General features: G+C 42.3%; 4 protein-coding genes across 4 annotated transcripts; 3 read left to right on the top strand and 1 right to left on the bottom strand.

The window, feature by feature from the left end:
- Nucleotides 1-4,290: 4,290 nt before the first annotated feature.
- LOC133367615 (extracellular calcium-sensing receptor-like) lies at nt 4,291-6,038 on the bottom strand. The gene is made up of 2 exons (XM_061591711.1): nt 5,937-6,038; nt 4,291-5,282 (listed from the first exon to the last, which is right to left on the bottom strand). The coding sequence occupies exons 1-2, from the start codon at nt 6,036-6,038 to the stop codon at nt 4,359-4,361; spliced, it is 1,026 nt and encodes a 341-aa protein (XP_061447695.1). The 3' UTR covers nt 4,291-4,358.
- A 30,155-nt stretch (nt 6,039-36,193) lies between these two features.
- On the top strand, nt 36,194-44,944 carry LOC133367614 (vomeronasal type-2 receptor 26-like). Its single transcript, XM_061591710.1, has 5 exons — nt 36,194-36,472; nt 36,618-37,412; nt 38,884-39,111; nt 42,523-42,649; nt 44,043-44,944. Exons 1-5 carry the CDS (start codon nt 36,194-36,196, stop codon nt 44,942-44,944), a joined length of 2,331 nt encoding a protein of 776 aa, XP_061447694.1.
- An 11,258-nt stretch (nt 44,945-56,202) lies between these two features.
- LOC133367613 (vomeronasal type-2 receptor 26-like) lies at nt 56,203-82,316 on the top strand. Its single transcript, XM_061591709.1, has 7 exons — nt 56,203-56,481; nt 56,624-57,418; nt 59,258-59,477; nt 60,589-60,820; nt 61,904-62,093; nt 72,103-72,229; nt 81,415-82,316. The coding sequence occupies exons 1-7, from the start codon at nt 56,203-56,205 to the stop codon at nt 82,314-82,316; spliced, it is 2,745 nt and encodes a 914-aa protein (XP_061447693.1).
- A 15,695-nt stretch (nt 82,317-98,011) lies between these two features.
- On the top strand, nt 98,012-112,373 carry LOC133367612 (vomeronasal type-2 receptor 26-like). The gene is made up of 5 exons (XM_061591708.1): nt 98,012-98,290; nt 98,436-98,657; nt 100,665-100,892; nt 110,486-110,612; nt 111,475-112,373. The coding sequence occupies exons 1-5, from the start codon at nt 98,012-98,014 to the stop codon at nt 112,371-112,373; spliced, it is 1,755 nt and encodes a 584-aa protein (XP_061447692.1).
- The last annotated feature ends 3,527 nt before the right edge of the window (nt 112,374-115,900 follow it).

Here is a 115,900-nt window from a genome sequence, read left to right as displayed (position 1 = left end):
AGGGAAGCCTCCCTCTTTTACATCACCACTCCCTGTGGTCCCAAATCTCCAGTATCCTGCAGTTAAATCCAATAGCCCATAGTAGCAGGCTTTGGGAACCACATATCTGCCTAGGTACCTAAGTGTGTTCACCTTAATGATCTTACCTGTCCAAACCTGCAGCATCTTACTGCCATCAGAGAGGGATAAACCTTTGTTTAGCCCCTCTCCTTCCACTGTCCCCTAGAATTCCCTGCAGAACAGCTGGTATAGCACAGTGGGGAGGAGAGCCTGGCTGGGAGTCGAGTCTGTGAGTTCAAATCCCTGCTCATGTCTCCTGGGTGTAAAGGGCCAGCTAAAGATCACCCCCACAGGGAGTGGCTCAGAGGTTATATGCCCTGCCACCTGTGTAGCCGTGGCAAGCTGCATAGTCCCAAGGAGCCCAGTTGCCACCCAGCTGGCAGTTGCGGACAAGGAAGGGGCTGGCTTGTGCAGCTGTGGCAAGCTGAACAGGCTCTACGTAGCTGGGGAGGATGAGCCTCAGAGGGAGGCAATGGTATACCCCCTCTGAATACCGCTTATCATGAAAACCCTATGCATAGGGTAGCCATAAGTCAGAATCGACTTGAAGGCAGTCCATTTCCATTTCCAATCAAAAGCATATTGTTACCTATATCTGATAAGGCTATGCCTTCACCTTTTTACAGTTCAACCCTGGCATATTTAATGTCTGGATGGCAAACTGCAATCCTACCTCAACCCTATACTGCAAAGCAAGCTCCTGGTTAACTTTCTTGTGGGCTCTGTTGATACTCTTTAGATTCTCATCACAATGCCACACTATTCATGGCAACATGTCAGACTAAATCAATGAAACCACTGGCTGTTGTTTCCTGGATATCACAAGAACTTTACAGGTCTGCAAAATAAGGGACTTACCCTTCAACAAACCAAGGTCATTTCCTCTAAAGTGAATGACCAACATAACCATTGTCCCTCTGCAATGCTAGTGCACTTGGGACCAATGTGTCCTGATATAAAGTACACCTGACTTCCAGGAGGAAAGGGAAAGTCCTGCTTCTAAAGTCTGGTGAAAATTGTTGACTAAGATGAGGCCACCAGCTCACCAATGATGAATGCTCTCCCAAAGGCAGTGGCAGCCATGGCATGAAACAACAGTGACTCAAATGAGTGTAAAAAAGCAACAACTGCTGGCTCTGAACACTAGGTAACACAGAAGGGAATACTGAGTGCTGGCAAGCCAATTGTATATAACTCAGCCTTCTAACATTCTCTTAGTATGGAAATCACCTGTATTGTCCAGTGCTCCCCTTGACTTTGCCAAAAAGGCCAGATCTGACAGCTTACCTCTTAAGAGTCATGATGGACAGACTATATTTCTGTAAAACCACACAACACTCTATCAGTTGCTCCACCAGCCTTGATAATGCCTCCCTCAAAAACAAAAAGTCATCCGGATAAACCACAGTGTGCACCACATCCATCCCCCTCCTGATAGCCCACTCCAGGAACCAACTAAAATGTTTGGTTGCCATATATGATATCAAACACCCCATAGGTAATGTTCAAACAGTATAATAATAATGACAATGAAAGACAAAACCCAGTAAATCCTCCTGATGTACTCTGAGAAGGAAGAAAGCCTGCTTAATGCTACATTTCCCCATCATGGCACCCCTATCACTATGCTATACCATCCAGATGGCACTATTGAAGGAGGTATAATGGACTGTGCATAACTGTTCCAGTATGAAATCATGCCCTGAATCTCCATGCGGGTGAGTAAGATGGTGGATAAGGTGGAATCTGAGGCATTGGGGAAACATGCAGCATTGACATGGGGGGCAATTAAAATGGATGAAGAACTCTGCCCTCTCAAACTTCTTTCGTGATTTTCTCATCACACACCAAATTGTTTTCTATAAAAGCCTGATAGGAACCCTGATATGGGATTCAGAAACCACGAGTGAAACTATCCTGTAAATAAATGGTGTCCTGCATCCAGGGATAATGCTCCAATAGCTGACAAAGATTGGCCAACTTAGTTGGACTGGGCCTCTTTTTCAATATACTGGTTAGGACAACCAGGTTTGCATCTCTCCTGGTTATCGTTAATGACCCTTCTGTATCCTTTAATCCTGTGGCAACCATTGAATGGATGGGAGATGCTACAAATGTAATGCATCCAATCATATGCCTTCTGGGCCCCTGCCCTTCTTAGCAGGTTAAAGCTAGACAAAAGTGGGGTAGATGGAGGTGCCTAGGGTGCTGTGAATGTGTCATTGTATGATGGGAATATGCCAGCTGACCTTGAAGAGGTGGTGGTACAGCTGCTCCTTAAAAAGCCCTTTCTGGATCCAATGGTGTGTAACAACTATTGTGGGCTGAAAGAGGAAAAATCACAGAGGAAAATGAAACAGAAATGAGACACACTCTGATGCTTCTGGTAATCAACTGTTTATTAAGCCCAATGTGTTTTGGAGAAATTTCTCTTAAAGATTTATTGCTGTGCATTTTTATCACAATAAGGAAACATATAACATGCCTGTGACCAGACCTCCATAAGTTGAAACATAAAAAACTTTGAATATGTTAGGTGTGGTTACATTTGTTGTGGGTTTTTTTAGGAATAATGACAATGTTGTCCCATAAGTATTATCAATATTTTAATTGTGTTTTGTTCATAGCTCCTGATGAAGGAGACTTCTCTGAAATGAGAGCTTAATAAACAGTTGATTACCAGAACCACCAGCATGTGTCTCCTTTCTGTTCCATGTAACAACTACCAGCAAGTTGCCAAAACACCTTTTGGGGGAAGGTAATGAAGAGGGTGTTGATGGGGCAACTGCAAGTGTACCTGGGTAACACTGATGATCTAGATCCACTTCAGTTTGGGTTTAGGCCTGGTCTCAAGACTGAATCAGCCTTGATCTCCCTAATGGATGAACTGTATTGGGAGAAGGACAGGGAGAGTGCAACCCTGTTACTCTTCACCTCTCAGTGGCTTTTGACCCCAATGACCATAGTATCCTTCAAGACAGAATGTGTGGCATGGATATGGGAGGCACTGTATACAATGGTTCTGTTCCTACCTATGTGATCAAGTTTTTGGGTAGTGCTCTTTGACCCACGCTGGAACCTGGGCTATATGGTTCCCACTGGTATTTAACATCTAAATGGAGACTTTAGGAGCAGTCATTAGGAGTTTTGGAGCACAGTGCCATCAGTATGCTAGCATAAGCTCTTCTTCTCTGTAACATTTGAATCAGGAGAGGCTGTGGAAACTCTGGACCAATGCCTTAATGTAAAGGTGGACAGGATAAGAGCCAAGAAACTAAGTTTAAATCCTGGGGAGACAACAGTTCCTGTGTCTAGAAGTCAATGCTTTGGTAACCTTGAGGCTGGATTACTGCTGGATGTGTGACTGCCCTTGGGCCTGGTCTGGAAGCTCCAGCTGGTATAGAATCCAGGGACTAGATTTCTGATGGGGGCAGACAACAGACAACAACAATATATGACGCCTCTGCTAAAGCATCTCCACTGGCTGCCCATATGCTATTCAGCCAGGTTCAAGGTTCTAGTGTAGATATAAAAAGCCCTGAACAATTTGGGTTCAAGATACCTTAAAGGCTGCCTGAGCTCTTACATCCCAGACTGATCTGGAGGAGTGCTGTTAGTTGTCCCCTATGTTGTCCCCACTGGCTTCATCCAGACATTGGGCATTTAGTGTCACTAGCCCCACGCTGTGGAACACTCTTCCAGCAGAGATTTGGCAAGCATCCTTGGTTTTCACTTACATGTGTCTCCCTGTGCTCCCAACCCCAAGGCCTTTAAACCCTGTCAAGCTCTGGTATTCCTTCTTTCCGAGTGGCAGATATCAAAGAGGAGGAGGGAAGAATGGTACAGACTTAAAATGTCTTGGCTGCCCAGCTCTCCTACATGCTCGTGCTGCAGATAGCCACATGCCACACAAAAAACATCTCACCTCCTCTCTTCCCCAGCCTCAAACGTGCTTCACCATCCAATATTACTCAGACTGTGGTGGTGAAGCAGTCCTTCTGGGAAAGACAAAAGACATCCGTTCCTATTCCCTTTCCAGCAAAAGAATGCAACTTTACCCCCTGAATAGAGGTGTGGGGCGGGGGCAAAGGCTATTTCAAGGTGAGGGAAAAAACTGAGAAATCATGCTTTTGGTACAGTCCTACCACAACAGTAGAAACTTTGTTTTATTTATTATTTATCCCACTGTTCTTGCCTTCAGGCTTACAATTTATAAAGAGATAGCACAGAAGGAAATGTGATTGGGAGGGAGAAGGAAATAAACAAATTCAGGTTCAAGTTCTTACTTATAACATGTTCTACTCAACAGCTGTGGTGGAAAAGTTGAAAGACTTACTTAAGTGTGTTTCATGGCCTACAATTACCTGCCAGTACTGCACATTACCGAACATCAACATTCTTTCTTCTGCTAATCGGTTATGCTTGGATCTGAATTTACATATGGCATGCAAAGCATGTGCAACAGCATAAACAGCATTGTAGATGTTATAGCTGTGTCCTGTCATGCTCATTTCAAAGACAGGGCTAGGAAGGCTCTCTAATTGCTCTCTGCCAGTGCAGACTTTCTTGCTTTCCACACTCCCATCAGATTTGTCAAATGAACAGCTGAATGCCTGCTCCCAGAAATTCTGAATGAAACCATCTCTTCTTGTCCAGTGAGGCTTTATGCTCTCAACAAGTGCTTGGAATCCAGGTGGCTGCTTTGAATGAACTGTGAAAGATAGGGTACCATGGAAGCTTTCTATATCCCAAAGCCTTTGAACAGAAAATGCACAGAAATCCCATTGGGATGTAACAATCCACACTTTACCCACAGGTGGCAATCCAGACAATCCTGCAAAAAATAACATCGTTCTCATAACTGGCATTGATGGATCTTCTCCATATACAAAACATGTACTGACTTTTCTGTCTTCAATAAGTGAATATTTTTCCAATAGCCTTAGTGTCATGTCTATCAACTCTTCCGTATATGTACGTTTTGCTGTTCTTAGTATGAAGGCATAACAGATGCCATTCTGGACAAGCATTGGCACCGCTGTTCGCAAAAATCTGTCCCCATTGTCATCATTTGCAGCAAAGAGCCCAATCCATGTCCATCTGAAATGATGAAGTAATCTGACAACCCCCATGTATTGATGGACTTCATTTGGGACCATTTGGTATAAAGAAGAAAACATCATTTTGTCCTCCTGCACTGATGAAAATGATCCATAGGTGAGCTAAAAGGGAACAAATAAGAATTCATTAGACAGATTGCAGGAGCGTTATAATATGAGCCATAGTTGTAAAACTGACATACCTCAACGTTTACGTTTTACCTGAGGAATCTTGTACATGGCAGAAATACTGGCCACATTGGCAGAAGTTTCAGAGGCAAGCCCTCCTATGACAGCTATCGGATTGCTCTGGGTGTCACACTTGAAGTTGGGAACAAACCTATGTGGTGTGGAAAGCAGGCTCAGAGTGGCCTTATAGGTCATCCTTGCTACATAGTAGCTGTTGAGGATGTGGAAACCCAAAGAGATGTTTGGTAGGATTTGGGGATTCTCATTGATCTCTTTTACAGCAAACACAAGTGCAAGGATATGCTGGTAGTTCTTTGGCACAGAACTGCAACGAGAGTTACTATTTAATGAAGAAAGCATTTCTCCCTTTCATTGTTGCATATTTGCCTACTTTCATGACTAAAGTGAAACTTAAGATACTACAACAATATGGACAAATATGGAAGAAAGTTATCGCAGCTCCTTTTGGAGAAATAATTAGGAAGACTGATAAAAATATATATTCCCCTGTATGAACAGCCTCTGGTTAAAGAACCAATGCATGCCACATTATGGGGAAGAAACAAATCTTGAGCAAGGTTGGCTAACCTGCATCCAGTTGGTAGAATCTAACCCTGCAAGCCTTGGGCTGTTGCCTGTCAGCCCCCGATATGTATCTTCCAAATATAATCTGCTTTTCACATCAGACATCTATCTGTGTTTTGTGTGAAGAGACATGCACTCAGTCATGGAACATTATGGATGTTAAAACAATAACAATAATCCATGACAACCTAGTACAATATAACAATATGAAGTGAAACTTCAAAACAATGCATATAAGGACAGGCGTGAATGAAATGAAACAAAAGGAGAGAGAGAATAAAATATTGAATAGACAGGAATGGTACATCTATTCTTCTGTAAAAGCTTGTAAATTCTGAGTCTTATGCATCAGAACATCTCAGTGGATTTTATCCAACAGGTAACAACATAAAGAAGACAAAATGATCACCAGCTTCCAGAATATTGCTGTCATGCTGTACTACTGAAAAATTGATCTTGTTACTGATCCACATCCTTCCTCTTAATCTCATTAAAGGTTCTCATTATAATCTGTACAAATTGCTGAAAGGGAAAAAATGGGTTCCTTACGCAGGTTCACCAATCGAAGTCTGTATGGGCTGTTCCATGAAAGAGGGACTGTCCTGAAAGACAAACACCTGAGACACAATCTCTCCAATGACAAAGTCACCTGACTGATAAAAATTGTGTGGTATAGGAAGAGGATCATCGTATATGCTGCAATTGATAGAATTCATCTTGCATACAATATAAGGAAGCATTACAAGCAACAGTGCCATTACTACTATGAGCCTCATGACAAGACATCCCCTCAAGATGAAGATTACCATGTTTCCATCGGACGCATTATGTGGCAGCATCAGTTTTGTTTCAGTCTTTTGTGAATGGGAGATGATTCTTGTGGCAAACAGATTTAAAGCTTAGCCTCTTAGGGTGTCTCTACACCAGCATCCCCTTTAATCAACCTATCCTTCCCCTTTTTAAACCTCTGCCCAAAATGGAAGTGACAGGATAATGGCCAATATGAAAAGCACTACAAAACACTCATCCAAAAGAGCATGGGACATATTAATGTAAGGAGATACCCATGTGCATGTGTTAATTAGCATCTCTTTTTTGGAAATGCAGCTTTTATACTCAGAAACTAGGATGTGGAAGGTTAACAGGTGAAAGAAGAAAGGAGAGGTACAGACTTTCTATGCAATCCTTTTGTTTTCAATCATGGAAGAAGGAAATGGTAAAACACTCTAAAATATTAAGGACTAACAGGAAAAAAATGAATAAAAAATATAAAGAGGAATTGATGGAACAGAGCCCTTCCTTACCCTAGATCTGGTTTTGAACAACATGTCTGGTTTTATAACATCTTTCAGGAGTTGTTATTGTTGATCTTGCTAGTGGACTCTGGAAATCTTGTGGGATTCAGGAAGAAAACCAGCAATTTTGATAGTGATTGCAGAGATTATCATCTCCTCAGTGTACTGTTGGCCTTTGAGGTGTTGCCATAAAATGATGAAACAGCTTGGAACTCTCTCTCTCTCTCTCTCCCTCCATTTGGCGGTGGCGGCGGCAGCGGCGGCAGCGGCGGCAGCGGCAGCAGCAAGAGCAGCAAGAGCAGCAAGAGCAGCAAGAGCAGCAAGAGCAGCAAGAGCAGCAAGAGCAGCAAGAGCAGCAGCAGCCTCTCCTTCCCTTGGGCGATGGTTTCTTCCTCCTGCAGGCACTGGGTCTCCCAGGCCACCTCAGCCAGCCAGCTTTGTATCCCTCCAAAGAGGGACAGGTGGTAAGAATCAGTCCTGGCTGGCTGGGTACCTGGGGCCTGGTCCTGCCAGGCAGAAGTCCCTCTGGGAAGGGTGGTGGAGGTGGTGGTCCCACGGCAGCAGCAGCAGCAGCAGCAGCAGCAGCAGCACAGCAGCAGCCTCTCCTTCCCTTGGGCGATGGTTTCTTCCTCCTGCAGGCACTGGGTCTCGTTTTGGTTCTGGTTCTGGTTTTGACGGTCCTGCCCATTTGGTAGGGGCGGGTTTGCCTACACCCTATTTCTAGGAAGGCTCGGGAAGGTTCCAGAAATTGTGTAAGAGGTCAGGTGGGGTATCTTGACCAATGGGGTAAGGGTTTTGAGCAGCTATATATAGCCTGCTCCACTTTAAGAGCGCGCCTTTTTTGCCTTGCGGCACCCACCCACCCCTCCCTTGTCAGTATGGGCTCAGCTAGTCGCCTGCGGGGGCTGAGTAGGAATTTTTTTTTGGAGATTCTGATTTCAGAATCTCTTTGGTTTTGCCTACTCCATACTGCTTGGGTTTGATTCATTTGGCTTGTTCTGGGTGGGTTGTGGTGATTCCGGTTTGGCTGGCGTTGGATTCAGGCAGGTGAGGTAATTGGGGTTAAAAATGGAGGTGGATGAGGCATTTGGGTAAAGGGCACTCCCTGGTGAAACATCAAGGCGTAATGCCTGGTGTGGATCCGGGGGGTGTCCACGTGGGACCGGCTTGCGCATCATGGTGAACGCCTGTACGGTGGGGCCAGGATGCGGAGGTTGGAACCACAAACCTGACTCCGATTGCAAGGAGGGAGAAGTTTTCCCACATCCTTGTCTGGGGAGTTGCAGTACGATGTGACTGACTTGCCTCCTGGTTTGGAGGGTCTAGACCCTCATAGATAGGTTGAGCCTCACCTGCCCGAAGGATTTGAGACTATTAATTGGAGGATTGGAATTTGATTGATTGTGTGTTATATTTTAATAAATATAACATTTCAACCATACATGTGTCACGAGTCTTCCTTGGTGTGTTGGCAATGACTACATCCTCCCTCTTAATATGACTAATACTCAAGCACTGCATTGCACTTCTTTTACATTTAAAATGTAACTGAAATGAACCTGAGAATAATTGCTTCCATTGGTTCAGCATGCTTACATGCTGTCATACCTGATTCCATGCCGGGAAAAGGAAGGTGTGACCTCCACTCTCCCTTCCGGCCTCCTGAATTCTGTAGTTAGGTCCCTCATTCAGTGATGAGTAATGGCAGGCTTATAGACAGAGACACTACAGAGCATAAGGCTTCTACATACAACTGAGCACTCTGTTTGGGAGGGTGCCTGAGAGAGGCAGTTGAAGTAAACTGACAATTGCTGTGACCTGAGAGGTGTTTTGTGGGCTGTGTTATTTGGTTGGAAAATTCAGCTATCCACTGTCATAAAGCAACCAGTAGGGCTGCAGTAGTGGTCACAATGTAACTTAAATTGCAGCATTTTAAAGCATGGTTTCACAACCCAGTGATTCTAACTGTGCAAGGTCATTACAGGTATGCTGCTGTTGTATTAGTTGGTTTAAGGAAATGCAGGGAGGGACTGCAAAGATTGCACTTGCATCAGTGGTAGAGTGTTTAACAGTTTCCCTTTGAGTTGTTTTGCAATAAAAATCCATGCACCTATCTCTTATTTCCCTCACTGTTTTTCTCCTTTCCTTTTTATTATCATTTTAATTAATTTATTATTTGATTTATATCCCATCCTTCCTCCCAGCAGGAGCCCAGGGTGGCAAACAAAAGCACTAAAAACACTTTAAAACATCATAAAAACAGACTTTAAAATATAATAAAACAAAACATCTTTAAAAACATTTAAAAAGATCATTCCCAGAAGATGATTCAAGTTGGTGTCAGTCTATCATTGTAATATGGCTGATGTCATAAAATCAATGGCATATATTCTTCAACCAGGGTGATTCACCAATGCTGGATTCATCCCTCCAGTATGGTGAACCCAGAATTAAAAAACCAGAATCTAATTGTTTCATACTGCTCAACTTTGGGAGGTATGATCACAGTAGAATTTCAATTCTCCAGTAATAAAAGATCTCCAAGTGGCCTTTCCTATGATTCTCAAATGTGTTACAGTGCACCCACAGGTGTGTACAGGCCAACTGCTCAAGAGACATACAGTTTGTCCAATAACAGATTATAGACGCCACACATTATTCAACGCTTCTGGGTCCTCATGTGGGGTTTGCCCGAACCATGTTGCCAGAACCCAGCATAGGAACATAAGAATATAAGAAGAGCCTGCTGGATCAAGCCAGTGGCCCATCTAGTCCAGCATCCTGTTCTCACAGTGGCCAACCAGGTGTCTGGGGGAAGCCCGCAAGCAGGACCTGAGTACAAGAACACTCTCCCCTCCTGAGGCTTCCGGCAACTGGTTTTCAGAAGCATGCTGCCTCTGACTAGGGTGGCAGAGCACAGCCATCACTGCTAGTAGCCATTGATAGCCCTGTCCTCCATGAATTTGTCTAATCTTCTTTTAAAGCCATCCAAGCTGGTGGCCATTACTGAGTCTTGAGGGAGCAAATTCCGTAATTTAACTATGCTCTGAGTAAAGAAGTACTTCCTTTTGTCTGTCCTGAATCTTCCAACATTCAGCTTCTGGTTGCCAGTTGTGTACCGGGCCCAATTCAAGGTGTTGGTACTAACCTTTAAAACCCTATACTGTTTCGGCACAGTTTATCTGAAGGAACGCCTCCAGTATCACCAAATATGCCGCCAAACAAGATCAGCCTCACAAGACCTTCTCTCGGTCCCACCGATGAAAACAGCTAGGCTGGTGTGGACCAGAGAAAGGGCTTTTTCGATCGTGGCCCCTACCCTCTGGAACTTGCTTCCATTTGACCTCCGACATGCCTCCTCCCTGATGGTTTTTCACCGACCCTTAAAGACCTGGCTATTCAGGCAGGCCTATGGGATTTCTGGGGTGGGTTAGGTTTTTATATTGTATTATTGAAGGGATGGTCTTAGATAAATTGATGTTAATATTGTGACTGTTGATTGTATGTGTTTTTATTGTATTTTATATTGTTGTACGTCGCCCAGAGTGTCCGTTAATTCGGACAGATGGGCGACTAACAAATAAAATTTATTATTATTATTATATTCTTTGAACGTCCAAGAGTTCTAGTATTATGAGAGAGGGAGAAAAACTTTTCTCTATCCACTTTCTCAATGCCATGCATAATTTTATACACTTCTATCATGTCTCCTCTGACCCGCCTTTTCTCTAAACTAAAAAGCCCCAAATGCTGCAACCTTTCCTCATAAGGGAGTAGCTCCATCCCCTTGATCATTCTGGTTGCCCTCTTCTGAACCTTTTCCAACTCTATAATATCATTTTTTAGATGAGGTGACCAGAACCGTACACAATATTCCAAATGCGGCCGCACCACAGATTTATACAACGGCATTATGATATCGGCTGTTTTATTTTCAATACCTTTCCTAATTATCCCTAGCATGGAATTTGCCTTTTTCACAGCTGCCGCACACTGGGTCGACATTTTCATCGTGCTGTCCACTACAACCGTGAGGTCTCTTTCCTGGTTGGTCACCGCCAGTTCAGACCCCATGAGCGTATATGTGAAATTAAGATTTTTTGCTCCAATATGCACAATTTTACACTTGTTTATATTGAATAGCATTTGCCATTTTTCTGCCCATTCACTCAGTTTGGAGAGGTCTTTTTGGAGCTCTTCGCACTCTCTTTTTGTTTTAGCAACCCTGAACAATTTAGTATCATCAGCAAACTTGGCCACTTCACTGCTCACTCCTAATTCTAGGTCATTAATGAACAAGTTGAAAAGTACAGGTCCCAATACCGATCCTTGAAGGACTCCACTTTCTACAGCCCTCCATTGGGAGAACTGTCCATTTATTCCTACTCTCTGCTTTCTGCTTCCTAACCAATTCCTTATCCACAAGAGGACCTCTCCTCTTATTCCATGACTGCTAAACTTCCTCAGAAGTCTTTGGTGAGGTACCTTGTCAAAAGCTTTTTGAAAGTCTAAGTACACTATGTCCACTGGATCACCTCTATCTATATGCTTGTTAACACTCTCAAAGAATTCTAATAGGTTACTGAGACAGGACATTCCCTTGCAGAAGCCATGCTGGCTCTGCTTCAGCAAGGCTTGTTCTTCTATGTGCTTAGTTAATCTAGCTTTAATAATACTTTCTACCAGTTTTCCAGGGACAGAACTTAAGCTAACTGGCCTGTAATTTCCGGGATCCCCTCTGGATCCCTTTTTGAAGGTTGGTGTTATATTTGCCACTTTCCAGTCCTCATGCACGGAGGAGGACCCGAGGGACAAGTTACATATTTTAGTTAGCAGATCAGCAATTTCACATTGGAGTTCTTTGAGAACTCTCGGGTGGATGCCATCCAGGCCCGGTGATTTGTCAGTTTTTATATTGTCCATTAAGCCTAGAACTTCCTCTCTCATTACCACTATGTGTCTCAGTTCCTCAGAATCCCTTCCTGGAAATGTTAGTTCAGGTTCAGGGATCTGCCCTATATCTTCCACTGTGAAGACAGATGCAAAAAATTCATTTAGCTTCTCTGCAATCTCCTTATCGTTCTTTAGTACACCTTTGACTCCCTTATCATCCAAGGGTCCAGTCGCCTCCCTAGATGGTCTCTTGCTTTGAATGTATTTATAGAATTTTTTGTTGTTGGTCTTTATGTTCTTAGAAACCTAGGAAGTGTTTGCAAATTCTCTACCTTCAGCTCCTTGACATCCCGAGGATTCAAAATAAATGGGACTCATTACTACTTGAGGCAGTAGTTAGTGTTAAAAGCTAAGGGGAGCTCAACTGAGCGTGTTCCTAATCTAAACAAATACAGTAGATTCTTATCACTCCCATTCATAGTTTTAGGGTTTTATCCATGTATTATCGGATTGAAACTTAATGTTTTTATACATGTTTTATAAATATATTCCTTTGTATGTTTCTCCATATTGTAATGGCCATTGGCTAAAAACAATAATAAAACAAAAACAATACTTGAGGCAGTGAAGCCTCGACCTAAGACTGAATTATCACAATCTCCTCTAGTGCCAGAGCTATGGCAGGAGATCAGTCTTCCACTGTTTTATCTGAGAGTGGAGAAAGTACTTTCATCATGGGTGACCCTTTTTGTCTTCAGAGATATGAATTTCATACACAGAGTGACTTAATTTTAAAAATGTCCTGGACCTCCTCACCAGTATGCTAATACAGCGGTCTCAATGATACACAATTAGACTAATGCCCCACTCATACGGCGCTTGTTCTGCTTTTTACGGCGGTTTTTGGGCATTGCACACCATTCTACTCAATGGGTTCCGCTTTATAGCCGTTTTTGCTTTACAGCAGGGGTCCGGAACGTAACCCGTCATATGAGTGGGGCCCTACTGTAGTTGTTATGTCACCGTTTCTTATAAACTACTGACTGATCCACTTCCCAGACCATAGGATTCCTGACCCATCCCATTTTTTTGTGGACATCACAGAGATCTTTGCAAAGGCAGGCTGCCATCTGACTACACTGGCAAGCAACTTCCTCCACTATAATTGAGACCAATTCCTCCTTAATTACCTTGTTCTCCAATGAGACAGGGACCACAGTCCTCAGCCACCAAGACTCACATTTTCAGGTGTCTTCCTGTCATAACCTCAAATGTGGTACAAAATTACCAGGATAGTTTCATCTGATATATTTCCTGCATCTTCAAGCTGGGTCTGACAGAATAGCTTTCTCAATAAACTTGTCTCCGGCTGATCATTTTTCTCTTAGCATCCTTGGAAAAAAAATCTGTGCTTGAATGCTTAGATGCAGCTGCTGTGCTTAATAGTGTAATGTGACCTCCATACCATATGGTGGCTGTATCTCAGGCATGAGCCCTGGTAATGCCACTGATTTGGAACAGACTGGTGGAGATCAAATCAGATTGGCTTAGGGAGCTGAACAACAAGGAACATTTAAAGAGAGAAAAGTAAAGAACATGAATTCATCTCTGTATCATTAGAGAACAATTTCTAAAGCTTGTACTTTGAATAATTTATGATTAAATTAATTGAGAAATTGTTCATATTTGTTGTGTTTCCTTTCCTGTTACCCTTTTTTATTAATTCTTCCTGACAGGGATATACATCCAGATCAAAAGATGAATCCAGCCCATGCAATGTCACTTGAATGAACATCAACATGTTAGACATGCCGGACCCCTTGCTGGATTGTCACCTTGTAGTGGTGAGTGGGCTTGTGTGTTCCAATGAACCCTATGAGTGATGCTGTTGGGAGTCAGTCATGTGCTCCCAGCAGGGTCACCCATGGCAGTAAGGTCAAGGGAGAGGAACCAGACAAAGAACAATCGAAGAATGTCCTCAATGGCAGAACAGGTGGAGGATAACAATGTGTATGTTACAACGGCTATGATGGCAGATGAAGGCTGCAGCAGATATAAGTCTTCCATTTGTTGTGGTATCCATGCCATTGGATCAAAGCCTTTTTCTGTCAAGATTGTGTGTTGATCGTTGTGCACCGATCTCCCCACATAAAACAAATTCATGCACAGGTGTCTTCCAACCAAACCAAACCAAAAATCCCATGGTGATTTGTGAATGGGGACAGGGGCAGGACTGTGAAATCCGGAAGCTCCTAGTCATGGTCTGGCACATGGGTGGTGGATACAGACTCAGCCATCCTGGCTCAAGGACTGAGGCATTTGAGTAGTTCGGCAGCTATATCTATGACTGAGCTCCACTCTGCTCACTCCGTATGGGGAGGGGGCTAGAAAAGGTGCCCTAAACATAGTCTACCTCATCTCTCTCCCTGACTGGATTACCGCTCCTAGTGGGGTCACCACTTAGCAGTTGCAAAAGACAATTGAACTTTGGAACATGGAATATACGGACATTGCTGGACAATACAGATAGTGAACATCCTCAACGCAGGACTGCCATCATCACGAGGGAGTTGAGACATTTTAATATTGACATAGCAGCACTCCAAGAAACTCAAAAAGCAGGAGAAGGACAACTGAAGGAAGAAAAAGGAGGTTATAACTTCTTCTTGACAGACCTGCCTGAACAAGAATGATGAAAACCCAGAGTAGGCTTTTCTATTAAAAATAATCTTGTGAAGCTCTTGTCAGAAGTTCCTATTGGCATTAATGATTGACTCTCAACTCTCCAGTTAAAACTTGCCAAAAACCAGCAGGCAACCATTCTAAGTGCTTATGCACCAACATTAGATGCTGATGAAGACATCAAGGAAATTTTTTATAACCAGCTGGACACCATCTTATCAGATACCGAAGGAGGATAAAATTATCCTCCTTGGCGATTTCAATGCACGAGTTGGGCGTGATTTCGATTTGCCACCACACCAAGGAAGACTCGTGATGCAAGAGTGGAATAATATTATATTTATTAAATATAACATACTAAATCAAATGCAATTCAGCCAATTATTCAAATCTAACTTGCTTTGGGCAGGTGAGGCCAAACCTAACTGAGAGGGAATACTCCCTCAACTTATAAAGGCCAGGAATTCTCATCAGACTATAACTCCAGAGTCAAGGGCGTGGGTGAAATCCTCCCTCCTTGCTACTGGAGTCAGTTGTGTGGTTCCAACCTCCACACCATGGCCCCGCCGTATAGGCGTTCACCATGATGCGCAAGCCGGTCCCATGAGAACACTCCCCAGATCCCCACCAGACATGAAGCCCTGATGGTTCTCTAGGGAGTGCCCTTTTCCAGAATGCCTTAACCGCCTCGGTTTAACCCCAATATACCTCACCTGCCCGAATCCCATGCCACAAGAGGGGATCAGCTGAAGCTTGGTCCCCTCAACCCACCAAAGAAAACAAACCCCCAAGGCCCCTCCTAAGGATCAGGGTAAGAATGAACGAGCCACGTGAGATTGCAAGTGACCTTGAGCAGCAAATCCATACTGGGACACTGCACTAAGTCATTCTCACCTAAATGAATCAGCAAGACATGAGGCCGACCAGCTGAAGACATAAGTCGGCACACCATTGGCAGTAGCGCATCCCACAACATGCCCCGCCGAGCCTCCCAACTAACTGTGGCACAGGCGGACAGCTGCATCTGTGTCCCAGGAACAGTCGAAGAAACCCTTTGGTGAGCCCAAAACAAAATAGAATGGCCACACAAGGCGATCCTCGCAGTGACGGGAAGGCTCCGTACTCCTAAAGGAAACAAAATAAGAGTAGTTAAAGTTAATACCTGACATAAGACTTGAAAGCAGAAGAATGCCACCTGCCAATCGCCTGGATATCGCTAATGTTCATCCCCGCAAGGGCTGCGGCCGTGGCCGCTCCAATCCGAAAAGAATGTAGCCCATAGACTCCAGCATCGCAACCACTGGCCAACGAGGCCCACCGAACAACGGCCCAAAATTGAAATTGAGTCAGGGCAGAACCATCCGCATGTATGAAAAGATAACGCTGGCCTACTGGCCGGATAGACAGAAATTGCCGCATGGCATACACAGGGCATAATTCGGGTACCTGGCAACTGCGTAAAGACACAATAGTGCCGCAGCCCCTCTGATCAGTCTTAGAGACTCACAGAGAAAACCTAACCATATCAGCACCTAACGTGCAATCGCCAGAGCATAAGGCCCGATAGGACACATCACGCTTAAAGGGGACTAACACTTCACTAGGGCGAAAAGCACCATAGAACATCGTCAGAGTTACTGCGGCGAACAGGTGCAACTCATACTGAGATAAGCACAAAGAAGGAAATAATGCCAGGATCTGGAGGAGAACATCAGGCGTGATTGGCCTCCTCCGGTCAGCGGGCCTGGGAGCGGAACGTGACCAACCCTCAAGGACCTTTCTGACCCTAAAATCTACAGAATGATTCGGCAGTCCCCGTGCCTTGGAAATAAAGGCCAGTGCCGAGAGGTATCCGGCGATAGTGGAAACGGAATTATCCAGCCCTTTTAAATATAACATAAACTGCAGCAAATGAGATGCCGGAATCGGCCATGCCGGAGGCAGCGCATTACAGGATCGAAAAGCTTCAAACTTTGCAAAAGAACGCTGATACGCCCTTTGAGTACTGGGAGCAAGGGCAGAAGCAATAGCCGCCCTGACTTCTAATTGCCAAGGCTCCACAGGAAGGATTGGACCGGGACCGGATCCACAGAAGCTCCAGGTGCATGCTCCCGAAAGCGCACCATCTGTAAGCGGGAAAGAGCATCAGCAGCACAGTTCTGTAAACCTGGAACATGCCTAGCAATGAAAAGGATATTAAAACGCAAACATTGCAAAATGAAGGCACACACCAGGCGCATTACGCGAGGGGATTTGGAAGTCTGAGCATTGACAACACACACTGTGGAGAAATTGTCACACCAAAAACGAACAGTGCGATTCCGGAATGCCAATGGCCAGATATAAACTGCTACCACAATTGGAAAAAATTCTAAAAATGTAAGATCAGAAGTAATCCCAGAGGCCTGCCACTGGGAAGGCCATCTCTCAGCGCACCATTGCAATCTGAAAATAACACCAAAGCTGAAGCCCCCAGCCGCATCAGAATGTACCTGCAATTCAGCTTCTAAAAATAATTCTGCCCACCAAAAGGAGATGCCGTTAAAACCCTCCAAAAATTCAAGCCACATATACAATCTGCTCTCATTCCAGCAGTGACCCTAATTAAATGGAAACACGAGCAAACCCCCTTCATGGCATCGCAGAGACGCCTAAGAAAGGCGCGACCAGGGGAAATGACTTTAGAGGCAAAAACAAGGTGGCCCACAAGTTCCTGCAACTGTGCCAAAGTGACCATCTTCATTACAATCACTGCGCGGAGATGTTGCCTGAGGGCAAACAACTTACCTTGGGGCAAGCTAGAAGACTAAGCCATATTATCTAATTGAATCCCCAGAAAAGTAAGGGAAGTAGAGGGACCCTCAGACTTCTCTGGAGCTAAAGGGACACCCAATTCAATAGTTAAAGCAGCAAAAGACTGCATCAAATGGAGGCAATGAGAAGACCATGCTGGTCCTACAAAGAAAAAATCATCAAGATGATGAGCTGAGAAGGAGGAAGAGGCCCTCCTTCACAAAGCCCACTCAAGAAAAGTACTGAAAGCCTCAAAGGCAGCACAAGACACAGAGCAGCCCATCGGCATAGCCCGGTCTACATAAAACTGGCCTTGAAATTTGAAGCCTAGCAATTTTACATCGGTAGGGTGAACTGGTAAGAGACGAAAAGCGGATTTGATATCACACTTCGCCATTAAAGCACCCCTACCAGCCCTACGAATTACTCTCACTGCCTCATCAAAAGACGTATATGGGACCGATGCATGCATTGGTGAAATGCCATTGTTAACAGAAGCACCTTTAGGGAAGGACAGATTATGGATAAGGCGATATTCCCTAGGCTGCTTCTTAGGGACAATGCCTAAAGGAGAAATTCTCAGATTCTACAACGGAGGAAAAGGGAATGGGCCTGAAATGCGGTCAGCAAGTATATCCTTGCTAAGTTTAGCCAACACCACCGGGACCATATTACTAAGGGAGGGCTGGTTGGCAGAGGATGTAGCAACCCTGGGACCTACAAAAGGAACGCGGAAACCTTCCATAAAACCATGAAGCAGGAAACTAGTGGCTTGCCTATTGGGGTAACTCTCCAAGCACTCAATCAGAGGAATCAACTTAATACGGCTACTGGCCTTGCGATGTACCTCCGCTGTTGCCAGACCCGCGTTTGGGATGTTGGTACTCCCCTGAACCCTGGCGAGCCTGCCGTGTACACTGGCAGGAGGAACTGGGGTGGGTTCCACCGCACAGTCCACAGGCGTGTCGAAACCGACAGGGCCGCCCAAGGCATCGGCCGGAGCTATTAAATGTCCAGCAGACTTGCTGGGATTGAACCCATTGCCCGCCTTGGCCGAAGCCAGAGGCGGAAGCCTGCACACAAGCTAACAGATGCCTGCTATCAGCCCTATCACCTAGAGTGGGCCTAGCAGGAGTCATGGAGCGCAACCACAAACCCGCATGCTCCATGTCCCAACGAAGGGTAGGATCCAACGCCGCCCTTTGCCTGAAATTCTAATCATACCGCAATCAAACGGTACCAGAGAATTCCCGAAAAGCACGATGAATAATGTCCTGATCCTTTATCATGGACATAGCCCTAGAAGGATAAGCCTGAATCATGACACCCATATAAATTGTATAGGCGTTTAACCAATTAGGCCATACACGATCAACCTTCCTTTTTGTAGCTGCCTCACGCTCCTTTAAATCGTGACCCTCCTTAGTTTTTGTTTCATTCTCACGGAAAAGGAGAGTAAACAAATCAATGTACTCCCCACGCCAAATTTTTTTCCTCGTTGATGCCAGTAAATGGTCACCCAACGGAAGGGAGGCATCGCCATGTGGATAAATACCTTGAGGAAGAGGCAAAAAAGCAGAGGATGAGCCAGAGGAAGCCACAGAGGGCTGCCAAGGAGTAACAGCCACAGCAGGCCATGGAAACTGAGGTTGCTGAGGAACTAAAACTCCCCCCATGAACACAAAACGTTGGGTCGTACCTCCCTGCAGCTGAGAACCTGCCACGGCAGGGTCTTGTGATAGTACACCATGAGCCTGTATATGTGTATCATGTCCATGCGATGTAATATGCTCACCTGCATAAGCAGCGGGGGAGGCAACCACTGGCGGTGCCACGAACCCAGCAGTATCAGCAGGTAGAGGCTGGATTCCAAGAAGAGAAAAAGGAAGCTGAGCCTGGGGTGGCACAGTAACAGCGGGGACTGGAAGTGAAGAGGAAGAGATGGAGGCAGGAACTTCAGTTGATGCAGCTGGAGGCATCAGAACAATTGGCTCCCCAATGGGCGCTGCAGCTTCAAGCACACCAATCCTAGAAACTAAATCAGCAAGAATACTCGACTTAGAACCCTTGGCAGCTAAGTGGGCAGATTTCTTACCTGAAGGAGTGGAACTCCGCCCTGCCTCCACATCCAAAGGCTGCCTGCGTTCCCTTTCCGAAGCATCCACATGAGCCACTAAAGCTCAAATGGTTCCCATATCTTCTTCTTCATCAGATGACTGGCGCTACTGAGGTGGAGGGCGCTTAGGAGCCCGCTTCACTACATGAACCCCTTTCTTCTGTTGAACCTTTCTGGGCGGCACTATAACACTTTACTGGACCAAAGTAGAGCAAAACAAAACAGCAATGTCAATGATTAACAATAAATATACGAAAAAGCAGCAACAGGAATTTAAATATATTTATATAATTTTATTTTATTTTATTTTATTTTATTTTATTTTATTTATTTTATTTTATTTTATTTTATTTTATTTTGAGGGGGGGCGATTAAGGAAGGAAGAAAAGGAGAAGAAGGGGTGAGGGAGTGGGGATAAATTAGGGAGGAATAAATAAATTAAATTGCCAACCTTTATATTCTAATTATTAAAATCAACTGCCACACAGATCAATTCATATAAAATTGTATAAGCATTCAAATTAAATTTATATATAAAATAAACCTAAGAATTAATTTAAAACAGAACTAGATAAAATGCAAACAAGGAGCAACCTCAACAATATTAAACCACTAATAAACACGTGGGGGGGTATTATGCTTTGTGGGACGAACAGGAGCGAATTACAATTCCCAACGGAAGGCAACGTGCAGGAACATCGCCAACAAGGCTCCCCTTAATAACCGCAGGGGCAGATAAAGCAAACAACACTTAAACAAAGGCAACCTTAATAGCAAATTAAACAGCCGGCAAGCCGGCAGGAAGCCGCCAGGTGCGAGGGCGGACGCCCGCAGCACAGCTGATCATCGGGAGGTTAAACAAAGAGAAAAGAATAGGAATAATCAAACCAGACGGGGAGCAGCAAATAACCAACGGAAACGGCGTGGAAAAGCAGGGGAAACAAGCACAAGCGAACGCTGAAAGATCCCCAGCACGCGAGGACCAACTGTAGGAGCCGCAAGGCAAAAAAGGCAAACGCTGTGGGGAAGGAGCAGCCTTATATCTGCTTCTCAAATCCCTGCCTGATTGGTCTAAAAATCCCACGTGGCTCAACCACAGAACTTCGAGAAATGTTCCCGAGCCTTCCTATAATTAGGGTGATGGCAAATCCGCCCCTTAAAAGGAATGCCATTATGACCAGAAACTATTGGAAAAGGAGTTGGCAATAGCAATCTGAATAGAATTCTACTTCTGACTAAATGTGCAGAGCATAATCTTGTTATTACAAACACACTCTTTCATCAGAAAAATAAATTTAAAACATCATGGAAGCACCCTCAGTCAAAACACTGGCATCTCCTGGATTACGTAATTGTCCGTGCCAGAGATCGTCATGATGTACTCCTCACTAGGGCCATGATGAGTGCTGATGACTGCTGGGCAGATCACCGATTAATTCAATCCACTAGGGCCATTAGTATTGTTCCTCAACTTACGCTCCAAGGAAGAAAACCAAGGCATAAAATCAACATCCATGCCCTTCAAGATCCTATTAAGCAAGCCTGCTTTCAAACAACTCTCAAGAAACATCTACGGACGGAACTCTCTGAAAATGTTGAGGAACACTGGATTAAACTGAAGACATCCATTATTGCAGCATGTGAATAAACTATTGGATACCAAACAAAGAAACATCAAAAATGGTTTGATGAGATTGATAGTGAAATTGAACATATCATTGACAAGAAGAGGAAAGCCTTCCAGATATTGCAGAAAGACATTAACGGTGCAGCTAAGAAAAAAATCTATGCCAGTACAAAGGCTGAGGTCCAAAGAAGAACTAGAGAACTTAAGAATGCCTGGTGGATAAAGAAAGCTCAAGAAATTCAGCACCTTGCAGATGCTCACAATGTACAGGGCTGTTTTAATGCCACAAAGGCCATCTATCGACCAACAAATTATGGTACAAATCCCTTATATTCAATGGATGGTACCAAACTTCTTAAGGATAAAGAGTCTATTGCACTGCGCTGGAAAGCATTACCACAACCTCCTTAATTGTAACTCTATTGTGGCTGATGGGGTCTTCTCACAAATTCCACAACAACAAACTAGACGAGCTTGCAGGATCCCCTAATTTGGATGAAGTCAGTAAAGCCATCAATCAAATGAAAAACAACAAAGCTAGTGGACCTGATGGAATTCCTGCTGAAGTCTTTAAAGAAGGTGGGCCTGAATTTACACAACAACTTCATAAGCTCATCGAAAAAATCTGGATGAGGGAGGAGATCCCGGAAGACTTTAGATATGCCATAATTATCACCCATTTTAAGAAGGGTGATAGAACAGATTGTGGGAACTATCGAGGTATCTCTCTTCTTGCTACCGCAGGTAAAATCCTTGCAAGGATCCTCGCAAATCGCCTCCTGCCAATCTCAGAGGATGTCCTCCCCAAATCTCAAAATGGTTTCAGCCCTTCCAAGGGGACAGTGGACATGATCTTCACCGTACAACAGTGTAAAAATAATGTTGGGAGCAGAATCGACCTTTATATATGGCATTTATTGATCTGACTAAGGCCTTTGATCCTCTGAATCGAACCGTTCTCTAGACCATCCTTCTGAAAAATGGATTCCCTGTGAAATTTGTGAACATTTTGCGACTCTTCCATGACAACATGATAGTGACAATTTTGGATAACAATGGCTTTCAGAGCGATCCATTCAGATTTGGATCAGGCATAAAACAGGGATGTGTCATTGCTCCTACCTTATTTGCTATCTTCATTTCTATGATTCTATACCTTACTGAGGGGAAACTTCCTACTGGTGTGGAAATCATATATCGAACAGATGGAAAACTTTTTCATCTCAGTAGGCTGAAAGCAAAAAATAACGTAATGTCAACCTCTGTTGTAGAACTTCAATATGCAGATGACAATGTAGTCTGTCACATTCAGAGAAAGATCTTCAAACGATCCTAAATGTTTTTGCAGAAGCATATGAAAAGCTTGGCCTCTCACTTAATAATAAAAAAAACAAAGTGCTTCATCAACAGGTGTGAACTAGTCCCTTTGTAGCACCATCAATCCAGTTTAATGGGTTAACATCATCTGAGCTCTGTGAGTGCCGTATTCTCCTGAATGAGGTGTAGAGTATTTGAGGATCGGGATATTCACAGGGAGACCAAAATGCTTATTTACAAAGCCATTGTACTACCGACCTTACTGTATGCCTGTGAAACACGAACCATTTATAAATGCCACTCCCAACTTCTTGAAAGATTCCATCAACGCTGCCTCCGGAAAATTCTGCAAATTACTTGGGAAGACAGACAGACTAATGTTAGCATTTTGGAAGAAGCAAAGACTACCAGTGTTGAATCAATGATCCTTCAACATCAACTTTGCTGGACTGGCCATGTTGTTCGAATGCCTGATCACCGTCTTCCAAAGCAGCTACTTTACTCCCAACTTAAGGATGGAAAATGGAATATCGGTGGACAGCAAAAGGGGTTTAAATATGTTCTTAAAGTGAATCTTACAAATGTAACATGAGCATGGAGAACTGGGAAGTCTTTGTCTATGAACTTCCCAAATGGAGGTAGGCTATTATCAAAGGGGCTATGGAGTTCGAAGAAGCACAAATACAGGGTGAATGGGACAAAAGAGCTAAACGGAAGGCATGTCAAACAAATCCTCATCAAAACCTATGTCCTCACTGTGGGAGGCTGTGTGGATCCAGAATTAGCCTCCACAGTCACTTACAGACCCACTGTTAAAGACCTTATCTTGGAAGACAATCTTACTCAGCCACGAGTGATCGCCAATGAAAAAAAGAGAGACATGCTAGAAAAGAATATGAATCTACACCAAATAAGAATCAGACACACACATGCACGTGCACATACACACACCACATACTCACTTCGGACTAAAGAATAACAGTCTACAAAACTTTTGATAGCGGATATTCATCAAAATATTGGGTTGAACCATCTATGCCTGTTAATATTACTGAACACTTCTCTGAATTTAGTGATGCCCTTGTCCAACCAATGTGTACAGTTTGGCCCAGAGGCCAGTGGCGCAGGATGTTTTGCATACAAGATCCCAACCCTGCAGGGCTTCCAAAAAGATAATTATGTTACATCATCTTCCCAAACAGCCCTGCCAGGATGGGATGTGAGCTGAATCATATACACAAGCCCTGGTAACACTCCTCTTCTCCAATAGGATAGTGGGAAAATGAATCATTAGATTGGCTCCCAGAAAAAAAAATATTATGGAAATAAGCAATTATGTTCATTTTCTTTAAAAAAGGTTTTAAAACAAAATGACAAAAATGCAAGGGTAAGGAACATTTTTCAGCCCAAAGACTACATTTTATTATGAGCAACCTTCCATTGGAAGGCAAGTCAAAAGCAAAAGCGAGTGTAGCAACTTTATCTTTGCACGGTAGGATAGTTTCTACACAAATTCACAAAACCCTTTCTATTGAGACATTCTCAGAGTTCAAGTAAACATTCTATCCAAGCAGAAACACTCAGGGTTGTAACCAGTGTCAGCCCTACTAAGAGTAGACCCATTGAATTAATGTGACTAACTTAGTTATGTTTGTTAATTTCAATCGATATGCTCTGAGTAGGACTAACATGAAATACAGCCCTAAATGAGGACCACTGAGGGGCATTGCCTGAGAATAATTCCAAGGGCCAGACAGAGAGTACTAGAGGGCCACTTTCAATCCCAGGGCTTGAGGCTTCCCACTCTTGGCCTAATGTCTTCAAAACGCAGAATTCAACATTTCATTACACAGGATTTGGATCTTTGGAGAAAAATAAACACTTTGATTATTGTAGGAGTGCCTTAGCAGGATAAGGAGTGACTATGAACTAGAAAGGAATTCCTTCATTAAACTTCTGATCTACATGAAATCAACAATCTACCATTCTTGTCTCCCTCAGTGAGTACATTAGTGTCAACCTGTGCACTTGAATGATGTTCTTGCTACTTTGAGCTAACTCTCAAACGAGCATCTCCCCAAAGCAAAAGCTGAGTCAAGACCCTTCAGTTAGGTATAATTGATGGTGAAACCTCTCATAGCCATCAAACATATCATATAAAGTGCTGATAAGATGCAATTGTCATGAGATCGAGCAAACACAATTATAATTGGTATTCAATATTCTAACTTTAAAATAACTTTTGCTATGCAAATTCTTGTCTTACATTGTCAACATTCCAGAAGCTCTGGTTTGACTTTCAAGTGGCACTAATTGTAACCTATATTTACCTGGACACTGTTCTTTCCACCTTATGCCAAATCCTAAAGAGGCAACTCCCTAAGGCACAGGCCAAGCCAAGACCCTGTAGTTAGGCATATTTGTCACAGATCCAACTGAAGGCATAATTAAGTATGAAATGAATTTTGCCAACTATGCAAAAAAAACAAAAGCTTCTCCCTTACGCATGAAAACTTTTCATGTGAGTCCCATCACATCAGAATGTTTATCCTTTGATCACTATGCTTGAAGTGGTCCATTTATGCAGGGCTGCCTCTGAAAAGTACTTGAAAACTTGAACACTAGTCCAGAACAGTGTGGCCATGCTCTTGCCCAGGAACAATTATCCAAAGAAAGTGAGTATTTAATTCCCCCAAACAACTTCACTGGCTGCCAATACATGTCAAGGCACAATTCAAAATGCTCATTATCACCCTACATGAACCTAACAGAGTTTTGAGATAATAAAATAATTGTGAGGATGCAAGATACGGCCTTCTTTGTAGCTGTGCCTGGACTAGGCCTATCTAGCTCCACTCTGTTAGCCATTCATTTGCCAGCTTGTTTCTTATCTATAGTTTTTGTTATGAGGGCATCTATAATCTGGGGGCTTTTCATTCGTTGATTCATCTCAGTGAACCAAAGTTTGAGATTCTAAGTTGCAATGAACTCTGGGATAATTGCCCCTTTCTGTTAACTCTTGAGCTGTTCATAAATTTCCGGCTATGCTTAGCTTGCAGGAGTCAAAAACAGACATCCTGAGTCTCATAAACCAAAAAGCTCTGAGTTTCAATATCATCAGAGGAAAGACACTTCTAACAAACAATGGGACCATCTGGCTGAGGGCTATGAAATCCTTTGACCTCAAAGGGATAAGGGAATGATCACCCCCAAACAGGTATTTGCAGTACTATTTCTCAGAAGACAAGCATCATACAAGTAAACTCATCTGGTAGAGCCAGACTCTCCTCCACAACTCTAAAATCTTATGTTATTCTTCACATGTCACATCAGCACTTCGCCCCTATTTACATTTTCCTCAACATAATTCAGAAATACATACAAGATCGTGGTTCCATGGGTTCGAGGCAGCATCTCCTTGGGGCTTCCACAATCCTGATAACTTACTTTGCTCTCTAGGAACATGACATTGCTACCTGGGGCAAGCAGACCAAGGAAAGGGTGAGAAACTCTTGCTGTCTAGCTACAGGTTACACTAAGGGCAGAGTATGGCTTCCATGCTAGATGCAGAGTTCTCACTCCTGACATTGAGGTCTGATATTCTTTAGGAAATGTCACATCCTTTTTTCTCTCTCTCTCTTGAATGTGTATTTATGCCTGAAATGTGCACCAGGCACTTGTTTCTAAATCTTTCTCAGCTCTAGGAACACTAGGTAAAATGCTGCTTGTAATCTCAGTTGCAGATTCTATATACGATTTTCCTGTTTCCTCTTCTAACAAACCAAACTTTATATTGCTTTTGTGTGCTTTATTGACTGTTTTGAGGGCAGATGAAAACACAAAGAGCAATACGTGGCTTTAACTCCTGCAAATGCCATTCCCGCCAAGGCAGGGGCGTGTTTGCTGCCACCCCACCTTGCTAGAAGGCTCGGGAACATTCCTGAAGGGTTCAAAATTGTGCCACATGGGCCCCTTGGGCCAATCAGAGTAAGGAAGGAGCAGGGCATATAAGCCAGCTCCTCCCTTGAATCTTGCCTCTTTTGCCTTGCGGCACCCACCCACCCCTCCCTAGTCAGTATGGGCTTTGCTAGTCACCAGTTGGGGCTGAGTAGGAATTTTTTGGGGGGGGATGCTGATTTCAGCATCCCTTTGGTTTTGCCTACTCCATACTGCTGGGATTTGATTCAATTGGCCATAATGGGTGGATTTGGGTTGTTTCGCTTCGGCTGGCATGGAATTCGGGCAGGTGAGGAAGGTGGGGTACAAAATAGGTGACTGAGGCATTGTATTAAAGGGCACTCACTAGGGAACCACCAGTCAAGCGTGGCTGGTGGGGATCTTGGGGGTGTCCTTGTGCAACCAACTTGCGCATCAGGGTGAACGCCTGTACGGTGGGGCCGGGATGCGGAGGTTGGAAACACGTGATTGACTCCACTGGCAAGGAGGGATAAGTTTACCCACATACTTTGCTAGGGAGTCACGGTCTGAAGAGACTGACATGCACAGTAAACAGGAGGGATAAATCCCTCTCAGATAGGTATCCTCACCTGCCCGAAGTTGCTTTAATTTGGTAATTGGCAGCAATTGGATTTAATATAATTGTTATATTTTAAATACATATAACATTATCCCATAACTATGTCATGAGTCTTCTTTGGTGTGGTGGCAAAGGTTCCATTGTGCTCTTGGGTTGTGTCTGGGTTTCTTGATGGGTGTACATGCGTTTGGGGATTCTCATGTACATGGGGTTGTTTGTCTTCCAGGTATGTTTGTGTTTTAGCAGTGATTGCGATTTATTATGTTAGTTATTTTAGGTTATATTGATGTTTAAGATTTTTTTAAAAAATGTGCATCCCGGAAGGAGTGCTGGCTGGTGATTGTCTCTGAGTGAGCTCTATCTCAGAGGAAGCTTATTTCAGTTAAAAGCCAGTCAAGAGGAATTTTTGACTGGCATAAATGTTCTCCAAGATAAAAGGGGAACCGAAGAGATTTTCCACGGAACTCCATCGAGCTGTAGATTGCTAGATTTGATCAGGAATCCCCCTGAGATAAGAAGGCTTTTCTAGCAGCGGAAGACTGAGTCTGGATTTCCAACAGGCTGTGCTGAAAGTAAGCGAGATGTTTTTTTCTTTCTCTTTTAAAAATGTTTTTAACGAGCTAGCCTCCTTCTGTCTAAGTCTTATCAACTAACTTAAATTACTATCATAAAAGAGACTTGTTTACGAATCGGCAACTCAGAAACTTGGGTGAGTCACACTTTTTTCGTATTATACAAAGCTAAGAAAGAAGGGAGCAATTCAAAGGACCTGCTTTATTTTTTATGACAAAAAGCTGGCTTAAAGCTGGAATTACAAAGATTAAACGGATAAGACGCAACTTATTAGATAAGATGATTTGATTATTTAAAGGAAATATATCTGAGAATATTTTTTTTTATTTTGGATTAAATTTTTTTTTTGAACGAATCTGCTGTTCGTGTATCTTACTAACTGCTGGATGCTGAGAACTGGATTTGTTTTACATTCCTGAATGTGCTAGAGATAAGAACTGTGTTCGTTAAACAGGCCTGGAATATTAACTTTTTTGTTGCTGGGAGAAAAGAAACTGTTTGCCTCTACATTGGCTAATAATAGAAAAGGTTTTTTTTTTTCAAGAATGACAACTAGGAAAACAGCCAAAGTTTTGGAGCGAAGAGTTTCAATTGATACACAGGAAGGGATGGACATGTTCCAGAAAATTATGGAGGGATTTAGTGATTTTAAACAAGAGTTGAAACAAGAGATGAAACAGGACAGACAACAACTTAAAGATGAATTTTGCAATATGAAAAAGGATTTTAAAGATTTACAAGATCATATTAAAACAGAAGTGGGTGAGATTAAAAATAACATTGGGCAATTAACACAGGATGTAAAAAAATGTTAAAGATAAGGTGCAAACCTTAGAGAATAGAATAGATATTACAAATATGCAATTGGAAAAAAATTTGGACTATATTGCTATTATGGAACTTAGAGATAAAGAACATTGCTTGAGATTCCGTGCAATTCCTGAGGAAACAGGTGAAGATATCAGAGAGAAAATTGTTAATGTTTTGGCAAAATCCTTCGACAGGAACGAAGATCGGATGGAATTTGAAATAGACAAAGTTTATAGAATTAATTCCAGATATGCAACAATAAAAAAAATCCCAAGAGATGTGCTTGTTTATTTTTTAAAAAAGAGGACCAGAGATATGGTTTTGCAACATCATTTTAACAATGTCTTCAAAATTGACGGTAAAGAAATACAGGTGATGAAGGAAATTCCTGTTAGGCTTCTACGTAAGAGAAAAGATTACGCTTTCTTCACAGAAAAACTTAAACAATGTAAAATTCAATTTAGATGGGATGTTCCAGAGAGAGTGATTTTTACATTTAGACAACAGAAGTATCGATTAAATACTGTTCAAAAAGCAAGGGATTTCTTGAGAAAAGCTTCAAAAGACATGGAAGAAGATAAACTCAAAGATATGGATATAATTCCTGGGAAACAAAGTCAACAGAAACAGGTAGAGGAAGAAAAGGATGATGATGGATCAAAGGGAGCAACAGGCACAGACTTTTCTAAAATACATGCTTAAAAATGGATTACAAATATCTAACTTGGAATATAAATGGAGCTAATTCGTCGCAGAAGAGAAAGAAAGTATTTCATTATTTGAAAAAATTAAAATTGGATATAATTTGTTTACAAGGAACTCATATTAAGAAGAAAGATTCTAAATATTTAATTTGTAAAAATTTGGGTGAAGAATTTATTTTGGCAGGATTCAAAAAAAATGGTGTGGTTCTTTATATTAATTCACAATTGTCTCCTAAATTGATATTATTGGATGATAGTGGCAGATTTGTGGGAGTTGAAATCACCATTCAGGGTATAAAAATTTTGATAGTGGGCATTTATGCTCCTAATGAAGATAAAACAAGGTTTTATACTGGACTTATGGAAAAACTATCAGAGTTTGCATATGGTCATTGGTGTGTCATGGGTGATTGGAATGGGGTAATTTCACCAAAAATGGATAGACTTTCTGAGAAAAATATTAAAGAGACACAGGGCAAATTGCCGAAGATCTGTTTCGAATTGATGGAAAATTTAGAATTGGTGGATGCTTGGAGATATATAAATGACAATGCAAAGGAATTTACTTACTTTTCAGAAAGACATAAAACATTTTCGAGGATTGATATGATTTGGATGTCTAAAAATTTAGTGAAAGATATTTCCAAGATGGATGTGTTACCAAAAACCTTTTCGGATCATAATCCAGTGATATTGACTTTAAAAAAAAAATCTTGGATTTAGATGGAGACTAAATGAATCTTTATTACAGAATGATAAAATAGTGCAGGAATGTAAGAAGAAATTAAAAGAGTTTTTTGAACACAATTTACATAAAGGAACAGATGAAAATATTGTTTGGGATACAAGTAAAGCATTTATGAGGGGATATTTTATTAAATGTAATTCTGAATTAAAAAAGAAGAAACAACAGAAAATGCAATTGATCTTGGAAGAAATAAAACAAAAAGAGGAAGAATTGAAAAAGAATCCAACTAAAGCTTCTACTGTAAATCAAATTAAAATGTTACAGAAACAAGTGTCAATGTTGACAGTTAGAGAAATTGAAAGGAAATTAAATTTTGCTAAACAAAGGACTTTTGAATTTGCAAATAAACCGGAGAAATTGCTAGCATATAAATTAAGAAAAGAACGACAAAAAAATCTTATTTTAAAGATACAAGAAGGAGATGAGATGTTGACAGACAATTTAAAAATCCAAAGGGTTTTCCATCAATATTATTTAACTTTGTACAAGTGTCAGGAAATTCCCTCAGAAAAAATAGAAGAGTATATATCCAAACAGAATTTGCCCAAAATTACAGATCTTCAGAGACAAGCTATTAATGGTCCTACTACGTCAAGAGAAATATCTGAGGCTATAAGTAAAATTAAATTAGGAAAGGCGCCAGGACCGGATGGACTATCAGCAATGTATTACAAATGCTTGGAGGAGGAACTTTTACTACCTTTACAGTATACAATGAATTCTATTTTACAAGAGGGGAAGATACCGGATAGTTGGAAAAATGCCAATATAACATTAATACCTAAAGAGGAGCAGGATTTAACTAAAACAAAAAAATATCGGCCAATATCTTTACTGAATAATGACTATAAAAAATTTACAATGATTTTGGCTGAAAGAATGAAAATAATATTGCAACAATTTATTCAGGAAGATCAAGCGGGGTTTTTACCTAAAAGACAATTACGTGATAACGTCAGGAATGTTTTGAATGTGTTGGAATATCTAGAACAACGAAATGACATACAAGCTGCTTTGATTTTCTTGGATGCTGAGAAAGCATTTGATAATTTGAATTGGAAATTTATGTTTAAGGTTCTAGAGCAAATGGACTTTGGAGATAATTTTATAAAATGGATCAGATCGATTTATACATCACAGAAGGCACAGATAATTGTCAATGGGGATTTAACGGACTCATGTGAAATACAAAAGGGTACAAGACAGGGATGTCCATTGTCCCCCCTTCTATTTATTCTGGTTTTAGAAGTGCTGCTTAGAGATATAAGGCAAGACAAAAGGATTTCGGGAATAAAGATAAAAAAAGAGGAATATAAATTGAGAGCATTTGCTGATGACTTGATAATTGTATTAGAAAATCCCTTGGAAGGAATCAAAATATTGATGGATAAATTAGAAGAATTTGGACCATTAGCAGGATTTAAGATCAATAATCAAAAAACGAAGATGCTGGTGAAAAATTTATCTTTAAGAGATCAAAAAGAATTAATGGAGAAGATAGATTTTAAAATAGAAGAAAAGGTGAAATATTCAGGTATCATTATGACAAATAAAAATTCAAAGTTGTTTCATAATAATTATGAAAAACTATGGACAGAGATTAAGAAAGATTTGTTAAAATGGGATAAATTACAGTTGTCATTAATGGGTAGAATATCTGTAATAAAAATGAATGTATTGCCGAGAATGATGTTTCTCTTTCAAACAATACCTGTCATATCCTCTGATCTACCTTTCAAACAATGGCAAAAAGATATTTCTAAATTTGTTTGGCAGGGGAAAAAACCAAGAGTTAAATTTAAATTATTACAAGACGCCAAAGAAAGAGGAGGGCTGGGATTACCAAATTTGAGACTTTATTTTGCTGCTTGTTGCTTAGTCTGGATAAAGGAATGGATTTTATTGAGGAATAAAAGATTATTGGATTTGGAGGGTCACAACCTGAAGTGGGGATGGCATGGATATCTATGGTATGATAAAGTAAAAGTTAATGTGGATTTTAATAATCATTTTATAAGACGTCCTTTGTTGAATATATGGAATAAATACAAAACAAGGTTTTTTTCAAAAATACCACTATGTGTTTCAAGTCAAGAAGCATTTTATAGAAGAGAAATGGCTGGAAAAGAGAAATGGTTAACTTACCAAGAACTATTAGAAAATGTGCATGGTGAATATATAATGAAAGAGAGAGAAAAACTAATAAAGGAAGGATATAGTTCACAATGGTTTGCCTATTTACAATTGTTAGAAAGATTTAAAATGGACAAGAAAATGTATGGGTTTGAAATAAATAAATCTGATTTTGAAATAGGTTTGTGTACAAATGATGAATGCATAATTGCAAAAATGTATAAATTTTTATTAAAAATGGACATGGAAGAAGAACAAGTAAAAGAGTGTATGGTGAAGTGGGCAAAAAAATTTGGTTATAATATACAAATGGATCAATGGGAAAATATGTGGAAAAAAGGTTTGAAATTTACATTATGCTATAATCTTAAAGAAATTTTTTATAAAATGATGTATCGTTGGTATATGACTCCAGAAAAGTTGTCAAAAATGTATAGTAATGTTTCTAATGTATGTTGGAAATGTAAACAACAAGAAGGATGTTTGTATCATATGTGGTGGTTGTGTAAACAGGCAAAATTATTTTGGGCACAGATAGGTAGGATGATGCAAAAAACCTTAAAGATAAATATTCAGTCAAAACCAGAATTTTTTTTATTGGGTTTTATGGATAAACAAAAGGAAAAGAAATATGGAAGAATAATATTATATATGATCACGGCAGTAAGATTACTATATGCACAAAAGTGGAAAATGGAATCGATACCAACAATGGAAGAATGGCTATTAATGGACTTAGTTGAGATGGACAAATTGACATGTCTTATTAGAGAAAAAATGACAGATACATTTCTTAAGGAATGGAAGCCTCTTTTGGACTTTTTGTTGAAAGAAAAAAATGAAATGATGATAATGGGATTTGACGATTAATTAAGATAGACTTTGGAAAAAAGTGAATTTCGTATGTTCTATGAGACAGGTTTGATATATATTATATACTTATAGCTGATCTGTAACAAATCGGAAGTCAAGTTTTTTCTTTTTATTTTCTTTTTTTTCTGTTGTATTGTTTTTGTTGTATTTGTATTTGTTTTTATAAAAATTTGAATAATAAAAAAATTATTATAAAAAAATGTGCATCGTTTTAAATGCGTAATTTGGTTTTATGATGTTCATTGTGACTGTTAGATTAATATTTAAGATGGTTTCTTCAAAATGTTTCGTATTGTTTTAAATGTGTAATTTTGTTTTATTTTTTTAAAAAAATTGTAAACTGCTTAGAGGCTTCTTTTCAAGTATAAAGCGGTACACAAAATAAATATATAAACAAACAAATAAGCAAATAAATAAATGTGCAACATTTTAATTTTTTTATTTGATAGTGATCTTGTTTTTTGAAAAAATAAAGTCTACTTTTTTGTTTGCTGCCTTGAGCACCTAGTATGTGGAAGGGTAGTTTATGAATACCATTATGATGTAATGGGAGCCAGTGTGGTGTAGTGGTTAAGGTGTTGGACTATGACCTGGGAGACCAGGGTTAGAATCCCCACATAGCCATGAAGCTCACTGGGTGACCTTGCACCAGTCACTGCCTCTCAGCCTCATGAAAACCCTATTCATAGGGTTGCCATAAGTCGGGATCGACTTGAAGGCAGTACATTTACATGATGTAATGCTATATCCAATAGGACTATGAAAAAAACTATATAAGATAGCAGGTGCATTAAATCATTACAGGTGAAAAACTCCACAGGTATGCAATTGTCTCATGGCCCTCTCTGTATTTAAATATTTTATGGGTTACTGCAACAGTGTAAAAAATGTACGCAAAGGAAATGAGCACCTGAAGTGCAGTATATAAAAATTAAGGAAAAGCTAATAGCTAAATATATATAGTTTTGAAGATTCCCCTGCCCTACCTGTAAATCTCACTACAAACACATACTCTTCCTATCCATTTCTTAGATATTTTATGATGTGATGCCACGGTAAATGTCAAGACTCCGGGGGACATGATTATCTCCCCTGTCATTTTCAAAATTACCTGCTATCTTCCTTCCTGCTACTCAGATAAACAATAACAAGATCAGCTACAGTCATGTCTGAAATATAAATATACAACCCACACACTGCTCAAAACTGCTTTCAGCAATGGACTAGTTTATGTCAGTCTCCCTTATGCTTATTCCCCCTTTATATTTTAGGATATCTTACTTTCAGCTAATTTTTCTATTTTAACTCCCCCAGTTCATCATTCATTTAAGGTTTCTTAACCGGAAAAATGAAAAACTGTACCTCATAAAAGAGGTATGAATCTGCACAGTGAGGGAGGCAACAAGAGAGAGGGAAGGGAGCAGGGCTGTGGAGAAATTACTTTTATCGTATCATTTTTGGATAATATTTGCAAAATATTTTGTAGTTCATATTTGCCAGTACCCTGCTGTCTTTAATGGCATAGGGTTTGAAGAGAGAGAAAGAGAGAAGTCTCAAAGTTCTATTTTTATCTCATTCAGAGGTAAAGTCTGAGATCTTTGAAATCTGTCTTTAAGATTTTTTTAAAAATGCAAACTCAGATTGAAGTCTGAAAAGACAATACTTAAACCAGTGAGGACCCAAAGGAACTAAACGGGAGACTTTGAACTTGGGATGGAAACATTTGGCATTAGAATGGTGGTGGTAGCAATGGTGTTACTTGGACTATTGTTTCAAGCTGCATGCAAGAAACATTCTATTAATTGCACCATATCTGATGATCCACTTCCTATAACTCATCAGTTTTATCAGCCGGGCAGCTTTATTATTGGGGCAATTGTCTCTCAAGTCTTCTCCTTTCAGGACAGCCCCTCTTTCATAAGACAGCCCACAGAGATGTTGACTGATGAACCTATGTAAGAAAATCTTCCTTTTTTTCTTTCTGTAACATGTGTTGTCAAAGTGAGAGGGCAAGGATCCAAAACCTCATCCCCCAATGCCACTCTCTGGTACCTACCAGAGAGGAAGGAACGGAACCACTGCAATACTGTGCCCCCTGTGCCTAACCTCTTCAGGCGGTCCAGAAGGATACCGTGGTCAATGGTATCAAAAGCCGCTGAAAGATCCAGGAGGACAAGGAAGGTGCATTCGCCCCTCTCCAACACCCTCCTCATATCATCCACCAAGGCGACCAAGGCCATTTCAGTCCCATGTCCAGGCCTGAAGCCTGATTGAAATGGATCCAGATAATCCACTTCCTCCAAATGCACTTGCAACTGCTTCACCACCACCCGCTCAACCACCTTGCCCAGGAATGGCAGATTTGAGACTGGGCAATTTAGTTGTTCTGCATTGCTTCCCCAAGACTACTACTTTATTTTTTATGAAGGGGTAGCCTGTCTTTCACATATTTTTTTTCTTTTGCATTTCATCCAGGAGGCACTGATAACACAATGTCTCTTGCATCATCTTCACTTTGTACTTCTGTGTGGTCCAAATTAGTGCTATGCTAAACATTTATTCCCCCACCTCAAAACTTCACTGTTTGTGTGTAAAGTAATAGCCTTCAAAAATGATGAAAGGGGAGAGTAAATTCAGTGTGTGTATGTGTGTGTGCGTGTGTGTGTGTGTGTGTGTGGTAGGTGGGTGGGTGGGAGGGTGCAGGTCTTTTCTCATCCTTTCTTACCTTATTTTCATGGTGGCTGAAGGGTGTTTGTGTGTGTCCTTTCTTTCATTCTACAAATCATCTCACCAGTGGTCTTCACTCTGCAGCCTTCTCAGACATTCCCACTTTACTTAAGCCCAGGGAAAGACATCATGGGGAATGTTCCCCCATCTGGCTTTTTTAAAAAAAAATATGGAAGCATAGGCAGCCAGGGAGGATGAATAGTGCCGAAGAAATGAAAGGGAACACCCACACACACTGACACACTGACACACATAAACACTATCCTCTTTCTCAAAAAAAAAAAAAAAGACATGTTGGCACAGCATTACTTTAAATTGGACCTCAGTCTTAAAAATATGTCGTGGTGGTGATGGTTGCGATGGCAGCGAGTAAAAATGCACACTTCACTATTTTATTGAGTTGGCAGCTTTCATTACAGTTACCTTCCAAAGATGTACCAGCATATCCTGGCCTTGGCATTTGCTATAAATGAGATCAACAAGAATCCCAAACTCTTACTGAACATCACTCTGGGTTTCCATATTCTCAACAACTACTACATAGCAAAGATGACTTATAAGGCTACCTTGAACCTGCTTTGCACACAGAATAGGCATGTCCCAAATTTCGTCTGTGATGCTCAGAAAAAACTAGTTGCTTGTATTGGAGGACTTATGACTGAGACGTCTGCCATTATGGCCAACATTTTTGCTGTCAACAAGGTTCCACAGGTAGGCCATTGCAAAGTCCAGAGCACATAGTGTAGCATTTGATTTTCATCCATCAGATTAACAGCTATACATTTTATTTCAGCTCACGTATGGATCATTTTCCCCATCACATGGTCACAAAAGTTTATTCCCATTTTTGTACCAGATGGTCCCTGATGAATCCTATCAGTACACTGGAGTTGTCCGGTTACTTCTGCATTTTGGATGGACATGGATTGGGCTCCTGGCTGTGGATGATGACTATGGGGACAGGTTTCTGCAGGCCATGGTGCCTTTGCTTACCCAGAATAGCATCTGTTATGCATTCATTCTTAGACTACCAAAACGGTCTTACTTCGATGATTATGCAGACTTCTTGTTAGGGCAAGTAAATAATTATCTAGTTCTCACTGGGAAAAAAGTCAATATATGTTTTGTGTATGGAGAACCTCCATCCTGGCAGGATTTACGAATAATGCTGTTTTGTGCACCATTTTTGTCTTTACCACCTCTGGCTAAAGTGTGGATTGTTACATCCCAATGGGATTTTGAATCATTGTCTGTTCAAAGTTTGTGGGACATCCAGCATTTCCATGGTGCTATATCTGTCACAGTTCACTCGAATCAGCCACTGGGATTCCAACAATTTGTTCACAATATAAAGCCTTTCTGGGCAAAAGAAGATCATTTTATTCAGAATTTCTGGGAGCAAGCATTCAGCTGTTCCTTGAAGATTTTCAGTGTGAATATGGAGATCAGTAAATTCTGCACTGGTGAGGAGAAGTTGGAGAGTCTTCCTCATACTTTTTTTGAAATGAACATGATTGGCCATAGCTACAATATCTACAATGCTGTTTATGCTGTGGCACATGCGCTGCATGCCATGTACATATCAAACTCCAAACACAGAAGATTGTTAGAAGGAGGGAAAGTGGGATTTCAAGTTGTGCAGCCATGGCTGGTAATTACACTTCAGTGCTTTATTTTTGTTTTAAATGAGCTAGCATATGAATCATAGGAAGAATCAATTCTCCCTGCTAAGGGAGCAATACTGAATCATGGAAGCTGGAGTAGTTTATGGTGGCTTAAGTTAAGCTAGTATAAAGGCCATCTGATCCAAACTCTGTTCATATTGGGGGTGCTCCAGGCTGAGCAGACCCAAACCTGTCAGGGGGAAAACAAGCCTGTAAACTAGAGTTTGCCTTGCACTGATGTAAGTTCAGCTGTGTTTCCAGGTAATGTGACAGAGGTGAATGGAATTAGGTTCCAAGGTAGATCCTGCCCCATTCCTACCCCTACCACTCCCAAGAACACCCACTTCCTGTGACTTATGTCGGCAATAGTTACACCAAATCCCGCAAATCCCAGCTGAGCTGGGAGAGTTACAGCAGTGTAGCCCATCTGAGTAGGAAACCAGCCAGCTGAGTTAAAGATCCACCAGATCCTAACTCACTCATCCTGGCAAATGTTGGTTTTAGATTGCATCCTAAGTCTGTAGAATCCCTTGTCTCACAAAGAAAAAGAAACTTGTAGTCACCGATTTCCATCTGGATAAGTATTCAAGAATCAAGGCTAGAATTCTGCAATGTGAAGCCACTAGACATATTCACACTGGGTTTTTTTTAAAAAAAAATGGTTTAATTTTTTATGTTTAAATGCTGTTTTATGATTGATGATCTATATTATGTTATATATTCTAGTTCTGCATACCACTCAAAGATTCCATGAATGTAGAGCGGTTTAGAAATTCTGAAACAAAGATCTATATTTTTCTAAAAAGCAGGGCACCAGTTCTTCCAAATATAATCCTCACTTAGCATTATGAAAAGGATTTTGATTAAATAAAAGACTTAGGCCACAATCCAAACCCAAGATCTGCTGGAAAGAGTGAATTAGGATCTAGTAGATCTCTAGCTCAGCTGGTTGGTTCCCAACTCCAATGGGCTACAGTGTCATAACTCTCGCAAGCCCAGACGAAAGGCATTCTGGGATGGTGGCGTGGCAGGACTGGGGGGATGGAGGTCTGCTCCTGGATTCTAACGCGGTTCAGCTCAGTCACATAACCTGGCTAACCTAACTTAAATCAGCAAAACGAGTGGTGTGAATGAAACTCTATTTTACAGCCATGTTTTCCCTCTGCCAGGCTCAGGTCATCGCAGCCAGCAGTAGACCTGCTCCTGAATATGTTTACAGCAGGAATAAGTTACACTGACATAATTCATCCTGACATAAAATACTCTGGCTTCCTATAGTTTGCATTGCTCTGCACAGGATGTTTGGCTTTATAATGTTTGCCAACCATTTGGAACCAAAAATAAGGAAAATAATAAGTTAGCAAGGTAAGTTCACTGCATGCATACTCTGAAATATATAGTTCCTTGTAGCATTTTCAACATCTTGTTGTCTTTTATTCATTTTCTTTTTCAACCTAGCTCCATCACTTTCTAAAGTGCACCTTCTTCAACAACAGTGCTGGAGACACTGTTAGTTTTGATGAAAATGGACAATTATTAGCAGATTTTGATATTACAAACTGGGTAACTTTCCCAAACAACTCTTTTGTTAGAGTACAAGTTGGGAGACTGGAACGTCAGGCTCCTCTAGGCAAAGAGCTGACTCTTAATGACAATCAAATTTTGTGGCACAGAAGCTTTAATCAGGTGAGAGATATCAGCATATTCTCAAATGAATGAATTATTATGTGGAAACATCCATTTTGGACCATTCAAAGGTCTGGAGATCTCTTGGTGCTGAATCATGCAACATAGCACTGTATTTTTAAAAGCATAATACCATATTACCTTTTCTGCACAATGAAAGAAAGCTGATATCAAACTGGTCTTCTTCACCTGAACATTCCACTAATCCTGATGAAAATTATTCATGTACATATTTATTTATTAATTACATTTATATCCTGCCCTTCTTCCCAATAGTAGCCCAGGGCAGAAAAACACCTAGAAAAGACTTCACTTGCACTGAAGAATAGATAAGGTAGGCAAAAACCAAGCACAGAGGGGAAAGTTTTTCATTACTGGGGTGCTATTGTCAAGAGTTCCCTCTGGCAAGTCATAGATCACCTTATCTTTGTTAATGATGGCACTGCGAGGAGAATCACCCCAGCTGGCCCAGGCAGGATTATACCTAAAGAAACATTTGTTCAGATACCCATGTCCTAAACTAACCAAGGCTTTATGTATTAGAGCTAGAACATTTAACTGGGCCCATTGACAAATAGGCAGCCAGTGCAGTTCTATGAACACATATTTTTATATAATCTCATGCCCATTAACAGCCCAGCCACTCCACTTTGCACTAGCACCATCTTCAAGGGCAACCTAATGTAGAGTGAGCTGCAGTAATCCAACTGGAAGGTGACTAGTGCATGGACCACTGGGTACTGGATATCCCTGTTTGAGAACAGCCAGAGCTGGTGTTTCACACATAGCTGGAAAAAAGGGCCATCTGCACCATTCAGGCCACCTCAGCCTCCAGTGACAGAGCAGAAGCTAGGAGTACTTCCAGACAACCCATGATTCTTCAGGCGGAGTGCAACCCTATCTAGAACAGCCTGTCTTTCTGCTTTCTGGACCTGGGAACAACCAACCCACAGTACCTCTGTCTTGTCAGGATTCAGTTTCAGTTTATTGATTCTCATCCAAACAATAAGGGTCTCCAGACTGCCCAGTTTAACCTGATCCAGCTGGCAAGAAGAACTAGAGCTAAGTGCCATCTGCATATTGATGTAGTCATACCAAAATCTCCTGATAAGAAAATGGGGAAATAGAATGGAACCTTGAGGGATCTTGCAGCATGTCTGTCATGCAGCTGAACAAGCACCCCCAAATGTTCTGGAAATGATCCTCCAGTTTGAAACAGAATCTTGGAATCTAGAAGGACCAAGAGGGTTCCATCCCTGACCCCTCTTGAAACATTTATTATTTGATTTATATCCTGCCCTTCCTCTCAGGAGGAGCCCAGGGTGACTAAAACCATTATGGTAACAAAACCAGGTCTGAAGACAGATTGAAATGAACCAAGAAAATCACCTTCTTCCAAGAACATCTGAAGCTGAACAGGCAATATTATCTTGAGTACCTTGACCCAAAATGAGTTACTTGTAACTGGGTGATAGTTTTCATAATATTCTAGGTTCAGGGAGGGTCTGGGGTGGGGTGCCACAACACCGCCTTATTTGTTTATTTATTATTACATTTATATGCCACCTTTCCTCCAAAGAGCTCGAGATGACATACAAACATGGCTCTCTCCCCTGCCACTTTTATCTGCACAACAACCCTGTGAGATAGGTTTGGCTGAGATGATGACAGGCCCAAGGACCCCCAGTAAACTTCATGGCTGAGAGGGGATTTGAACCCTGCCCCCCAGGTCCCAGTCTGACACTCTAACCACTACACCACACTGGCTCTCAATACAACCAGTACAACCATATCTTACAAAGAAACACTAACCATTCCTTTGACACACTCTGTTAATTCTCCAGGTAGACCTCACCAGCTAAGAATGAGAAGGGTGAATAGCACAGGTGGTAGGCCAAACACATCCATGCATCTTGTCCACATCCTTAGGCCTCATTAACTGAACCTGATCCCTGACCAGACTCGATGGCACACTAGACACCTTCACTAGGCCATCATTGTGGCATCCAGGTTAGCATGGATATGAGCGACTTTATCCTCAAACTTCCCCACTCTGTCTCTTTGGCCCAAAATCAGATGGAAATGAGGTGCTTAAGTGCTCCAACAAACAAGAGTTTGGTGAAGAAACAGAACTCAAAAGGCTACAACCTGTTTGGAAGTATTTATTTTAAGATACTTCAACAGAAGACCAGTGAATGTATTTCAGTTAATGGAAGATATAAGTACAATAATATGAAACAGAAATCAAAAAGAGATTATACATTAATACATCTTGGGGAAGGGTGAAAAAAGTATATGTAAATAATGATTATAAGGAAAAACAAAACATATATACATTACAGCACAAAAAGACATGAGAAAAATCTGTATGTGTAGAAAGGAAATGAAGCTAAGATGGAGTCCAGTGAAGAAATTGCAACTTATATCTGTTCCTCAACATCCCAGAAACCTCTTCCAGCTCACTCTTTAGTTCCTTTAATTTCACCCTTATTGGGGTATAGGGGTTCTCCTGAAGGTTAGTTAGAGTTGATAATGAGCCTTATATCATCTTTACTCTGGTGTGATGATGATGTTGATGATACCATTTGAAGAAGAAATACCAAAGTGTTTCATGAGATCAGTTTCACTAACTCCTTTTCAAGCCTTGTTCTCATGTTCCAGGATGAAGTCCATACATACAGAGACATTTCTGCGCATAAAGCAGATGTTCAGACCTGCTTAAACTATGAGCTAGAATTCTTTTGATAAAGTGTGCTTTCATTCTATTCCACAGCTCCTGGAGCAATTACCTTCACCACGCATGCAGATCCCCTTGCCCCCACAACTAGGTGTAAATCTTCTGCTCCGATTTCAAGGCAAATTGGTCTTCTGGTATAGCAGAGCAAATTCCTTTGGAATGGAACATGCACACAAAGAGAGAGACAGCTCTTCACCCTGTGCTCATATTGCATTGAATACCTGAAGGGACAGAACTGGGTCATACCTGGCTTGCCCAGCTCATCCACCAGGTCTCAATGATGAATGCCAGATTGGCCACTCATCCTTAACCAGGTCATAGATTAGTGATGCCTTATTATGTATCAACCTGGCATTCATTAATAATGACACCAGGCTCAAGGACAGGCTTCCGTGGCTGTCAGTTTCCTGAAACATGTAGGTATATTTAATAGGAGAAAAGTAAAGGATTTTGATGGTCACCATTCATAATATGTGTATCAGTAATTCATGACACCTGGAATGCTTTTTTTCTCCATCATCATTCAAGGAAGTGCTAACAACCTACTTCATACAAGGGACACAGAGTAAGCTTGGGTGATCTCTCCATTTCGTGTCCTCAGCCACTCCTTGGAGATGGGACAATGTCAAGACTCATCTTCTTAATAGTAATCTCCGTTTTATGCTTCTGAACAGGTGCAGCCAATTTCTGTTTGCAATGACAACTGCTATCCTGGCTACAGCAGAAAAAAGAAGGAAGGAGAGAGATTTTGCTGCTACGATTGTGTTCCATGTCCAGAAGGAATGATCTCTGACAAGAAGGGTAGGCTCAATAAAGTACAGTAGGTTGCTCAACAAAGAAGAAACATTAATCCTCGCCTGCCTGTTATATATACAGAAATTAGCAAATGAAGCTTTTGGTGGCATGATGATGGAAACATCGGTACTTCCTAATCATTGCTGACCACAGCGGTGTCAAAGGAAAATCTAAATGTGCCCATTCCAAAGCAGACCGCTCTGACAAACATAAAGTACAATTCCATCCCACAACGGTTTATAATAATAAAACAAATATAATGAAAGCTCACAGAGTCTATGATTGGGCTGGGATGTAGGGGCATTGGGAGCTTGGGATGGGCAGAATTGAATTAATCTGGTTCATGCTTGTTGTGCATATGTTTATCTTTAAGTCTGTTCTATCTCATTTCCATGCAGATATTTTAAAGGGGAAATCCTAACAAATTCAAATTCAAACATTTTGAAAATAACCCATACATTTTTTACATGTTCCAAGGGGTGTTTTCTTTCTTTCTTTCTTTCTTTCTTTCTTTCTTTCTTTCTTTCTTTCTTTCTTTCTTTCTTTCTTTCTTTCTTTCTTTCTTTCTTTCTTTCTTTCTTTCTTGGATTTCAGCTGCTTGCAACAGACAGAAACAGTAGCTGCTGCTGCATGAGTTTGACAATTCTAGGGATAATACTCTAGGAAGCGACTGCATGGTATTGCATTGATTCGCTTCCAGGAAAATAGTATAGGGTTGGGGAATGGTGGCTGCTATGGACCAATTGGACAGCTATCTTTTTTTCCATACAAAGTAACTAGAAGGTTACTCCAAGCTTACAAGGGGCCAGCTGGGAACAGACAGTTGTGGCAGGCAGCAGTGAAAAGAGGCAGCAGTGCTGACAGTTGCACAGCTCCATCCAGCAACTGCAATCTCAGCCCAGCACTGTGAAGAGAGCCACCAAAAAGAAGAATGTCTACAGTTGTTTTAGGCCCTCTGGCCCATTACATGTGTTGACACCAGACCTGATATTTATGTATAATTTGCATTTTGATAACATTATTAAGTGTTTAAAGTTCTGCATGTACATTATCCAGACAGTCCTTACCACAAAATTTTAAAACAGGTTGCTCTCATTTTCCCCCTCCATATTTTGTGTGTGTGTGTGTGTGTGTGTGTACAATGAGAGACAATGGCCACTTAATGAGTTTAGTGAGGTGTGAATCATGAACATCATTCAAATAAAAAAAAATAGAAGCTGAAAGAGACGATAAAATATATAACCACATTTGGCTTGGACTAAGTGTTGGTGGAACAGGGGTGTGTGTGCCAAATGCTTAATTGAAGTGGTCCGTCCTTCAAGCAATAGGATTTCTTTCTTGTAGACCTTGCTTGAAGTCTTCAAATATTTAAGCATCTGTTTTTTTTTCTTTATTTCAGACATGGATGCCTGTATTAATTGCCCAGAAGATCAGTATCCCAACAAGGACCGAAATCAGTGCATTCCCAAGATTTTATCCTATCTCTCTTATAATGAACTTTTAGGAATCATCTTTACTACATCAGCAATTTCTTTCTCTTTGACTACAGTATTAGTGATTGGAGTACTTAAAAAGTACCAGGACACTCCCATAGTGAAAGCCAACAACAGGACCCTCACCTACATCCTCCTCGTCTCCCTCCTTCTATGTTTTCTCTGTTCCTTGCTCTTCATTGGACATCCTGGAAAGGTGACCTGCCTCCTCCGACAAATGGGTTTTGGCCTTGTCTTCTCTATGGCTCTCTCCTCTGTGTTGGCCAAAACTATCACTGTGCTTATGGCCTTCATGGTAACAAGACCAGGATCCAGGATGAGGAAATGGGTGGGGAGAAGAATGGCATATTCTATTGTCCTTTCTGGCTCATTCTTTCAAGCAGGCATTTGTATGGTTTGGCTGATTACTTCCCCTCCATTTCCAGATGCAGACAGGCACTCAATGAATGAGGAAATACTACTGGAATGTAACGAGGGTTCACCCATCATGTTTTACTGTGTCTTGGGTTATTTGGGCTTCCTGGCAACTGTCAGCTTCACTATAGCTTTCCTAGCCAGGAAGTTACCTGACAGTTTCAATGAAGCCAAATTCATCACTTTCAGCATGCTGATCTTTTGTAGTGTTTGGGTGTCTTTTGTCCCAGCATACCAGAGCACAAAGGGAAAACACATGATAGCTGTGGAGATCTTCTCCATCTTGTCCTCCAGTGCTGGATTACTGGGTTCTATTTTCTCCCCTAAATGCTACATTATTATTCTGAGGCCTGAGCTGAACAACAAGGAACATTTAAGAAGAAGAGGAAAGTAAAGAGTGCAAATTCTTCTCTCTGTATACATTATCTATAATACATAATTGTTTGGAATGTTTGGAATCCTTAGACAGCTGCAATTCTGAAAGTTCCTTCTATTATAGTTAAAATAATTTAGAATTTGTTTAAATTTGTAATGGGTCATCACTTCTATAAAATAAAAACATAACGTTTAACTAATTCTCCCTGAAACGTATATGCATCCTGATAAAAAAAATGAATCCAGCCCATTAAATGTGCCTTGAATAAGCACTGATATGTGGACTTTTACACAAGGAGATATTCATCCACACCAAATTGGGAACCAAACACACACCTCAGACTGACCTGCCTGAATCCACTGAAGTCAGGCACAGACACAAAGGTATTTTATTTAAAGGTTTAATAGAAAAGTTCTGTTCAGAGCGCTTCATTTATTAGCTTAAGGTTACACAGTGGTCAGCATCTCTTCAGGCATAACTAGGCACATCTACACAGCACTAAAAAGTTATTGCACCAATTACACACACCACCTTAAAATCCTTAACTATGTCTGGGCAGGGTCCTTCTTCTTGTGTGAGAAAGGTGTCATGGCTGGGAGTGTGTGCGCTTGTGAGCACTCTTTCTCAGTGGGACAGTGAGAACCCATAGGGCTGCCAGTACAGCAGCCTACATGTCCAAGGGTGGCGGCAACACATGAGCAAGATGCATGTCTGATGCATCACTTTCCACCACAAAAGGCTGCTGAGGGTTGGCATGCTGGCATACTGGCTCTGAGGTGAACAACTGCTTCAGCTCCTCAAAGGTGTTTTGTGCTGCCTCAGTCCAGTGAAAGGGCCTTGAACCTTTTAGGCAGTCCATATGGAGGGCTGGAAAAGGCCATGATAAATTGTCAGTAGTAGTTGGCAAACCCCAAAAAGCACTGAAGGGCCTGATTGCTTTTAGGTGGGTGCCAAAAGTGCATGCAACACACCTTCTCTGGATCCATCTCAACTCCAGCAGGGGAGATGTGATAACCCAGAAAGTCCAAAGTGGTCAAATCAAACCCACACTTCCCCAGCTTGGTGTACAGGTGATGCTCTCAAAGTCTCTGTAGCACCACCTTTATGTGCACCTCACACTGTTTGCAGGAGTCCAAGTAAATGAGGATGTCATCTAGACAAACTATCATGAAACGGTCCAAATAGTCCCAAAATATATTGTTCATTAAATTCTGGAAGACAGCAGGAGCGTTCAATAGACAAAATGGCATTACTAAATATTCAAAGTGCCTATAACATGTCTTGAAGGCTGTCTTCCACTCATCCCATTCTTTAATTCAGACTAAATTGTAAGCTCCATGTAAATCCAGTTTAGTGTAAGTCTTTGCAAAGCGCAGCCGTTCCAGCATCTCTTTTTGGAGCGGGTATCGGTTGGGAATGGTGATTTTGTTGAGTTCACAGTAGTCTTGACATGGGTGTAGCTCCCCACCTTTTTTCTTGACAAACAACAGTGGTTAAATACATAAATCTACATGTGCAACATTTTAATTGAAGTTCTATGTGACAGTGATTTTTCTAAAAAAACCCCAAAGTCTACATTTTTCTTTGTTTGTCTGTTGCCTTGGGCACCTAGTTTGTGGAAAGGTGTTTTATGAATACCATTATGATGTAATGAGAGCCAGTGTGGTGTAGTGGTTAAGGTGTTGGACTATGACCTGGGAGACCAGGGTTAGAATCCTCACATAGCCATGAAGCTCACTGGGTGACCTTGGGCCAGTCACTGCCTCTCAGCCTCATGAAAACCCTATTCATAGGGTTGCCTTAAGTCGGGATCGACTTGAAGGCAGTACATTTACATTTACATGATGTAATGCTATATCCAATAGGACTATGAAAAAACTATATGAAGATAGCAGGTGCATTAAATCATTACAGGTGAAAAACTCCACAGGTATGCAATTGTCTCATGGCCCTCTCTGTATTTAAATATTTTATGGGTTACTGCAACAGTGTAAAAAATGTACGCAAAGGAAATGAGCACCTGAAGTGCACTATATAAAAATTAAGGAAAAGCTAATAGCTAAATATATATAGTTTTGAGGATTTCCCTGCCCTACCTGTAAATCTCACTACACACAACACATCCTACAGACAAACACACCCTATCCATTTTTAGATATTTTTATCAGGTGATGCCACAGTAAATGGGACCCCAGGGAAAATAATTATCTCCCCTGTCATTTTCAAAATTACTTTCTATCTTCCTTCCTGTTGCTCAGGATAATGACAAGTAGTAACAAGATCAACTACAGCCATGTCTGAAATATGTATATAAAAACCACATAGTGTTCAGAACTGATTTCAGAAATGGAATAGTTTACAATATGTCAGCCTTTCTTATGCTAATCTACCCATTACATTTTAGGATATCTTACCTCCAGCTAATAACTCTGTCTTAACCACCGTCCCCCCAGTTCATTATAGATTTAAGGTTTCTTAATTGGACAAATGAAAAACTGCACCTCATAAAAGAGGTATTAATCTGTGCACAGTGAGGGAAGGAATGAGAGGGGGGGAAGGAAGCAGGGGTGGGGAGAAACTGCTTTTATCATTTTGGGGATAATATTTGCAAAACATTTTTAGTTCATATTGCCAGTACCTTGCTCTCTTTAATGTGATAGGGTTTGGAGAGAGAGAAAGAGAGAAGTCTCAAAGTTCTATTTTGTTGTATTCAGAGGGAAGTCTGAGATCTGTGACAACTGTCTTTCAAATTGTTTTTTTTTTTAAAGCAAACTCAGACTGAGGACAGAAAACACAGTACTTCAACCAGTGAGGAGAAAGTGAGGACCCAAAGGAAATAAACAGGAGGCTCTGAAGCTGGGATGGAAACCTTTGGCATGAGGATGGTAGCAGCAGCAATGTTGTTATTTGGACTATTGTTTCGAGCTTCATGCAAGAAACATTCTATTAATTGCACCATTTATGAAGATCTGCTTCCTATAACTCATCGCTTTTATCAGTCAGGCAACTATATCATTGGGGCAATTGTCTCTCAAGTCTTCTTCTTTCAGGACAGCCCCTCTTTCACAGGACAGCCCACAGAGATGCTGATTGATGAACCTGTGTAAGGATTTCTTTTCTTTTCTTTCTTTCTCTAACATGTATGGTCAAAGTGCCCTCTAGATTGGTGTTTTGTTGGAGAGGTATACTGCAACATGTTTCTGACACAATAATAGTGCATTTATTCTGCTTTATGTTGGAGAGGTATACTGCAACATGTTTCTGACACAATAATAGTGCATTTATTCTGCTTTATTAGTTGTTCTGTAATGCTTCCCCAACACTACTACTATTGCTGTCCAAAGGTACCATGGCACAACAAAGGAAAAACAAAAATAAACCAGAACACTTGTGGTATTAATAAGGGGGATTGCATATGACTGTCTCAATAACATCATGCACACAAATCATCATGTATGATGCCAGGTGTAGGGCAGGTGGGCCTAGCCACAATGGCCTCATGGGCCAAAAGGGGAGGCCTGATGGGCTTCCCACGCTTGGATTACACAGACACAAATCTGGGTTTGGTCAGGTGTTGATATCATGGCCTTACAAATACAAGTCTGTCACCAATTCTTGTTCAACTCAGCACTGTAATACAGTGCTTCACCTGCACATCTAACAACAACAACAAAATACAGTGTGTGAATCAGTCCTGAAGCAGCTTCTCTTGCCCTGTTATCTCTGGTGATGGTTGTCTTCAAATGGAAAATATTTTTGTAAAGTTACTTCCAAAGGATTTTGAGCAATAATCCCGTTCCGTGCCCGGTACCTGCCGGGCAAAGGGGCGTGTTTGCGGCTGCTGCCGAAGCCAGGCCGCCATCAAGGGTGTGTCCGTGCGCACGTGGCGCGCCAGCGCGCCGTCGTGACGCACAGTAAGGAGGCGGGGCAGCTGAAGGCCATTTAAGGCCACTCCACCAGCCTCCCGCCCTCCTTTGAATTTTGGCGGCGGAGGCCTTGTGGCGGCGGCTGCTGCGCGCCGCGGGGAGCCTTCCGGCCGCGGCGGGCCCTTTGGCCTCCCGCCCTCCTTTGAATTTTGGCGGCGGAGGCCTTGTGGCGGCGGCTGCTGCGCGCCGCGGGGAGCCTTCCGGCCGCGGCGGGCCCTTTGGTGCGCTGGCCTAGCGGGGGCAGCGGCGGCAGCGGGACGCGAGGGGCCTTCGGGCCGCGGCGAGGCTCGGGAGGCCTTCCGGCCACGGCGAGGCCTTTGATGGGCCGGCCTCGCGGCTGCGACGAGGCACATGGGGACTTCCAGCGGCGGCGAGGCACGGGAGGACTTTCAGCCGCGGTGAGGCCTCTGATGGGCCGGCCTTGCGGCTGCGACGAGACGCGTGAGGACTTTCAGCCGCAGCGGGGCACGGGTGGCTTTCCAGTTACAGTTTCAGTTTCAGTTACCCCTGAGGAAGAATCTTTAATTCAGAACATGTCAGGCCTAAACAAACTGCACTGCTATGGGGCCACCTTTGATGCTCTTCTGCTCTCTCCTGTTTCTTTCCTTCAAACTATCACCTTCTGATTCCATCATTTATCATAGAAATAATGTTTGGGATTAAGGGAAACACAACAACCTACTTCTAGTTAAATAGTACCCTAGACTTTCTATCATAAACCTGGAATATGTGGAGTAGGGGGAGAGACAATGTTTAAAATTTAATTCTATGCTGATAGTAAAAGAGAGATTGAAAGGCCAAATACGTCTTGCAACCCAGGGCATGTGTGTCTGTGTTTTAAGTATGCAGAGAGAAATGTTTACTTTAGCTGAAGGTGAATCACAGTCAGCATTTTTATGGATTAAATATAATTTGAAAAGAACAGTAGGGGAAAAGGTTATTTTAAGGATTTTCTATTTAAACTAAACAAAATATTTATGCAGGCAGGCTTCTGTGCAGAACATAGAGGCAAGTATTCAGGGAGAGCTCCTGTCTGTTTCTCTAAGCATAGTAATGCAGCAGGTAAAGGGATGATGCATAGACGAAGAGCTGTCTCTCTACTCTTCTATGTATTTAGGTCCAGTTCCACACTTTATGTGGCAATTGACATTGCCGCTTGCTCACTACATGTCTCTCACAATGCTGTAATGGGTGGCAAACCTCCAGTTAGGGCCAGGAGATACTTCTATTGGGGTCCCCTTCCCATTACAGAAAGCAAAATAGGAATAGACTCCTTTTCTTGATACTGAAGTGTATTTTTAGTTTAAACTAAATGTTACTTTTCAGTTACCAATTACCTAGAGAGGTAGTGGGCTATCTGACACTGGGGGCATTCCAGGGGCAGCTGGAGAGGGGATGCTTTTATTAAGGGATGTACTGAGAAGGCCATCCCACTTCCTCACTGTTTTGCAAACCAGGAAAGTTCAGAGAAGGGGTTAGTCAATTAGGGAGAACTTGAGATGAGAGGGCCCCCCCAAAAATTGCCTGCACTCCCACACCCTCCTGCTGCCTGTGGCCGCCACTTCTTTTGCAGAATAACCTAGAAAGATGCTCTGTCATAACGTAGCGGCCATTTGGATTGGAGCAATGCAATGTAATTACAAAGAGCAGAGGCTTTTTGATGAGGGTGGGGGGCAGCTGGAGACAGAAAGGAGGCTGCAGGAGCCAGTAGGGACCCCCAGTTAGTGCTGCAACCTCACCTCCAAAACTACTTCAACTCCAAATGCAAAGGGAACTCATCCCCCCCTTTTTTCACTGTCAAGCTTCTCCCCCCCCCAAATACGTTCTTCAAAACCCAGGTAAAAATATATGAACCTTTCCATCAGTTAAGTCCCATAAACCTCTGTCCTAAGACCCATTTAATCTGTGGTATTCTGAGTAAACACACATAGGATTCTGCTGTATGTGTGCAATCACATGCCCCCTTCCGGGGGAAGAAGTAACGATACACTCGGGGATTTTCTCATAAGTAAGTATGCATAGAATTGGTCCAATTCATATTTCTCTGAGTAAATTATTTAAACATAATGGAATTAATCACGTGCAGGCTGCACATTTGCTTGCATCTTCTCTTTAGCTAGTTTACAAACTGGTCTGTAGATAAGGTGCCCACCTTTTTTACAGGCCTCTAGTCCTGTGCTTTTAAGAGTCATTTGATCTGCAGACATTAGAAGATGACATTGCTTAACTCCATGCCATCTAATAACTGCTGAATACGAACCTGCTATTAAAGGCACAACAACAAGCCAGAAGGATATGTGGGGCCAGGGCCCCCCAAAGGAGTGGGAAGCAGCCCCCAGCAGAGGCTGCTTGAGAAAAGTGTCCCTTCCCAGCTACGCTCGAGGGCTATGGACCTTGCTTGCAGACTGCCCAGTTATGGGGAGACTCATTTTATGATGTGGTTTTTCTTTATTATGCGGTTTTCCGGATCCTATGGACGCACTGGTCCAGGGGACAATTGATGAAGACATACAGTTGGGCAGGGTTATTGGCCCCTTCCCATCATCCCCTACCTCTGCTCTCTCAGTGCCCCCCCCCGTATAGTGCCCAAAGTGGCAGTGGGCAAAGTCTACCTGATTCACCATCCGTCATACAAGTGGGGTCAGTCAGTGATGGCTTCATACCAGATAGTCTATGCACAGTGCACTACACTTCATTCAATATAGTGCGCACCTGTGGCAGAGATGCCTTATGGGCAAGTGTGGCAGCTAATCTGCCTGCGTTGCCAGCTGTTACACATGGTGGATTTTGAGCTGCTGAGTTTTGCTTTTTAGGTCAACTATGCAGCAGAGCATTACCTATGGGCTGCTGTATTCTTGCATGGAGCACTTCAGCCCCTTCTTGGAAGGGACAGCCAGGAGACGAGAGGCCCCAGAAGCGGTGGGGCACTATTTTCATGATGTCCAGTTCTCGGGTAGGGCAGACTTTGGGTGCATGTTAGCGCTTGATGGCACAGTTTATAGCGTAGCTATGAACTGGGGAGTTCTTTTGGCAGCTGGGGAAGTGGAGGATCCTGCCCCAGTGTTCACCTTCCAGGGTATTAAAATCGACTTTTGGACCCAGGGCTGTAGGCTGCCTGGGAAAAGCTTGAATTGTTGCAGATCAAGATCCTGAAGTTTTCAGGGGCTGGGAAAGTGTTTGCTTTCTGCCCTTCAGGTATTGGGGGCCTTCTGCGGTGGGGTTTATAGTGCCATAACAGGGATTTCACAGCCTTACCACAGGTTCAGGGTTTTGGCTGCCTTATGCGCCAACCTGCGGTGTGGCCCCCTCCGTTCCTGCAGTGCGTCAATGGTGTTTCAGTTAGAGGAAGGACCGACTCTGCTAGTCCCATACCGCATACTGGGAGATGGAGGAGGGGAGTCAGAGATGGTCAGGGCAGGAGGGGATTCCTGGGAGTTGGGGGATGGCAGGGGCTATGCAAAGCGTGGCCTATTCCTAGGAATCACGTCCTGGAATTCATCACAGATGGTAGGAGTAAAGCTTGTCTGCCAGTGTGTCGCAAGGTAGGCTTGCAGGGGGCCTTTAGGACCATTCACATGTCTTGGGATATGTCATGTGCTGGCCAGCTGGCCCATGCACACCCCCATACCCCTTATCCTCACCCTCCATGTTCACCTGACCCGCCAGGGATTGTTGATCAGGGAGGTGCCCTGTGACCATCATGCTTCAAAGCTCAGCGGTTACATGTAGCACCCCTCACACTTAATTTTGGAGCCTTCCGGATGGGGGGTGGGGGTGTTTGGGGCCAGGTCAGACTTCCCTTCGAGCCATCCTGGGGTCCAAGGTTTGTTTCCAGGCAGACCAGGGGTACAAGAGTCATTCCACATTATTTTACCCTCCCCTGGACTGGACACTTCCCCATGACGGCGACATAGTGTTTTTGGCCGGAAGCTATAGGCCTGGTTGCCTGATATTCAGGGGGAGCGATCTTCCCTCATAAAGTTTCGGTCTAGTGTCGCGATGCCTGGGAGCGGACCCATGGGGGTTTGAGGGCCATGCCCCTCCGGAATTGGGGTTGCCTACCTGGCAGTGGAATTGCCTACCTGGGACGGTCTATTTGGTTTTGTATATGCAGGTGCAGGCCGTTAGGAGGTGGAAGTAGGGGGCGCATGGAATACATTCACCGCAGGGGCGAGTCTGAAGGTCTGGGACCCAACTGTTCACGATTGTTTCTGTTTTTGGCAGGTTGCTGGACGGGGATGGAGCAGACGCGCAGTCTACTCTGCAGCCATGGCATGAGCTCATGGGCTGGCCTTGGGGCCGCAAACGCACATTGGTTCACAGCTGGGCCTCTGATGGTGGGCCATGGTTTGGTGACTGGGTCGACAGAGTATGCGCTGGAATGGTCTCCTACCCATGTCGTTCCAGCAGGTTCTGGGCAGAAGGTTACTGAAGGGCAAGACATGTGAGAACATGCAGTTGAGGCCACAATAGCCTCTGGTCGTCTGCTATGGTCAGACAGGAAGGGCAAGGCCCTCAGTGGCAGGCATGTGAGGACATGCAGCTGAGGCCTTGGTAGCCTCGGGTCGTCTGCTGTGGTCAGACATGGAGGGCAAGGCCCTCAGTGGCAGGCATGTGAGGACATGCAGTTGAGGCCACGGTAGCCTTGGGTCGTCTGCTGTGGTCAGACATGGAGGGCAAGGCCCTCAGTGGCAGGCATGTGAGGACATGCAGTCGAGGCCTCGGTAGCCTTGGGTTGTCTGCTGTGGTCGGACATGGAGGGCAAGGCACTCAGTGGCAGACATGCTTGGACATGCAGTTCGGGAGGCAACGATGCCATCCTCCTGAGGGACCTGCAGAGGGGTCTGCATGAGATTCTTATCGGGTGTGGGGTAAAGGGAGACTAAGCAGAGGCTTGTCCCCCTTTTGTGGCAAAGAAGTGCGGGAAAAGGTTTAAAGGGAAAGGGCAGCTAGGTGACACCTTTAGGCACCTTTGGGGGCGATTGGCGGTCCGGGGGCCTGCAGCTCAGGGCTATACGGCCCGGGGGGCAGAACACGGGCCGCCTTTGGGGCCAACGTGCCTCATCCGCTCGGAGTTTCACGGCTCCGGGGGGCGGTGATGCGGGTTGGACCCCCTACACATCTTCTGGGTGTGGCCTGAGCTGGGGGTCTGGCACAGGGCAGCCCCGGGCTCAGGCAAGGTTTGATCGCCCTATGGCTGCAAGCAGGCTTTGCCTGGATCATCAGAATGCTCCCGCACTTGATTTCCCCTCTGCAGGTTCATTATTCCAATTGATTCCGTTTAATAAAGTGGCCCATGATTTAACCCAATGAATGGTGTTTGTGTTTTATTTCGGCAATAGGCCGCAATCCCGTTCCGTGCCCGGTACCTGCCGGGCAAAGGGGCGTGTTTGCGGCTGCTGCCAAAGCCAGGCCGCCATCAAGGGTGTGTCCGTGCGCACGTGGCGCGCCAGCGCGCCGTCGTGACGCACAGTAAGGAGGCGGGGCAGCTGAAGGCCATTTAAGGCCACTCCACCAGCCTCCCGCCCTCCTTTGAATTTTGGCGGCGCCCGCCCGACCCTCCCTCTACTGCAGTGTGATTCATTTGGTCGCTACGGGGCCGACTAGGAATTTTTGGCCTGCCTGCCTCGCTTTGCTGGCAGGTTTCTTTTGCCTACTCCACACTGTGGTTGGGGGGACGGGTCAAGGGTTAGCACGGGTGCCTTTGGGGTTAATAGGCTGATTGGTGTGTTTTTAGCTTCAATATGTCAACGGTCACTTGTGGCAAAGAAGTGCGGGAAAAGGTTTAAAGGGAAAGGGCAGCTAGGTGACACCTTTAGGCACCTTTGGGGGCGATTGGCGGTCCGGGGGCCTGCAGCTCAGGGCTATACGGCCCGGGGGGCAGAACACGGGCCGCCTTTGGGGCCAACGTGCCTCATCCGCTCAGAGTTTCACGGCTCCGGGGGGCGGTGATGCGGGTTGGACCCCCTACACATCTTCTGGGTGTGGCCTGAGCTGGGGGTCTGGCACAGGGCAGCCCCGGGCTCAGGCAAGGTTTGATCGCCCTATGGCTGCAAGCAGGCTTTGCCTGGATCATCAGAATGCTCCCGCACTTGATTTCCCCTCTGCAGGTTCATTATTCCAATTGATTCCGTTTAATAAAGTGGCCCATGATTTAACCCAATGAATGGTGTTTGTGTTTTATTTCGGCAATAGGCCGCAAGCATACAGATTATCCAATGATCCACACAGTAAGTTCTAGAAAGAGAGTCTTACTGTCCTGTCTCTTTAAGATTTAGATTTTTCATAAAAAGGTTCAGAAGCAAAATGTACCATACAAATGATATTTTTGGAGGTCTTGAGTTGCTGAATAGTTTCTGTTGTTAGAGATAATGGGTTGTGTCTACTGTTAGTCCAACTCATAGTAAAAATACTGAAATTAATATACATGTCTAACTTAGGTACATTAATTTCAGTGGTTCTGCTCTGAGTAGGACTGACATTAGATACATCTCACTGATTCAACTGGATGTTGGAAACAGTATTTTAAGTGCAGCAATGATCATAAATGATTGAAGAGCTTTCTTTATGAAGGGGTAGCCTGTCTTCGACGTATTTTTCTTTTGTATTTGGTCCAGGAGGAGCTGCTAACACAATGTCTCTTGCATCATCTTCACTTTGTACTTCTGTATGGTTCAAACTAGTGCTTTGCTAAACATTTCTCCTATTTCCCAGCCTCAGAACTTCACCATTAATTTATGTGTAAAGTAATAGCCTTCAAAAATGATGAAAGGAGATAGTAAATTCAAGTGTGTGTATGTGTGTGGTTTTTATAAGGGTGGGTGGGAGGGTGCAGGTCTTTTCTCATCCTTACCTTACCATATTTTCATGTTGGCAGAAGGGTGTTTGTGCATGTCCTTTCTATAAGTTATTTCACCAGTAGTCAGCACTCTGCAGCCTTCCCAGACATCCCCATTTCACTTAAGCCTAGGGAAAGACATCATGAGGTAACTTCCCTCATCAGGCCTTTTTCTAAAAACAAATATGGTAGCATGTGCAGCCAGGGATGGTGAAGATTGCTGAAGAAATGATTACTGATATGGAAACACACATATAGACCACCCTGAGTCATGCTGCAATGATAAAGTAAGCTCAAAAAATTGCACAATGACATTCCAAAGTGCCCTGAGAAAAAAGGCACAAAAATGCAATCCTTTTCACACAAAAAAAGGAAAAAAGATTTTGATGCAGCATTACTTTAAACTGGACCTCAGTCATAAAAACATATCATGGTGTTGGTAACGGTGAGTAAAAATGCACACCCCAATATTTTATTAAGCTGGCAATTCTCATTGCAGTTACCTCCCAAAGATGTACCAGCATATCCTGGCCTTGGTATTTGCTGTAAATGAGATTAACAAAAATTCCAAACTCTTACTGAACAGCAGTCTGGGTTTCCTTATTCTCAACAACTACTACATAGCAAGGATGACTTACAAGGCTACCTTGAACCTGCTTTGCCAACATAATAGGCATGTCCCAAATTTCATCTGTGATGCTCAGAAAAAAATAGTTGCTAGCATTGGAGGACTTATGACTGAGACCTCAGTCATTATGGCCAACATTTTTGCTGTCTACAAGGTACCACAGGTAGGTTGGAAAGTCCAGAGCACATAGTGTAGCATTTGATTTTCATCCATCAGATTAACAGCTATACATTTTATTTCAGCTCACGTATGGATCATTTTCCCCATCACATGGTCACAAAAGTTTATTCCCATTTTTGTACCAGATGGTCCCTGATGAAGCCTATCAGTACATTGGAATTGTCGGGTTACTACAGCATTTTGGATGGACATGGATTGGGCTCTTGGCTGTGGATGATGACTATGGGGACAGGTTTCTACAGGCCATGGTGCCTTTGCTTACCCAAAATAGCATCTGTTATGCATTCATTCTTAGACTACCAAAACGGTCTTACTTCGATGATTATGCAGACTTCTTGTTAGGGCAAGTAGATAATTATCGAGTTCTCATGGAGGAAAAAGCCACTGTATGTTTTGTATATGGAGAACATCCATCCTGGCAGGATTTACGAATGATGCTGCTTTTTGCACCATTTTTCTCATTACCACCTCTGGCTAAAGTGTGGATTGTTACATCCCAATGGGATTTTGAATCATTGTCTGTTCAAAGGATGTGGGACATCCAGCATTTCCATGGTGCTATATCTGTCACAGTTCACTCGAATCAGCCACTGGGATTCCAACAATTTGTACACAATATAAAGCCTTTCTGGGCAAAAGAAGATCATTTTATTCAGAATTTCTGGGAGCAAGCATTCAGCTGTTCCTTGAAGATTTTCAGTGTGAATATGGAGATCAGTAAATTCTGCACTGGTGAGGAGAAGTTGGAGAGCCTTCCTCATACTTTTTTTGAAATGAACATGATTGGCCATAGCTACAATATCTACAATGCTGTTTATACTGTAGCACATGCACTGCATGCCATGTACATATCAAACTCCAAACACAGAAGATTGTTAGAAGGAGGGAAAGTGGGATTTCAAGTTGTGCAGCCATGGCTGGTAATTACACTTCAGTGCTTTATTTTTGTTTTAAATGAGCTAGCATATGAATCATAGGAAGAATCAATTCTCCCTGCTAAGGGAGCAATACTGAATCATGGAAGCTGGAGTAGTTTATGGTGGCTTAAGTTAAGCCAGTATAAAAGCCATCTGATCCAAACTCTGTTCATATTGGGGGTGCTCCAGGCTGAGCAGACCCAAACCTGTCAGGGGGAAAACAAGCCTGTAAACTAGAGTTTGCCTTGCACTGATGTAAGTTCAGCTGTGTTTCCAGGTAATGTGACAGAGCTGAATGGAGTTCAGTTCCAATGCACGTCCTGCCCCATTCCTACCCCTACCACTCCCAAGAACACCCACTTCTTGTGACTTAAGTTGGCAATAGTTACAGCAAATCCCACAAATCCTGGCTGAGCTGAGTGAGTTAAAGTGATGTAGCCCAGCTGAGCAGGAAAGTAGCCGGTTGAGTTGGAGATCCACCAGATCCTAACTCATTCATCCTGGCAGATCTTGGTTTTAGATTGCACCCTAAGTCTGTAGAATTCCCTCTCCCACAAAGAAAAAGAAACCTGTAGTCACCACAGTTCCATCTGGATAAATATTCAAAGATCAAGGCTAGAATTTTGATATTTGAAGCCACTAGGATTATTCGCACTTTTTTTTTAAAAAAAGGATTAATTATTTTATGTTTAAATACTGTTTTATGATTGATGATCTGTATTATGTTATATATTCCACTTCTGCATACCACTCAAATATTTTCTGAATATAGAGTGGTTTAGAAATTCCGAAACAAAGAACTATATTTTTCCAAAAAGCAGGACACCATTTCTTACTTAGCATTGTGTGGTTCTTGTTCTGGCGATGACTAGGGGGAGTTCACCTATATTTCTCCCCGGGGATCGAGTGTGGTTGATTATATAATCATAGCTAAGATGATGGAAACTGTGGGTTATCTTTTTAGAGTAGCGGTCTGCTCCGTGAGCGATCATCTGCCCCTGGAATTTTTCCTCTCTGTCTCAGGTGGTGTACAGTTACATAAACCTTCCTTGGTATCCTCAAATCTACCACCACTGGCCAGTTTTAATAAGATTAAGTGGTCCTCCAAAACAGACCAGTCATTTAATAATTATATTCAACTTCCTCACATAAGCAGATTAGTGAGTCGGTTAACCTCGGGTGAGGACTTGATTCAGGATCTAAACGCCTCACTTCATACCATCTCCTTGCACACCTCTAGATACCCGATAGACAGATCCAATAGCTGGTTTGATAGAGAATGTAGGGACCTAAGGAGGAGAATTCGCTAGGCTTATCGCTGCTATCACAGCAATAATGAACGCCAACTGGCACATTCCTGTTATGTATTATGAAAAGAGTACAAGAAACTCACAGCTAGGAAGAAAAATGAGGCTGTCAGGGATTCTTGGCGAATGCTTATAGCAGCAACCAAGCACGCGTAGCACCAAGTCCTTTTGGCAGATAGTGTCTGGAGCCCTGGGTAGCCATAAGGAAAGTCCCGACTGTCACATCCCAGCTGACATCTGGGAGGAGCATTTTCAGGCTGTGTTTAACAATCCTGATTCTTTAGGTTCCAGCCCCACTCCCCCTTTGCCGTCTGATATTTCTGAGTGGCCCTCTGTTGACTCTAATACCATCGTGGAATTACTTACACATCTTAAGTTGGGCAAGGCCCCTGGTCCTGATGGTATTCCCCCAGAGTTGCTGAAATGCCACAGTAGTTGGTGGGCTTCTCTGTTGGCCTCCCTTTTTATGGTAATCAATAAATCGGGACTGATCCCTGCAACCTGGTTGAGAGCTTATATTATCCCTATTTATAAGAACGGACTTAAAAATGACCCAAGTAATTACCGGCCAATTAGTTTGCTCTCCATCGTGGGTAAGATGCATGCCAGCTATTTGGGCTCCAAGCTGAAATTGTGGGTGAGCGCCAATAACATCTTGGGAGAAGAGCAGATTGGATTTAAATCAGGTTGCTCTATTCTTGATCATTGCTTGGTCCTAGCTCAGCTGGCGTACAAATACTCCAAGCCTCGTGGAGGTAAACTTTTTGCAGCATTCATTGACTTGAAGTCTGCTTTTGATTCCATCCCCCGTGAATGTCTGTGGAGCAAACTAGAATATCTCTCTATTGAGAAGAGACTTCTGTTTTTGATATCGGCTTTATATCATAACATCTCCATCCAAGTTTGCTGTAGCCATCGTGGCCACCTTCAGAGCTTGGAAAAAGTTACTTTTTTTAACTACAACTCCCATCAGCCCCAGCTAGCATGGCCACTGGATTGGGCTGATGGGAGTTGTAGTTAAAAAAAGTAACTTTTCCAAGCTCTGGCCACCTTTCATGAGAAATACGCTCCTCACAAGGCATTAGGCAAGGATGTGTTCTTGCCCCCACCTTATTTAACTTATAGGCTGATCTTCCCTCTGTCTTGGGTAGGATACAATCCCCCCCCCAAATTAGGGTCTGCCAAAGTGTCTATCCTGCTTTATGCAGATGACGTGGTTTTAATATCTCAAACCCAGTTGGGTCTAAAAAGATTACTTTCGGGTTTTGCGGATTATTGCAAAGGTAATTCTCTAACTATTAATCATGCTAATTCCAAAGTAATTGTGTTCTCTAAGAGAAAGGCCAGGTTTCCCTGGTATTTAGGTTCCATCAGAATAGAACAGGTTAATTCCTTCAAGTATCTGGGGATCTGGTTTCAAGAGACGGTCAGTTGGAAATCTCAAGTTAATTATATCAATGCTAAAGCAGAGAAAAATCTGGGAGCATTAACCCATTTTTATTTCTCTAAAGGTGGGAAATTTGTTCCAGCTGCAGTATGCGTTATCAGATCCAAAATAATCCCAATGTTGTTATATGGGCCCCCAATTTGGACCCCTTACTTCAAGGGACACCTTGAAGGTTTTCTCCACGCCTCTTTAAGATCTATCTTTGATGTGCCTAGATGTGTTTCTGGGGCTACCCTTATGTTGGAAGCTGGTTTAAATTCTATAAACTGTCTAGCATGGCTCTATACTATTCATTATTGGCTTCGGTGTCACACTTACCCAAGAGTCATATGCAAGACAGATCTTAAGTGATTCATCTAACACAGCTTGGTCCAAATTGGTATTGGTGAAAATTGCCTCGGTGGGTCTTTTCCTTGTAGACCTGCTTGAAATGGAACTTAATGGGGCCAAGGCAATGGTGAAACAGCGACTAGTTGACATTGACAACCAAGAGCTCCTTGTAGCAGCCTCTGGCCCCTGTTCCCCCCACTCATTGGGTTTGGCAGACTCCCCTAGTAAAGAAGGGAGACGTTGGCTCTTTGTTCCCAAGTATAGAAGGGCCTTTTCATTGGCTCGTTTCGATGCTTTACCCTCTAAACTCTTAGAGGGCAGGTATGATAAGATCCCAAGGATTCATAGGTATTGCCCTTGCAACATGTCTGAGGTGGAGATGGTTTCTCATGTCCATTTTAATTGTAGATTTTATGATGGTGCCAGAAATGACCTTTTAATTCCTATCCTTCAAGCTTTCCCAGGTCGCTCCACGAGTGCACTTCTATCAACCCTGCTCCAGGGCTCTGATAAAAAAATCACAATACGTGTGGCCTAATTTCTGAATCAGGCCATGGAGGTCAGGAAATACCAGACTAGGCCTAGGCCTTGATTTTATTGAACTGTTTACATCTTTCAGTTTTAAAGTTTATACTTTTATCTGTTAAAATGTTCGTACATGTTTTGTATGTGGGTCGTTTGCAATGGTCCATAGACTACGCAATAAAGATTGTTGTTGTTACTTAGCATTGTGAAAAAGATTTTGATTAAATAAAAGACTTGGGCCACAGTTCAAACCCAAGATCTGCCACAAAGAGTGAATTAGGATCTGGTGGATCTCTGGCATAGGTGGCTAGTTCCCAACTCCATTGGGCTACACTGTCATAACTCGCAGGACCCCAGGAAAAGGCCATTCTGGGAGAGTGGCATGGCAGGGTTGGCGGGATGGAGGTCTTCTCCTGGATTCTAACTCTGTTCAGCTCAGTCACGTAACGTGACTGAACTTACATCAGCAAAAAGAGTGGTGTGAAAGAAACTATATTTTACAGCCATGTTTTCCCTCTGCCAAGCTCAGGCTATCACAGCCAGCAGTAGCCCTGCTCCTGAATAACTTTGCAGCAGGAATAAGATATACTGACATAATTCATCCTGGCAAAATACTCTGGCTTCCTATAATTTGCATTGCTCTGCAGATGTGTTTTGTCTTTATATTGTTTGCCAACCATTTAGAACCAAAAATAAGGAAAACAATAAGTTAGCAAGATCACTGAATGGATACTCTGAAATAACATAGTCCAGAGTTAGATTAAACCTGTACTTCATTAATCTCCTTGTAGCATTTTCAGCATCTTGTTGTCTCTTTCATTTATTTTCTTTTTGAACCTAGCTCCATCACTTTCTAAAGTGCACCTTCTTCAACAACAGTGCTGGGGACACTGTGAGTTTTGATGAAAATGGACAATTATTAGCAGATTTTGATGTTATAAACTGGGTAACTTTCCCAAACAACTCTTTTGTTAGAGTAAAAGTTGGAAGACTGGAACCTCATGCTCCTCTGGGCAAAGAGCTGACTCTTAATGATGATCAAATTTTGTGGCACAGAAGATTTAATCAGGTGAGAGATATCAGCAGATTCTCAAATGAATGAATTATTATTGTGGAAACATCCGTTTTGGACCTTTCAAAGTTCTGGAGATCTTTTGGTGCTGAATCATGCAACATAGCACTGTATATTTAAAAGCATAATACCATATTACCTTTTCTATGCCATGAAAGAATGTTTATATCAAATTGGTGTTCTTCACCTGAACATTCCACCGATCCTGAGGAAATTATTCATGTACATATCTATTGGTTTATTTTTTAGATTTATATCCCGCCTTACCTCCCAGTAGGAGCCCAGGGTGACAAAATACCTATAAGAGAAAAGACTTTACTTGCACTGAATAGATAAGGTAGGCAAAAGCCAATTTCAGAGGGAAATGTTTTTCATAACTGGGGGGCTATTGTCAAGAGTTCCCTCTGGCAAGTCACAGATCACACCTTTGTTAATGATGGCACTGCAAGGAGAGTCATCCCAGCTGACAAAGGCCCAGGCACAATTATAGAGAAACACTTCTTCAGATACCCAGGTCCTAAATTAATTCAAGGCTTTATATATTAGAGCTAAAACATTTAATTGGGCCCATTGACAAATAGGCACCCAGTTCAGTTCTGTGAGGATAGATTGTATATAGTCTCATGAAGGTGGACCCATTAACAGCCCAGATGTTCCACTTTGCAGTAGCACCACCTTCAAGAGCAACCTAATGTAGAGTGAGTTGCAGTAATCCAACTGGAAGATCACTAGTGTATGGACCACTGGGTATTGGATATCCCTGTTTGAGAACAGCCAGAGCTGGTGTTTCAGACATGGCTGGAAAAAAGGCAATCTGCACCATTCAGGCCACCTCAGCCTCCAGTGACAGAGCAGAAGCTAGGAGTACTTCTAGACCACACATGATACTTCAGGGGAGTGCAACCCCAGCCAGAACAGGCTGTCTTTCTTTTTACTGGACCTGGGAACTACCAACCCGCAACACCTCTGTCTTGTCAGAATTCACTTCCAGTTTATTGATTCGCATCCAAACTATAAGGGTCTCCAGACTGCCCAGTTTAACCTGATCCAGCTGGCAAGAAGAACTAGAGCTAAGTGCCATCTGCATATTGATGCCATCATACCAACATCTCCTGATAAAGAACATGGGGAAATAGAATGGAACCTTAAGGGATCTTGTAGCATGTCTGCCATTCAGCTGAAGAAGGACCCCCAATGTTATGTTCTGGAAATAATCCTTCAGTTGGAAACAAAATCTAGGAATCTAGAAGAACCAAAAGAGCAGGGCCAGTCCCAAAAGGTGGCCAGATTGGGCCCTTGCCGAGGATCTCTGAAGCCGAAGAGGCCCCTGAGGGGCCTCTCAATAGGATGAGGGAGGAGTAGCTGCCACAGATCACAGAGAGGAAGTTTCTTCTGCCCATCTGTCTCTTCTATCTTTTGAGGCTGCACACACTGCACACGCAGGACTGCCATTAACTAAGACGGCAGCCAAGGTTTCCCTAAGGGGCTGAAGCCTACAGCACCATCTTGATTGATGGCAGCAATGCACACGTGTAGCAGCCTGCGAAGCCACAAACGACAGGAGAGATGGAGAGACGGAGCCAGCAAAGCTCCCTCCCTGCGAGAGACAGGTAGACGTGCATGTGCGTGTGCACACATGTGCATGTCAGCGCCCGGGGCAAGCTGGTTCCGAACAGCCCCAGCATGTCTGGAGCTGGCCCTGCAAAAGGGTTCCATCCCCCATCCCTCTCGACACAGGTCATCCATCAGGGTAACTATTTTGTTTATTTATTATTTAATTTACATCCCACTCTTCCTTCCAGTAGGAGCCCAGGGTGACTAAAGTCATTATGGTAACAAAACCAGGCCTGAAGTCAGATTGAAATGAGTCACGAAATTCACCTTCTTCCACGAACATCTGAAGCTGAACAGGCAATATTGTAACTGGTGATAGTTGGCATAATATTCTGGGTTCAGCGAGGAACTGGGGTGTGTGTGTCACAACACCACCTTGTTTATTTATTATTATATTTATATGCCACCTTTCCTCCAAGGAACTCAAGATGGCATACAAACATGGTTCTCCCCCTCCAGATTTGATCCTCACAACAACCCTGGGAGGTAGATTTGGCTGAGATGATGACAGGCCCAAGGACCCGCAGTAAGCTTCATGGCTGAGATGGGATTTGAACCCTGGCCCCCCAGGTCCCAGTCTGACACTCTAACCACTACACCACACTGGCTCTCAATGCAACCAGTACAACCATATCTTACAAAGAAACACTAACCATTCCTTTGACAAACTCTGTTAATTCTCCAGGTACACCTCACCAGCTAAGAATGAGAAGGGTGAATAGCACAGGTGGTAGGCCAAACACATCCATGCATCTTGTCCACATCCTCAGGCCTCATTAACTGAACCTGATCCCTGACCAGACTTGTGGCATCCAGGTCAGCATGGATATGAGATGACTTTATCCTCAAATGTCCCCGATCTGTCCCAAAATCAGATGGAAATGAAGTGCTTAAGTGCTCCAACAAACAAGAGTTTGGTGAAGAAACAGAACTCAAAAGGCTAAAACCTGTTTGGAAATATTTATTTTAAGATACTTCAGCAGATGTTCAGTCAATGCATTTCAGTTTATGAAAGATATAAGTACAATAATATGAAACAGAAATCAAAAACAGATTACATGAATACATTTTGGGGAAGGGTGAAAAAAGTATATGTAAATAATGATTATAAGGAAAAACAAAACATATATACATTATAGTATGTGTAGAAAATAAATGAAACTGTTCCTCAATATCCCAGAAACCGTTTCCTGCTCACTTTGGTCCCTATAATTTCCCCCTTATTGGAGTATACTCGGCCTCCTGAAGGTTAGTCAGAGTTGATAATGAGCCTTATATCGCATTCACTCTGGTTTGATGATGATGATACCTTTAATTTCAAGAAGAAATACCAAGGTGTTTCATGGCATCAGTTTGACTAATGCCTTTTCAAGCCTTGTTCTCATGTTCCAGCTTGGGGACCACATATACAGACACATTTCTGCCCTTAAAGCAGACATTTAGACTTGCTTAAACCATGAGCCAGGATACGAAGCTCCGCTCGCCGCGCAGCTGACGAGCAGGGCATGATTGCAGGTGGGGGTGAAGACGCTGTCCCCATCTGTTAATGGGGCAACGTCGCGCGTCGTGCCTGTGACGTCAGCGCGACGTGCAGTGTAAGGGGTGGGGTCTATAGGACTATTTGAGTCCAGCCGCCCCTTCCACCTTCCTCTTCTGCTGCTCAACGGCTTCGGCGCGGCGCGGCTCCTTTGCCGGCACACGTGTGCCTCTGGAGGCTTTCTGAGGCCAGGCTTACTGTGCGGTGGCGAGCCCCCCCCCAGCCTCATCGGGAGACAGGGAGGCAGCGGCGGCGAGGTGGCGCATAGCGAGGCTTGGTGGCTGGCACCAAGGCCTACGGGGCGAGGCTTCTGGCCTTGGGAGGCCCTGCGGCGGCAGCGGCAGTGCAGTCACTACGAGGCAGCAGCGCAGGATCGGAGCCAGCAGCGGCGAGGACCACAGGCGAGACGGCCTTTGGCCGGCAATTTTTAAATTTAAATTTTAATTAACGCGGGGGTAGGTGGTGCATGACCCCAACCATCAACCCTTGCCGCGTGCAGGCCAATTAGGCTCCCCCCTGGATAATTGGGTGCCAGGAGGGGGTATAGAATAAGCAGGCGGGCCCCTTCACAACGTTTTGAAATCACGTCGTTTGTAAGCGGGGGCCCAATCTCCCTCTCTAGACAGGGTTGGGCCAGGGAGACCCCAAATCAACTAGATATGCCACCCAAGAAAGGACAAAGGGGGGCCAAAAGGGAAAGGAGAGGCCCCCAAAGCGGGGGGGAGATGCCCACCCCCAGCAGCGGTGGGGGCAAGGAGCGAGGAGGGGCCACCATGGGCAGCCATAAGTAGAGAGTGGCAGAGGCGCTATCCAGGGCGACAGAGTGGGTATAACAGGAGCCCTGCTGGATCAGGCCAGAGGCCTACCTAGTCCAGGGCTCTGTTCTCAAAATGGCCAACCAAATGCCCTGTATGGGAAGCTCGCAAGCAGGTCGTGAGCCATGGGCATCCCCAACGGAGAGGCCAAGGGGGCACTTGTTCCTTCCTGAGTGAATAATGCTCCCAGCTTTCATTTAAAAAATAAAAATAAAAATAGTACGTTTCTAGCATTTGTAGAACCTGAGACAAAACGTACAAGGGAAAACAAGTGAACAGGCAGAGGCTGATCTCTGGCAGCAGCATAGGGCCTAGTCCTCAGCATGTGCTGTCTGAGGTTATACTCTTTTCCCCTGCCTCCTTTCTCTCTAGATGCCCCTTTGCTCCAAGTTCTCTTTGCCATGCCAATTAGAGGGGGGGGCAGAGGCAAGATCAGTTGCCACCTCCCCTTCCTCATTTGCATTGTCTTCCGTGGCAGTTCAGTGCTCCTCATCCTTGCTGTTACACAGCCAGGCCTAGAGCAAGAGGGCAGGCGTGGCACTGGAGGCAGTGGCTACTGCTCCTTGCAACACTACTCACTTTCTGAGGCGCGAGAGCAGCAATTGCCCTGTGCCACTGGACTTCTGAGAAGGAGTTGTTGCTGTGCATGGCACAAAGTGGGGGAGAGGCATAGCAGACAACCACCCACCCACGCAATGGGGCTTGTAACTCCAAGGAGCTGCTGCTCCCAAGTAGTGTCTGTGAGTTTACCTGAGGCAGTGAGATCTTAGCAGCTGCCTTACAGTGCCAATCCCTGGAAAAAAGGGTTGATGCTAGCACCATAGAATCATAGAGTGGGAAGGGGCCTTATAGGCCATCGAGTCCAACCCCCTGCTCACAGCAGGAAATCCACAGCTGGAGCATCTCCCGCAGATGGCTGTCCAGCCTCTGCTTGAAGACATCCAGCGAAGGGGATCCCGCCACCTCCCTAGGCAGTCAGTTCCATTGCCGAACTGCCTTTACTGTCATGAAGTTCCTTCTACTGTCCAATCTGAATCTACGCTCCTGCAACTTAAAACCATTAGACCTAGCCCTACCCTCTGGGGCAGCAGAGAACAAATCTGTACCCTCCTCTATGTGACAGCCCTTCAGGTACTTAAAGAGTGCAATCATGTCACCCCTCAGCCTTCTCTTCATCCTCGTTGCCCTCTTCTGAACCCACTCTAACTTGTCTATATCTTTCTTAAAATGAGGCGCCCAGAACTGAACGCAGTGTCCCAGATGAGGCCTGACTAATGCAGAATATAGTGGGACTATTGCTTCCCTCGACCTGGAAGCTATAGCTCTGTTTGTGCAGCCCAAAACCGTGTTTGCCCTTTTTGCTGCAGCATCACACTGCTGGGTCATGTTCAACGGATATGTGCAACAGGGCGATAGGAGGCAAGAGGCCTTCAAAAGTGTAAGAAGGAGCCACCGGCTGCTTAGGGAGAGGTGTCCCTTCCCCAGTTAGACTCCGGGTACTATGAACTAGGTTAGCAGGCTACCCGGTTTAAGGGGAGGTTTGTTATGTTATGGTTTGCCTTTTGTTTCCCAGTCTCATACCCCAACTCCTGGCTGGCCTTCGTGGCCTCCAACTCACGGCTGGCCCTCATGGCCTACAATCTTCATCCCGTTTAGTCATGGCAATAACAGCTGTGGTCAGAATGTACAGAAGTACACTTGGTCACGCCAGTCTTATTCAAAGGGGCAGGCAGTGAGGGGTCCACACTAGTTAGTCTAGGATCAGTGAGCTGCACGCATGGAGTGCTTCAGAGCCTTCCGTGAGGGGGCAGTCAGGAGACAAGTGGGCTCCTAAGCAGTGGGGCACTATCTGTCTGAGTGGATGTTCATAGGTATGGCAGCTTGTGGGAGGCATGTTAGCACCTGAGGTTTCAGCTTATAGTATGAAGGATCCTGCCCCGGTGTTCACATTTCTGTAACAAGATTGACTCTTGCCCAGGGCTGAAAGCTGCACAGGGGCAAGCTTGAACCGTCCCAGATGAGATCCTGGATTGGGACCATGAAGTGTTTCCTTTTGGCCCTCTTGATGTTAGGGGTCTTTTAATGGGGTTATTATGCTATGATGGGGCTTGAACACCCATACAACGAATTCAGGGTTATGGCTGCCTTATGCACCGACCTGGCCATGTGGTTCCCTTTCCTGCGGTTGCAAGCCTGGATTCAGGAAGGGGTTTTAACTATGAATGTTACCTTTCATTAACTCTTTTCCGGGGTTGGAAGGCGACTTTTGGACAGAAGAGCTCATGGCCTGGGGTCGGGTCTCATAACTCTCTTATAATTAGGAACACTAGAATTCATGGCCCTTGCCTGTCCCGTTGTTCTGGGAGAAGTTTATGCAGGGAGTCAGAGAAGGCCAGAAGCCTATCTATTGCCCTAGCATGATCACCAGCTATCAGAATGCAGAATAGGGCAGCAGGGGCAGTGTGAAGGGGGGCTAATCCTGTGAGCTGCGCGCTGGAATTCCCTTGGATTCAATGGGTTACATTGCCCCCAGCATGCTCGCCAGCTTCCAGAAACAGGTATTCAGGAATTCTGGGCCGGCAAGGGCTATATGCCAGAGTGGCCTTTCCGGTGACTCACCTGCTGACATTCCTGATAGACGGCACGGCATGAGAAGGGGCATGGCAGTGGGAACACTTAGAGGTAAGCTTTCTTAGCCAGGCTGGCGGTTTTTTCCCTATCCCCATCGACCCTTCTCGCTGGACATTTTATGGGTGTAGTGGACCAGTGGGAAATGGTCTGTTCCTTCAGTGAAGACCCAAGCTATTCCAGGCAGTGGCTCATACACTGTTTTGAGGCTTCCAGGAGAAAAGAGGTGGCGGCTGGCTCTACGTGAGACCTCTCTTGACATGCCCTCCAGTTTTGATGTTTCCAGGGAGGGGGGGTTATGCTTGCTCAACGTGGAAGGTCTAGAACGGACCAGAGGTGTACCTCTGCCGAAGGATATTTATTCACCAGGCTAATCTGGACCCCCTAGCTATAGGCCATATATGCCTGTCTGGGTCAACAATACCAGTTTTGGCATTAACAAAACAAGCATTGCAGGGGCTGGGGTATGACCCCTTCCAGTCTGGAACCTATGCAATTAAAATGGGAGCTGCTTCTATGGCAGCATGTTTTTGGTTTCCTCCCGGCACTGGTACAGGACGTGGGACTTTGGGCCTCTGATGCATATAATGGCTATATTCCCCCCTTTTAGAGGGCAGGGGGATGCGGCAGCCTCACGAACGAGCATTGTAAGGGCTGGGGTACGACACCTTACAGTTGGAACCTATTCATCTCGAATTGGGGCTGCTTTTACGGCAGCAGGTTTTAGTTTCCCACAGGAACTGGTACAGGGCATGGGATTTTGGTCCTCTGATGCGTACAAGGGCTATATTCCCCACTTTTAGAGGGCAAGGGAATGTAGCGGCCTCACAATCTTCATTGTTTTGACAGGTTGCTGGACAGGGATGGAGCAGATGCACATCATAATATGCGGCCACAGCATGGTCTTCCAGGCACCCTGGAAGGCAGCGAATTCGAGCATGGGCTCGCAGTTGGGCCCCAGTAGAGGGGCTGTTGTGCAGTGGCTGGACCGGCAAGGAATGCATGGGGAGTGGCTCCTACCCGCTCTGTTCCAGCAAGGTGTGGTGCAGATATTTCTGCAGGCAATGGTCATCCACCTTGGTGGTAATGACCACGGCGTGAAGCAGGGCAAGGCCCTCAGCATACAGGCATGTAAGGACATGCAAGTGATAAGGCAGCGTTGGCCTTTGGTGCGTCTGATGTGGTCAGACATGGCGCGGCATATGGGATCCAGCTGGAATTGATCATGCATGGAAGAAGGTCAACCGGCAAATTCGGTGGGCTCTTCTTGGGCAGGGGGGGTTGGCCATTCCGCATCCCCGCATTCAGCACTGGAAGGGTGAACTGTACAGGGCCGATGGCGTTCACCTGTCTCATGCAGGTAATGACTTATTTTGGGCGACCTGCAGGGGTGTCTGCGAGAGATGTTTCTCGGCAGTGGGGTAAAGGGGGACTAAATAGAGATTTGTCCCCCTTTTGTGGTGGGAAGGTGCGGGAAGGGAAATAGGTAAGGACAGCTAGGTGGCCCACTTAGGCACCTTTGGAGGTGATTGGCGGTTCCAGAGGCCTGTCTCTCAGGGCTTTACAGCTCTAGGGCAGGATATGGGCTGCTTCTGGGGCCAACTTATCCTCATCTACCCAGGGGTTATACGGCCCTGGGTGGAGATGATGTGGGAAGGCCCCCCTACTCACCTGCAGGGTGTGGCTGGGGTAAAGGGTAAGCAGATGGGCTTGTCCTTGCCCCAGCAGGGGCTGGTCGCCCGAGAGCTGTATGGCAAGCTACTTGCTTATAGACAGTTCCCGCACCTAGGTTTCCCTCTGCAGGTCACTTTAAATTGGGTTTTGTTCTATAATGTAAATAAAGTGGCCCTTGTTCAACCCAAGCTGACGTCTCTGTGTTTTATTTCACCCCTCAACTGCAAACGAAGCTCCGCTCGCCGCGCAGCTGATGAGCGGGGCATGAATGCAGGTGGGGGTGAAGACGCTGTCCCCATCTGTTAATGGGACAACGTCGCGCGTCGCGCCCGTGACGTCAGCGCGACGTGCAGTGTAAGGGGTGGGGTCTATAGGACTATTTGAGTCCAGCCGCCCCTTCTACCTTCCTCTTCTGCTGCTCGACGCCCACCCCGCCCTCCCTCTTTTATGGTGTGCCTATGGGGTCGCTTCAGGGCCGAGTAGGAATTTTTATCCTGCCCACCCTCGTTGGCGGGCAGGTTTTTTCCCTGCTCCACACTATAGGACTGGGAGGGAATCGGGTTAGGGGGTGTTGTTTTCAATAGGCAGATTTGGCTCATTTGGCTGATTGAAGTATTCGCAGGTCATGCCTCACAGGACAATGGATTCAGCACTGGTGCGGGAAGGTGCGGGAAGGGAAATAGGTAAGGACAGCTAGGTGGCCCCCTTAGGCACCCTTGGAGGTGATTGGTGGTTCCAGAGGCCTGTCTCTCAGGGCTTTACGGCTCTAGGGCAGGATATGGGCTGCTTCTGGGGCCAACTTATCCTCATCTACCCAGGGGTTCTACGGCCCTGGGTGGGGATGATGTGGGAAGGCCCCCCTACTCACCTGCAGGGTGTGGCTGGGGTAAAGGGTAAGCAGATGGGCTTGCCCTTGCCCCAGCAGGGGCTGGTCGCCCGAGAGCTGTATGGCAAGCTACTTGCTTATAGACAGTTCCCGCACCTAGGTTTCCCTCTGCAGGTCACTTTAAATTGGGTTTTGTTCCATAATGTAAATAAAGTGGCCCTTGTTCAACCCAAGCTGACGTCTCTGTGTTTTATTTCACCCCTCAACTGCAATCTCTTGATCAAAGTGTGCTTTCATTCTATTCCACAGCTGCTGGAGTAATTCATTCGCAACGCATGCAGATCCCCCTGCCCCCACAACCAAGTGCAGATCTTCTGCTCCAATTTCAAGGCAAATTCCTTTGGATGACAACAGAGAAAGAGAGAGCCCTTCACCCTGTGCTCATATTGCATTGAATACCAGAAGGGAGTGAGCTGGGACATACCTAGCTTGCCCAGCTCATCCACCAGGTCTCAATGATGAATGACAGGCTGACCACTCATCCTTAGTCAGGTCATAGATTAGTGATGCCTTATTATGTATCCACCTGGCATTCATTAATAATGACACCAGGCTCAAGGACAGGCTTCCGTGGCTGTCAGTTTCCTGAAACATGTATGTATATTTAATAGGAGAAAAGTAAAGCATTTTGATGGTCACCATTCATAATATGTGTATCAGTAATTCATGACCCCTGAAATGCTTTTTTTCTCCATCATCATTCAAGGGAGTGCTAACAACCTACTTCATACAAGGAACACAGAGTAAGCTTGGGTGATATCTCCATTTCGTATCCTCAGCCACTCCTTGGAGATGGGACAATGTCAAGACTCATCTTCTTAATAGTAATCTCTGTTTTATGCTTCTGAACAGGTGCAGCCAATTTCTGTTTGCAATGACAACTGCTATCCTGGCTACAGCAGAAAAAAGAAGGAAGGAGAGAGATTTTGCTGCTACGATTGTGTTCCATGTCCAGAAGGAATGATCTCTGACAAGAAGGGTAGGCTCAATAAAGTACAGTAGGTTGCTCAACAAAGAAGAAACATTAATCCTCGCCTGCCTGTTATATATACAGAAATTAGCAAATGAAGCTTTTGGTGGCACGAAGATGGAAACATCAGTGCTTCCTAGTCATTGCTGACCACAGCGGTGTCAAAGGAAAAGCTAAATGTGCCCCTTTCGAAACAGACCGCTCTGGGACTTCCGGGAAGTGGTGCTGGCTGGTGGTTGTCTCTGAGGGAGCTCTGCCTCAGAGGAAGCTTTTTTCAGGTTAAAAGCCAGCCAAGAGGAATCTTGGACTGGCTTAAATGTTCTCCAAGTTATAGGAGAACCGATCAGATCTTCCACAAGACTTCGTTGAGCTGTCGGCGGCTGGAATTGATCAGGAAATTCCTGAGATAAGAAGGCAAGCCGATCGGCTGAAGACGGAGTCAGGAATTCCACGCAAGCTGAACTGGAATAAAGCGAAGCGTTTTTTCTTCTCTCAAAAAAAAACGTTCTTAACCAGCGAGCCCACTTCTGCCTAAACCTTATCATTCGGCTTAAATTACTGCAATAAAAGGGATTTGTTTATGAATCAGCAATTGAGAAACCTGGGTGAGTCATACTTTTTCTCTTTTAAATATAATTAAGGAAGAAAGAAAATATAAACAACTTATATACTTTTTTTACGACAAAAAGCTGGCTTGAATTTGGACTTTTAAAGTTTAAAAACGGATGAGAGGTAATTATTATATTTTGGACTATTTTTCTCTTTGGACTATTTCTTGTTGGATGAATCCGCTGCTCGTATATGCTACTAATTGTTTAGTCTTGGCAACCAGAATTGTTTTGCATTCTTGGAAGCAGATAAGGACTGTGTTGTGCTGGCTGGATTTCAATAATAGGCCTGGAATATTAACTCTTCTTTTTGGTGGAGGGAAAAAAAGAAAAGAAATAGACTGCCCTTAGGTTCTGAAACAGTGATTAATATTAGAAATTAAAGGCCTCTTTTTGAAAATGACAACTAAAAAAACAACCAAGGCCCAGGGGCGAAGAGGTTCTATTGATACACAGGAAGAGGATATACCCCCAGAAATGTTTCAAAAAATAATGGAAGGGATTAATGCTATAAAACAGGAAATGAAACAGGAAATGAAAACTGAATTGACAGATATAAAAGACTATATTAAAACACAAGTGGATGAGATTAAAGGGACAATTGGGCAAATAAAGGAAGATGCAAAAAATACTAAAGAAAAGGTACAAACCTTGGAGAATAGAACAGATATACTAAATCTGGAACTAGAAAAAAATTTGGACTATTTAGCTGTGACTGAAATGAGAAATAAAGAGCATTGTTTGAGATTCCGTGCAATCCCTGAGGAAACAGGTGAAGACATTAGAGATAAAATTGTTAATGCTTTAGTAAAATTTCTGGACTTGAATGAAGATAGGATGGAATTTGAAATAGACAAAGTTTATAGAATTAACTCCAGATATGCAACAATGAAAAAAATTCCAAGAGATGTGCTTGTTCATTTCGTAAAGAAGACGACCAGAGATATGGTTTTACAGCAACACTTTAAATATACCTTTAAAATTGATGGTAAGGAAATACTGGTGATGAAGGAAATTCCTATTAGACTTTTACGTAAGAGAAAAGAATATGCTTTCCTTACAGAAAAACTTAAGCAATGCAAAATTCAATTTAGGTGGGACGTTCCAGAAGGAGTGATTTTTACATTCAGACAACAGAAATACAGACTGAATACTGTTCAAAAAGCAAGGGACTTCTTGAGAAAAGCTTCAAAAGATATGGAAGAAGATAAACTCAAAGATATGGATATAGTTCCTGGGAAACAAAGTCAACAAGGATATGCAGAGGAGGGGAAGGAAGATGATGGATCAAAAGGAGCATCAGGCAAATTTTAAAATACACGCTTAATGATGGATTACAAATACCTAACTTGGAATATAAATGGAGCCAACACGGCGCAGAAGAGAAAGAAAGTGTTTCATTATTTGAAAAAATTAAAATTGGATATAATTTGTTTACAAGAAACTCATATTCAGAAGAAAGATTCCAAATATTTGATTTGTAAAAATTTGGGTGAAGAATTTATTTCAGCTGGACCAAAAAAAAAAAATGGAGTTGTTCTCTATATTAACCCACAATTGCTTCCTAAATTGGTATTATTGGACGATAGTGGTAGAATTGTGGGGGTTGAAATTACTTTACAAGGTACAAACATTTTGATAGTGGGTATTTATGCCCCCAATGAAGATAAAACAAGGTTTTATACAGGACTTATGGAAAAATTGTCAGAGTTTTCATATGAGCATTGGTGTGTCATGGGTGACTGGAATGGGGTAATCTCACCAAAAATTGATAGGCTTTCTGAAAAAAATATCAAAGAGACACAAGGTAAATTACCGAAGATTTGTTTTGAACTCATGGAACATTTAGAATTGGTGGATACCTGGAGATATATAAATGATAATGCAAAGGAATTTACTTATTTTTCAGAAAGACATAAAACATTTTCGAGGATTGATATGATTTGGATGTCAAAAATTTTAGCGAAGGATATTTTTAAAATGGATATATTACCAAAAACTTTTTCGGACCACAATCCTGTGATATTAACTTTAAAAAAAAAAAATCTTGGATTTAGATGGAGACTAAATGAATCTTTATTACAGAATGATAAAGTAGTACAAGAATGTAAGAAGAAATTAAAGGAGTTCTTTGAATATAATTTATATAAAGGAACAAGTGAAAATATTGTTTGGGATACTAGTAAGGCATTTATGAGGGGATACTTTATTAAATGTAATTCTGAATTAAAAAAAAAGAAACAACAGAAAATGCAATTAATTTTGGAAGAAATAAAACAAAAAGAGGAAAAATTGAAAAAGAATCCAGCTAAAGTTTCTATTGTAAATCAAATTAAAATGTTACAGAAGCAAGTATCAATGTTGACAGTTAGAGAAATTGAAAGGAAATTAAATTTTGCTAAACAAAGGACTTTTGAATTTGCAAATAAACCTGGGAAATGGTTAGCATATAAATTAAGAAAAGAACGTCAAAAAAATATTATTTTAAAGATACAAGAAGGAGATGAGACGCTGACAGATAATGTAAAAATCAAAAAGATTTTTCATCAATATTACTCAACATTGTATAAGTGTCAAGAAATTCCATCTGAAAAAATAGAAGAGTATTTATCTAAACAGAATTTGCCGAAAATTACAGATTTTCAGAGACAAGTTATTAATGGCCCTATTACGTCAAGAGAGATATCTGAAGCTATAAATAAAATTAAATTAGGAAAGGCGCCAGGACCAGATGGGCTATCTGCAATGTATTATAAATGTTTGGAGGAAGAACTCTTGCTACCCTTACAGTCTACAATGAATTCTATTTTGCAAGAGGGAAAGATACCGGATAGTTGGAAAAATGCTAATATAACATTAATACCTAAAGAGGACCAAGATTTAACTAAAACAAAAAATTATCGGCCAATATCTCTACTGAATAATGACTATAAAATTTTTACAATGATTTTGGCTGAAAGATTGAAAATAATATTGCAACAATTTATTCAGGAAGATCAATCAGGGTTTTTACCTAAAAGACAATTACGTGACAACGTCAGGAATGTTTTGAATGTGTTGGAATATTTAGAACAACGAAATGATAAACAAGCAGCTTTGATTTTTTTAGATGCTGAAAAAGCATTTGATAATTTGAATTGGAAATTTATGTTCCAGGTTTTGGAGCAAATGGATTTTGGAGACAACTTTATAAAATGGATCAGATCGATTTATACATCACAGAAGGCCCAGATAATTGTTAATGGAGACTTAACGGATTCATGTGAAATACAAAAGGGTACAAGACAGGGATGTCCATTATCTCCCCTTTTATTTATTCTGGTTTTAGAAGTGCTGCTTAGAGATATAAGGCAAGATAAAAGGATTTCGGGATTAAAAATAAAAAAAGAAGAATATAAATTGAGAGCATTTGCTGATGATTTGATAATTGTACTAGAAAACCCTTTGGAAGGAATTCATATATTGATGGACAAATTAAAAGAATTTGGACCGTTAGCAGGATTTAAGATCAACAATCAAAAAACAAAGATGTTGGTGAAAAATTTAACTTTAAGGGAACAGAAAGAGTTAATGGACAAGACAGATTTTACAATAGAAAAAAAGTTGAAATATCTAGGCATCATCATGACAAATAAAAACTCAAAGCTGTTTCATAATAATTACGAAAAATTATGGACAGAGATTAAGAAAGACTTGCTAAAATGGGATAAACTACAACTGTCATTAATGGGTAGAATATCTGTGATAAAAATGAATGTATTACCGAGAATGATGTTTTTGTTTCAAACAATACCTGTAATATCCTCTGATTTACCTTTTAAACAATGGCAAAAAGATATTTCTAAATTTGTATGGCAAGGAAAAAAACCAAGAGTTAAATTTAAATTACTTCAAGACGCTAAAGAAAGAGGAGGACTGGGATTACCAAATTTGAGACTTTATTTTGCTGCCTGCTGTTTAGTCTGGATAAAGGAATGGATCTTATTGAGGAATAAAAGACTATTGGATTTGGAGGGCCACAATCTGAAGTGGGGATGGCATGGATATCTATGGTATGACAAAGTAAAAGTAAACGTAGACTTTAACAATCATTTTATAAGACGTTCTCTGTTGAAAATATGGAATAGATACAAACCAAGGTTTTATTCGAAAATACCATTATGTGTCTCAAGTCAAGAAGCGTTTTATAGAAGAGAAATGTCTGGAAAAGAGAAATGGTTAACTTATCAAGAACTATTAGAAAATGTACATGGAGAATACACAATGAAAGAGAGAGAACAATTGATAAAGGAAGGATATAGTTTTCATTGGTTTGCCTATTTACAATTGTTAGAAAGATATAAAATGGACAAGAAAATGTATGGGTTTGAAATAAGTAAATCTGATTTTGAAATAGGTTTGTATACAAATGATGAAAACATAATTGCAAAAATGTATAAACTTTTATTGAAAATGGATATGGAGGAAGAACAAGTAAAAGAGTGCATGGTAAAGTGGGCAAAAAATTTTGGTCATAACATACAAATGGATCAATGGGAAAATATGTGGAAAAAAGGCTTGAGATTTACATTATGTTATAATCTTAAAGAAAATTTTTATAAAATGATGTACCGTTGGTACATGACTCCAGAAAAGCTGTCAAAAATGTATAGTAATGTCTCTAATGTTTGTTGGAAATGTAAACAACAAGAAGGATCTTTTTATCATATGTGGTGGTCATGTAAAAAGGCGAAATTATTCTGGGCACAGATAGGTAGGAAGATGCAAAAAATTTTAAAGATAAATATTCAGTCAAAACCAGAATTTTTTTTACTGGGTTTTATGGATAAACAAATAGAAAAGAAATATGGAAGAATATTATTATATATGATTACGGCAGCAAGATTATTATATGCACAAAAGTGGAAAATGGAATCAATACCAACAATGGAAGAATGGCTACTGAAATTAATGGACTTAGTAGAAATGGATAAATTGACGTGTTTACTTAGAGAAAAATCGACAGATACATTCCTTAAGGATTGGAAGCCTCTCTTAGACTTTTTGTCGAAAGATCAAAATAAAATGATGATACTGGGATTTGATGATTAATTAAGACAGCTTATGGAGAAAAGGGATTCTGTATGTACATATTAAGGGACAGGTTTGATGTATATTATATACTTATAGCTGATCTGTGACAAATCGGAAGTCAACCATTTTATTTTTATTTTTTGTTGTAGTATTGTTATGTTTTTTCTTACTTTGTTTTGTTTGTTTTTTGGAAAAATTTGAATAAAAACTATATAAAAAAAAAAAAAAAAAGAAACAGACCGCTCTGACAAACATAAAGTACAATTCCATCCCACAACGGTTTATAAAAATAAAAGAAATATCATGACAGCTCACAGAGTCTATGATTGGGCTGGGATGTAGGGGCATTGGGAGCTTGGGATGGGCAGAATTGAATTAATCCAGTTCATGCTTGTTGTCCATGTGTTTACCTTAAAGTCTACTCTATCTCATTTCCATGCAGATTTGTTACAGGGGAAAATACTAAGAAATTCCTAGTTTAACCTTAATTCAAAATGTTTTTAAACATTTTGAAAACAACATTTTTTACATGTTCCAAGGGGTGTTCTTTCTTTCTTTCTTTCTTTCTTTCTTATATAATACTCTAGGAAGTGACTGTATGCCATTACTTTGTGTCTCTTCCAGGGAAATATTATTGGGGTGGTGGTGCATGATGGCTGCTAGGTACCAATTGGAAAGCTATTTTTTTCCATACAAAGTAACTGGAAGGTTACTCCAAGCTTACAAGGGGCCAGCTGGGAAGAAACCATTGTGGTTGGCAGCAGCACTCACAGTAGCACAGCTCCATCTAGCAACTGTAAGCTCAGCTCAGCACTGTGAGGAAAGCAACCAAGAATAATGAGAATGGCTACAGTTGTTTTAGGCCCTCTGATCCATGCCATGTCTTGACACCAGACCTGCTATTTATGTATAATTAGCATTCTTGTAATATTTTAAGTGTTTAAAGTGCTGCACGTACATTATCCACACAATCCTTACCACAAAATTTTAAAATAGTTTGCTCTTATTTCCCCCCCTCCGTATTCCAAGTGTGTGTATGTCTCTGTGTGTTTATGTGTGTGTGCGTAAAGTGAGAGACATGGCCACTTAATGAGTTTAGTGAGGTGTGAATCATCAACATCATTAAAATAAAAAAATAGAAACTGAAAGTGAGGATAACGAGGATAATGAGTGTAACCAAATTTGGCTTGCAGAGTGGTAAGTGGCGGTAACACAGCCAAAGCTCTGCTCACGGCCGGAGTTCGATTCCAACGGAAGGAGGAAGTCGAATCTCCAGTAAAAGGGGTCAAGGTCTACTCAGCCTTCCATCCATCCATGGTCGGTAAAATGAGTACCCGGCATATGCTGGGTGGTAAAGAAAGGCCGGGGAAGGAACTGGCAATCCCATCCCATATATACGGTCTGCCTAGTAAACATCGCAAGACGTCACCCTAAGAGTCAGAAATGACTCGCACTATAAGTGCGGGAACACCTTAACCTTTTTAAGTGTTGGTGGAACAGGGTTATTAGAGATGTTGAGGAGCCTGCTCGAAGTTGTGGGGAGGACCATGGCCCAGGAGTGGAAAGTCTTGGGGCGCAGGACCCTGGTCCCTTTCCTGGGGATGTAAAAGCCACAGGGGTCGAAGGTACGCCCTGTTCTCAAATAGTCTGTTGACCATGATCCCACTCGTTGTGAAAAGATCTCTGTGATGGTAAACCAGGCTAGCGAGTCTCGGATCCCCGAAAGTGACTACTGCCCGCGTTCCTGTAATCATAAAACAGGTATTTGACACTGTCGAGGTCCAGCACACCTCTGGTTCGGAAGGACTGAATTCACAATGTCTAAAAGGTGAAGTTTGTGCTTTAATTGTGACAGAGGTCCTGCAGGTTTGGGATAATTCGTCATAACCAGCTTGTGCCGGTTCAAGACTAGATTCCAATGGGCAGAGCTGCTGCTTTCCTGTCCCTTTGTGGCTATACTGTAGCCCTTTGAAAGCAACTTCTTGCCAGGAGTTAGTGATCCCGTGGATTGAGCTGTCACCACTCGAGGCAGCTCTTGGGCTGGGTTCAATGAAGAAAAAGGTAAGGAAGGGGTGCGAGTACGCTGTTGGAATGATGGGGGAGCGTATTCAGCTTCCATTTGCCTGGTTCTTTTATGGGCTTTTGGTACTGAACTCTGTTTCTGTGGCCCATCTAGTAGCTGAAACAGCCGATTGAACCTCATCTTCTTGTAACGAGGCAGCTTGGAATTTTTAATGCTTTTACTTTTCTTGATGGTGTTTCCACGTCGATTACATACCCTCTTGTTGGTTGGCATACAGCTGGATGGTGATTTGATGGGCGACATTATGAGGTGTGAATTGTGCACTATTTGGGAGCCTGCATTACTCTGTTTGTGGCTAGCGGCCTCGTCCCCGATGAGAGTTTGGAAAAGTTCTACCAGAGTGGTTAGGAGACTGTTGGACTGAGTGAGAAATGATTTAACACAGTCAATTTCCTTTGATATCGAAAGAAGCCATCCCTCAAGAAGTACTTTAGTACTTAGGGGTTCTGATGAAGGATCGGAGGGGTCTGTAATTAGTTGCTGGGACCCATTGTGAATTGGCGATTCGTTAGATCGATTGCCCAGATGGTCCTTTAAATTGAGTTCATGTCCTTGTTGCAGAGAGGCAGCGGAGCCTACCGCTGCCAACTCCATGGCTAAGTCCGTCAGGGCAGGGTCTTCCTTTAAGTCAACAAGGTTATATTTAAGATCCAAAGTCCAATCCAAAATGGTGGATGAGGGAGGTGGTAAATATGGTGGCGTCTCTCTCGACTCTGGGTCCCCATTAGGGAGTGGAAAGAACTGAGTAATTTTAGTTTGATGCTGCTCCGCATTTGGAGGGACTTCTGTACAGAGAGCAATTCCCAGGTCCCTGTATTTTTTCCTGGTAAGCACCATGGATTTAAAGGGACTGGCCTGATATCAGGAGAGTGGAGCACTAAAAGGAGTTTGGAGTTAAAGTTTGCTACTTTTTGCTTTGATGAGATGAGATCTCCCTTCATAAATCTGTGGGGCTTACAAAGCCAGTCTATTTAACTGTCAGTTGAGAAGGCCCCCCACTGTTCAGTTAGGGAGAGAATGTCAGTTACACTCTCTTCTTGTCTTTGTAATTTGCTCCTTCTCCATAACAAAGAGGGGAGAGATAGGGCTCTGGTGTTTCGCCGGTATCTGGCTGTTTTCCATGCACTCACTGGCAGGAAACTTCCTCCGCTAATCTTCCAGAGGTATGTACGATGTCAGAAGAATGTTATGAACTGAATTTGTTAGCTGGGGCGAAAGTGAGTCTTACCAGTTGCAGGCAAATCTCAGCAAAAGCCAGAGAATACTTTAAACACCTCCAGCCACTGGCGCCATGATCGGTGGAACAGGGTTGTGTTTACCAACTGTTTAATTGAAGTGGTTGGTCCTGCTTTAAACAATAGGATTTCTTTTTTGTAGAGCTTGCTTGACGTCTTCAAGCATTTAGGCATCTGTTGTTTTCTTTATTTCAGACATGGATGCCTGCAGTAATTGCCCAGAAGATCAGTATCCCAACAAGGACCGAAATCAGTGCATTCCCAAGATTTTATCCTACCTCTCTTTTAATGAACTTTTAGGAATCATCTTTACTACATCAGCAATTTCTTTCTCTTTGATTACAGTATTAGTGATTGGAGTATTTAAGAAGTACCAGGACACTCCCATAGTGAAAGCCAACAACAGGACCCTCACCTACATCCTCCTCTTCTCCCTCCTTCTATGTTTTCTCTGTTCCTTGCTCTTCATTGGACATCCTGGAAAGGTGACCTGCCTCCTCCGACAAATGGGTTTTGGCCTTGTCTTCTCTATGGCTCTCTCCTCTGTGTTGGCCAAAACTATTACTGTGCTTATGGCCTTCATGGTAACAAAACCAGGATCCAGGATGAGGAAATGGGTGGGGAAAAGAATGGCATATTCTATTGTCCTTTCTGGCTTATTCTTTCAAACAGGCATTTGTATGGTTTGGCTGATTACTTCCCCTCCATTTCCAGATGCAGACAGGCACTCAATGAATGAGGAAATACTACTGGAATGTAACGAGGGTTCACCCATCATGTTTTACTGTGTCTTGGGTTATTTGGGCATCCTGGCAACTGTCAGCTTCACTATAGCTTTCCTAGCCAGGAAGTTACCTGACAGTTTCAATGAAGCCAAATTTATCACTTTCAGCATGCTAATCTTTTGTAGTGTTTGGGTGTCTTTTGTTCCAGCATACCAGAGCACAAAAGGAAAACACATGGTAGCTGTGGAGATCTTCTCCATCTTGTCCTCCAGTGCTGGATTACTGGGTTCTATTTTCTCCCCTAAATGCTACATTATTATTCTGAGGCCTGAGCTGAATAACAAGGAACATTTAAGAAGGAGAGAAAAGTAAAGGGTGCAAATTCTTCTCTGTATATACATTATCTGTAATACATAATTGTTTGGCATGTCAATCAAGTTGAACACAATTACATCGTTGGACAGCTGCAATTCAGAAAGCTCCTTCTATTATGATTAAAATAATTTAGAAATGGTTTAAATTTGTAATGGGTCATCACTTGTATAACATAAAAAAAGTTAAACCTTTAATTAATTCTCCCTTAAAGGTATATCCATTCTGATAAAAAAATGAATCCAGTCCATCTGATGTGCCTTCAGTAAGCACTGATATGTGGACTTTTACAGAAGGAGATATTCATCCACACCATATTGGGAACACCCACAGACCTCCAATTGTTCTGCCTGAACCCACTGAAGTCAGTCATGGACAAGAAGATGTGCTTTTTAAAAATAGGTATAATAGAAAATTTCTGTTCAGAGCGCTTCACGAATCAGTGTTTAGGTTACACAGAGCTCAGCATGTCTTTAGGCATAAGTAGGCACAGCTACACAGCACTAAGAAGTTATTGCACCAATTAGACACCCCTGTTACAATCTTAAAGTAAGGCTGTGCAGGGTCCTTCTTCTTGTGTGAGAAAGGTGTCACAGTGGGGAGTGTGTGTGCATGTGCTCACTCCTTCTCAGTGGGAAAGTGAGAACCCATAGAGCTGCCAGCACAGTAGCCTACATGTCCAAGGCAAGGGTGCCCTCTTTAGAATCTTTAATGAGTATTGGAATGTAGATCTTCATGCACATCCAAATGGCTACCTGTATCAACAAGTATTAGGTTCCCACTATTACGTTTTCAACTGAAGATTATCAACAAGCCTTTTAAGAGTAGATTGGCAATTGCTTTTTATAAATGTATTTATTCAAGGTGTATTTATTGATGTTTTTATGATTTTCATTGCTTCGAGATATTTCATGGGAAGAGATTCATCAATTGAATGTATAAAGAATGGAATGAGAGGGATGCCTATAGAAGTTATAGAGAGTTGCTAGGGGATGCCCTGTTCCTCTCACAGACGTTCAATCAGAGAGGCTGACTGTTAAACCAGTCTGGGCACTGGAGCTCCATCAGGGGAATAGGAGTCTCCTCTTAGCACCTCATTGGGGACTAGAGTAGATATGGATGGGGCATCAAGACTGCTACGGAGGCAAACAACGTTACCTTCAAAGTGCCACAGTGGGCCTCCGAAGGGTCTAAGACTCCATTTCCTGCAACTGATGTAAACAGACCCCTGACAATATGGAAAAGGTCCACTGGCTACTTGAGGATGCAATTAAGGCAGAGAAGTGGGCCTTCTTTGTCGCCCTCACCACCACACAGTAGTCATGGTTATGATGTTTTACTCATGCCCGATTAGCCTCACAGCATGTCTTTTGACACTTGTGCTGTAGCCTTTGTCCAGCCTGTTTCATTGCCCTTAGCTCACTGGTGCACCAAGGTGCAAACCAGGCTCCACAATACCAGAGAGAGCGCTCAAGGACAACCATGTCAAGAGTCTGATGCACCTCGCTGTTCCACAGCATGACAAGGGCTTCAACAGGGTGACCTGTTCTATCTATGGGGAACTCCCCCAGGGCATTCAAGAATCCAGTGGATTCCATTAGTCTCCAGGGCCAGACCATCTTAATCTGTCCACCACCCCTGCAGGGAAAGATCGGTGCTGCAAGTCTAAACTTCACCAGGAAGTTGTCTGACCATGACAATGGGGTGACATCCACCCTCCCCATCTCCAGACCACCCTTCCTCCATCTGTAGCAAAAACTAAATTGAGGGTGTGCCCTGCTTTATGCACCAGGCTGGTGAGAACTTGAGACAGCCCCATGGTCATCATGGAGGCCATGAAGTCCTGAGCTGGAACACTAGAGGCAGCTTCAGCATGGACACTGAAATCACCCTGGAGTATCATTCTGAGATCCTTTAATACCATGGCCGAGATGGTCTCAGCCAGCTCAGTCAGAGAAGCTGCTAGGCAGTAGGGTGGATGGTACACCAGCAGCAAGCCTACTTTCCTGTCTCCTTGGCCCGACACCAGGTGCAAGCCCTCACATCCAGCTCCAAGACAGAGTAGTTTCCTGCTGACAGAGATGGAAGTTCTGTAGACCATAGCAACCCCTCCCCCATCCCTGCAGCCTGTACTAGTGTTGCACCGAGTATCCAGGTGGGCAAAGCTGGGTCAGATCAATTCCTCCCAGCTCACCCACCCAGGTCTCGGTAATGCACACCAAATTGGCACCTTCATCCACAATCAAATTGTGGAGGAGTATGGTCTTATTGTGTAACAATCTGGCATTAAACAACAACACACTGAGGCCAGTGGGCACAGGAGATGCACAACCAGGAACCCATCCATGAGAGGAGTAGGAGAGAGGAACAAGATAACAAGGCTTAGATAATTAATTAAATTAATTAATTACAAGGCGTAGATAATTCCCCCTCTAGGATGCACACCTTAACGTGGTAAGGGGGTTTGAGAGTGCTGAAGAAGCTGAGAGCAATGCAGTCAGGAGTCTAGACCAAGAGGCTAGACTCCTAGCAGGGGCACCCATGGCGGAATGGTCAAAGCTGAGACACCAGACTAAGATGCATCCAAACTCAGAGGAAGGCAATGGAAAACTACCTCTGAATACCTCTTACCATGAAAACCCAATGAACAGAGTATCCAAAATGCGACATGAGATAGTGCTGGAAGATGAGACCCCCAGGTCAAAAGGCACTCACTGAGCTACTGGGGAAGAACAAAGGACAAGTCCGAGTAGCGCTGTGACTAATGACGCAGCTGGGTCAAAGCCGAAAGAAAGCCCAGAGGCTGATGCGCATGTACGATGCACACACTAGGAACATGGAATGTGAGAAGCATGAACCAGGGAAAGTTAGAAATTGTCAAGCAAAAAATGGAACATATCAACATTACAATACTTGGTGTGAGTGGATGGGAATGGGACATTTTCAGCTGGGCTACTACAAAATATTTTATGCAGGAAATGAGAAATTAAGAAGAAATGGGGTTGCTTTAATAATAAGTGATATAGCAAAAACAATTAAGAGCTATAACACAAGGTCTGAGTGAGTTATATCAATGAGATTTATTAATATAATCTATTAACATAACCATCCTCCAAGTCTATGCTCCAACGGCAAAAACAGAAGAAGAGGAATTGGAAAGATTTTATGCAGAAGTACAGGAAGAAATTGATCACACACCAAAACAAGATGTGCTGATAATCATGGGGGACTGGAATACAAAAGTAGGGAACAGAGACAAACTAGGAATTGTGGGGAAATGGGGCTTAGGAGACAGAAATGAAGCAGGGGAAAGACATTGACTTCTGTGAAGCTAATAGTTTGTTTCTCACAAATACATATTTTGAGCAACCAAAAAGATGATTGTACATGTGGATATCACCAAATGGTCAATATAGGAATCAAATTGATTATATAATCGGTAACAGAAGATGTTATGTTATGTTATGTTGTGGTTTATTTCTGTGCCGCCTTTTGGCCAAAAAGGCTCCCAAGGGGGCTCACAAAAAAAATATAAAATACTAGTAGGAAATGAACAGTACAAAAATTTAAGACAACAAAATCTTAACATGCTAAAAAAGCAACAACATCAGCAAATAAAAATCAAATACATTCATCTTTCAGAGAAAGGCCGGTCCCCAGAAAGATGTTGGAAAGAGCAGGAGTGGGGGTACAAGGCAGGTGGAAAAGTTTGTCACTGATGGTCCCAGTGCAGTCTCACCCTTACAGCAGTACCTCTCTTTGTTCGAGCAGCCAGAAATGCAAAAAAGGGTTGTAAAGAGGACAGGACCAGCTCTCTCTCCATGGCCAGGTGGAAGAGAAGGGTTTTTCTCCATCAGTTCACAAATGGGTCCAACAGTATTTCCATAAGAGATTAATGTTAAAAAGATAACTTTCTCCACTTTCTTTATTTGCAGAGGGAAAAGAGGGCACTTTCATTTCAGCTCCTTGTCTCGGCCCGACATTTCATTCCAGAAAGGAGAAAGAGCCTGATCATCTCTGGCGTTGGTGCAGTCGGAGTAGTTTCATACTTTCTCCGAAAACAAGACCAGGAGCAGACTGAGGTACAGATCATGAACTGGTCATATCAAAAATCAGAGTAAAGCTAAAGAAGAAAAACAAAGTAATTGTAATGCCAAAATACAATTTAAATAACATCCCAGAAGAATATAAAGATCAAAGAAGGAACAGATTTCAGGCTTTAAACTTAGTTGACAGAGAACCACAACAACTATGAATTGAAGTCAGAGACATTATCAGGGAAGAATGCAAAACGACAATACCTCTAGTTAAAAAGAGAGAAAGACCTCAATGGATGACTGAAGAAACTCTTAAAATGGTTAAAAAGAGAAGGAAAGCAAAAGCAAAAGGAGACAGAAACATGGTTAGAACCCTAAATGTGACTAGTACGTAGGGACAAAAAGAACTATTACAATGGTTATTGTATAGGAATAGAAGAGGACATCATAAAGGGTAGAACAAGAGCCCTACTCCAAAAGATGAGAGAAATGAAAGGGAAATTTAAACCATGAGTAGTGATGTCAAATAATCAACAGGGAAACACATTGACTGACCAAGATGAAATGAAAGGAAGATGGAAGCAATACACTAAAGAACTCTATAAAAGCGACGCAAGGATGACAGATTCATTCACGGAGGAAGTATGACGAAGAACCAGAAATTTTAGCATGTGAGGTGAAAGCTGCTCTTAAAATACTTGGAAGAAACAAATCACCAGGAATAGATGGCATACCAACAGAGTTGCTTCAAGCTACTGAGACAGAATCTGTCCAAACTTTGAAATTTTTTTGTTAACAAATATGGAAAACTAAACAATGGCCCACAGACTAGAAGCATTCCACATACATCTCAATGCCAAAGAAAGGGGATCCCAGAGAATGAAGTAATTTTTGAACTATTGCCTTAATATCCCATGCAAGCAAAGTAATGCTCAAGATTCTACAACCAAGGCTCTCACCATATATGGAATGAGAAATGCCAGAAGTCCAAGCTGGATTTAGAAAGGGAAGAGGTACCAGAGATCATATCGCAAACAAACGTTGGCTAATGGAACGGACCAAGGAATTTCAGAAGGAAATCACCCTGTGCTTTATAGATTACAGCAAAGCCTTTGATTGTGTAGGTCATGAAAAACTATGGAATGCTTTAGAAGAAATGGGGGTGCCACAGCATCTGATTGTCCTGATTCACAGCCTATACTCTGGACCAGATTCTAGTATAAGGACAGAACATAGAGAAACCAATTGGTTTCCTATCAGAAAGGGTGTGAGATGAGTGTATTTTATCACCCTATTTGTTTAATCTATACGCTGAACATATCATACAGAAAGCAGGATTGGACCAAGTTGAAGGATGTGTGAAACTTGGAGGGAGAAATATCAATAATTTAAGATATGCAGACGGTACCATACTCTTAGCAGAAACCAGCAATGATATGAAGTGAATGCTGATGAATGTTAAAGAGGAAAGCACAAAAGCAGGACTACAGCTGAATGTGAAGAAGACTTAAATAATGACAACAGAAGATGTACGAGGCCAGTGAGACAACGAGGACACTGAACTTGTTAAGGAGTATCAGTGTCTCAGCACAGTCATTAACCAAAATGGAGACAATAGTCAAGAAATCAGGACTGGGGAGGGCAGCTATGAGAGTACTAGAAAGGGTCCTCAAATGCAAAGATGTATCACTGAACACTAATGCATACTGAGAAGACATGATTCACTAGAAAGGAGAATAATGCTGGGGGAAAACAGAAGGGGGTAGAAAAAGAGGAAGGCCAAACAAGAGATGAATTGATTCCATAAAAGAAGCCACAGACGTGAACTTACAAGATCTGAACAGGCTGGTTCACAACAGATACTACTGGAGGTCGCTGATTCATAGGGTCGCCATAAGTCGTACTCAACTTGAAGGCACATAACAACAACAGATATTGAATGACACGTTCTCCACATCATTCTTTCTTTATGTTGGTGAGCAGGACAACACCTCTTGGAGAGCTAGATTTGGTCCTGTGGCCCCCATTACTCAACCCTTTTGCTACATAATGACCCATACATTACTCTTCACTGTCCAGATGGAAAAGCCTTCACCCACACTGTTTTATACTGAGGATGAGACATTTCCCCCTTAGAACTTCTGAAATCAAATGTCTTTCCTGGAGATGGCTGCTATACAGAATACTTTAAAGCAGGGTTGGGAAATATTTTTGGCCCGGTGGGCAAGAACTTTATCTCCCCCCCCCACACACACAGGCCAACTTTACAGGTGGGTGGGACCAGCCATCTGTCAATCACTTGGCATCTAATAGGTAGGTTCTCCCTCTGACCTATCAAAGTTGGAGCATGGTGAAGAGGGAGATACTGACCAAATAGGATTGAACACCCCATACATCAGCTGATCCATGGGGAGCTCAATCCTGCTTTCTATAGTGTTCAGAACTCACTGGCATGCCCAAGCCAAGCAGGATTGTACTCCTCACTCATCAACTGAACTGTGGAAGATTCAGTCCTGCTTTCTGCAAGGTTCATGCGTGCCCACCAGATCCCTTCAGAAACTGGTCAGCACACTTGGCCTGACAGGCCTGAGATTCCCCACACCTGTTTTAAAGTGGCCTCCATGTGTTGGCTGCATCATATGTAAGAGGCCTGGTAGCACTTCTCCTCTCCAATAGGATAGCAGTGAAATGGATCAACAGATTGGCTCCCAGAACAAATACATTGTCTAATGCAGGTCTGAGGAATATTTTTCAGTCCAGGGGCTGCATTCTCTTATGAGCAACCTTCCATTGGCAGACAAGCCAGAGGCAAAAGCGAGTGGAGCTGAGAATGTGATTTTCACCATTTATACAGTAGGCTAGTTTCTACCCCCATTCACACAACCCTCTGTGTCCTCTATCCAGATAACGAAGGGACATTATCAGAGTTCAAGTACGCATGAAGCCAGGCAGAAACACTCAGAGTTGTATCCAATTCTAGTCCTACTCAGAGCAGACTCATTGAAATTAAGGGACTTAACTTAGTTTTGTTCATTAATTAACTCCAAAATCTTGTGTTATTCTTCACATGTCACATCATGCGCGGGACCACGATATCTGTCGGAACGCCTCTCCCGATATGAACCGGCCCGTACACTACAGTCTACTACGAAGGCCCTCCTCCGGGTTCCGACTCATAGGGAAGCCCGGAGAGTGGTGACAAGATCTAGGGCCTTCTCAGTGGTGGCCCCCGAACTATGGAATGGTCTCCTCGAGGAGGTGCGCCTGGCGCCGACACTATCATCTTTTTGGCGCCAGGTTAAAACCTTTCTCTTCTCTGAGGCATTTTAATTCCTGTTAATTGTAAATTATTATATTTTGATTTTAGACTGTACAGTTTTGTGTTATTTTTATTGTATTTTTAATGTTCACCGCCCAGAGAGCTGTTGCTAGTCGGGCGGTATATAAGCTTAATTAAATAAATAAATAAATAAACATCAGCATTCCCCCCACTTTACATTTTACTCAGCATAATTCAGAAATACATTTAACCCAGTGCCTGCAGGAGAAAGGGGACCACTACCGCCCAGGGAAGAAGGAGAGCCGTTTCCTGCTGCTGCTGCGGCTTGCTTCCTTGCTTGCTTGCTGTTGCTGCTGCTGCTTGGCTACCACCACCACCCTCTCCCTGTTGGACTTCTGCACTGCAGGTGTCATGCCTTGCAAGACCAGGCCTCCAGGTACTCAGCCAGCTGTTGCTGATTTTGTCCACCTGTCCCTTCCCTGGAGGGGATACATAAGCTGGCTGGCTGATGTGGCTCCTGCTTTGCAGATTGCGTTTTTTTGCGGGTCTTGAGTCATGTGCCTGGGAGAGAGGACTCAGATCCAAGTGGAGAGACTTGAGGGGCCCCCAATTAGTGTAGTGACAGGTAGAGGGAGATATGGTGTTGTGAGGAGGATTTGCCAGGTAAGGGGAATGCGGCCCAGGCAGTTAATGACTGTGCTTTGTTCCGGTCCTCCCCACACCCACAGGTTTGTTGGTTGCCCTATCAGCCAGCTCTCAGACCTCTGGATGGTGCTCCTAAATGCCAGATTGATGCATAATAAGATCTCCCTCATTCATGATTTAATTGTGGATGAGGCAGCCTATCTGGCATGTATAACTGAGACCTGGGTGGGTGAGCAGGGAGAAGTCAGTCTCTCTCAGGTATGTCCGCCAGGGTACCTGGTTCAGCATCAGGGTGCACCAGAGGGTCAGAGAGGGGGGTTGCTGTGGTCTATAGGAGCTCCATCTCCTCTGCAAGCACCCTGTCCATGTGACTACTGGTCTGGAGTGTTTGTACCTTGTGTTGGGTCAGCCAGAACAGACTGGAGATTCTGTTGGTGTACTGCCCACCCTGCTGCCCAACAGACTCCCTAGCTGAGCTGATGGAGGCGGTCTCAGGTGTACTGTTGAGATCCCCCAGACTGCTGGTTCTGGGGGATATCAACATCCATGCTGAGGCTACCTTATCCGGGTGTCTCAGGATTTCATGGTCTCCATGACAACCATGGGACTCTCCCAATATGGCATTGGCCCAACACATGTAGCAGGGCATACTTTAGACTTGGTTTTTGCAACTGGACATGGAGTTGGTGATCTGAGTGTGGAGGGTCTTACATCAGTCCCTCTGTTATGGAGAGATCACTGCTTGCTGAATAGACTTACAACAGCTTTTCCCCTCTGCAAGGGTGGGGGACCTATTAAGTTGGTCTGCCCCCAGAGACTAATGGATCCGGATGGTTTCCAGAGGCTCTGTGGAGTTTTCTGGCTGATAGGGCTGGCGCTCCTGTTGAAACCCTACTGAACTGTGGAATACAGAAATGACCCAGGCAGTTGACACGATTGCTCCTGAGCGCCTTCTTCTGTGTAGAGTTCATATGGCTCCATGATATAAAATCTTAATAACTATAGGCTGGAGGCAAATGTTCAATTCCTAGGCAAGGTCCTTTAATGAGTGGTGGCAGGCCAGCTCCAGACACTCTTGGATGAGTCCCATTATCTGGATCCATTTCAGTCAGATTTCAGGCCTGGTTTTGGCATGGAAACAGCCTTGGTCGCCCTGTATGATGACCTCTGTCAGGAGAGAGACAGAGGGGGAGTGTGACTCTGTTGATTCTCCTTGATCTCTCAGCGGCTTTCGATACCATCAACCATGGTATCCTTCTGGGAAGACTGGCTGAGTTGAGAGTGGGAGGACTGCATGGCTGTGGTTCCGCTCCTACTTGGCGGGTTGGCCAGAAGGTGGTTCTTGGGGAACATTACTCGGCATCCTGGACTCTCCAGTATGGGGTTCCTCAGGGGTCAGTTCTGTCCCCCATGCTGTTCAACATCTACATGAAACCATTAGGTGCAGTCATCCGGAGCTTTGGAGTGTGTTGACATCAGTTTTCTGATGACATGCAGCTCTATTTTGCCTTTTTATCTTCTTCAGGTGAGGCTGTCAATGTGCTGAACCAGTTTCTGGCTGCGACAATGGACTGGATGAGGGTTAATAAACTAAGGCTCAATCCAGATAAGACTGAGATGCTTCTAGTGGGTGGTTCTTCTGACTGGATGGTGGGTGTCTAACCTGTCCTGGATGGGGCTGCACTCCCCCTGAAGGAGCAGGTTCATAGCTTGGGGGTTCTCCTAGAACCATCACTGTCAGTTGAGGCTCAGGTAGCCTTGGTGGCACACAGTGCCTTCTACCAACTTCGGTTGGTGACACAGCTACGCCCCTATCTGGACAGGGATAACCTGGCTTCAGTTGTCCATGGTCTGGTAACCTCCAAGTTAGATTACTGCAATGCACTCTATGTGGGGTGGTTTGGAAACTGCAGCTTGTGCAAAATGCAGCAGCCAGATTAGTAACAGGGGTCCAGATGGTTCAAACATAGAAAACTGATTCTGGCCCGCTTGCATTGGCTGCCTGTATGTTTCTGAGCTCAATTCAAGGTGCTGGTCTTAACCTATAAAGCCTTACATGGCTTGGGACCACAAAACCTGATGGAACGCCTCTCCCGACTTGAACCCACCCACCCATACACTATGCTCAACATCCAAGGCCCTCCTCCGGGCGCCTACTCCAGGGGAAGTTCGTAGGCTAGCAACAAGTTAGAGGGCCTTCTCAGTAGTTGGCCCCAAAATTATGGAATGATCTTCCTGATGAGGTGCGCCTGGCACCAACACTGTTATCTTTTTGGCGCCAGGTCAAGCCTTTCCTCATCTCCCAGGCATTTTAGCATGTGTTTTTAAATTGCTTTTTAAAAATGTTTTTTTTAATTTGTATATTTTAATGTTTAAATTGTTGTAAATGGCCCAGAGAGCTTTGGCTATGGGGCGGTATACAAACAAACAAACAAACAAATTTAAGATCATGGTTCCATGGGTTTGAGGCAGTATCTCCTCAGGACTCCCGCAATGCTGATAACTTACTTCCCTTTCTAGAAACAGGGGCGAGCAGACCAAGCAAAGAGTGAGAAACTCTGTCTAGCTGCAGGTTACACTAAAGGCAGAGTTTGGCTTCCATGCTAGATACAGAGGTCTCACTCCTGACATTAAGGTCTGATATTCTTCAGGAAATTTCACATCCTTTCCTTTTTGGCTCTTGAATGTGAGTTTATGCCTGAAATGTGTACCAGGCACTTCTTTCTTCATCTTTCTCAGCTCTAGGAACACTAGGCAAAAGGCTGCTTGTAATCTCAATTGCAGATTCTGTATACAATTTTCCTGTTTCCTCTTCTAATACACCAAGCTTTATTTTGCTTTTGTGTGCTTTATTGACTGTGTTGAGGGCGGGTGAACACACAAAGAATATTGTGTGGTTTTAACTCCTGGAAAAGATTCCATTGCACTCTTGGGTTGCATCTGGGTTTCTAGGTGGGTTTTCATGCGTTATAGTGACCTATATTTCTTCAAAAAATTGAAGTCTACCTTTTTTACTTGTTTGCTCCCTTGGGCATGTAGTATTTAGAAAGGTAGATTATGAATACCATTATGATAGAATTCAGTCTTCTGCATTAGCAATTGTTTGTGTGGTAATGTCATATACAATAGGACTAAGAAAACCTATATGAAGATGGCAAGTGCATTAAACCATTACAGGTGAAAAACTACACAGGCATGCTGTTGACTCATGGCCCTCTCTATATTTCAACATTTTATGGGTTACTGCAACAGTGTAAAAATGTTTACAAAGCAAATGAGCACTATATAAAAATTAAGGAAATGCTAATAGCTAAATGTACTATATATGGTTTTGAAGATTTTCCTACCCTACTTGTAAAGCTCACTCCACACAGACACAAACACCCCCCCCATCCATTCCCAAATATCTTATCAAGTGCTGCCACAGTAAATCCCAAGACTCCGGGGGACATGATTATCTCCCCTGTCATTTTCAAAATTACTTGCTATCTTCCTTCCTGCTGCTAAGGATAAACAGTAACAAGATCAACTACAGTCATGGCTGAAATATGTATATAAAAACCACATACTGTTCAGAACTGATTTCAGCAATGGACTAATTTATGCCAGTCTTTCTTATGCTAATTCCCTCTTTATTTTTTAGGATATCTTACCCCCAGCTAATTCCTACGTTTTAACCACCACCACCACCACCCAGTTCATCATTGATTCAAGGTTTTTTAATCTGAGAAATGGAAAACTGTAACTCATAAAAGAGGTATTAAGTTCTGCACAGTGAGGGAGGGAAGAGAGGGGGAAGGAAGCAGAAGCAGGGGTGGAGAGAAATTGCTATTATCTTATCATTTTTGGATAATACTTTCAAACTATTTGGAGTTCACGTTTGCCAGTACCCTTCTCTCTTTAATGTCGTAGGGTTTGGAGAGAGAGAAAGAGAGAAGTCTCAATGTTCCATTTTTGTTGCAATCAGAGGTAAACTCTTTGAGATTTGTGACAACTGTCTTTAAGATTTTTTTTAATGCCAATTCAGACTGAGTTCAAAAAACACAGTACTTAAACCTGTGAAGAGAAAGTGAGGACCCAAAGAAATAAACAGGAGACTCTGAAGTTGGGATGGGAACATTTGGCATTCGGTTGGTGGTGGTGGCAATGTTATTACTTGGACTGTTGTTTCGAGCTGCATGCAAGAAACATTCTATTAATTGCACCATATCTGATGATCTGCTTCCTATAACTCATCAGTTTTATCAGCCGGGCAACTTTATCATTGGGGCAATTGTCTCTCAAGTCTCTTTCTTTCACGACATCCTCTCTTTCACAGGACAGCCCACAGAGATGTTGACTGATGAATATATGTACGGAAAGCTTTCTTTTTTCCCTTTTTTCTGTAACCATCTGTCAAAGGGTCCTCTAGATTGGTATTTTATTGGTAATGTATTCTGCAACGTTTCTGACACAATAATAGTGCATTTATTTGGCTTTGTTCGTTGTTCTGCAATGCTTCCACAAAACTATGACTTTATTGCTGTCCAGAGGAGCTATGGCACAACAAAAGAAGAACAAAAATAAATCAAAACATTTGTGGTATTAAAAAGGGGGATTGCATATGACTGCCTCAACAGCATTGTGAGTACAAATCATCATGTATGATGCCAGGCGTAGGGCAGGTGGGCCTAGCCACAATGGCCTCATGGACCAAAAAGGGAGGCCTGATGGGCTTCCCACCCTTGTATTATACAGACACAGACTTGGGTCTGCTGTGGAAAGCATGACCTTACAAATGCAAGTCTGTCACCAATTCTTGTTCAGCTCAGCACTACGATATTTTACCTGCACAACTAAAAAACAAAACAAAGTGTGAATCAATCTGGAGGCAGCTTCTGTTGCCCTGTTGCCTCTGATGGTTGTCTCCAAATGGAAAATATTTTTGTAAAGTTATTTCATTTATTCTATAGCTATTGAACCAAAGGATTTTGAGCAACAAGTATACAGAGTATCCAATGAGACATACAGTAAGTTGTAGAAAGAGAGTCTCACTGTCCTGTCTCTTAAGATTTAGATTTTTCATAAAAAGGTTCAGAAACAAAATATATAATACAAATGATTTTTGGGGGGGTGGGGTGCATAGTTTCTGTTGTTAAAGATAATGGGCTGTGTCTACTATTAGTCCAACTCAGAGTAAAAATATTATAGAGCCAAGAGAGTGGCTATGTACTACAGCCAGTGTGGATTTTTACTTTCTGCACTGTTAAATGGAAGATACCCCCATGCCATTCTGATGCTTCCCCTAAACTCATTTCAAAACAAAATCTTACAAAACATATAGTCCTGAACTCAGAAACAACCCTCTCAATTTTCATGGTGATAAACTAAATAGAAATAATCGAGAGTTCAAAGTCTAAAGAGAGAGAGAGAAAACCCAGAGCCCTTTTGAACTTTTTTCTCTCAGACTTCTCCTAATCTATTGAACTTCCTTAAAATCAGACATGTTCACAGAGTACCTATAATCCTGTTGCTGACCTTGCCCCATATTCTGACCTCCATCTTTTGCACTTTAAAAGTTAGAAAAATGCCTGGCTGATTTTTAATTAATTTAATAGATTTTGCATTGAACTGAATGATAATGTTGGGCATGCTCAGTAAGAACCAACTGTCAGTGTTCTAAAAGCCAGACTAACAGCTGCTGGGCTTGCCGAATCAGGGGGCCACTTTGATTTGCTTCCCTCAGAGAATCCTGGGAAGTGTTGTTTGTGAAGGGTGCTGAGAGGAGACTCCTATTCCCATGACAGAGCTCCAGTGGGCAGAGTGGTTTAACAGTCCGCCTCTCTGACTGAAGCTCTATGAGGGGACCAGGGCATCTTCTAGCAACTCTCAGCCCCCTTCACTAACTACACTTTCCAGGATTCTTTGGGAGAAGCCATGACTGTCCAATGTAAAATAAAGGTCTGGTGTGGATATGGCCAGGGACAGCTTTGGTTTAAATTTAGGTGGGAGGTTACATGTGCCTACTGTAGAATAAAAAGGTGGGGAAAACACTGAAAAGCAGTGATACTTTCAAAAAGTTTTCCTTTTGGAAAGGAAATGTCCTTCCCTTCTGCCCAGTGCTCACCCACCGAATCTCCTCCCCTCCCCCTCCTCCTCCTCTCCCTGCCCCTCCCCTAGGTCAGTGTTGGACTACAACCTGGGAGACCATGGTTCGAATCCCCCCACAGCCATGAAGCTCACCTTGGGAGAGTCACTGCCTCTCAGCCTCAGAGGAAGGCAGTGGTAAAACCACCTCTGAATACCAAAAAAAACAACACCACTATTCATAGGGTCGCCATAAATCAGGATTGACTTGAGGGCAGTCCATTTCCATTTTCAAACAGAAATAAATTCCACTGAACTCAAAAAAGTATACGACTAATCAAGCTTACCCTCCCTTCTCCTCCCTCCTATCCCTTCCCTCATGCCCCTTCCTTACCCTTACCCTCCAATCCCCTCTCCCCCCTCCAATCTCCTCCTCAGAGGCACGTTACCAAATTCTTCCAAGCTGCACGAGAAGTGCATTGGACTGAGAAAGACCAACCCAAATTGTTTTTGCATTTTGACAAATTTGTAGGGCAGTCCAATATCTCAGAGAGGAGGTCAAGTCTCCTACTTTCCTGGTGCATTCACTATAGCTGCAAATTTCCCTGCTTTTTAAAGTTTGATAGAAATATCTGTGGGCTATAGGTACATTCTTCAACCACAAGTTTTTTTGCCTATTAGTGAATTGTAATTAATATACATGGCTAACTTGGGTACCTTAATTTCAATGGTTCTGCTCTGAGCAGGACTAACATTGGATGCATCTCACTGATTCAAGTGGCTGTTAGAAGCAGTCTTTTAACACAGCAAGGATCATAAATAATTGAAGACATTTAGAGGCTTCTTTTTTATGAAAGAGTAGCCTGTCTTTGATGTATTTTTCTTTGGCATTTAGTCCAAGAGGACCTGATAACACTGTGTCTCTTGTATCATCTTCACTTTGTACTTCTGTATGGTTCAAAGTAGTGCCACGCTAAACATTTCTCCTATTGCCCCACGTCAAAACATTTCCATTAATTTGTGTGCAAGGAAATAGCACACAAAAATTAGAAAAGGGGATAGTGAATTTCTGTGGGGGGGGTATGCATGTTTTTAAAACTGGGTGGGTGGGTGGATGCAGGTTTTTTCTCATGCTTACGTTACCTTATTTTGAAGGTAGCTGAAGGGTGTTTCTGTGTGTCCTCCTTTTCATTCTACAAATCATCTCACCAGTGGTCTGCACTCTGCAGCCTTCCAGACATCCCCACTTCACTTAAGGCCAGGGAAAGACATCATGAGGTAACTTCCTCATGGGACTTTTTTTGAAAAAAATATATGGAAGCATGGACATCCAGGGAGAATGAAAATTGCTGAAGAAATGATTACTGAAAAGGGAAAACACACACATAAACAGTACCTTCAGTCAGGTTGCAATGATAAAGTAAGCTCACAACTTCGCACACTGATATTCTAAATTGCCCTGAGAAAAAAGGCACAAAAATGCAATCCTTTTTTCAGAAAAACAAAACAAAAAAAGACAGATTTTGACACAGCATTAATTTTAACTGGACCTCAGTCTTAAAAAACATGTCACGGAGGTGGTGATGATGGTTGCAGTGCTGGTGAGTAAAAATGCACTCCCTGGTATTTTGTTGACTGGCAACTCTCATTGCAGTTACGTTCCAAAGATGTACCAGCATATCCTGGCCTTGGCATTTGCTATAAAGGAGATCAACGAGAATCCCAAACTCTTACTGAACATCACTCTGGGCTTCCATATTCTCAACAACTACTACATTGCAAAGATGACTTACAAGGACACCTTGAACCTGCTTTGCAGACAGAATAGGCATGTCCCAAATTTTATCTGTGTTGCTCAGAAAAAACTAGTTGCTTGTATTGGAGGGCTTATGACTGAGGTCTCTGCCATTATGGCCAACATTTTTGCTGTCTACAAGGTTTCACAGGTAGGCCATTGGAAACTCCATGGTACATAGGGTAGCATTTGATTTTCATCCATCAGATTAACAGCTATACATTTTATTTCAGCTCACTTATGGATCATTTTCCCCATCACATGGTCACAAAAGTTTATTCCCATTTTTGTACCAGATGGTCCCTGATGAAGCCTATCAGTACATTGGAATTGTCCGGTTACTTCAGAATTTTGGATGGACATGGATTAGGCTCTTGGCTGTGGATGATGACTATGGGGACAGGTTTCTACAGGCCATTGTACCATTACTTACCCAGAACAGCATCTGTTATGCATTCATTCTTAGACTACCAAAACGGTCTTATTTGGATGATTTTACGGACTTCATAGTAGGGCAGGTAGATAATTATCTAGTTCTCATGGAAAGAAAAGCCACTGCATGTTTTGTATATGGAGAATTTCCATCCTGGCATGATCTACGGCTGATGCTGTTTTGTGCACCATTTTTGTCATTACCACCTCTGGCTAAAGTGTGGATTGTTACATCCCAATGGGATTTTGAATCACTGTCTATTCAAAGTTTGTGGGACATCCAGCATTTCCAAGGTGCTATATCTGTCACAGTTCACTCAAATCAGCCACTGGGATTCCAACAATTTGTACACAATATAAAGCCTTTCTGGGCAAAAGAAGATCATTTTATTCAGAATTTCTGGGAGCAAGCGTTCAGCTGTTCCTTGAAAATGTTCAATGTGAATGTGGAGACCAGCAAATTCTGCACTGGTGAGGAGAAGTTAGAGAGTCTTCCTCACACTTTCTTTGAAATGAATATGATTAGCCATAGCTACAATATTTACAACGCTGTTTATGCTGTAGCACATGCACTGCTTACCATGCACATATCCATCGCCAAACATAGAAGATTGCTACAAGGAGGGACAGTGGGGTTTCAGATTATGCAGCCATGGCTGGTAATTACACTTCAGTGCTTTATTTTTGTTTTAAATGATCTAGAATATGAAACAAAGGAAAAATCAATTCTCCCTTCTAAGGGCGCAATCCTGAGTCATGGAAGCTGGAGTAGTTTATGGTGGCTTAAGTTTATGCAGTATAAAGGACATCAAATCCAAACCCTGTTCATATTGGGACCATTCCTGGCTGAGCAGAACCAAGCTGGTCAGACAGAAACCAAGCCTATAAACTAGAGTTTGAGTTACACTGATCTAAGTTCATCTGAGTCTCCAGGTAATGTGACAATGCTGAATGGAGTTAGGTTCCAGTATAGGTCCTAGCCCCCTTCCTGCCCTCAGCAGTCCCCAGAACACCCAGTTCTTGTGACTTATGCCAGCATTAGTTACACCAGTCTTGGCTCAGCTGGTCAAATCCCAGCTGAGCCGAGCAGAGCAAGTGGTGTAGCCCAGCTGAGCAGGAAACCAGCTGGCTGAGTTGGAGATCCACTAGATCCTCACTCATCCTGGCAGATATTGATTTTGGATTGCACCCTAAGTCTTTTGGATTGCACCCTAAGCTCTCCCACAATGAACAAGAAACCTGTAGTCACAACAAATCCATCTGGACAAGTATTCAAGGATCAAGGTTAGAATTTGATATGTGAAGCCTCTAGAAGAATTCACAGTTGGTTTTTTTAAAAAAATGGTTTAACGGTTTTTATGTTTAAATGCTGTTTTATGATAGATGATTTGCATTAGGATTAATATTCTGTTTCTGCATACCACTGAAGTATTCTGTGAATGTAGAGTGGTTTAGAAATCCTGAAATAAAGAGCTTTCCCCCCAAAAAAAACAGGGCACCAGTTCTTCCAGATATAATCCTTACTAAGCATTGTGAATATTCAAAATCTTGTTTACAATACTAAGTGAGGATTATATCTTAGGCCACAATCCAAACCCAAAAGCTTCCGGAGTGAGTGAGTTAGGATCTGGTGGATCTCTGGCTCAGCTGGCTGGTTCCTAACTCCACTGGGCTACACTGTCATAACTCAGAGAAGCTCAGAAAAAGGGCAGGACTGGGGGAGGTCTTCCCCTGGATTTTAATCCTGTTCAGCTCAGTCACATCACATGGCCACCTAGTGTGGCAAAAAGAATGGTGTAAATCAAACACTATTTTACAGCCATGTTTTCCCTCTGCTAGGCTCAGGCCAGCTCAGCCAACAGTAGCCCTGCTCCTGAATGAAGCTTGTAGCAGGGGTAAGTTACACAGACAAAATTTGCCAACATTTTGGAATAAAAAATAAGGAAAATAATACGTTAGCAAGGTAAGATCACTGCATGAACACTCTGAAACAAGAACAGCCCAGATTTAGATTAAATCTGTACTTCATTAAACTCCTTGAAGCATTTTCAACATCCTGTTGTCTCTTATATTCATTTTATTTTTCAACATAGCTCCATCACTTTCTAAAGTGCGCCTTCTTCAACAACAGTGCTGGAGACACTGTGAGTTTTGGTGAAAATGGACAATTATTAGCAGATTTTGATGTTACAAACTGGGTTACTTTCCCAAACAACTCTTTTGTTAGAGTAAAAGTTGGACGACTGGAACCTCATGCTCCATTAGGCAAAGAGTTGACTCTTCATGATAATCACATTTTGTGGCACAGAAGCTTTAATCAGGTGAGAGATGTCAGCAGATTCTCAAATGAATGAATTATTATTGTGGAAAAATCCATTTTGGACAGTTCAGAGTTCTGGAAATCTCATGGTGCTGAATCATACCAGATAGCACTGTATTTTTAAAAGCACAATACAATATTACCTTTTCTGTGTTATGAAATAATGTTGATATCAGATTGGTCTTCTTTACCTGAACATTCCACTGATCCTGGAGAAAATTAAGGCTGCGCATAACAAAGTCAGAAGGCTTAGCAGAAGAGAAAAGTCTTCACTTACACTGAAGAATAGATAAGATAGGCAAAAACAAAGCTCAGAGGGGATATTTTTTTATAACTGGGGTGCTATTATCAAGAATTTCCTCTGGTAGGTCATAGATCACCAGATATTTGTTAATGATGGCACTGATAGAAGAGTCACCCCAGCTGACCAAAGAACCAGGCAGGATTATACAGAGAGAAACACTTGTTCAGATGCCCAGGTCCTAAATTAATTTTGGGATTTATATATTAGAACTAAAACATTTAATTGGACCTATTGACAAACTGGCATCCAGTGCAGTTCTGTGAGGTCAGATTTTATATAGTCCCATGCAGGTGGACCCATTAACAGCCCAGCTGTCCCACTTTGCACTAGCACCATCTTCAAGGACAGCCTAATATAGAGTGATTTGCAGTAATCCAACTGGAAGGTGACTAATGCATAGATTAATAGGGACAGGCCATCCCTCTCCAAGAACAGCCAGAGCTGGTGTTTCAGACATAGCTGGAAAAAGGCAATCTGCACCATTAAGGCCACTTCAGCCTCCAATGACAGAGCAGAAGCTAGGAGTACTTCCAGACCACACATGATTCTTCAGGAGAGTGCAACCCCATGTAGAACAGGCTGTCTTTCTGCTTTCTGGACCTGGGAACAACCAACCCACAGTACCTCTGTCTTGTCAGGATTCAGTTTTAGTTTATTGATTGTCATCCAAAGGGTAAGGGTCTCCAGACTGCCCAGTTTAAGCTGATCCAGCTGGCAGGAAGAACTAGAGCTAAGTGCCATCTGCATATTGATGCCATCATGCCAAAATCACCTGATAAAAAAATGGGGAAATAGAATGGAGCCTTGAGGGATCCTGTAGCATGTCTGTCATGCAGATGAACAGGCACTGCCAATGCTGTGTTCTGGAAATGATCCTCCAGTTTGAAACATAATCTAAGAATCTAGAAGAACCAACAGGGTTCCAACCCCACCACTCTCGACACAGGTCATCCATCAGAGTGACTAAAATCAGTATGGTAACAAAACCAGACTGAAGTCAGATTGAAATGAGCCAAGAAAATCACCTTCTTCCAAGAACATCTGAAGCTGAACCAGTAATATTATCTTGAGTACCTTGACCCAAAATGAGTTACTTGTAACTGGGTGATAGTTTTCATAATATTCTAGGTTCAGGGAGGGTCTGGGGTGTGTGTGCCACAACACCGCCTTATTTGTTTATTTATTATTACATTTATATGCCACCTTTCTTCCAAAGAGCTCGAGATGACATAAAAACATGGCTCTCTCCCCTGCCACTTTTATCTGCACAACAACCCTGTGAGATAGGTTTGGCTGAGAAAAGGACAGGTCCAAGGACCCCCAGTAAACTTCATGGCTGAGAGGGGATTTGAACCCTGGTACTCCAGGTCCCAGTCTGACACTCTAACCACTACACCACACTGGCTCTCAATGCAACCAGTACAACCATATCTTACAAAGAAACACTAACCATTCCTTTGACACACTCTGTTAATTCTCCAGGTAGACCTCACCAGCTAAGAATGAGAAGGATGAATAGCACAGGTGGTAGGCCAAACACATTCATGTATCTTGTCCACATCCTTAGGCCTCATTAACTGAACCTGATCCCTGACCAGACTCGATGGCACACTAGACACCTTCACTAGGCCATCATTGTGGCATCCAGGTTAGCATGGATATGAGCAACTTTATCCTCAAACTTCCCCACTCTGTCTCTTTGGCCCAAAATCAGATGGAAATGAGGTGCTGAAGTGCTCCAACAAACAAGAGTTTGGTGAAGAAACAGAACTCAAAAGGCTACAACCTGTTTGGAAATATTTATTTTAAGATACTTCAGCAGAAGACCAGTGAATGCATCTTAGTTTATGAAAGATATGAGCGTAATAATATGAAACAGAAATAAAAAGCAGATTATACATGAATACATCTTGGGGAAGGTTGAAATAAGTATATGCAAATAATGATTATAAGGAAAAACAAAACATGAATATTCAACTTAACTTTTAAACTCTACTCAGAAGAACAGTATGCAAGATTAAAATGAACCACAACTTAACCATTGCTGAATAATACATTGACCCATCTAAACTCCACCAGCCCTCTAGTTAAAGTTTATTACATTCCCAGCTGTCCCAAATACATGGTCTTTTAGTTTCAAAGAAGAATATATTTACTAATCCAGAGTGAAATTCCTGGAAACAGGTTCCTGTGGTCTTAGATGCATGTTATGAGAGATGAATCTGGTTTTCAGGATATAGGATTCAGGAAAAAACCAAAAAAAATATTAGTCCATTTAGAATAAAGAAAAATGTTTTATAATAAATTAGTGAAGTCTGAACCTCACCTAGGGAACAAAATAATTAGAGCTGTTTGAATTGTATGTGCAAAACTCAGTCCAGAAAAACTTAAACCAGTACAAATTATTTAAAGCAGCAAAAATGAAATCTAAAAACAAAGATTTCTTCTCTGAGTATGTGTGTTCCAGAGAGGATATAAATTATAGTCCCAAAAGACATTTTAAAAGCCTGTATGTGTAGAAAAGTAATGAAGCTAAGATGGAGTCCAGAGAAGAAACTGCAACTTATCTCTGTTCCTCAATATCCTAGAAACTGTTTCCAGCTCTGTTTTGTTCCTTTAAATTCTACCTTATCAGGTTATAGGGGGTGTCCTGAAAGTTATTTAGAGTTGATAATGATCCTTGGATCATCTTCACTCTGGTGTGGATGATGATGCCTTTCATTTCAAGAAGAAACACCAAGGTGTTTCATGATATCAGTTTGACTAATATCTTTTCAAAACTTGTTCTCATGTTCCAGCATGGGCACCATACATACAGAGACATTTCTGCCCTTAAAGCAGACATTCAGACCTGCTTAAACCATGATCAAGAATGCTCTTGATCATAGTGTTCCATTCTATTCCACAGCTGCTGGAGCAATCCATTCACAATGCATGCAGATCCCCCAGCCCCCACAACCAAGTGCAAATCTTCTGCTCCAATTTCATGGTAAATTGGTATTCTGGTATAGCAGAGCAAATTCCTTTGGATGACAACACACACACACACAGACATACAGAGCCCTTCACCCTGTGTTCATATTGCACTGAATACCTGAAGGGACAGAGCTAGGTCATACTTGGCCCACCCACCTCATCCATCAGGTCTCAGTGATGACTGCCAGGTTGGCCATTCATCCTTAGTCAGGTCACAGATTAGTGATGGCTTATTATGAATCCATCTGGCATTCATTAATACTGCCACCAGGCTCAAGGACAGGCTTCCATGGCTGTCAGTTTCCTGAAACATGTATGTATATTTAATAGGAGAAAAGTAAAGCATTTTGATGGTCACCATTCATAATATGTGTATCAGTAATTCATGACACCTGGAATGCTTTTTTTCTCCATCATAATTCAAGGAAGTGCTAACAACCTACTTCATACAAGGGACACAGAGTAAGCTTGGGTGATATCTCCATTTCGTGTCCTCAGCCACTCCTTGGAGATGGGACAATGTCAAGACTCATCTTCTTTGTTAATAATATTTTTTTTTATTATTCAAATTTTTATATAAACAAATACAAATACAACAAAAACAATACAACAGAAAAAAATAAAAGAAAAAGAAAAACTTGACTTCCGATTTGTTACAGATCAGCTATAAGTATATAATATATATCAAACCTGTCTCCTAGAACATACGAAATTCACTTTTTTCCAAAGTCTATCTTAATTAATCGTCAAATCCCATTATCATCATTTCATTTTTTTCTTTCAACAAAAAGTCCAAAAGAGGCTTCCATTCCTTAAGAAATGTATCTGTCATTTTTTCTCTAATAAAACATGTCAATTTGTCCATCTCAACTAAGTCCATTAATTTCAATAGCCATTCTTCCATTGTTGGTATCGATTCCATTTTCCACTTTTGTGCATATAGTAATCTTGCTGCCGTGATCATATATAATATTATTCCATATTTCTTTTCCTTTTGTTTATCCAGAAAACCCAATAAAAAAAATTCTGGTTTTGACTGAATATTTATCTTTAAGATTTTTTGCATCATCCTACCTATCTGTGCCCAAAATAATTTTGCCTGTTTACACAACCACCACATATGATAAAAACATCCTTCTTGTTGTTTACATTTCCAACATACATTAGAAACATTACTATACATTTTTGACAACTTTTCTGGAGTCATATACCAACGATACATCATTTTATAAAAAATTTCTTTAAGATTATAGCATAATGTAAATTTCAAACCTTTTTTCCACATATTTTCCCATTGATCCATTTGTATATTATAACCAAATTTTTTTGCCCACTTCACCATACACTCTTTTACTTGTTCTTCTTCCATGTCCATTTTTAATAAAAATTTATACATTTTTGCAATTATGCATTCATCATTTGTACACAAACCTATTTCAAAATCAGATTTATTTATTTCAAACCCATACATTTTCTTGTCCATTTTAAATCTTTCTAACAATTGTAAATAGGCAAACCATTGTGAACTATATCCTTCCTTTATTAGTTTTTCTCTCTCTTTCATTATATATTCACCATGCACATTTTCTAATAGTTCTTGGTAAGTTAACCATTTCTCTTTTCCAGCCATTTCTCTTCTATAAAATGCTTCTTGACTTGAAACACATAGTGGTATTTTTGAAAAAAACCTTGTTTTGTATTTATTCCATATATTCAACAAAGGACATCTTATAAAATGATTATTAAAATCCACATTAACTTTTACTTTATCATACCATAGATATCCATGCCATCCCCACTTCAGGTTGTGACCCTCCAAATCCAATAATCTTTTATTCCTCAATAAAATCCATTCCTTTATCCAGACTAAGCAACAAGCAGCAAAATAAAGTCTCAAATTTGGTAATCCCAGTCCTCCTCTTTCTTTGGCGTCTTGTAATAATTTAAATTTAACTCTTGGTTTTTTCCCCTGCCAAACAAATTTAGAAATATCTTTTTGCCATTGTTTGAAAGGTAGATCAGAGGATATGACAGGTATTGTTTGAAATAGAAACATCATTCTCGGCAATACATTCATTTTTACTACAGATATTCTACCCATTAATGACAACTGTAATTTATCCCATTTTAACAAATCTTTCTTAATCTCTGTCCATAGTTTTTCATAATTATTATGAAACAACTTTGAATTTTTATTTGTCATAATGATACCTAAATATTTCACCTTTTCTTCTATTTTAAAATCTATCTTCTCCATTAATTCTTTTTGATCTCTTAAAGATAAATTTTTCACCAGCATCTTTGTTTTTTGATTATTGATCTTAAATCCTGCTAATGGTCCAAATTCTTCTAATTTATCCATCAATACTTTGATTCCTTCCAAGGGATTTTCTAATACAATTATCAAGTCATCAGCAAATGCTCTCAATTTATATTCCTCTTTTTTTATCTTTATTCCCGAAATCCTTTTGTCTTGCCTTATATCTCTAAGCAGCACTTCTAAAACCAGAATAAATAGAAGGGGGGACAATGGACATCCCTGTCTTGTACCCTTTTGCATTTCACATGAGTCCGTTAAATCCCCATTGACAATTATCTGTGCCTTCTGTGATGTATAAATCGATCTGATCCATTTTATAAAATTATCTCCAAAGTCCATTTGCTCTAGAACCTTAAACATAAATTTCCAATTCAAATTATCAAATGCTTTCTCAGCATCCAAGAAAATCAAAGCAGCTTGTATGTCATTTCGTTGTTCTAGATATTCCAACACATTCAAAACATTCCTGACGTTATCACGTAATTGTCTTTTAGGTAAAAACCCCGCTTGATCTTCCTGAATAAATTGTTGCAATATTATTTTCATTCTTTCAGCCAAAATCATTGTAAACATTTTATAGTCATTATTCAGTAAAGATATTGGCCGATAATTTTTTGTTTTAGTTAAATCCTGCTCCTCTTTAGGTATTAATGTTATATTGGCATTTTTCCAACTATCCGGTATCTTCCCCTCTTGTAAAATAGAATTCATTGTATACTGTAAAGGTAGTAAAAGTTCCTCCTCCAAGCATTTGTAATACATTGCTGATAGTCCATCCGGTCCTGGCACCTTTCCTAATTTAACTTTACTTATAGCCTCAGATATTTCTCTTGATGTAATAGGACCATTAATAGCTTGTCTCTGAAGATCTGTAATTTTGGGCAAATTCTGTTTGGATATATACTCTTCTATTTTTTCTGAGGGAATTTCCTGACACTTGTACAAAGTTGAATAATATTGATGGAAAACCCTTTGGATTTTTAAATTGTCTGTCAACATCTCATCTCCTTCTTGTATCTTTAAAATAAGATTTTTTTGTCGTTCTTTTCTTAATTTATATGCTAGCAATTTCCCCGGTTTATTTGCAAATTCAAAAGTCCTTTGTTTAGCAAAATTTAATTTCCTTTCAATTTCTCTAACTGTCAACATTGACACTTGTTTCTGTAACATTTTAATTTGATTTACAGTAGAAGCTTTAGTTGGATTCTTTTTCAATTCTTCCTCTTTTTGTTTTATTTCTTCCAAGATCAATTGCATTTTCTGTTGTTTCTTCTTTTTTAATTCAGAATTACATTTAATAAAATATCCCCTCATAAATGCTTTACTTGTATCCCAAACAATATTTTCATCTGTTCCTTTATGTAAATTGTGTTCAAAAAACTCTTTTAATTTCTTCTTACATTCCTGCACTATTTTATCATTCTGTAATAAAGATTCATTTAGTCTCCATCTAAATCCAAGATTTTTTTTTTTAAAGTCAATATCACTGGATTATGATCCGAAAAGGTTTTTGGTAACACATCCATCTTGGAAATATCTTTCACTAAATTTTTAGACATCCAAATCATATCAATCCTCGAAAATGTTTTATGTCTTTCTGAAAAGTAAGTAAATTCCTTTGCATTGTCATTTATATATCTCCAAGCATCCACCAATTCTAAATTTTCCATCAATTCGAAACAGATCTTCGGCAATTTGCCCTGTGTCTCTTTAATATTTTTCTCAGAAAGTCTATCCATTTTTGGTGAAATTACCCCATTCCAATCACCCACGACACACCAATGATCATATGCAAACTCTGATAGTTTTTCCATAAGTCCAGTATAAAACCTTGTTTTATCTTCATTAGGAGCATAAATGCCCACTATCAAAATTTTTGTACCCTGAATGGTGATTTCAACTCCCACAAATCTGCCACTATCATCCAATAATATCAATTTAGGAGACAATTGTGAATTAATATAAAGAACCACACCATTTTTTTTTGAATCCTGCCGAAATAAATTCTTCACCCAAAATTTTTACAAATTAAATATTTAGAATCTTTCTTCTTAATATGAGTTTCTTGTAAACAAATTATATCCAATTTTATTTTTTTCAAATAATGAAATACTTTCTTTCTCTTCTGCGACGAATTAGCTCCATTTATATTCCAAGTTAGATATTTGTAATCCATTTTTAAGCATGTATTTTAGAAAAGTCTGTGCCTGTTGCTCCCTTTGATCCATCATCATCCTTTTCTTCCTCTACCTGTTTCTGTTGACTTTGTTTCCCAGGAATTATATCCATATCTTTGAGTTTATCTTCTTCCATGTCTTTTGAAGTTTTTCTCAAGAAATCCCTTGCTTTTTGAACAGTATTTAATCGATACTTCTGTTGTCTAAATGTAAAAATCACTCCCTCTGGAACATCCCATCTAAATTGAATTTTACATTGTTTAAGTTTTTCTGTGAAGAAAGCGTAATCTTTTCTCTTACGTAGAAGCCTAACAGGAATTTCCTTCATCACCTGTATTTCTTTACCGTCAATTTTGAAGACATTGTTAAAATAATGTTGCAAAACCATATCTCTGGTCCTCTTTTTTAAAAAATAAACAAGCACATCTCTTGGGATTTTTTTTATTGTTGCATATCTGGAATTAATTCTATAAACTTTGTCTATTTCAAATTCCATCCGATCTTCGTTCCTGTCGAAGGATTTTGCCAAAACATTAACAATTTTCTCTCTGATATCTTCACCTGTTTCCTCAGGAATTGCACGGAATCTCAAGCAATGTTCTTTATCTCTAAGTTCCATAATAGCAATATAGTCCAAATTTTTTTCCAATTCCATATTTGTAATATCTATTCTATTCTCTAAGGTTTGCACCTTATCTTTAACATTTTTTACATCCTGTGTTAATTGCCCAATGTTATTTTTAATCTCAGCCACTTCTGTTTTAATATGACCTTGTAAATCTTTAAAATCCTTTTTCATATTGCAAAATTCATCTTTAAGTTGTTGTCTGTCCCGTTTCATCTCTTGTTTCAACTCTTGTTTAAAATCACTAAATCCCTCCATAATTTTCTGGAACATGTCCATCCCTGTGTATCAATTGAAACTCTTCGCTCCAAAACTTTGGCTGTTTTCCTAGTTGTCATTCTTGAAAAAAAAAACCCTTTTCTATTATTAGCCAATGTAGAGGCAAACAGTTTCTCTTCTCCCAGCAACAAAAAAGTTAATATTCCAGGCCTGTTTAACCAACACAGTTCTTATCTCCAGCACATTCAGGAATGTAAAACAAATCCAGTTCTCAACATCCAGCAGTTAGTAAGATACACGAACAGCAGATTCGTTCAAAAAAAAATTAATCCAAAATAAAAAAAAATATTCTCAGATATATTTCCTTCAAATAATCAAATCATCTTATCTAATAAGTTGCCTCTTATCCGTTTAATCTTTGTAATTCCAGCTTTAAGCCAGCTGTTTGTCATAAAAAATAAAGCAGGTTCTTTGAATTGCTCCCTTCTTCCTTAGCTTTGTATAATACGAAAAAAGTGTGACTCACCCAAGTTTCTGAGTTGCCGATTCGTAAACAAGTCTCTTTTACGATAGTAATTTAAGTTAGTTGATAAGACTTAGACAGAAGGAGGCTAGCTCGTTAAAAACATTTTTAAAAAAGAAAGAAAAAAACGTCTCGCTTACTTTCAGCACAGCCTGTTGGAAATCCAGACTCAGTCTTCCGCTGCTAGAAAAGCCTTCTTATCTCAGGGGGATTCCTGATCAAATCTAGCAATCTACAGCTCGATGGAGTTCCGTGGAAAATCTCTTCGGTTCCCCTTTTATCTTGGAGAACATTTACGCCAGTCAAAAATTCCTCTTGACTGGCTTTTAACTGAAATAAGCTTCCTCTGAGATACAGCTCACTCAGAGACAATCACCAGCCAGCACTCCTTCGGGGAAGTCTCAAGACTCATCTTCGTAATAGTAATCTCCGTTTTATGCTTCTGAACAGATGCAGCCAATTTCTGTTTGCAATGACAACTGCTATCCCGGCTACAGCAGAAAAAAGAAAGAAGGAGAGAGATTTTGCTGCTATGATTGTGTTCCATGTCCAGAAGGAATGATCTCTAACAAAAAGGGTAGGCTCAATAAAGGACAGTAGGTTTCTCAACAAAGAAGAAACATTAAGCCTTGCCTGCCTGTTATATATACAGAAATTAGCAAGTGAAACTTTTGGTGGTGTGAAGATGGAAACACCAGTACTTTCTAATCATTGCTGAGCACAGTGGTGTCAAAGGAAAAGCTAAATGTGCCCCTTTCAAAGTAGGCAGCTCTGCCAATTACATCCCATGCTTGCTTGCTTGCTTGCTTGCTTGCTTGCTTGCTTTCTGGCTACTCCAATCTTACAAGGGTCCAGCTGGAGAGAAAAAGTTGTGGTAGGCAGCAACAAGAAGAGGCAGCAGTGCTGACAGTAGCACAGCTCCATCTAGCAACTGCAATCTCAGCTCAGCACTGTGAAAAGAGCCTCCAAGGATAAGGAGGAGAATGCTGCAGTTGTTTTAGGCATTCTAGCCCATTACATGTGTTGACACCAGACCTGATATTTATCTATAATTTGCATTTTGATAATATTTTTAAGTGTTCAAAGTTCTGCATGTACCTTATCCTGACAGTCCTTTCCACAACATTTTAAAACAGGTTGCTCTTATTTCCCCCCTCCATATTTCAAATGTGTGTGTGTACAATGAGAGACAATGGCCACTTAATGAGTTTAGTGAGGTGTGAATCATCAACATCATTAAAATAAAAAAAATAGAAGCTGAAAGAGACGATAAAATATATAACCACATTTGGCTTGGACTAAGTGTTGGTGGAACAGGGGTGTGTGTACCAACTGCTTAATTGAAGTGGTCCGTCCTTCAAGCAATAGGATTTCTTTCTTGTAGACCTTGCTTGAAGTCTTCAAATATTTAAGCTTCTGGTTTTTTTTCTTTATTTCAGACATGGATGCCTGTATTAATTGCCCAGAAGATCAGTATCCCAACGACCAAAATCAGTGCATTCCCAAGATTTTATCTTATCTCTCTTATAATGAACTTTTAGGAATCATCTTTACTACATCAGCAATTTCTTTCTCTTTGATTACAGTATTAGTGATTGGAGTATTTAAGAAGTACCAGGACACTCCCATAGTGAAAGCCAACAACAGGACCCTCACCTACATCCTCCTCGTCTCCCTCCTTCTATGTTTTCTCTGTTCCTTGCTCTTCATTGGACATCCTGGAAAGGTGACTTGCCTCCTCCGACAAATGGGTTTTGGCCTTGTCTTCTCTATGGCTCTCTCCTCTGTGTTGGCCAAAACTATCACTGTGCTTATGGCCTTCATGGTAACCAAACCAGGTTCCAGGATGAGGAAATGGGTGGGGAAAAGAATGGCATATTCTATTGTCCTTTCTGGCTCATTCTTTCAAGCAGGCATTTGTATGGTTTGGCTGATTACTTCCCCTCCATTTCCAGATGCAGACAGGCACTCAATGAATGAGGAAATACTACTGGAATGTAATGAGGGTTCACCCATCATGTTTTACTGTGTCTTGGGTGATTTGGGCTTCCTGGCAACTGTCAGCTTCACTATAGCTTTCCTAGCCAGGAAGTTACCTGACAGTTTCAATGAAGCCAAATTTATCACTTTCAGCATGCTGATCTTTTGTAGTGTTTGGGTGTCTTTTGTTCCAGCATACCAGAGCACAAAAGGAAAACACATGGTAGCTGTGGAGATCTTCTCCATCTTGTCCTCCAGTGCTGGATTATTGGGTTCTATTTTCTCTCCTAAATGCTACATTATTATTCTGAGGCCTGAGCTGAACAACAAGGAACATTTAAGAAGGAGAGAAAAGTAACGGGTGCAAATTCTTCTCTGTATATACATTATCTATAATACATAATTATTTGCAATTAGAATCAAGTTGAATACAATTACATTGTTGGACAGCTGTAATTCAGGAAGTTCCTTCTATTATGACTAAAATAATTTAGAAATGGTTTAAATTTGTAATGGGTCCTCACTGCTATAAAATAAAAAAATAAACCTTTAACTAATTCTCTTTGAAAGGTATATCCATTCTGATAAAAATTGAATCCAGCCCATCAAATGTGCCTTGAATAAGCACTGATATGCGGACATTTACAGAAGTAGATATTCATCCACACAGTGGGATACCTAGCGTATTTGACACCCGGAGTGGATCATTTTTAACACCCCCCTCCTCTATACAACAAAATTATTTTCAGCAGTAATCATGAAATGAAATGAATAATAATGGCCCTGGCCAGATGTGACACAGAAGTAGACTGCCACTGGGTGTGGGGGCTCCACAGAAGCAAAGTGGGAGGCCCTCACCATACCTGCTGGTACAGGCAGGCTGCAGTGGCTGCAGAAGGAGCCTTCTGAGGAGCAGCTGCAAGCAGGCAAGGCTAGGGGTGTGCCGGGGAAATGGTGATGAGGGCAGGGTAGCGAGTGGTGGCCACGCCGTCAAGGTCACCCCGCTTGCTTGCAGGGAACGTGAAAGAGGCCTGCAGCCACATCAGGCCAGCAGCACCACATAGCCTGCTCTGCTGTTGTCTCATGGCCAGCCAGACGCCCACAGGAACGCTCGCATGCAGGGCCGGGGAGCAGTGCAACAGCCCTATCATCTGGTGGCCAGGGGTGTTGCTGAGCAGACAGGCGGGCAGGTAGCAAACGAGTCCAGCCACCAAAGCAGCTGCCTGGCTGGAGGGAGGGGCCAGGTGCATTCCTGCTCTCCCCGCCCTGGCACAAAGCCCAGAGCTAGCCTTGCTCTGCCTGCCCGAGGGCTGCCTACTACCAGGCGGTCAATGGAGGGAGCGCAGAGATGTGCTTGGTGAAGGGCACCATGGAGGAGCCTGTGGTGCAGCCCTGCAGGTGCAGGATGTGAGCTGCACCACCGGCCCCCTTCCTCGTAGCCAGTCAACCAGCCAGCTAGTCATGGGGCTGCCGGAGAGGCATTCCCGCCTCTGCCGCTGAAAAGAGCCACCAGAGCCCCAAGGGAGTCGCTCTGTTGTTTGCTGCCACCCCCTTATTGTTTGCACCCGAGGTGGACTGCCCCACCACTCCACCCTTGGTACGCCACTGCATCCACACCAAATTGGGATCAACACACACACCCCTCAGATTGTCCTGCCTGAACCCACTGAAGTCAGACATGGACATGAAGGTGTGCTTTTCTTTAATAGATTTACTAGAAAATTTCAGTTCATTGCTCTTCATGAATCAGATTACAAGTTACACAGAGCTCAGCATGTCTTCAGGTACAAGTAGGCACAGCTGCACAGCACTAAGAAGTTGTTGAACCAATTACGCTCCCCCTTACAATCCTTAAGTAAGTCCAGGCAGGCTCCTTCATCTTGCATGAGAAAGGTGTTGTGGTCAGGAGCATATGCACATGCGAGCACTCCTTCTCAGTGGGACAGTGAGAACTCATAGAGCTGCCAGCACAGTAGGCTACATGTCCAAGCAGGGCTGGCTGCAGGCATGCAGGGGCCCTTGGGCATCAGCTTGCCCTGGCCCCCTGGTGGGTGGGTGTGCATGTGCACACATACGCACGCACGCACGCATGACCCCCCACAGCCCCCCCACCTGTCTAGTCTTTACCATTGCCCTTAATGAAGATGGCGGCCGCAGTTTCCCTAAGGGGAACGAAGCCTCCGCCGCCACCTTTGTTGATGGCACATGTGCGTGCTATGCTCGCACATCTCTTCCATCAACTAAGATGGCGGCAGCGGCTTCAGTACCTTAGGGAAGCTGTGGCCACCATATTCATTAAGGGCAATGCTAAAAAGCCAGCTGACAGGTAAGTGGGGGATGGGGGCGTGTGGATCGCGGATCGCGGAAGGGGAGCGGAGGGCCCCTCAGGGGCTCCTGTAGCTCCGGGGCCCTTGGGACAGTGCCCAACCTGGCCGCCCTTTAGAACTGGCCCTGTGTCCAAGGCAAGGATGGTGGAGACATTTCAACAAGATTGCCCTCCTCAGGAGAAAGAGTGTGCTGCAGTGAAGTTGGGATGGGCAAGGAAGGAGAATGAAGATCAGACTGAGCCTCTGAAGTTGTAACTGGAGTCACAGGGGCAGAGCTGTCACTGTCAATGGCACTGGAGCCTTCGCTCTCAACCCTCTCTGAAAGCAAGCCACTAGGGCCTTCTCCCGAATCCCAGTCCATTTCCTCCTCTTCATCCTTATCAATGCAGGACTGTACCATGACAAACTTTAGAAATAAGTGAGACATTGATTTGAATCTTGAATGAGTATTGGAATGTAGATTTCCATACACATCCAAATGGCTACCTGTATCAACAAGTGTTAGGTTCTCATTATTACGTTTTTCTACTGAAGATTTTCAACAAGCCTTTTAGGGGGAGATTTGCCATTTTTAAAATACATTTATTTATTCTTGGTTTTTTATTGATGTTTCTATGATTTTACTGCTCATTGCTTTGAGATGTTTCATGGGAAGTGATCCATAAATTAAACATCTAAATAATGGAATGAGATGGATGCCTCTAGAAGTCCTTCTCCATTAATACACATCCCTACAGACAAAGGGAAAAAAATGAGCCTGAGGTTGACTTCTATATTTATATACTGGATTGAGGCGGGAGTTGGACTCAGTGGCCTTATAGGCCCCAACTCTTCTATTCTATGATTCTATACTCCTTTGCATTTCTAAATGGTACACATGAAAGCAAGCCTACATAAAAAGATAAAATGCATTCAGGAACAAGAAATGTTTAGTCATCTGTAAGGAATATTAAGTTTCACAGAATAACACCCTAGCGACCTTTTGGCATTAGATATCCATGTAAATTCTGAGCAGTTCTTAGCACTTAGCAGTAGTGGACCCTAAAGATTTCAAATAAAAATGTTGCATGGATATGAGGCTGAAAAATTGTCAGGTTGTAGGATCATGTCTTGATGTGTTGCATTGTTGACCTTTGTTCAACTTGTGCAACCTGTTCCCTGTCCTTTATTTATATATTTGCATACTCTCTTCTGTGAAGCCAACCACCTGTCTATTTGATCCGAGCCCTTCGTGGCTCATTGTGAGCTGCAAAGAGAGGCTGAGCGAAGGGATCAAGGCAGTGGTAAATGCATCCTTGGAAGAGGGTGCAATACCATTAGCCCTCAAGGAGGCAGTAATAGAGCCCATCTTGAAAAAGTTCTCCTTGGATCCCCAAGAGTTGAATAACTTTCGCCCAGTCTCTAATTTACCATTCTTGGGCAAGGTGATTGAGCGAGTGGTGGCCAAACAGTTACAGACACACTTGGATGAAGCAGATTATCTAGATCCATTCCAATCAGGCTTCAGGACTGGACATGGAACTGAAACAGCCTTGGTCACCCTGGTGGATGATATGAG

This window comes from Rhineura floridana, chromosome 11, assembly GCF_030035675.1.
Source record: "Rhineura floridana isolate rRhiFlo1 chromosome 11, rRhiFlo1.hap2, whole genome shotgun sequence".
Classification (NCBI taxonomy): domain Eukaryota; kingdom Metazoa; phylum Chordata; class Lepidosauria; order Squamata; family Rhineuridae; genus Rhineura; species Rhineura floridana.
The sequence above is the reverse complement of the archived record's forward strand: the minus strand, read 5'-3'. Positions and strand labels throughout refer to the sequence as shown.

Bases quoted from the DNA above. Each gene is read 5' to 3' on its own strand.
- LOC133367614 (XM_061591710.1), top strand. From the start codon at position 36,194: ATGTACCAGCATATCCTGGCCTTGGCATTTGCTATAAATGAGATCAAC. The intron at 36,473-36,617 runs GTAGGCCATTGC...TTTTTGTACCAG, and splicing joins CTGTCAACAAGGTTCCACAG to ATGGTCCCTGATGAATCCTA. The intron at 37,413-38,883 runs GTAATTACACTT...TTTTCAACCTAG, and splicing joins AAGTTGTGCAGCCATGGCTG to CTCCATCACTTTCTAAAGTG.
- LOC133367612 (XM_061591708.1), top strand. From the start codon at position 98,012: ATGTACCAGCATATCCTGGCCTTGGCATTTGCTATAAAGGAGATCAAC. The intron at 100,893-110,485 runs GTGAGAGATGTC...GCTTCTGAACAG, and splicing joins GGCACAGAAGCTTTAATCAG to ATGCAGCCAATTTCTGTTTG. The intron at 110,613-111,474 runs GTAGGCTCAATA...TCTTTATTTCAG, and splicing joins AATGATCTCTAACAAAAAGG to ACATGGATGCCTGTATTAAT.
- LOC133367613 (XM_061591709.1), top strand. From the start codon at position 56,203: ATGTACCAGCATATCCTGGCCTTGGTATTTGCTGTAAATGAGATTAAC. The intron at 60,821-61,903 runs GTATGATAAGAT...CTTCAACAACAG, and splicing joins TCTAAACTCTTAGAGGGCAG to TGCTGGGGACACTGTGAGTT. The intron at 62,094-72,102 runs GTGAGAGATATC...GCTTCTGAACAG, and splicing joins GGCACAGAAGATTTAATCAG to GTGCAGCCAATTTCTGTTTG.
- LOC133367615 (XM_061591711.1), bottom strand. From the start codon at position 6,038: ATGTCTGATGTGAAAAGCAGATTATATTTGGAAGATACATATCGGGGG. The intron at 5,283-5,936 runs GTTAGCCAACCT...GTTCCCTTTTAG, and splicing joins ATTCTACCAACTGGATGCAG to CTCACCTATGGATCATTTTC.